Below are 144,179 nucleotides of genomic sequence, written 5' to 3'. Positions count from 1 at the left end.
GAAAGGGGCTTTTCTACCACATTCTTTTGCCACATTCATACAAATGCATTATAGGTACTTTTGTTGGATTGTTTGATTGAAATAAATTTGATGATCATTATTTTCCGCAAATGGACTTTATGTTTGAAACTAATATCCATGATCAAACGAAGTGAAAGTAATATGAATGCCACTGTTCCAATTCATTACTATATTATAGAACGGTTTATTTCCAATTCGTCTCATGCCCATTCCTTCAATTGCCAACTCGTCTACTCTCATTTGGTCCACCATCAGTTCGTCCACTCACCACATGGTCTACTATCATTTAGTCTAATGCCATTCTGTCTAATAACCAGTTGGTCCGATAGCCATTTAGTCCATATACCATTTGGTCTAATTGGAGTAAGTGTTAAATTCTGCAAATGAATGAATATTAGACCAACTGGTTATGAGACGAAATGGTCATAGATGAAATGGTGATTAGACGAAGTGATGATTGGACCAAACGGTTGTTAGACGAAATGTTGATGGATGGAATGGCATTAGACTAAATTAAAGTAGACCATATGGTGAGTGGATGAGTTGGCAGTAGACGAACTGGCAATTTACCTATAGAACTGTATCTGCTCTAAAGAAAAAAGTTATGATTAAAAGGATACAAATACACAGAAAAGGTGAAATCAGTACAAAATAAAGGTTTGACTCCATTCAACTTTGCAAACATCAGAGGAAAAAAAAAGAAAAATGTCAATGTAAGTCACGGAATTGTCATAACACTTTATTAAATCCCATTGTTGACCCTTTACCAAAACTTTTAGCTGGCTTTAATGTCACAAGAGCAATGTGTTAGAGTTCCCTTTCTTGAATAAAAATTCAAGGACAATTTAAATGTCCCTTCATCATCTCAATGAGCATTTACAATGTTACAAAAAACTTTGACCCTTTACCAAAACTTTGGGCTGGCTTTAATGTCACAATATGTTAGAGTTCCCTTTCTTGAATATAAATTCAAGCCAAGGACAGTTTAAATGACCCTTTGATCATCTCAAGGAGCATTTACAATGTTACAAAAAACTTTGACCCTTTACCAAAACTTTGGGCTGGCTTTAATGTCACAATATGTTAGAGTTCCCTTTCTTGAATATAAATTCAAGCCAAAGATCATCTCAAGGACCAGTTACAAAGTTAAAAAAAAACTTTGCCCTTGCACTAATCAGAAACTTTAAACATTGCGGACCACGTGTATTTGCATGTTCTTTTGTGAACAGGGTATGTATGGTATAGGGTCCGAAGGTGTTATTTGCTCATTTTATCTTGTTGTTTTGGAAGGTCTTTATTTGCTTTGGTTGATGAGCCTCAATCTGACAGCCCTCCTTTCAAAATTTGAAGGCTTTAGCCACCGCAGATAAATGCAAGCAAAGGTGAAGAAGAGCAACATCTTGTTGTTTTACAAGGGTGAATTCAATTCTATTTCAATTCAAAATGGTCTATTCAGGAGAAAACTTAAATAAAGCCGAATTATTAAATTTTTGGCAATATGAAATATTGAAATCAATAGGTTATAACACACAACATGGCACAATATAGCACAAAATGATAAACACAACAAAACATATTACGACAAAGCAAGAATTATTACATAGCATAAGATATACAAAATTATCACAGAACAAAACATGAACAATACGACACAACGTCAATAACAATAATCACAGAACATGAGAAAGGAAAATCAAAATGTGAAGGCCTAAAGATGGCAAAAATGCAAATTAGGAGCAATGCCATGTTGCTCACTTGGGTAAAGACCAGAAATTGACAAACGAAATGATTAGAACTAGAGTCCAGAAAGAAACACAATGTACATAATCCTACTGTGAAGAATGATGAAATGATAATAATAATTCAAATTCAAAATCTTCTTTATTCACATAAAAAAATGCATATACAATGATAAAAAACACAATATTTTCCAGTTAACAAAACAAACATAATATATGAAAAAACAGCATATTTAATATATATGAAATACACTTCAAATAATAATGATGCTACTACTACTAGTACTACTACTACTACTACTATTACTACTGCTACTACTACTGCTACTACTACTACTGTTACTACTACTACTAATAATAATAACAATAATAATGATAATGATAATGCTACTACTACTACTAATAATAAAAAATAATAATATATATTGCAACAAAGGCGATCATTCTATGACATCAAGTATTGTGAAATCGGAAATAAATAGAACTATTGCTGTTTTAATGAGGGCTTTTATTAATTGGGAAGTCCCTTTGTTTGTAATCATATTTCCTCTGATGAATTGTCTTATTTTTTATTATCTCTTGGGGATTTGTTGAATGGAAATTTTATTTGAAACTCAAGGGAACTTTAGAACACTTGTGCAAATATTGTTTCTTGGCATCCTCTTAGAGTTAAAAATATTTGATTTTTCGATGTAATTATCTCTCACTCTTACACCTACGGATCAAAAGTCACTTCTGGAATCATAAGACTTCTTGAATTTTGGTAATTACTTGAGTCAAGTGTTATTAATGTTATAAAAACTGGGGCAAGACAATGACAATAACAGTCAAAGGTTTCTTTGTTTCGTTTCTTGAGATTACAATATTAAAAAGCAATTAGTAACTTTATACTCGACTGAAAATTAAAAGTAATGATTCAGCTGGTAATTCATTCATAAATGCAATCCTTTATAGGCTAAATAGGAATGGCTAGAGCATTATATACCAAGGGGACAGTTCTTTGTCAAGATATCAACAGTGTCGCATTAGGGTACCATCATACACTTATGTGTCTTGCATGGGACACTGGGGCCTTTTGCATAAAGTTAATATTCTGGTAACTTTGCCATCCATTGGTAAATACCATGGAAACAAGAATCGAACCCCCGACTTTCATCTGTAGCTATGAGTGAGTTAGCCTTGAAACCACTTGGTCACAGCACCTCCCACTCTCGACTTCTTTCCTTTGACTTCATAGTGAAAGGAGTCTGGTGCCATCTTGTGGTCAAGCATAGAAAAGCACTACTTTGATAATGCAAACTACATGTGATTGTATTAATAAATTTAAGCATTTTAAACAAATAAAATCCAGATCATTGTTTCAATGCACCATCAGTGTTCCCAGTCGGGTTTGCTTTGACCCCCGGGATGGGGGGGGGGGGCAGTCAGAAGTACATGTATTGCTGTACATATGCGTGACCAAATTATTTCCAAACACCACCTAAACTAGTTTTTCTCTGTGTGCAAAATATTAGCAAGTTTTTTGCGGGCTTCATTTACACATTTTGGCCCCTAAACAAGTTGTTGCCAGAATATGACCCCTAAATACGTGTATCCCAGCGATTGACCATTGACCAGTCTTTCAAAACCACCCTTTAAAAAAAAAATCAGTGTTTTTGATACCATTAACGAGTGCATGTGCGGCCCGCGTCCAAAACTGAAAAAAAAAACACCCCTTTAAACTTTTTTTTGGGGATCACGCATGTGTACAGCAATATATTTGACTGGCCCCCCTTGGCTTTGACCAACATATATTAGATAAATGTACGAGCATTATTAGCGTACACCAAGCATTGTATGCCATGTTGAATTAAAGGTCAAGTCCACCTCAGCAAAATGTTGATTTGAATCAATAGAGAAAAATCAGACAAGCACAATGCTGAAAATTTCATCAAAATCGGATGTAAAATAAGAAAGTTATGACATTTCAAAGTTTCGCTTATTTTTAACAAAATAGTTATATGAACGAGCCAGTTACATCCAAATGAGAGAGTCGATGATGTCACTCACTCACTATTTCTTTTGTTTTTTATTGTTTGAATTATACAATATTTCAATTTTTACGAATTTGATGATTAGGACCTCCTTGCCTGAAGCACAACAATGTTAAAATAATGGAATTCCATGTGTTCAGGGAGGAATGAAACTTCATTTCACATGACAATGACGAGAAAATCAGAATATTTCATATTTCATATAATAAAATACAAAAGAAATAGTGAGTGAGTGATGTCATCAGTTCCCTCATTTGCATACCGACCGAGATGTGCATATAACTGTTTTGTGAAATGAAGCGAAACTATAAAATGTCATAACTTTTTTATTTTACATCCGATTTTGATGAAATTTTCAGTGTTATGCTTGTTGAATTTTTCTCTTTTTATTCAAATCAAGTTTTTGTTGGGGTGGACTTGTCCTTTAAATTGCAAGATATATATATCTTGTTTGTATGGGGGGATGGGGGATATTCTATTGACACTATTTCTGTGTTTTCTAGATTACCAACCCGCAACAAGTTAAGTAACTGATAATCGTTCAAATCATGTCATTACATGTAGACGTGCTGGTGATAGTGGTAGTGAAGAAATCATTCATTCTGAATGAACAAAACAGAAATAAAACAAATTCTTTTACATATGGCTGTCCAGAACTTTGTTGAAATATTTCCCCTAGTACATAATTGTTTGAAATTATAGAGTTTTGTTGGGCGAGTAAATGGACTAAGAGCAGAATATGGTGTGATGACAGATTACCAAAATAAGCACGGTATTTTACAAGTATATAATATGCATGCCTGCATCTGTGTTTACAGTTTTCAATATACTAGGTTTTCTGCCCATATTATATGGGCAGAAATCCTAGTGTATATATTGAAAATTGCTTTCATCATTAATTTTATCAATGTATGTTTTTAAAAAAAACTAAGACGTTCATCTAGCTCAATCGGTAATATGGTACAAATTGACCTTGGCTTGTAAGGCTCTTTCAAAATTATTTCTCATTAGGTGGTTTCAGACCGCCTCGAAGTTCGTCAGTTCCAGGTATTCCCCGAGTTACCCCGATCAGAAAATACCAGGTATTTTGGTAATGTGAAAGCAAACTACGCGTAGTTTCCCCGAAAGAAAATACCCGCTAAATAGTAGGTACTTGGCGAAATTACGAGAACTTTCGCGGGGAATTTTCCAAGGTCGCAGGTATTTTGGCAATGTGAAAGCAATTTACGGGAACTTTTAGCCCAGCGTGTCGTTGAGCGCGGGTGCCGTGGGTGGCTGCTTGGCCAGTGATTTTGAATCTCGCGGCTTGCCTGCTTATACAGACCATACTGCGCATGCTCGTAAATTCAGGAACTTACCCCGAAGGGTAAGTTTCGGGGCGGTGTGAATGCAGGAATAATTAATGGGTATTTTTTAGCCTAATAAAGTTCTCGTAATTTAACGGGAATTCTTATGATCGAGGCGGTTTGAAACCACCTAATGTGTCTGCTCGGGTGAAGTTTTACTATTCAAGGCACACAATTCAAAATGCTAAATGTAGTCAATTATTTCTATATCTATATTCATTTCGCTCTTGAAATGAAATTATACCAGGGATCACAAACAGCCTACTATGGCTTGTAAATAAACATCAGTACCAGTAATTTAGATCGAGAGTGCAATAAAATATGACAGCTGTTGATATGTTTGCACTTAACAGTTTTACTGGTATTTCCTTCTTGCCCATGGAAAGGTTTACACAACAGTTTTGATATGCATGTATACAAACATTTTGGATGCTCTGAGGTAATACAGTTTAACAACCTCTTGAACCAGTTTCATAAAAAAAACTAAGGATTATCGTATCTTTGTTACTATGTAAACTGCCATGGTAACAGTGCTCAGCATGCAGTCAAAAACAAGATTTCCACCGTAGTAGTAAAGTTTCTACAAACGAAAGTCTTTCTTGAATTGTATAATGGAAGAACTGATCGATGTTCTGGCTGAGTTCATTTATTGTTTGCAATCAATAATTCATTTTGTTTCATATTAAGTTTGCGTACACCATGATAATGGTAAGAATTCATTATGGTGTACTGTTTGCAACATCTAATTTTGTTATCACTTTCATTGGCCCAATTATGATTGACGTCATGATGACAGTCTTCCTAGGCAGTTGTAGGGTTCACAAAGTGTGGATGTAAACAGTTCGGAGAAACTTTTTCCAGGAACTTCATGTAGATGAATGGTTGTGCAGCTGTATTCCAACAACTCTCATAGAAAGAGGCCTTAAATTCTGTGAGGTTATTTTGGCGATAAGCCAATGTTATGAAAGAAAGAAGCAGGAAAACTTCACTTTTCCTAGAGTGAATTCACTTGAGAATGATTTTGAAAGGAACGAAATTGAATGTTATTTGATTACACCGAAGTCCTCAAGGCATGAGCCAACTGGAGGAAAGGCAATGACGTGACCCCCCAAATCCATGAGAATACAAGAATGCAAAGTCCGTAGTTGTTTGTTTGAATCTGTAGTAAATGTTCTATATATATATATATATATGTGAATAAAAATTGATTTCCATCTAATTTTCTAATCTTGGAATGTGTTACCTGTTGGTAACTATTCCATTTTATTACAAGGAAACTACTACTCCTTCTTAAAAGGTTGTTGTATAGAAATTTAAAAAATAAAGGTTTTAATTGATGTATTTTGCAATTTTTATCCAAACATACATTTTGATTGGGTTCCAACCAAGATTTAAAGAACTTCTTTTTGTTTTCATTTCTTCTCTTTTTAATACTATTCCTCAAGATTACATTTGTTTTTAATGTAATCCTGTTTGCTGCCTTCTGATATACATTCATCATATATCTATTTTAGAAAAAAAAACGGGTTTAAAGGGCCATAAAGAAAATTAAAAACTGGACAAGAATGGGTGCCAAATATCCAAAAATTATCAGTGGATGATGCAAATACATGTACGTAATGGTACTACAGGTTTGCAAATTTGAATATTTTTGGTAAACTTGCAACAAAAAAAGATGCTTGCCTTTGCAACGTTTACGCCTAATCTTCCATTTTCTTAATAGAAACAGGAACATTCCTAAGCATTGCCCTTCATTCTCCTGAAGGTATAGGAGAACAATATAAACTGCCAACAATTCTGCAAGACCTGAAGAGCATTCCTGCATGTATTTTGCATCCCCTAAAATGAAATAATACTTCTGAAAGCGCCTGTGATGATATTGGTAAAGAACATCATATTTTTTCCCGTAATATTCCCTTGAACCTTGACAGGAACGGAGGTGGACCTGGTAATTTGAATTATTGGAAATAGTTATCGACAGTCGTGAGTTGCGCTGCCAGCAGACTGCGATTCACACTCTCCTTGAACTTGGGAACATTCCAGCTCTGTTTCATTCAAGAAACTCACATTATGTGACTGCCAAAGGATCTAGGCTGCTTCTCAAAAAAAGTTGTTTTGATTCTTACCCATTCAATCGCTGAAAATTACTGGAATTTTCTGATATTTAACCAGTGTGAAAGCAAGTCACTCACATTATTCCCAAGATAAAATACCTGCAAGAGTTAGTAGGTATGTTTAACCAAGGAGTGCTGGTAAATCCGTGGTTTACTGAAAATTATGATGACATTGATAACTGAACCAAAAAAAAAAAGTTATATTCCCTTAAGAAATACATGCTAGTTACTGTTAGGTATGTTTTTATTGAAAATTACATTGATAATTGAACCAAAAAATTACTCATATGCCCCCAAAATACTTGCAAGCCTGTACAATAATGCTGAACTTAGAAATTACTCACGATATCCCCAAATAAAATTATCTGCAAATCAAAATAAATAGGCACTTTTCAAAATGACAAGAAGTTTTTGCAGAAATATATTTGAGATAGCACAGATGTTGAAATCAATTGTTGTTAGGGTACTCTTGGCCTTTAATGATCTCAAGGTTTAGCCTCCTTTTGTCATGCTTTCTGAGAAACAACCCCAAGGGACTTGCTTCACAAAGTTTCTTGAACCTTTCTGTTGAAGTTAGTAGAGATTAGAGAATGTCACATGACTCTGGAAAACTTGAGAGGCTTTATTTGATCATGTGACCTTGCTGAGAAGGTGTAATAGCCTCCTGCTGTAGTGTTATTTGAGGAGGAGCTCTACCATGAAGACAATGGTCCCATCATAGACCCCTGTTACACATGCGTCGGCTTTCAAAGCCGGCCCCGGAGGCGGCCTCACGCCTGCAATTTGAAGCCGCCTCAAAATCATCAAACCCCTGTTACACATAGTCTCGGGCCCGCAATTTTGCGTCTACACATAGGCCGGCCTCACGTCGCCTTTTCACGAGCTGACGTTGGGGCGCACTTCATGTAAACAAACGCTTAATATTTTCGCGCGGTTTGCAGGTCTTTTTAATTGCATTGGATCTCATCGACATCGCGACCGATCCGTACACATATCTTACCTCCATATTTTGTTTATATAATTGCATTATGAAGGTTAAGAATATCGTAACTATTATTTCTGATCGAAGGAGGGAATTTCGACGTGCTCAAAAAAGGCGATTCCGGGAGTTTGAAGCACGTCGTCGGCGAGTACGGTACTATTTTTTGTTATGTGCTATAACGTTTGCCTGCACCGTGGAAAGGAGTGTGTGGATGAAGGAGCAAGCGCGCCCGGCCGATGCATTGTTGATGATGACAGGTCGCGTCACTTCCGCTTATAAGCCGGCGCCGAGTCCACTTTGGTGTTACACCTACCGATTGCGGGACTGAGTCCGGACTCGGGCCGGCCTCAAACCACATCCAGAGGTGGACTGAGTCCACCTGGCCTCAGTCCGGCCTCAGTCCGGCTTTTCAAAAAAAGTTGATGTTACACATACGTCGAGCCGCCTCCGGGGCCGGCCTCAGTCCACTTGCAAACGTATGTGTAACAGGGGTCATAGAGCTATTGGTCCCATGACTTCTATTACTTTCATGCAGTTGATCTTGATCCTTTGACATGGCTGCAGTTGGCCAGGATTCTCAGCAGAATGATTAGGCAGGCCTGTGATTAGGATGAGAAGGGGGGGGGGGCACTCACATATATTGGTGGTAAGGGAATGTGCTGCTTTGATGACCCCTTTTCAGACCTAATTATCAGTTCTCTAGATACTCCGAATGACAAAAGTTCAGTTCAGAAGCCGCCCAGCCCCGCTCGCAAGACCCCGTTACGAGACATCTCAATTTCCCCGCCAGCACCGCATGTGAGAGATGCACGTAAGGTTTCGCAACTCCCTACATAATAACTAGTAGCCACTCCATGGATGGCTAGCGCATTCACAGCGCTATGAGGCACCGTACTTACAGACAGTGTCGCGATCCCGTTCCGTAGACCCTTTTTTTTCACACTGCGCGGTATATATTTCATTCCTAAGACCCCGTACCTTGCCCTTTTAGTCAGATCCTTAGACCCCTATTACGGAGTTTCGTGATGCACACCCCCGTCAAAAAATAATTTGAGTGCCCTCCCCCCCCCCCCCTCGATGAGAGAATCAAATTCTAATTCTATAGCAATTTCATATTAATTATGCTGTTAATAATCTAATGTTGAGTACATGTATGTACGTACATCATTTACCTGAAAACTTGACTTGCAGCAGGTGTGGGAAGGGGGCAGGGTTGGGTAGGGGGGGGGGCAAATTTTGAATGTTAGGGCATCTGTATAATCATTTCTTAGCTGTGAACAACACTTTATTCTGACATCTTCCTCAAATGACATGTAAAAGTGCTTGTTACCATTCCTACAACTTGATTCACCAAGTAAAAAACCTGTGGGTACTTGAATGAATTTTTTAAACCCTATTTTGTAGATGCATGGTGAAGGACTAAGATAAAAACAATAGGATAACAATCACAAACATTTTCTGAAGAAGCCCAAGACTTTGAAAAATAAAGCTTTGAAGTGCTTTTTTAACAATTATGTCGGACCAGAGAAAGCCTTGAAGGTCCTTTTTCAATTGGCATTAGATCTTGGAGTACGTCAGACAATTGAAAAGAAGACATTGAACACAGCATGGAGCGGTCTTTGTGTGACGTCAGAGCTGACCTACGGTCACCTGCCTTCCTAGGAGCACATTGGTTGAACCAGATTCTTTTCAAGGATGTGTTTTGTGAATATTTTAGCCATTAGTCTTTAATAGTGGAAGCCATGTGTCTGATTTTTTTAAAGACATGGACTGAGTAAATGAAGATGACATTTAGTTTACAAAACTAGTCTAGAGTCTAGCGAGAGCAATCCCAGTAATACTTAAGAGCTCTGTCTCTCTATTTCTCCATTGTCCCAATTGAAACTGTGATTAACAAGACAAGTAGGCCTATAGTAGAAATACAACACATTTTTCTATAATGCCATACAATACCATGGCTGTACACAGAAGTTTTTCCGGGGGGGGGGGGGGGGGGGGCAAGATGTGTTCGAATTTTCGAAGAAATTCTAAGTGGGGAGCCTGACAGTCTATTAGTAGTGAGTATGCTTTGGATGAACTGATTCAATTAAGGGTCTCTATTCTTTCAGAATAATTTTCTTGTTGATTATTTATGTCAAGGCCTTTATTCTGAACTTTTCCTATTTAAAATCTCTGGGTGGTGGCTCTAGCAATTGCCAAGAAAAACAGATCATTAACCTTTCTTTCTTTTCCCTTCTTTATTTTGTCGAATTGTTGTTTTTTCTGTATTATTCTGAGATTTCTGAGGGCTGTTGACACTTTGAATTTGGCATGCATGTATTGAGTCCAGTTACACAAAGCATGGCCTTTGATCATAAGGCTGGTTTTCATGATCATTTGCATTGGTCATTATGTACAATCAATCATAGATTTCAATTGCACCATCATTTGCTGTGTTTTCTGTTACCAGGCCCAGGACTGAGCTTAAGTTCATGGCACGCTCTGACGCAAATTTTCTGAAAGGTACCGAACACGACAATAGTCAGCTGACCCCGCTATTACCAGGGATGTTTTTCTTTCAAATTTCATCAGTAAACTTTTTTTTGACAAAGAAACATGATGAATTGTATTTTCCTGCTCTGATAGTCAGATTTGATACGTCATTGTTGATGTTTTGATTTGTTGAATGCAAAATAAAACACAATTGTTAGATTTGTATGAATTCTAGTGGAGGTGAATTCTAGTGGAGGAGTCAAGGTGTAGTGGTTCAGTCACTTGACTGTTAATCCAAGAGTTGGGGTTTGAATCTCACCGGGCACTAATGTCCTTTGCCAAGACACTAATCTGCATTTGCTACTCTCCACCCAGGTGTTGGATGGTTGTGTGTACCTGTTAGATATGAAAATTAGTGCAATTAATATTGTAAATCATGCAAGTTTGCAACTATGAACCCCCCCCCCCCCCACCACCACCATTGAAAGGGAAAAGGAAGTTTGAAGAGTAAATTAGAAGAAGTTACAGAAATTGACAAAAGAAATAGATGAAATGCAAAGTTGCAAACAATAAAGCTATGAAAATTTCTTGCCAATGGTAATGATTTCATGTTGCTCCGTGGGACTTAGTGAGGGTTTGCAAGTTTTGATAGATAATGTTGGTCACATGCCGGAACATCGTGAATCAATTGTTGCTTCAAGGAAGGAAATTGACCACACCTTTATACCGGTCATCAGAATCAAATTTTTATCTCTATCATTGTGTACTGCTTTTTTAGGAAACCCTCATTACTGCCTGTTTGCACTCAAAGGGAATAAGTGTTTTGAATCGTTAATATGTTGCCATTTGTAACACTTAGATGCAAGAACGAAATGTCACCTAATAACATTGGGCTGCAATTAACCATGCAAGAGAATGTTCTTGGTATATTTCAAATTTGTTTGTATTACAGTACAACCCATTTGCTTTACGTAGGTGAAGAGCGGAAAATGTAGATTAGGGTGTTGCCAAAATTGTTGGGTATCGACTCTTAATCATGTGACAAAGCAATTGTTATACCTCGGTCACATTTGCCCTACGGCGGCCGTATGGCGAGTCGAAAAACAGCCATTTAAACATTCTTACCAGTTACATATATAGGTGGTGCGAATAAAAATGAATAAGACGGCTGTTTTCGACTCGCCATACGGCCGCCGGAGGGGTAATGTGACTGTAATAATAATAATAATTATAGCTGGATTTGTATAGCGCTTTTTGCCTGAGGATACAAAGCACTTACTATTATTACCCCGGCTTTAGCTCAGTGCATGCAAGGAATTAATCCTGTCGGGAACCCATTCACCTCACCTGGGTCGAGTGCAGCACAATGTGGATGAATTTCTTGCTGAAGGAAAACACGCTATGGCTAGGATTCGAACCTGCGACCCTCTGTTTGAAAGGCAAGAGTCGGAACTACTAGACCACGACGCGCCCACTGTAGCATTAATAGAGCAAAGAGAATTCGTACAGTCATGGAATGGGAAAAAATTAGCACTTAAGTTGAGGAGTTTATATGTTGACCACAAATTGTTTCAAGTGTGAATGGGGTACAGTGGGAACTACACAGTCGTGCTTTGTGCCCACTTTCCCACTGGTCAGCTTGATATCGCAAATTCAAGTTCTGCTATCAGACTTCTCATTTCCTTCAGTGTAGAAAAAGTAGGTGTTCTGATAACAGATTACAGACAATTCCAGAGGAATTGAGTCATTGATCTTTTGTTCTCTTAGAAAATATTGGGAAATTGTTCTAGACAAGGACTCCAAAAAGTGATAACTGATTATGTAGGCCTACTTCCCACCCATTTCCAAATATTTTGTTACAAGGTGTGCGATGGGTGTGTTTTAGGATGGAAACAATACAAACTTTTTCATATATCTGCCCTATCAGAAAGTAGGCCCACCATGAAAGTACATGTGTTTTTATGCTTTTCACACTGCATTTCTTTAATTCTGTACTATCCTTAACACCGGACTATCCTTCTTTTTGGGGTTTCACACTGTCTCTTTTAACCCCATACTATTTGCTTAGCCGGGGTTAAGGCCTTAAACCCGGACTATTGCACAGGTCATGAATACTGATGATTTTGCTACACAGAGCGTGAATGACATGCAATTTCGACTTCAGTGATTGGCTAATGATTAGCACCACTTTTCCTTAGCCCTGTTTCGTTTCACACCGCTTCTCTTAGCACCGCAATTGTGCTAGCACTGCAATAAGCCGGCTGACCCTGTTTTTTTACAGGGCCTGATAGTACCATACTATTTACCGTGCTAGCCCACTTTGCTAAAACATAGTGTGAAACCAAAGTGGGCTAAGCTTAACCCTGGGAAATCGGTGAGGCTAAGCCCCCCCCCCCCCTTAGCCCCACCAATTTTCTGGGGTTAAGGAAAATATGTGCATTGTGAAAAACATAGTAGTTGCATTGTATCCCCATAATACAATAGCTGATTAATATATGTGGGGCCCCGGGCTCGACTATCACTTGTGCAATTTTTTACTGGTCCCATTTACCATTGTACGTTTCTTACATGTATGTGTAACTATTATGCAATTCGTTTCATAGCCTGTAAACATGTGAATATTGTTCAAATCAAACAGTTGGGGTTTTTTCAGAGCTACAATCAGAAAAGGAAGAGAATCATTTTAGGACCATACATGGTGCAAACAATAAACTTAGGCCCTACCTTGTACGAAAGAAGCTTAAAATTACATTGAGGTGGTACTTTTGAAATTATACTATAGAAACTTTTGCAGGGATTTCTTCAAGGTGGCAGGGATATTTGCTGCACAAGAGAAAAAGTTTTGATATTTTGATTATGCGTAAACCCTACCTCTCATTCCATCCAAAGCAAGTTTTTTTTTTTTCTACATTTGAACTTTCACAATCTGGAAATAATTAATTCATTTTTTTAAACAGTTGCAAAATCGAGCTTGTGATTCATTTGTATATGCATGACACAATTGTACAAAAACTGTCACACTCACATAAGTTTCATTCTTGAATTCAGTACCATATACCGGTGTATAATCTTAAATGACCTGAATATTGACACCAAATAGGCCCTTCTTGTAGGTCATTGATATAATGAGTAATCTTCTTGCACCCAGAGTACAGAGTAACTCCAAAACAGGATGTCAGTTGGGCGATTAGCTGAGGTGTTAATTGCTTAATAGAAGATAATCTGATATAATTGTTCATTGGTCATTCTAAAAAATCAGCTGGTCAGCCCGGTTCATTGACCAATGGTTTGGGAAAGATGGGGGTGTTGCCTGGGAGTGGATCCGGAATCAAATTCTGAATTTTGGTGCTTTTACACTTGATGAAAAACACAGTACCATGTTTTCTGTGTCTGGACAAAACCCTACTCAAATGTCAGAGAAGTCAGAGTTCATGATTCAATCTATTAATTAAAACCAATGATGACACACCCACATGAAACAACATCAGCTCAAGACCTTTTCCCCGTGTCCAATTATACAACATTTTGATCCCATGCATTTAATCTTATGATAAAAAGGAACATAGGAATGAAAGAAATATTTTTTTACTTGCATTATTCATCATCAATATCTTTCCCAGAGCTGATGCTTCTTCCTTTACATCTGTATTATCCCTATTGGTGACGATTCCTGCCTTTTTACCCTTTCATTTGTCCTGAAAATGTTGAAAATCATTTCAACTCTAAATAGAATCTCCAAATACCAAGAAAGTAAAAAAATTGAGAGACAAATATCTGTCGAATCAACCACACATCAACAATTTTGGAATGGGTCAATAACCAGAAGTCGGTCATTGTCTCCTTACAGAATCAATTTATGACCAATTTTGGTCTTGTTATGCCTGCCCGATAAGTATCTGAATATCACATACCTCAGATTTCAACCCTTACAATGAGCAGAAATTTATTTTTGGCATTCACACCTTGCTGAACCAGAAGAAGTTCTCTTAGGTATATGCCCTCAACAAGACTGACACACTCCTATCAAAAGGTTGTGTAATTTGCTTCTACTCTGCAAATACCACCCTCGACTTTGGAGAAACCCTCATAATTTTGAAAAAGCTACTAATTAATCAGTTTGTGGTTATTACCATAATTTGCATTGACTATTCACAGTATCAAAAAACCCTGTATTTTCTGGTATCAGTGGAATTCTTGATCAGAAAATTCCACATTTCTTTTAATAGACGGGTGTGAAATCACATACAGAATCGTTTGATTCTTCGCTGTGGTTGAAAATTCATCAGGATGTTGGCCTATGGAGCCATGGTGGGAAATGAAATTTTGTGCAGGTCCCCGACGACAGGTTATCAACCTGGTTTGTGGCTTCACTTTCTTCTTATGGTTTGATATCCTGGAATCGACCACACAATCCTTTCTCCATACTTGGGTCTAAAGAATTGCATTTAAATCAAACTTAAAAAAAAGAAGCAATGCCATTTTTCGTTCTTTATTTGGTTGTGTGTAATTTTTGAATCTGTATAGATTATTTCATTCTACCTCCTTGATTATTTGAACTCTTTTTTTTTGCCCCAGGCCCCAGATAATAAATTGTGCAAAAGTGAGCAAAGAAATTGAATTAAGTATTAAATAAATAAAATAAAAAATTACTATGATGTTGGACACCAAGTCCATTCAACTCCATTGGTATGATTGACACATGGAAATAATTCTTTGCTGAAATAGAGTATGTAAAATTATTTATATTAATGAATGAATGAATGAGATAGTGTCACTATAGTGTGTATTCACATCATTCTGCACTCATACAATTTTGATGATGATGATGATGATGATGATGATGATGATGATGATATGATGATGATGATGATGATGATATGATGATGATGATGATGATGATATGATGATGATGATGATGATGATGATATGATGATGATTGATGATGATGGTGGTGGTAATGATGATGATGATGATGATGTGATGGTGATGATGGTGGTGATGATGGTAATGATGATGGTGATGATATTAATGGTGATGGCGATGATGATGATGACAATGATGGAGGTGGTGGTGATAGTGATGGTGGTGATGATGGTAATGGTGATGATGGTAATGGTGATGATGATGATGATGATGATGATGATGATGGTAATGATGATGATGATGGTGATGATGATGATCATGATGATGATGATATTAATGGTGATGATGATGATGGTGATGGTGATGATCATGATCATGATCATGATGATATTAATGGTGATGATGATGATGTCTATAGGTGGTTTCAAACCGCCTCGATCACAAGAATCCCCGTTAAATTACGAGAATTGTTTTAGGCTGAAAAATACCCATTAATTATTCCTGCATTCACACCGCCCTGAAACATACCCTTCGGGATAAGTTCCTGAAGTTACGAGCATGCGCAGTATGGTCTGATAAGCAGCAAGGCGCGAAATTCAAAATCACTAGCCCAGCAGCAACCCATGCACGGCGCCGCACCCAACGACACGCTGGGCTAAAAGTTCCCGTAATTTGCTTTCAGACCGCCAAAATACCCACGACCTTGGACAAATCCCCGCGAAAGTTCTCGTAATTTCGCCAAGTACCTACTATTTATCGGGTATTTTCTTTCGGGGATATTACGCGTAGTTTGCTTTCAGACCGCCAAAATACCTGGTATTTTCTGATCGGGGTAAATTTCCCGATCAGAGAATACCTGGAACTGGCGAACTTCGAGGCGGTCTGAAACCACCTAATGAGACCAGTGTCCCATAACACAAAGGTTAGCGATTGATCATACGCTTGATTTTCACGATTAATTGTGCATTGTGGTCAGTGCAGTTGCTTGTAAAAAAAAAAAAATTCAATGATGATTGCTAAGCTTTGTGTTACAGGCCCCAGGGATAGTGTTGACCAAACACCCAAGAGACCAAGTAGACCAACTGCGTGTAGATGAAGCATATATTAAATCCTATTTTTTCCCTGTTTATTCATCCCACTCCCAGAAATCTGACGATGGAGGTTCGGATAAGGAGGAAAACGCATCATCACCCGTTGAGGAGGAGCCGTCATCACCAGTTGAAGAGGAGGATGGTGCAGAGGCTGACGATGATGAAGATGATGAATAGAATCCGAGTTCCTGATGTCAATGGCATATCTGGGGGACAAGGGATTCGTCATGTGTGCAAGGAGGCCACTTTCAAGAGGGGAGGGGGTGAAGGGATGAAAACTTGAAAATAAAAAACACTATGGCCCGAATTCACAAAGGTGGTTTTGTGAACCCGCGGTTGAATCCATGGTTAATGCAGATTTCCTGTATAAATTACGCTTATTTACCGCGTAAATTAAAAAATGTCCAATGCTGATGTGCGCTTTTGTCACAGTGCGCCAAATTGACGCCTGTTGCCGTGGTTAAGTACGCTATCTTATGAGTCTACTGCTTGAAGAGTGGACTCATGAATAAAATAGCGTAGATAACCACGGCAACAGGCCTCAATTTGGCGCACTGTGACAAAAGCGCGCATCAGCATTGGACATTTTTTAATATACGCGGTAAATAAGCATAATTTATACTGGATATCTGCATAAACCATGGGTTCAACCGATGGTTTTAAAAACCACCTTTGTGAATTCGGGCCTATGAATTTCAGTCTGATTATCAACAAAGGAGCAGTCCCGCCGCAACCACTTCAGCTCCAAAGTTCTAGAACTTTGGAGCTGGAACTGGGCATGATTGCAGACCCTTTTCCCAGATGCGCCATTGCCTGATATCATGTTTTCTTACACCTATTCACTTTGGTGCATGAGCAAAAAACTTGACTGGTTGAGCCGACCATCAATCTTTGGTTGGCTCTTTAGTACAAAACATTGGATATTCCATTGGTCTGCTATTAATGGATGACAGCATCACATGGAATGACAGTCATTCATTACATTACCGTGCCATGTTGGATAATCCTCAGACAAGCTTTCCATGATGTATGCAAAATTATGCCATTGAGTCAGTGTATAATTGTGATAAGCTTAACTCGGTGTCCAAAATGTATTTGAGATATGTTGTAAGAAAAATACTTGAAGTGAGTGTAATTGTCGATCACTTCATGGTACATAACTTTCCACTACATGTATTTATTTGTCAAGGTTTTCTGTCGGTGCTATGCTGGGCAATGATGTTAGCTCACATAGCTTGTTTGTTTATATTGTTTGAATCACTATGAATTCAGACACAAGAACGTGAGATTTGATTGGTTTCATGGAATGTTAGATATAAAAAATTCAATAATGTCGATTGGATTGCCTATAAATGTACCATTCAGGCTTTCATAAATCATAGAAATGTGATTTCTTGCGAGATATACAATCATTTTTCCCTGTATTTAATTGGTCACATTAGAAGTTAATGCCCCTGATCATGCTGTTTGTTGGTCCATGTATGTTCACCATTTGATCTTTACAAATACTAGAGGAAACAAAAATTGCTCGATCATCCAAACATTGTGAATTTTGGTTTAATGATCATTGCCTAATTGCCTCACAGCCTTCATTTGAGCCCTGAGTGTTCATGTTATCATGAGAGGAGTAGTTCATTCCAGGAAGTTTGAATGTGAGGGTGTAAAAAAACCCTGATTTGTTGAGTTTTGGACAAACAGAAAGATGTAACTCACTCTTAAGGGATTTTGAGATTTTTGCACAAAAGCAACTTGTTATAGTACTACAGCATACCTATAAAATTCATATTACCTGTAAAATAAATAACACTTAATCACTCCAGCTGGAAAGACCACAGTGTGAAACACAATAGGAAGTGATCATCTCCACACTGTTCAAACTTTGTGTATATGAATCTCATTCACTGAGTCCATTATGTGAACACACTGTAAATTTCACAGTATGAAATTCAAAAATCATCTTTACAAAGAGCATTTTCACAGTGTGAAACTGTGAATGACTACTTCATGTAGTTGACTACCGTATGTGACCACACGAGGAACACACTTTGTTACACTTTGTTGTTTTGGCATGTACATTATCAGTAGCTTGGGAGAAAATTATGAAACATTTCGATCGCTGAGTTAACGCCTTAATTCTGTTTGTAAATCCTGGTTATATTATTGAAGCTCAATGTATCAATGTGTGCAGTGGCACGAAGTGACCGACTGTTGCAAATATAGATTTGTTTTGTACAAAGAAAGTAAAACGAGAAGTAGACTTTGTTTCATTATTGTAGTTGGTAATAGTTTTAATATATTTGTTATGTGATTGTGAGTGAATGACGAACGAGTAAGTGTTTGATTTATTGGCAATCAGAGTTTGGTCGGTCGGTCCCTTGATTGATTTATTGATTGACTGATGGATTGATAAGTTGATTGATTACTTGATTGATTGATTGATTGACTGATTGATTAGTCGATTTATTGATGAGTTGATTGGTTACTTGAAAATGATTATTTGATTGACGAGTAAGTGTTTGATTTATTGGCAATCAGAGTTTTGTCGGTCGGTCCCTTGATTGATTTATTGATTGACTAATGGATCGATAAGTTGATTGATTACTTGATTGATTGATTGATTGACTGATTGATTAGTCGATTTATTGATGATTTGATTGGTTACTTGATTGATTACTTGAAAATGATTATTTAAAAATGATTATTTGATTGACGAGTAAGTGTTTGATTTATTGGCAATCAGAGTTTTGTCGGTCGGTCCCTTGATTGATTTATTGATTGACTAATGGATTGATAAGTTGATTGATTACTTGATTGATTGATTGATTGACTGATTGATTAGTCGATTTATTGATAAGTTGATTGGTTACTTGATCGATTACTTGATTGATTGACTGATTGATTAGTCGATTTATTGATAAGTTAATTGGTTACTTGATTGATTGACTGATTGATTAGTCGATTTATTGATAAGTCGATTGGTTACTTGATTGATTACTTGATTGATTGACTGATTGATTAGTCGATTTATTGATAAGTCGATTGGTTAATTGATTGATTGACTGATTGATTGGTTACTTACTTGATTACTTGATTGATGGATTACTTGGGTGATTGATCGATTGGTTGAACTGGTGAATAAAGAATTGTAGAGGGTTTATTGATTAACAGATTATTATTAATTTAATTGATTTGATACTAATGAATGCATTGTTGAATAATACATTAATTAGATGAGTAAAGTAAATGGGATACAAATGGCATAATGATAGTAGTAATTCAAATGCTAATGCAGACATTGTCATCGACCCCCCCCCCCCCGCCCAAAAATAGAAATAAATGAAATAAGTAAATTAATTAATAAATAAATAATAATTATTAGCATAAAACCTTAAAGTATCAGGAAGGAAGGGGTTAATGTTGATGTTTGGGATTCTGGCAAAAAGAGACAAGTGAGTTTGCAATGGTTTTTATTTTAGCAGAGCAACCCCCCCCCCCCCCAAAAAAAAAAAAAATCCTAGTTATTGTCTTTTGTGTTCACCTAAAAGTGCGCTAACTGCAATTTGCAAAAACCTTGACTTACTCGGTGTTCAGTGGCAATAGAAGTTCACGAGACGCCTGTGTTACTTTTGTGTATATTTATTTCAGGTTATCGGAATGTACTATTTTGGGGTTGATTTTTCATCTTTCCAGGCAAAAGTGGAGGAGTCAATTTCAGATAAATACCTGTATTTTTTTACATTGAAATATTGTTGCATTTGAAAGCGACTTCTCACTAAACAAGGAATAACAAAGTGATGAATTTGAAAGTTGTTATTTTGTGACGTCACGTACGAACACGTCGAGCAGCCCCATGGGCGGCAATCCCAGGGAACGTTCCACCCTCTCTGGAATTAAGAATTTTTAAAGCAGCCTATATGATCATCTCGCCCCCCGCTTCCCCCCCCCCCCCTCCTTTCGACCAAGGAAAAAAATCACTGCGCATGCCTGCTCCCATTATTGTAATATGAATTCCATAAATTGCTGTTTTTAGTGGCTCATTGAATTTCTGAGGAAAATGTAATGTAGAATTTACATGTATATTACATCACATATGGGAACCTGCTCATTTGTGACGTCACAAATCAATTCCGACCTTTTTTTACTCTTCTGTAGATTTTTGCCCAACCTTCGTTGAAATTCTATCATTAAAAAAAAACGATGTCACGGTCAAAGTACATATCAATCATCAAATTCTTTTTAGCTGTTGTATCAATCAATTATACTTTCATCGAAACGCAACTTTATCTTTAATTTGTCACTGCGCAAGTTTTCTGCCTTTTAACCATCTTTTTTTTAATCACTGGAAACATAGGCATTTTATTCGTATTACTAATGATGATTTCGACAGGTGTATTCAAGTGGCGGATTTCGGTGTTTAGCTCCATGGTTGACAATACGGTGTGAAGACATCGGAAAAGGAGGTGTTCCCATCGAGCTCTATTTCGTTTTGGGGTGTTACAGGAAATTTGATAACAATCAAATCTCAAGTTGATTTTTTTGTTAGTTCCTAAAATCAAATCTAAGTTTAAAATGATTTTTTTTTAATACACTTTGACTTGATATTACAAAAATTGATTATGCAGCTATACATGTTTAACTTAATTTACTATAACAATAAACAAACTTGATAAGCTATATCAATAACTGATCGGAAATTAGTTTCGTGTAACACCCTCAACATCAATACATGTAGTTATGTTTCTCTCTTTGAGGGTTCATTGGGCTGGGAAGGTATGCAATGGAAATCTTCCCATATCGTTCAATGCCTCGGTAAAGACTAAAAAGGTCAACCCTAAATTATATCAGTCTAGTCCTCAACTTATTCAGAATTGGAAAAATTAATGTACACAGAATTGTCTATACATGTCAGTGTTTGACTTTCTGTAAATATGTTCATTTTCTGTGTTAAAGTTATGTATGTTCAATACCATATAAAAATGCAAATTCCATTTATTTATTTATTTATTCATTTATTTATTTAGACAATAAATACTACCTTTTAAACCTTATGAAATACTTGTTGTGAACTTTTATTCCCTTTACATCAGCGTGCCATAAAAAAAAAACATTAAACGACTTTGCTTCGGGTTCACCTGTACTTTGTTATGATCACGTTCTAAGGTTGACGTTCTACACATGCTGATACTGCCATCAATTTGAGTGTCAAACTTTTTTTTATTATGTTAGCAATGACTAAAGACAATTAAATCATACAAGTTAGGAATAAGATTAGTTACCTGTAAAAAATGCATTCGGAAATGTAAAAAATAAAAAATAAAAGAACGAACACTTCACACAAATTTCACTTTTTTACTTAACGGGATTGAATTCATTGGATTTTTATACAGAGAAGGTACTAATTTAAAATGAAACCTTGATTTTATCGATGCCCGGATCCTAATTATTTGTGTTATTTGTTTGGGGGAAATAGTCATGTTGATCCTTGTTATTTGATAAAACCATACTCATATCATTCTTAAAACACGGCCCGGTCATAATACCTTACTTATTACCACTCATCATCGGGCTCATCTCAGAGCTCAGAGGGTTTTTGGTTTTTTTACATAGATCCAAAGTCGTGATTACTTTCAATTCCCTTCCCTTTAATTTAGAAAATAAATGAATCCCGCAATGTTTGCTACAACTTCCATGGATAAAGGAATCCCTTTCGTTTGCAGGCTACTCCAATGTTGTTGAAGGATGATTCCTGAAACTGCCATTCACGATCGTCTTCTGGATTGCTGCTAATCAGGTCGAAGTCTAATGATATGATTTACAATTACATTGTCGTTTGAATTTGATTTTGTTTTGTTTGTAAATATGAAAACGCGTGACTGTGATAACAACGTAACATTAATAAGAATACCTAGAATAACACTGGTGGATCGCTTTGTTCAGTTCAACCGTTGCAGCACGGTTCTTCTATCTAACGGGCTCCGTTTAGAGATAAGTCAAGATATACAAGATAAAATAACATATTTACTTGAATTTGTAACATATTAATCGATCTACAAAATAAATAATAAAAAGAAACATCGTCAGTAGAGTAGTAACCAAAAATGCCCCCATCCACAATTTTTAAAGCCAAATACATTAATCGCTGTTATTCCAAATATAGACACATTTTATTCATAATTAAATTCGTAGTTCGTCATTCTTAATCAGCGGGGGAATATGAATTATCATTTTGATGATTATTTAAATTTTATCAAAACATATGATAAAAAAAAAACTTTGGACAAACCATTTGTCATTTTGATCAAGTAAACTGTGAAGTTTTCAAAAGCATAAATGAACAAAGTACAGGAAATAAGTTGGAAGTAAAATCATGTTCGGCGGAAAACTAGAATCGTTGTAATTATAACGTGAGACCGGATAGAACAATGCAATGTTTTATTTCGAAACCTATACATCCATGATGATGATGTAATTGGGTTTCCTTGCACTTTTAGGTGTATCTTCACGTTGAGGATTTTGGCATCACAGAGGTGAAGGAGGGGGGGGGGGTGGCCGTCCCGTTGGCCAGTATTCTGAAGTCAGGTTTAACTTAGGCCACGGTCTAACTCTGTGCTTAAATTATGGGAGCCAAAAAATCAAAATTATAATTATATTGTATATTTCTCATGTTCACTATTTTGTTTTCATTTGCTTTCATAATTAAGAAGAATACTTCAGTTATCATTCCTAGACAATTATGAACAATTTGGGTGTCAAATGAGTTAGTAAATTGAATGTGTACTGTAAGGGATTTGTGCTCCAATTGGCTCTCCATAGTTCAACCACAACTTTAAACCAGGGTTTAATTTAAGTGATAAAAATGTTGAATGAATAAAAAGAGGAGAAAGACAGGGAGAAAGAGTATAAAATAAAAGAATTGAAAAGAGAGGTGCATAACTGTAGAATGTTGAAAAAAAAAGAGAAGAAAAACAGAGAGAAAGAGTAAAGAAAAGAAATGAAAAGAGTGATGCATAACTGCAGAATCTATCAAGATGATACCAGTACTTACTTAATGGGAAATTCGTCATCAATTTTGTGTTCTCTTTCTCCACATCAAAGTACCCTATACGCTGACCATAATTATTTTTTTTTATAAAATGAAAATCTTTATCAATATTGCAATGAGTTATTTTCTGGAGAGCAGGGGGGGGGGTGACTTCAAAATCTCAACCCAGAATATCAACTCTTGTATGCGAAAATATAATAACACAATAATTAATGTGTCCATATGAACTTTGAAAAAGAGGGAAATGCACCAAGAATACCCTTCGAAGTGCCGCAAAACTTCCTTTGGGCATAAGCTATTCCGCAATATGTGTTTCTCACAAGGGATGCCCCTTTAGTCGTCCGCCCCTTTTATTTCTCATTAATTCACAATCAGGCGTTCGTAAATGAACATTTCTACAGGAAATAAATAAAACGTTATAAGAATATTATACTCGGTTCTTTGAATTATAATATACACTGTTGTCAGGATTAATGCATTCACAATTTACCTGTCAGTGTTTTACAAGGTAGGTTAAAAACATTGCTTTCCATATTCATGCATTGCGTTTGCTTATGGCCCTGTTTGTGTGTGGGTGTGTGTGTGATATTGTGTGTGTGTGTGAGGGTGTGTATTATTTTGAATTTATTTGAATCAAATCCTTAATAAAAAAATGTTGAAAAAAGTGTGTGTTTGTGTGTTGCTTTTTTCTTTTTTTTAACCCATCGTATCTGTTAACGTAGCACACTTCTTGTGTCCATGGATAAATGTTGTCAGGAAAGGATATAGTTGATAATGTGTATTCCTTTTTAATTGTAATAGGTACTTTAAAGACCTTGAATAATCATCATTATGAATAAATTTAGCAATCCAAGCAAAGTTATATATATGTTCGGCTTAGATTTGAACTCACGACACATCTTAGAAATGGTTGTGTTGTATAGAAAAATTGGCAACGGTTTTGGGTGAAATTTGATGAACAACAGGTCACAGGTGTTGTATGGGAAAGCAAAACAAAAGTACAGGTGACCTGGTTCAATGCAAATATAATGTATATGGGCTGCTTTACTATCAGGGTGCACCACCAAAACAAAAACCTGTAAAAAAAACTATGACTCTTGTATTCTCAAATCTACGTTGGCAAGCTATTTGACAATGTTCATGACATTGTTAGAGCAACCCCAAAAATGAAAAACTGTTTACTTCTCAAAATTGACCATATCTGGCAATATGGGGCCACCAAAGCTACTGTCTCATTTATTTTATCCATGTTTGAGCCCGAGTAGTCCTGTGTTTATTACCAACAATCATCATACATTAGTTTTACTAATCAGAATGAATCATTGAAATGAGATTGTTTAAAAACCGAAAATTCCAGATGCTACATTGTCTATCCAAACGAAGAAGAAGAAGGGGAATTTAGGAAAAGATGGAGGAGGAAATTTTCTGCAATCTTACACAAAATTCATCGGGAAACTTTTAAGAACGAAATAGGCAAGCTAAATTTCACTTTTAAATGACGTATTTCTTGAAAGGGGGTCAAAATTTTCACTACATAAGAGAATAGCTCGTCAGCTAGAATTATATAGAACGCATGGACATGTTTAACTTATCTTATCATTCATATGGGACACTATTGTTTAGTTTGTGGATAAGCATCTCAGTGGCGTGATATTCATTCATCCAATCAGCGAGCTCTGAAGAGAACACACCCCCAGCGAGCCCTTCTTGGATGGATAATGTCGAAGATAAGAAAAGTTTGCTGATGGTGACCCATGACCCGTCATAAACTGACCAATCAGATCAGAGTCTAATGGTCACACCCACACGTTGCCCCTGCACACGAGCTGGGAACAATACAATTGTCATGTGGAGCATGTTGGTTTTTTAAAGTTTGTTTAACTTATTTTTTGAAATTATATATTGTTCCTTCACGGATAGTTTGAATTGCTTTGAGGAAGTTCATCTTCGATAAATTATGATCAACTGGTTTGTGATCGATGTCGACGGACATTAGTCAGACGGTCAATGTTATCGTACCACCGCCTTTATGTCAGTTTCGGCGGGAAATTTTTGTCGGCTATAAATTATGAGTAGATAAAAAAATATCCGTGGGAAACTAAGTTATTCAACAAAAATGGGTTAAGTACTACCTTCAAAACAATGCACACACCCTTAATTTCTTGTACCTGTGAAGTCCGGCGGGAAGTGGTTTGTTGATGGGTTTCAAAAAGTTTCGTAGGATCGGAGTAATGTTATCAAACAATTTATTCAACTCTCGATGTCAACACAATAAATATGCTTGATAAAAGTTTGTCTACCGACTGAACTGTCGCTTGTCAATTATACTGTTATGAATTTGTACGCTCCGCCCAATAAGATTTAATAAAAAAAACGTCATGAACTTTTATTGACCACACACAAAACATCCACTTTATTCACTTCTAATCTCACATACCCCCCCCCCCCCTCATACACTTGACTATTTGACAAGTGCGGCCAGAAAACAGTCGATGATCGCGGTAGAGCGCGAAACGCGAGTGTCGAATTAACGATGTAAAAACACCCCAAAACTGCACTTCTCTCTCAATTTTCGTGCGACCAATGGTTTTCTCGATGAGGAGCATGTTCTTTTTGTTGTTTTTGTAGGGAGGAGGAGGCTTTTCGATTTGTATTTATTAATATTTATGACTGCATGAGGTGAAGTCTCTGATGATTAGATAAGCCATATATACCATGCACCATGATAAGCCTCCAACCCCCCACCCCCCCCCCCCCCCCCCGCGTGAACCGAACGCTTGCGATTCTGAACTTCTCTAGTTGTCTAGACTCAAAATAATTGTAACAATTACTGTTATTTTATTCATATCTGATGTTTGTCTACCTTTCCATCTGTCGGTCAACTTGTCTGTCTTATTTTCTTTATTCATTTCGGTCGTGAAAACACTGAGGCACAAATATTGATATTCGGGCATTAAAACTAAGCCCTTATAATGGTGTTATGATTGTATCTCTCGTCCTCGTCCTCCCTTAAAGGGGAATCCAGCCTTGGCCATAAAATGTTGTATTGGGAAGGAGAAAAATAAATTAAACAGAATGGTGAAAATTTGAAAGAAATCGGACAAGAAAAAAGAAAGTTATAGCTGCTTTAAAATTGGGATCACTAATAGTATGTAGATTTCAAATTGGCAACTGGGTAAGTAAATTATGACAAGGTGCAAGGACAACTTTCCCATAGGCCATGTACTTTATTATCAGGGATTTGTGGTATTCTCCTAAGTACCAATTCCCCTGGGGCAGTAATCTAAATATAACCCAGGTAGTATATTGTTTAATGTCCTCATGAAAGAAAAATATAATTTGAAATAAAACTTATAGGAAAAATGACATTTTAGCCGTAATATGTAGTGGAGTACATGGAAGAGTAGTCCTTGCCTTACATCACTATGACATCCCATATGCGGCCAATTTGAAGTCTCCATGAGTATAGTGATTACCAATATTTACAACTTTAAAAAATTCATAACTTTCTTGTTGTTTGTCCAATATTGTTCAAACTTTCACCTATCAACTTGTCTGATTTTTCTTTTTCTTATAAAAACAAGTTTTTAATTGGGTTGGATTCCCCTTTAACATATCCAAAACAATATCGTTCTCAGTTAGGTATGTATGCATTTGTGTATTATACTAATATACAGGCCTTTCTAAACTCAAATTAGTTCGCAGGTGTTGTCGCCTGCAATGATCAGTGGCGTAATAGGCCAAAAGTTTTAAGGGGCCGGATATGGTGTATCGGTCAAAATTTACAAAAAGTCTCGAGAGAGCGAAGCGGTCGAGCAAATATATTTATTACAAAAATTCAAATTTTGTCATCGATTTTTACACATTATTCAGAAATTCAAGAAATACATTTGATAGTGACTATCTGGGTGTCGATCACGGGGGGATGGGGGGATATACCCCCCCCCCAATATTTCAAGTGGGGGGTGGCCTGTATTATCACCCCCCCCCCCCCCCAATAATTAAGGGTAGAAAAATTATGATAATGATTATGAAAAAATGAAAAGTTTGATCATGATGATTATAGTGATGATTATAGTATGAGCACACTCATGCGGTACGTAAATTTCATTTTAACACATATATTAGCAGATATTACACACTGATGGTTCAAGAAAATGTTGGAGAAAAATCATAACATGACAGTTGAGTTTTGATTTTTTTATGTTTGTTTTTGTTTCATGCACTTATAAAGCATTTAAAACATGTTAAAATCCAGGGTTAAAATCGTCTAAGGAATGACGGTAAGCCCGATGGCGCACGAGAAGCCACATAGTTTGTAATTTGTGCTAGTCTTAATTTGTCCGAATCTGCATTTTATCATCATGCATTAAGAAAAAAAAAGATATTGCCAGTCGGGTTAGATTTAAGAGAGAAGTTGTATACATCATGCTCAATAAACAGATCACTTTGTACATGGTCCAGACAATTTTTGTCATTTTTTCTTTCGTATGAGTTTAGAATAGGCTTACTTGTAACACAAATTGAATTTTCAAAAAAATTATATAAGTACAGTACACTGCAACAATGAAGGAATTTCCAAGAACACCATGCATATCAACCACTCCCAAATGTCCTAACTTGTGATTTTAGTGGGGGTAATGTTGAAAGATCCCCATCCACAAGAACATTTGTGTCTATCAAGACCCCCCCCCCCCCCAACCAAGAATACCGATCGACACCCATTGATACATACAGAATACAGAAGATAATGACAATGGCAGTAAATAAAAGTGAAATAAAAGTGAACTATGGACCAGGGGCCGCGGGCCGCGGTACCGGGGGTCGAGGGGGGGGGGCTTCAGCCCTCCCCCCTCTTTTTCCAAAACGGTGTACAAAAACGTAAAAAGGACCATATTATTGTGATTGTTTGCATGGTCAGCCCCCCACACTTTCAACACCGTTCCGCGGACCCTGTGGACGGCCAGCAACGTCAACATCTAAAATGCAAATTTGTTCAAAATATTTTATACATAATTATGATGTATATATACGTTCATTTTTCTCTTGAAGAATCGGTAGGATTCTCTTTGTTTTCTCTTTGATTGAGCAAATTTCCTGTAGAAAAAAACTATGGTATAATGCATTTCCACACAGTTGAGATTTATTGGATCAATCGTAATACTTTATAAGACGGGGCCATGATTTTTTTCTTTATGGTCAGCCGGCTCAACCCCCACCCCCCCCCCCTCCTTCAAAACTGTTCCGTAGCCCCTGTATAAAGACCACCCCACACCTTACGATTGTTCGCGATCCGATTTTGCAACAAATCGCATTTTGCTAATTTTCTGAAAACGCGAATGGAAAATATCATTTTATTTGAGGTTAAAATAAATTGAAAGAATACGAATATAACCATTTTGAAAGATTGCAAGCCTTCATTTTGGAGTAAAGGCCAAATTAGCTTCGAATCGTATAGCCAATCGTACGACTGCTATGACGTCATTGCGACTAGATATTAAATTCGCTTTCATTCTAAGAAGGATGATAGCATATAGTCACATATTTGATCATAGGCATTCGTACGATGATTTAGAACATTACACAGTAAAATATTCCATGTTTCAATATTAGCATCGAATTCTACTACGTTTTATTTCAAAATCGGGTCGCAGACCCATCGTAAGGTGTGAGGTCGGCTTAAGCTATATTTAAAAGTTCAAATCTTTATTGCAAACCATTAATAGCGACTTTATGTCATCGGGCTATAATCGTATGGTAGGAGAATAAGATGCATCATCATTGCCTGAATCGTTATCTTATTAAGTCAATGGCTTTTCGCAGATAAGAACGTGTATTGTTATGTCATAATTCTCGCCCGTGTTTAATTAGTTTTATATAAAATAAAATGCTATGGTTGTGTCCATCATGTCCATGATATTATCAAATGAAATGTATAATTTTTTCGAGCAATTTGTATTCATACATCACTTTATCTGAATTAAATTATGTCTAAGACATGTTAAAGGAGACATGGAAACAGAGACGGTATAGTGCTACACTGGTGGGGACAGGGGCAAATGTCCCCTATAAATTTTCAAGTCAATAAAAAATGTTCAAGAAGAGATAAAAGAACAAAGAACAAACGAAATTCCATGTTGCCATCTCTGTATAGTTGTAAAAAACGTTATAATTTCACTGACGACCACTAAATATACATACCGGTATGCAGTTTATAGATATGAAAATCAGTACTCAAAGAAGAATAATTCTTCGATGGTTACAACGTCATTTCATTGTCTTGTCTGTTTGTTTCATTTTTTTCACACGGCATCATTATTTTCATCAATTATACTTTCAGATATGATTTGTGATATAATACTGCTTGTCATTGGCGCACTGCCGTGGTGGTTTTTTTTTTCAGGGGAGGCTGCCCAGTTTTGCGGAATGACGAGGATGGCGATGGCCACATGGAAAATACTACTGTAAGACCTCGGACCCTCATGACCATGGCCGTGATGGTCGAAGGACGACGTTTCGAGTTTTTGATTGAAATATGAGATATATAGATCAAAGCGTAATTAATCTACTTCAGCAGACAAAAATTGTAGAACTTGACCTACACTTTGAACATCTGTATTCTGTAATCATTTGGTTTCTTTTTTTTCTGAATGGGCTTGGCAGGCCTAATGGTTTATTTCCAATTCGTCTATTCGTCAAATTGCCAACTCATCTACTATCATTTGGTCTACCATCAGTTCGTCCACTCACCACATGGTCTACTTTCATTTAGTCTAATTCCATTCCGTCTAATAACCAGTTGGTCCAATAGCCATTCAGTCCATATACCATTTGGTCTAATGGACTATATAAGTGTTACATTGTGCAAAATGAATGAAAATGAAATGGATAACCAACTGGTCATGAGACGAAATGGCCATGGTGACTAGACGAAGTGATGATTGGACCAAATGGTTGTAAGACGAAATTTTGATGGACGTAATGGCATAAGACTAAACGAAAGTAGACCATGTGGTGAGTGGACGAGTTGGCAGTAGACGAATTGGCAATTTACCGGCCTAATGGGATACATTGACCCCTTTTTCATCATGATAATGGGAATATTTGAAATGTACCTATTGATCTCTTGCCCCCCCCCTCGAATGTCATTAATTACTCGGTACACTTCTTACAGTATGCCACCCCCCCCCCTTCACTTTGGGTGTGAATATGGACACGATCCAAATTATATTTCATTGATCTCGAAAGTGAAATTTTTATGCCTAATCAACTTTTGTATTTTGTTACCCATTTATCCCCTTAATGTGGTCAGCATGATTTCTTTAGTCAGGTGTAGTATGCCCCTAATTCAAACTTTTGAATGGTACCACTATTACGGTATGGTATTCTGTCGACCTTGACCTTTTTTTGCGAAATTAACTTTTGTATGTTCTTTGTTACGACTACTTTCCTGAATACACTTATGAGATCTTGACCTAACAATCTGATTTAGTTTTAAATAAAATGGAATTCAATTTCTGAATGGGTTTGATACTTTTACAACCGGTACGTCATGTCCTTAGCTCAACGTCCAGAGTCCATTTCATACAATATATAATGATTTGATTGACTATACAGTAGTTGACCATTCGATTGGAAAATGGTGTGAGATAGAGGTCAGAAGGACAATCTTAGACCAGAGTCCACCTTGACGGAATGTCCATACCCCCAAACATTGTATCGGAAACACACTTTACTGGTCTTCAGAAGTTTAAGAAAGACAGAAAAGACCGACTCTTTATGCAATTTTGAGTTGTTCAGTTTAACAATTCTAGCGCCCTCTGTCAGATATGTTTTTTTTCTGAAGTACAGACTGCAATCTGACAAATAGTGACTGCGCATCGAAAAACTCTTTGCCAAGATTTCACCTGAAACTTTCATCATATTTCTTATGAGTTGGTTCTACACCAACTTAAAAAGAAAAGAAAACTGGTCTCATTTATCTTCTCGGGGACATGGCTATTTAAAAAACAGGTTTAAATTGAACGCCGAAAATTGACACGTAAAAGATGGATCATCTGACATTTCTAACACTAAAAGCGTATAATATCAGAAAGCTATATACAGACAGGTATTATTTCCTGAAAATTACAGTCCATTCTATGCTTGAATTATTTTGTTTATATTTTAAAAAAAAAGACTCTCGGGTCTATCTTGGTCGGGATCTAGTAATAAGATATATTATCAAGCAAATTAGCAAGAGTTTTCAGTTCATACAACCCACATAATAATAAGTTCATGGCTTGCATAATTATAACATGTATATGTATAAAGTGGTAATGATCTGGGGGAATTGTGACAAGCATTATGGGGGGGGGACACTGGCTTACAGATGGGGTGCCACTATGAAGCCACCCCCCCCCCACAAAAAAAAGAGTTCACGAGACAGAAAAGAGAGATATAGAGAAACTAGGGAAAAGGTGAAATATTATATAATTTTCCGAAGAGTATGCCAAACTCTATCACTAAATTATTTTTTTTTGCATATTATTAAAAACGTCAAAACTTTTGCTCGCTCTTTTCGCTCGCTCGCACTCCGTACGCCATGTCATGGCCACTGAACAGTTATGGCTCATGTCACTGGGGTGGGAGGCTTTAATAAAACACCGAGATACAAAAATAACATTATCGAATAATTTATATTTGACTCTACATTAGTTCCAGTGACAAGTATTCTCCAAATACAGAAATGAAACCCGTACCAAATGTCAATAAAAATTAAACTAATCAGGTATAATTATCGATAAGGGTATCGGGCCAGTTGACATAACCACGTACAAAGGGCATGTATGAATGATAAGAAGATCTGACCATTGTTTTATCGGACCAAAGGTTTCTAATTTCGTAACACCTTCAATGCCGCAAGAATGCAAGATAAACGCCTAGCAATCAATTTGCAAACATTTAACTTTCTTGTGAAAAAGAGATTTGTCAAGGATGTACTTTTTGCATTTTGCCTACATTCTTAAAAATGTTGGGCAACATACTGTCCACTCAACAATTGGTTGAAACTTTATCCCATTCTGGGTAGTTTTAAACCAATAATGTGTGTTTGGGTAAAAACTAACCAGAGTTGGATAATTTTTTAACCAATTGTTGTGTAGACAGTATGTTGCCCAACATTTTAAGAGTATAATTTTTATTAGAATCTCACTACGAATTCATTATTCTCATTTCCATCGCACAAACAAAATAAATTTCACCCCCAGGCCAATGAAGCTCAAACAATTGCCCTCGTATTGGTGAAATGGCGTTCTCCAAGAAATCAGATTTAAATGGAAATTAATTCATCGCTGCCTTAACGCATATTAACCTCCACATGGAAATTGTATTCAAAAGAGCTAGGCTGCTTGATTGATAGTGGCGGATTCCTAAGTGTTTTTCTTGGAACATCTTGAACAAATGAATCTAATTGCAGAGGTTTGATGAAATAGATGATATCCGTTCCCCGTGGCTTAGCTCTCCATGCGCTATGTAGAGTCTGAGGGGAGAATTAATGACGATTGTTCTTCATTTTGACATTTGAAGTAAATTTTAATATGCTTATTGTAGCTTTGGTTCAAGTTATTATTTCATAAATATCTCATAAGCCCATGTATAGTAGCTATTTTTTAAAGTTTCCCTTTGGTAAAAACTTAAAGGATAATACAAAGTTGTTAAGAAAGTGCAATTTTGCGCTCTGCAACGAGCATTGTTAATTCCCCGCTGCTCCCTATATTTTAAATATCCAGCTCTCTATACCATAAAGACAATATAAGAAGAAGGGGAAAATAAGAAGAATAGTGAACAACAATAACAATAATGTAATAGTGTAATAAGTTAAATCATCAAAAGCTTTAATAAAAAACAAATTCTATATAAAGGCATGATGTTGCAAAATACAATAAATTCACCGATTCAATAAAAGAAATACCCCTTTGGTGATTTTTTTTTTGGGGTGGGGGGGGGGGGGGCAGCCGGTTTATTTCCAATTCGTCTGATGCCAATTCGTCCAATTGCCAACTCGTCTACTTTCATTTGATCTACCATCAGTTCGTCCACTATCTGCATGGTCTAATTGCCATTTCGTCCAATCACCATTTCGTCTAATAACCAGTTGGTCCAATTGCCATTTATTCCATATACCATTTGGTCTAATTGTGCAAAATGAATGATAATGAAATGGATATTAGACCAACTGGTTATGAGACGAAATGGTCATAATTATTATACGAAATGGTGATGATTGGATCAAATGGTTATTGGACCAAATGGTTGTCAGACGAAATGTTGATGGACGGAATGGCATTAGACTAATTGATGAGTGGACTAGTTGGCAGTAGACGAATTGGCAATTTACCGGGCAGCCTCCCCTGGAAAAAAAAAAAAAAAAACCACGGCAGTGCGCCAATGACAAGCAGTATAAAGTGAAACCATTGTTCATGTTGTTTGGCAGATGAAACTAGTTTTCTACCAACAAACAGGAAAGATGGAATATAATATCACAATTCTGCTATGGACGGTTAAAAATAACCTTTAGTTGACAGGAAGCGAGAGAAATCATGCAGATCGGTTCGAAACGAAAAAAAAATCCAGGATTGATATTTGAATTCAGACCGCATCTTGTTCGCTCTAAATTATCGCTCGGGAAAGATCTATAAATGGGGAAAACTAGGCCACACTAATATGCCTGAGAATTATGAAACTTTGAATTTGTCCACATCTGTAGTTCTTTCTGATTGATTTTTAACAAAATAAACCAAAGCTTAACTTTGGTTTGTTTTGTTTTCAATCCCTATCTTGTCGATAAAATGTTGTTTGCGTCGGAATCACAGTATAAGACAAATTACACGTATACTTTGATGCCTAAATCGATTATAAATCGAGAATAAGTTCCCATAAAAGCATCCCTAATCTTAGAAGTAACGTAAAATATAACTCTGCAAGAGATTCATGCCAAGAATGATGTCTGTGGAAAGCAAAGACTAAATCATTTTTCCAAGGTTGAGTCGTTTCCGTCGGTATCGAAGTCACATGACTAAAAAAGGAATATGAAAATGGATATGAAAGATCGTTGTCATATTTTTTATTTCACGTGCACCATAAGTTAAATTGTGTGCAGTTGAGTTTGTCACTCCATAGACCTATTGGTATCACAATGAAATAAAGGAGCAACGGGAGGGTGGGGCGGGTGCCAAGTAAAACGGCAGAGGTAAAAATGGCAGAGGTAAAAATGGCAGAGGCAAAAATGGCAGAGGCAAAAATGGCGGGGGTAAAAAATGGCGGAGGAAAAAAGGCAGAGGCCGTAAAAATGGCAGAGGTAAAGGTGACAAGCTACGACGAGTCTCAATCTCAAACATTTTCTTGCCAAAATGACTTAACAGGACCTACAGAAATAAACAAGTTCGGAGATACATCAAACCACTTGCACGAGTTCCATTCATGACATTTTTACCTCTGCCATATACCCTTGCCATGTTTAAATTAAAATGACAAAAACGATTAAGTGAAAAGGGAAATTGGTGAACATCTTTTAAAAATAACAGGATGAAATAGTTTCTAAAATCTGAGACTGACTGGGCATTTCATTCTCTACCGAGACAGATGGCAACTGAAGCCCAATGTGTCGCTTTAAATTTTTCGTTGGTATACAATATACGGAAAATATTGGTTCATGTCGCATTGTATGCTAATAAGGTAAGCAGTGTTCAACAAACAGGTCGTGTTAAACTGGTAACAACAGAGCGGACAATGGACACGCCAGTACATTGTAAAAAACTATTTTAAATAAAACCTTGCATTTCTTTTGTCTGAGAACTCAGCATCAATTACTATCGCCCTTTCACACGGTAACAAATTCGTAATTTGAATGATGATTCCCAATGAAAAGTAAAGCTAATATCGAATATTTAGCACCTGTGAAACCAAACTAGAACATGATGTGAATCACGAACGCTAATCAAAGTCACGAATACAACCGCAAGCGTTATTACAATGATGATTCAAGATTCACATGTGAAAAGACTCTTATTTCTTTTGAATCGTCTTTCGCCTGTCATTTCCTTTTCTATTGATTTATCTTCCAAAGGACACAAAATAGGCTTACCGCCTTTTCACACGGTAAAAAAAAAAATCGTAATTTGAATGAAGATTCCAGTGAAAAATATGGCTATAATGACGAATATTTAGCACGTGTGAAACCAAACTAGAACATGATAAGAATCACGAACGCTAATCACAGTCACGATACAATGATGATTCAAGATTCACGTGTGAAAAGGCTCTATAATACGTTTATTACAATGACCTTATTCAAAGTGGAATTAAAGGCATTCACAGTATCTAGAAGGGGGGGGGGGGACATCAGAGTCCAGAATTGGCAAACGTGAAATGCATATCATCTCGGAAGCGAAGTTGTATAGACCCCCCCAAACAAAAAACAAAAAACAAATGGGTATTGATATCTTTCAACATACATTTTCTTTCAATATACACTGTTAAAATAATTTAAACAACGCTGTTTACTATATGTGAATCGCACAGTAATTGTTTAAACAAGTGTTTAAAATCTTAAACAACCACGCTTAAATTATGGATGATTAAAAATTTGAAATTTGTTGTTTGACATTTTAAACACTTGTTTAAAATGTTTAAACAACTACAATGTGATTCGCACAGTAAACAACATTGTTTAAATTATTTTCATAAAGATAGATCTTTGGGGGCTCGCCCGCTTTGGTCGGTTGCAAAATTAATATTCAGGATTAGTGTACTGTATCCAAAACTCGGCCGCCTTAAAAGTATGTGAAATACACGCCGCTACAAACACCTCCGCAAACACCGTCTTCTCAATCAATGTTCCTCTCCTAAGGGGCGAAGGGTGCAAGTTTTTCACCCCACCCCCTCGATTGACAATGATTGATGGTACTGTATTATCCCCTTTGTATTGAAAGGCATTCGACGATCGACTCGCTCTTCATCATTGTACGGTAAGATGTAGGTCAGTGAACTTGACCTTTACAATCCATCTGGCAGCCTATTGTATTCACACGACGATAATAATGTGAATAGCTTGGTAACTGCCTCCTCCTCTGACAACAGCGGGGAGCTAGCTCAGATGGTAGAGCGCTCGCTTAGCATGCGAGAGGTACAGGGATCGATGCCCGGGTTCTCCAAAGTCACCATTTTTGTTAGGTTTCGTGTGTAATAAAAGACTATAATCTCTGCCAATGTTGTCGTTTAGAGCAATAATTGCCAATGATTTTGTAAGTATAGGGTCGAGTAAATCACATATGCCTAAACAATGAAGTATCTAGGACTGAAAACGTTTGTGTTCAGAATCTTCGCTCGGTATCCTTTTGGTAAAAAAAAAATCATCGACTGACTGTAACCATCTTATTTCTGAAATATTTCCTGGTCTCGTCTGAGGACCTATTTATCCCGAGGCCAAGGGCACGCTACCAATATCATCAGACCTCCAATACCAAGGTCAAGTTCACAAGGACAAGACATCCGAAGACAAGACCGAAACAAAAATGACACAACATAATGCTTGTCCTCGAAGTCAAAATCTGCCCCGAGGAGCACGACTCCACGCAGTATGAACCCTCTTGCTGCCCAGAGCTCCGCCCCCACTCCCTCCCTCCTCCTCCCCCTCCTTCTCTCTTTCTTTCTTTCTTTCTTTCTTTCTTTCTTTCTTTCTTTCTTTCTTTCTTTCTTTCTTTCTTTCATTTCCTGTTCTTTCTTCCTTTCTTTCTTTCATTCATTCTTTCTTTCTTTCCTTTTCTTTCTTTCTTTCTTTCTTTCTTTCTTTCTTTCTTTCCTTTCCTTTCCTTTCCTTTCCTTTCCTTTCCTTTCCTTTCCTTTCCTTTCCTTTCCTTTCCTTTCCTTTCCTTTCCTTTCCTTTTCTTTCTTTCTTTCTTTCTTTCTTTCTTTCTTTCTTTCTTTCTTTCTTTCTTTCTTTCTTTCTTTCTTTCTTTCTTTCTTTCTTTCTTTCTTTCTTTCTTTCCTTTCCTTTCCTTTCCTTTCCTTTCCTTTCCTTTCCTTTCCTTTCCCTTCCCTTCCCTTTCTTTCTTTCTTTCTTTCTTTCTTTCTTTCTTTCTTTCTTTCTTTCTTTCTTTCTTTCTTTCTTTCTTTCTTTCTTTCTTTCTTTCTTTCTTTCTTTCTTTCTTTCTTTCCTTTCCTTTCCTTTCCTTTTCTTTTCTTTTCTTTTCTTTTCTTTTCTTTTCTTTTCTTTTCTTTTCTTTTCTTTTCTTTTCTTTTCTTTTCTTTCTTTTCTTTTCTTTTCTTTCTTTCTTTCTTTCTTTCTTTCTTTCTTTCTTTCTTTCTTTCTTTCTTTCTTTCTTTCTTTCTTTCTTTCTTTCTTTCTTTCTTTCTTTCTTTCTTTCTTTCTTTCTTTCTTTCTTTCTTTCTTTCTTTCTTTCTCTCTCCGTCCCTCCCCTTCTGTATCCATTGCCTGATATAACACTCTCTTCAGCCTACAGTGCTCGTTCTCCTGATTTATTGTTACTCTGTGTTATTGTTATTTCATATTTTTGTAACAAGACAACGCGTGATCTCTCTGTCAAAACAGTATCCTAAATATAGATCATTAATGTCAAGAAGGTCGTTGGTCATGTTAATACTTTCCTCTTGTTCTTCCTCATTGAAGATAATAAATCATCTTAAATGGTCTATTGCTTCCAGATTTCACTAAGCTATATGTAAAAATATAATTACATATTAGGCCCTACAGGACCTGACATGGGTATCGAGTATAGAGATTTCTCTCACGATCTCGTACGCGATTTAACCGGGGGGGGGGGGGGGGGTCCGTGACGTCATCACGAAAAAATTGGTTTTTAATTATGTGTAGGCGAGGGAGTTGACACTTACACCATGGTCCATGCGTACACTAACTTTTTATTTTTCCGTTTACTATTTTTTTACACTGGAATATAGATGGGGAACTAGATTGTGACCCCCCCCCCCCCCCCCATTCCCCGGGAAAAATTGGAGGTGTGAAATGGGATATCATTTTGTTGAATATTATGTCAAAATCTATTACAAAATTAGATTTGCATTTTTTAAATATCAAAACTTTGTCATGTTGTGCCCCCTCAATAATGTTTGGCTCATTACGTCATTTGTTTGTTTGTATGTATGTTTATTGTTTTCTGGGTTTTTTTTTAGTATGGGCGGGTATCACCGCCTCTGGATGGTAAATGAACGGACTCTCACAAGTCAGGCTGTCCGATATTAACCCAGAAAGAGGTAACGTGCAGAAAACAAATAATACTTTGATAAGTATATACCATGATTACTGAAAACTTATTGCGTCAAAAGTCCTCCTGACCTAAATTTATGTAATTCCCCTTTCCCTCTACCCTTCACGTTGAACACGTTGAAATGTCAATGTGACATACTTGAAAATCTCCCAAAACTTGTTTATGCGAAATTGTCAAACGAGGCTTTATCATCTAAAGCAAATTTACCCTACATGCATGCTATCACCATATTGACATAATATTATTTGTAATATATTTTATTTGTAAACGGGGGCAGATGTCGTTATTCACATTCTGACTAACGGTTTTTTAGTGATTCAGAAGAAGGGTATGCGACTGGCCATTGCTCATCATAGGTTAATCATCATCTGACTGGTGTTCAACATGTTCAAGGCAGGGTCACAGCCGCATTCATGATAATAGCATCAACTATATATTACCTGTTCAAATAGAAGTCAAAATAAATCGATAAACAAAATTATTGCTTTTCAAACAGGCGATTGCAGGCATATATTTTTTTTTCTTGCAAACAAAGTGGTAACGTTTTGGAAAGAAACTGAACAGAAATAAAAAACCTTTTCACCAAACTTTAGTTTTTGATCATATTGTTTTCATTTCAAAAGAAGAATAGGGTGTAAACATCATCTTGAATTATACTTTATTTACGGTTTACGCAATAGTTTTGCTGAGAAGGAATCTGTAAAGAAGATACGACACTAAGACTTTTTTTTTTAATGAAGAAGACCAGAAAAGATGCGGTTATTTAAAAAATAAAAAAAAATCAGCTAGTGTCCTGCTCGATGTATGTTTATTAAAAGTAACATACGTATAAAGAAGCTTAGTGAATTCGGAACGTATTTTATTTTGTGATTCACCTATTATGAGTAGTACAAACAGGCACGGTTCTACAAGGGGGCGCTCTGGGACCTAAGCCCCTCCGCCCCCCCCCCCCAAAAAAAAAATCGCTCAAGTCATGTCTTTAATTAAGTGATGTGAAATGAAAACATCTATTACTCTTAAAATTCGAAAATTATCTTGCTCTGTCGCAAAAGCAAGAAGGTAGAATACCAGTAAGATCATTATTTCCCTGCTCGTACAATACTGCAGTAGATCAGAAGCTGCGGGTCGGAAATATGGAGCGACTTACAACTTTTTCGAAAGTAACCTTCGCTCGGTCGCTGCGCCCCTCGCAATCGCAAAGATGTCAATTTGCGTTTGATTTTAGGGGCGGATCCAGGATTTTCCAAGGGGGGGGGGGCACATTTTCCAAAGGAAAATTTGACGAGCAAAGAAAGGTCTTCACTTGTGTACCCTGGACGGTATATATTCTCATTAAAAATATTGGCTGTGACTCTCAAAGGGGGGATCCGCCACTGGTTTGATTAATATAAACTTCACAAATTAACGAATGGCCAGTGCTTGTGATATTTTCTCTGACACTTTCCTTTTGTTTATGTTCTTCTTATTTGGGCCTGAAGCAACACAAAATTACCATGATGTTTTTCATGATCTTCGACATGCATCTCATTTCGTATCCAATTCAACTTTTTTTCAAATTTCTAATTTCTTTTCTTTTGCTACTTATCAATCTTTCAGAATTGTCGGATGATATTGAAAAAGTACACATGTGAAAAATTATAGAAGTGGATCCCATTGTATTGTCAAATTCAATTAAAGTTTTGTCAAAATCTTAAAAGCCCTCAAATCCAGTTTGTTAGAATCTAGTAACCCCTGTTGAGTATATTATATAAATTTCGTAGCATGTGGATACAAAACTTGATTTATTCAATATTGTCAGAATGTTTGGTTTTCGTTTATTCAACTTGATTTGATTTTCTCTCCCCCGTCTGAGAGTACGTTACCAAAGAATATCAAGGATGTTATGTTTTTGTATCACTTTATTTTTACGTCATGATCATGCAAAACATTATCGTCTTATTTTATATTTTGCTTTGTATTCTGTTTTTGTCAATTATTGTTGTTCAATCTAACGATGAAAATGTTGACTTTTAACCATGCAGTTTAACCGGCCCAACCGGGCACGCTTTACTCGAAACTCGACTTCAAAATTTGTATTGAATAAATAAATTGGTGAAGAGAATATACCCCCTTGGTCGTATCATTTTTGTACGGGGGTCGCCATGTTGAAATCAGAATGTTCATGATAGTGACGGTTCTACCATGGGGCCCTTATGGATTTAATGAGGAAACAATAAACATTAATTGAATTATGAATCACCATGATTTCATCATTGAGAATTACACAATCAAAGATACAAGTAATAACAAAAAATGGAACTAGAAAAGAATTAATATCTGACTGAATTATTCTTAGAGTTGGACATTACGTTTGAACATATTTTATTAATTTTTTCCAATGCATTTTATTGGATGATTTTACCAAGTGCAAAATAGATTCACCATAAGCAGAGGGGGGGGGGGGCGTGGGGGAGAACGAGAGAGAGAGAGAGAGAGAAAGAAGGCGGAGGATGGGAGAGAGAACAAGTTGTATTTTCTATAAGAGGACGCCATCCTCATCATCATGATTATAACAAGCAATAAAAGCTTTCACTTTTGAAAGGGTATGTCTAAAAAAATTTGGTGATTTTTGGCAGGGGTTGGTCGGGATGGGGGTATCAAAGTGCCCTATGGGCCTTTGCAATGCATGATCATAATAATCTCGTGCTAAAGTTAAATGTCAAGTAAAAAAAAAAACTTTAAAAATGTTGTTTTTAATCAATAGAGAAAAATCAGACAAGCATAATGCTGAAAATTCAATCAAAATCGGATGTAAGATAAAAAAGTTATGAAAGTTATCAGGGCGAAATAAAACTTGGTTTTAGAATATTTTATATTTCATAATTCATTTAATACAATACAAAAGAAATAGTGAGTGAGTGATGTCATCAGTTCCCTCATTTGCATAATGACCGGGATGTGCATATAACTATTTTGTGAAATTAAGCAAAACTTACAAATGTCATTATTACTTTCTTATTTTACATCCAATTTTGATGACATTTCAGTGTTGTGCTTGTTTGATTTTTTTTTCTTTTTATTTAAATCAACTTTTTGTTGGGGTGGGGGCACGGGCCACATGCGACCCATGAATCCATGCCTGACCACAATGGTTACACTCGTTATAAAGTTTACCAGAAAAGGAAGTAATAAGGATGTTTATTCAAGCCCATCCCATATAGCCATCCTGTTCTGTTCTGTTGTAACTCTGGGAAAATTCTATCCATGAATTGCGTGAAAAGCAGATAAAAATTGACTTTGTTACTTTGTACAAATAGACATAACAGTATTTTCTACTAATATCGTTGAACTGGAAAAATAATGAAGGCATAAAAAAAGAATCGTTCCCCTTTATCGTTTGGCCACAATTCAGGGACAACGGAGGGGTGGGGAGGGGTATAGCAGTTGGGACTATTGCCCCCCCCCCCCCTCCTTGCCCGCTCTTCCAAAATTATTCAAAAAAAACAATCTGCTTGTTGCAAATATTCACAAGCTAACACCCGAAGTGCATGTACACAAAATTCCCTAGTAAATCAGCTGGGTCGTTTCACTTTCTCAATTTAATTCTTACTTGTAAATGTTTGAATATTGTTTTTGCCACGGCCTCTACGGAAAGGACTCGCTCCCTTTCATCATTTTTTTTAATTAAAGGATAATGAAATGAGAGGAAAACAAGGTTTGTCAGGTCTGTGACTCGTATATAGAACTATTTTTATGTTTCATTATGAAATGAAGAAGAAATGTTTTCTTTATGTCCTAACATGCCTAATGCTGGAGAAGCGGTAGCTCGAGCTAAAGCCGGGTGTATCCTCCGGAAAGTACTATTATAAATCTAGTTATTATTATCATTATCATCATTATCAATATATTAATTTCAAAGATAATGTCAAGGAAATGGAAGAGTATAGTCTATTACGTCAGTCTACCAAATGATATTACATTAGACGCCCGTAATCAACGTACTCTGAAAAAAATTAAACTTTATCAGCGGGTTAAAGAGAACATGCATGTTTATTCATATAATTCTATTCACTTGTTATATATTCTAATTTTCATTTTACATTTTTAGTTCAACTTATTATTTTTTTCTTCATATATTGGCCTTTTTCATTTGAATATGGCCATTATCAATTTATGTATTAATTAATCAATTTATTTATTTATTTATTTGTTTATTACTAATTTATTCGCATATCTTATGCCATTATGTATTTGTTTATTTGTCGATATAATGTTTATTATCTCTTCGTCCATTCATCAATTTTACTAAACAATTTATCACTTCGTTTATTTATTCACTGCTCTATTTCTACTCGAATGTTGATGTTTTGCCCAGGTGCCAATCACCGCATGCCCTGACTATATACAAATGGGCCCCTAATGGGTAAGACAAAACATATCTCTCCAGGGTCTCTCAGATCAATACGGACTCTTCAGGTTGTTTAGAGCTTCAGGAAATCGAACACTGCTTACTGTACTTTTTTCTGTCTGAAACTGACGTAGCGATATAAAGAACAATTGCCTATTCCTTGGCTGATCAACGCACCTTCCAAACATCCTTGAGACGACTATCTGTTTCTGACCTTCACGTATCATTCAGCCGATGGGTTGCTGCTTATTGCCAAACGATGCCCTGATTGGTCCAAACAGAGCTACAGACTTTCTCCCCACCCGAGGGCCGATCAGCTGTTTCCCTATTGTTTCCTTGTCGATAGAAGTTCACTTTGATAGTTCTTGGGAGATTTGTTTCGATTGTTTTGTTGTCAAGTTACTTATATCGATCTTCTTTTCTTCTCCTGTGTTGAGTCTGTTTAGCATCGCTTGAAATCAGAATCCGGTGATACAGTTGAAAGAACTAATATGACCTAAGATATGCGGTGAAACGTGAAAAAATGAACAAAAAATGTATAGACCTACAACTTTATGAGAATAAGGTTTCTTACATTTTGGCCTCTAATCGAGCGCACTCTCACTTTAGACATCACGCTTTTTCATAATTCGTTAAAAGTACGTTCATTTCCATTAAAGGAGAATGAAACCCTTGAAACCAGCTGAATCCATATCAAAGATAAAAATCAAAGAAACATATTGTTGAAAGTTTGAGGAAGATTGAATGAATAATAAGAAAGTTATGAGCATTTGAATACTGAGATCACTAATGCCATGTAGTTCCTCCCATTGGCAATGCGACCAAGATCTGTGATGTCACACACGTACAACTCCCTCATTACTTTAGTACTTATTTCACTTATATTCTCACTTTTATAGAATCTATCACAAGGTGAGGTGTTCTCTTTATGAGAGGACAAGTACAGAGGTTTCACAACATTATATCATTGATGAATCGTTTGTCATATGATTAGAATGAGCAAAAATATATGTTTTGGGGTATATTTTCAGTGTCCAAAAGGGGAGAGTTGTTCATCTGTGATATCATAGATCTTGGTTGCGTTGCCAATGGGAGGATCTCCATAGCATTAGTGATCTCGACATTCAAATGCTCATAACTCTTCTATTTCTAGTCCTATTTTACTCAAACTTTTGTTGATCTTATTCTTTGATTTTTCTGCTTTCACAAAAGCTAACTTGCTCCAAGAGTTTCATTCTCCTTTAAAATGTTTGAGACAAAATGATACTACTCTAGCCATTTTATGCAAAAACCGATGAAGATTTGAAAAAAAAAACCGAAAGCGAATTTCTACACCAAAATTTGATCTCGTTTTCGTCGGATAGCTACTATTAGCCTTTATATATTTATATGATTTATCCTACTCTTATCTCTTCACTTGTATTCATGGTATTACCATGGAACTAAAGATATTAACGTGTTTTATTTTTTCAACCCTTTTTTAAGATCTATATATCTATACCAAAACATACCATATTCCTATTTAAAACCAAAATTCTCTCGGATGAGATGTCAACATTAGAGAAATATCTAAATATGAAATTATAACATTTCAAAGATCATACAGGAAATACAACTTATTTTGGTACGTAAAGTTTTCTAAACATTACCAGGAGTGTTGATCGTAAATGTATACACAATCGTGCATTTCCCAAACAAATTATTATGTCTCTGAATTACAAGTTGGCCTATTCATGTTTATCATTGTTACTATGTAATCTGAATTTGAAATGTTTAACTTGTGACTAGTGATAACATAATCACCCCTCAAACAAAGGTATTTCGACTTTTGGAACTTGTATACAGTCAATAAGCAGATATGGCTGTATGATGTCGTGTAACGTAATGTTTTAATCAGCTTATCAATAAAAATTTCTCGTGTCTAGTTTTCGACAATTCATTTTGAAAGGGGAAACAAGGTCCAAACACGTTTTTCTTCACGTGTTTAACATGTTTAGCATTATGCCTTGAGAGATAAAGTCAGGCTTAAAACACATAAGGAGGCTGCACTTTGCGCAAGTCTTTCTTCTATAAACCTTTTCCAACCATACACTTTAAAAATGAAGAGCTAATTTAGCACTTGCAGAGCTTGTACAGTGACCGCACTTCGGAGTGCTGATTTTCGAGTTCAAATTCAGCATCCCGAGGTGCAGTCATTCTACAAGCTCCTTAGGTGCCAAATTAGCACTTCCTTTTTAAGAGTGTATCATAATTCTGTTTTGGTTGTAACATATTTGACTACCGATGTTGTTTAAAGATTATTGATATCGAGATATACACCACGAAAGTTCTGTATATCATTCTTAAAAGAAATGGAAAAAAAATAATGAGTTGACATTAAACATTAAGGTTATGTGGGTTGGAATTTTTTTATGACGGTTTTTTTTTTTTTTTTTTTTTTGGGGGGGGGGTATATTATTCTCTAACGGATTGATTATTCTTTTAAGAGTGCCAATTTAATCGCTCTAGCCCTGTGTAACATAATGTATATAAATCAGACCGTAGAGATGTCAAGACACAGCGGAACATTGCTCGCCGGCTGTGGTCGTTGTATTGCTGGGATATGGTGATAATTATGTCGATGAACCTCGATCATGCAATTTAAAGGGTTTGACGATCGAAAAAAAAAAACACTGTTCGTTATCCAGATTATCCATTTCCAGATTTGAACAAATGAGTTGCTTTTCTATGGCTAATATGTCATCATGACAATAATAAGCGACTCATGACATTATGCCTAATTATTTTCAAATTTACCGTCATCTGCCATAAATATATTGACAGATTTCAAAGGATGGCGCAGAAGAAGCTGATTAACTGGTTGATTTTTTGAAATTCCTTTAATCGGAGTTCACCGACATCGATTCACTGTATACATTACTAGAGAAGAACCAAATGGATCATATTATACATAGCCGATACATAATGTCTAAGAATTTGTAAGCCCTTTGTTACGTAATAGCATATGGTTAAAGATCCTAAATTGTTTAACTAACTGATGACCGTTAGTTGCAAATGAGGCGTCTTTAAAGTCATTGAGCAAACTTGTCGATTACAGACCACTCTGAACTAAGATAACTATTCAACTGTATAAATAAAGTAGACCTGTCGTACCTGTCAAAAGTGACAACGTCATTAGTCCAAATTTCCTAAAGTCAGATTTTTTTTCGTTAAACTGTTAAAAAGATGATACTTCTTTTTTCAAAAGAGGGAATCGTGCTGAATCAGTTTATGCTTTCCATTTTTTGTTGTAGTTGAATACTTTATACTACGTGATACATATATATTTTTGATTTCGAAAATCAAGTCCAACGAGCTTGCCCCCATTTCCTCTGCGTACGACCATGGATATCTGTATCTGCTTCACTCGAACAAGATGCCCTATGTTAGTTTTAATGATTGGTAAAGAAAATTTCTGAAATTCGTTTCAAAATATATAACAATACCAAATCTGATTTTTACATCAGACGCTTGTTTTTAAAAGGACATACGCACACACTTCCAGTATCCTGTATCGATATTCTATGAGGAAGAGAGAATGTAATGTAATAAGTAAAGACAAAGCAAAGCTGAATTGCACCTTTTGCACACACAAAATAATAAAGTGTGACAATTAAAATAAGAATTCATATTCATTTAACTTTTTTTATCAACAAACTAAAATTCATTTGAATCCATTCAGAATTACATTATATTTAAAGGGGCATGAAACCTTAGGAACAAATGGGCTTGTGTCGAAACAGAAAAATCAAAGAATAAGAACAAAGAAAGTTTGAGAAAAATGGGACAAATAATGAAAAAGATATGAACATTTGAATATTACAATCACTAATGCTATGGAGATCCTCCCATTGGCAATGCAACAAGGATGTGTGATAGTGAACAACTTTCCCTTTGATGGACTATAAAATACCCTCAAAATGTCTCTTTCTGCTTTTTCTTGTGGTGATACAAACTTTTTATCCATGATTTATTCTTTAAAAATCTGTATTACATGCCCTCCTATAGAAAGAACACATGATCTACTGTGATAGATGTGATAAAAGAGGCAATTTAAGTGAAATATATACTAAAGTAATAGGGAGAGTTGTTCACAAGTGACATCACACATCTCTGTCGCATTGCCAATTTGAGGATCTCCATATATCATTAGTGATCGCAATATTAAAATGCTCATAACTTTTTCATTATTTGTCCGATTTTTCTCAAACTTTCGTTGATCTGCTTCTTTGATTTTTCTGTTTTCACACAAGCTATCTTGTTCCAAAGGTTTCATTCTCCTTTAAAAACAGGGAACATTGAACAATTTTGAAAGTGCGTAGTGATATAGGGGGAAGTGGCAACCATGCCCCGTCCCCCATAATTTGATAATTTTTACGATTTCTACACGTTTGTTTAAAAAAAATTGGTGGCTGAAGCCCCCTCGGCCCCCGTGTTTCCACGGCCACTGAAAATGGTCTGCGATCATGAACTTTGAACTAAACAAATATTGAATGTATCTGAATTGATATTTCAGTCATTAGTGACAAAATACGTACGACATTCTTAAAAATTTCACAGATACTAAAAAGAAAAATTTGTCCGATTAGGATTCCCCCAGTAACGTCGTGTGAAAGTAGGAAGAAAAAAAAATCCAGTTACGATTTTGTATATATAGTTCCCGGTTCAAGTCAATTTATCCACATTCCCTACAAAATGTTTATTAGATGTTGTTTGAAGGTTTGCATGGTGGTATGTACAATCGCTGATGTGGTTTACGGTACACCATGTGAAGTGTTGTAGAAACAGTGGATAGGAGAAGAGAAGAAATGGATAGGCGAGAAAGTGGAGATTTGAGAGTAGAGTATTCTTTCTTGAAAGTAGTCCTGAAAAGGACTGTAAACCAGGAAAGATTGATGAGTTGAGAACAGCTTGAGTAGTAGAGCTAGTGAGGAGATGCTGGCTTGAGTCGGCGACCCGGGGGGGCCACTTACATTGACGAGTGGATACCATGCGCGACCAAAAAAACACGTAAAAAGGATGTCCTTTTCACGATAGGGCACGTTACGTACGTAACGTGAAAAGGGTGTCAAAAACACAAAAATTATGAAAAAAGGGTGTCTATTTCGCTAGGAAAATTACGTGTTTAGGGTCGAATTTGCGGAAATGATAAAACAAAATTAAAATGTTTTATAAAGGATGTCCATTTTGCACCAACACTTCGTGTTTAGAGTCCGATTTGCGCGAGATGTAGAAAGTGGGGTCGTACTAAACCAAATAAGGTAAAGCCGACGACCGAAGGACCCGTAACAATAAAACATTCCTGTACTTGTTTAGGGGTTCATTTCAGGGAATATTTGCCAAGAGTATCGTTTTGATTCCAATACTTGATAAGGGTAGGGTTTCACGCGCCAATACTTGTTAAGGGGTGCATTTTCAGAATATGGAAATTACGTGTTTAGGGTGCTTTTCGAGACCCCATGGTCGCGCATGGTATCCACTCGTGAATGGAAGTGGCCCCCCCGGGGTCGGCGAGTAGAGATGATGAGCAGTAGAGAGACTCGACGTTTCGGGCAGGTTGACTGTCCGTTGACTGTCCGTCTTCAGGAGTGTTTATTGTATTGTTGATTGTTTTCTAAACTATAATAAGTCGTTAACTTGAGAGTGCATAAATGGTGCATTGTCTAATCTTTGCGTCGAATGAGAGGAAATATATTCTCTGGTTAGATGAATGGGAATATGAAACAATTAAACGGCGGACATTCAGGAAGGAAAGGCTTAACTTTACGATCATGGTGGTTATTTTGAACTGTCCTCATTATTTATGTCTGCAAATGGCCGTATGAACAAACACACCCTTTGATTGCAAATTTTCACGAAATTCTGCTAAGTAGTGAGCACCAGATATAAATGAATTTGAAGGAAATATCAAATATGCGCACTCGTCATGCTCTTAATTAATTTGTTTTCCTCTCTCGCCTTTCCCACTCGCTTTGCTCTCTTGACCCTCTCCCTCTCTCTTTGCCCCGCCCGCTTGTTCTTTATTATATTCCCCTAGACAAAAAAAGTCCAGCTTACTATTGTTTGCCATGAAGAAAACCAAGACAAATTTTTATATGCATGATGATGTGAGTTCAGTTCATGGATGATCATGATCTTGGGGGTAAGGCGCGCGCGCCTCTGTGTGTGTGGGGAGGGGTGGCTTTGGGTTACCCTTCATGATAGAAATAAATCATAAGCAGGATTAATTCACCATTATATGCCTATTTATGCTATTCTTCATTGTGTATAATGATTCTAAGATCTCACTTGCCTAATGTATATACGCACAAACGCACAACATATTCCCCTGACAATATTTGTTATGGCTCTCAAGGGGGGGGGGGGCGATGTGACCCTACCTGGATACACCACTAGGTATATTAGTGTATATACCTTTTGAATGATTTGACCTAAGGGAAATTGTGAAAGTATTTGACATTGAATTTTGATACTAATGGCTCTCACGGATCGATAAATCGAAATTTCGGAGAAATGCGGAAAACCCGGCTCAGACATCCTTCATTTTGACGTCCTTGTGGAAACAGTTTGAATTGTTTAGGGCTGCCAAATCATCTTCATCGGAAACTCGGGATAACTTGTATACTTTCGTCCCCTTTCGTCATGCTGCCAAAGAAAACACCGTCGTAAATGAGTGCTTTGCATTGTTATTATCAGTATTCCGCTATTACCATGGCGACGGAAAGGTTGGTGTGTTTTGAAATTGGATGGATTTCAAAGTGTTCCTGTGGTCTTGAGAGTATCTGGTTTTTCAAGGGCTCAGGGATTGGTGTGTCATTCAAATCGAACATGTTAAACCATGTAAACGTTGTGATGTCAGAGACGCCGGAGGGAGAGGGGTGTACAGACACGCGAATATTGGTATTCAAAACAAAATAAAACAAAGGAAATAACATTTTAAAGAAGAAGCAATCGTATTGATCGATCATTAATTTACGAGTCATAAATATTCATTTACTTATGTGACAATCCCTTCGGTTCTCATAATGTGACCCCACCCCTTACTTGTTGGGTTAGGAAAATTTCATTTTCATTTCGTTTATTTCCATTTTCAACAATTACAGTTTATTTTGTACATTTTAACATATAAATAACAAAACATATTTCAAGTATTCCTGTACAAAAATTATATTTAAGATTATTACATATCAGGTTGGAAATGGAGGAGGCTGCTAAAAAGCGGAGCTTGTAGAGTGCAGCCTCCTAATAAATATTCTTGTAGTTGCATAACATATCAAAATCAAAATAACAACAATAACAACAAAATATGGATGAATCAAAATTATAATGACATTTTGATGAAACTAAAGGATTGCCACATAAAGTATGCATGCCAATTATTGCAGTTTGTTGACCAGAGCACAATTATGCTGGTTTTCTACAAATAGAGCTACATATATCTTTATAAGGGGCGTTTTCAGCAAATTTTCAACCTATTCTTAAAACATCTAATTTTGCGAAATGGAAATTTGAAATCTAATGTCCCTATGAATTATAACTATATGCACGTGTGTGTGTGTGTATGTATATACATATTTGTGTAAACATTTGTATATATATATTTATATGTATGTATACGTTCAGACTTCAGAGTATTTCCTTGCCCCTTGAATATTAATTTTACTTAGCTCACTGTTGATATGTAGTTTGTTTATTATGATAGTTTATACTCTAAATGTTATCCTTATAGTGCTTATTAAAGCATGTATCTGGTCACTCAGTATGAAGTTTGATCTTTTATACACCCTGTAAAGTTTAGAGCGTAATATCGACTAACCTACGACCTATTGAGTTTGCTGTATACCTAAAACCTAAGATAATTTATGTATTATGAACCCTGGCTTATACGTTTACATAGGTACTGCATGCTTATAACAGATTATCTGTTGTAATCTTATTTTCTGCCCTTTTTTCTTCTTTTTTTTACCTTGTAAATGTGATTATTTGTGATTTCTTCATTCTCATTGAATAACTGTAAATATTGTAATTTTGTTTGATTCTTAATAAAAACATAAATACAAAAAAAAATCTATTTTTCATAGAAATTTTTTATACTTAATCATTATCCTTGTTATTATTGTATAAAAATCTTGTGAAGAACTCTTCAAGATCAAACGTGACGATCTGCAATTCATATGACTATCATCAAAACTTTATAGCTGCCATCATTGTGTAATGTGAATGGTCCTGCTGAGGGGTAGGGAATTCACATATTGTTGGCATTTAGTTTGTTGAGACGGGACTGGAAACCGGGTGAAAGTACGATTACCACATGAAGTATGATAAAGTATATGTTATTGCAATTTGGTATATCGGAAACCTGGTCAAACTTGACCACGTTTTTCTTGACTTTGTCAGGGACACATGAAGGGGCGTAGCTACTAGGGGGGGGGGGGCACGCCCCCCCCCCCAGAGATTTGGTGTGCCCCCCTAAAAAAATATTCTGCTTGAAAAAAAAACCCAAAAAATTCCTGACGCGTGTACAGGTCATGCCAGATATGGTTAGTATTCAAAATTGCCCCGCTTATTTTAAATCCATTGAAGTTTAAAACCAAATTAATTGATTCAGGATTCAGAAATAGAGTTCAACTGGTCACTCACCGCAACCGATTTAGATTGAATCTGAAATGATGTCATTTAGGGTGAATTAATTACCAATTAAAGGGGAACTTCACCCTGAAGAAAAGTTTCGTTGTAAAAATAGCTGAAAAAATATTAAAAAACATTGGGTGAAGGTTTGAGGAAAATCCGTTCAAGATCAAGAAAGTTATTAGAATTTTAAGTTTTGGATTTCTGACGTCATAAACGAGCAGCTGTCCCATTATGTTATATAATATAAAATGTATGAATTTCACTTTTTAATGGTTCCTGCTTATTTTTGTTTTCATTTCATGATCGGGTGTGAAATGATTTGTCTATCGATATACAAAAGGTACAGTAAAAACTATTTTCAATTTTCTGAGAAAATTACATTTCATTGATTTTTCACCATTCGCTATATATGTAGGAATGCTGCTCGCATATGACGTCACAAATCAAATAATTAAAATTCTAATAACTTTTTGATTTTTTGATGAATTTTTCTCAAAACTTCGGCAATATATTTATTATTTGTTCTGCTTTTTTAAAAATAAACTCTTTGCCAGAGTGAACTTCCCCTTTAATGGGGCGGTGAACGACATTGGTCTATTTTTGGATGACCTTGGTCATGGTATGGTAGTAGGGGGATAACTTGTGTGTGTATTTGAGTTTTGTCAGACGTGTATCAATCAGATATGATTATTTACGCCTGGGACCGACCTTTAACGCCACCATCCGAAAGACGTGACAAGGGCTCGAACCTCGAACCTCTGCATCAATTTGTAACTTCCCCACATAGCTTGGATTACAGGTGCACGCCACAACGCCCAGTTGTATAACTTTATTCTGATTTTACTGGGGAAAATGCACAATTTGGTACCAGTTGATTTCTTTTGGAGCCTCAAAGTTTCTATTCTAGGTCTTTTTTTTGGGGGGGGGGGGGTCACTGTATGAATAATATTTACTATTACATCATATAGACGTATTACAGGATTTGATTTCTATTGACAGTCTCTTTTTTATAATTATATAATTATGTAAGTAACGTATAGTATGTTATTGGTTTCATTTGCGATGGATGGTACGTATATAACTAAATCTTTTGAAAATTATTCAAAACATTTATTGAAAAAATGGGACATTATATACGTCAACCTAATTATTTACGGTAATTGCCCAAAGTTTATAACGCTGTCATCGATTTATACGTGTCTCATTTAAAAGAACACAAGCAACGTTTTGCCAGGAACTTCAGTTGCACACATCTAATAATTTTCACATAAATTGTTTACTTAAAGAATTGTGTTTCCATATGGGCACTGTCGGGGAGCTAGCTCAGATGGTAGAGCGCTCGCTTAGCATGCGAGAGGTACCGGGATCGATGCCCGGGTTCTCCAAATGTTTTTTTCTTTTCTTTTCTATGTTAAAAAAATCAATCTCTTTCTTCTCTGTTCTCTAAAAATTATGAAACAGTCTAATTTCTACATAGTCTAACGATTTTTGTTTATAAGAATTGATCCACTCATTTTTGGAGAGGACCTTAAATCCCAAATGTACAGGAATTTATCATTTCAAATCAATACAACCGAATGAGAAGCGATATACATTGTACAAAAATATATATTTTAGAGTTGAGACTACCAAGATCACTCTGCACGCAGGTTTCGGTATCATTTTTAGAAGGCGAGATTTCTAAGGAGAGCGGAATCACAAATGTTTCCATTGTGAGGATAACCAGTAAGAGGAAATTCGTTAATTAATGATAATTGCTTGGATAAGACCAGTTCGTCTGCTAGGGTATTCCCCTTGATTAGTCATTCGGGGGTTCTTTACAAGTTGGCTTGAATTCCTGGAATTGTGGTAACTGCTATAAAACCGCGAAGTGTCTATTCAGGCTATATAGTCTGTCTATAAATTGCACCATCATCTTGACTTTCATTTCCCTTTCATGTAGTAAAATATAAGGAGGGAAACCAAAGTAAGCCCATGGAGCTATTTAATAGTTCCATGGTAAGCCCTTTCAGCCCAAATTTCTGCAATCAAAGTTTCATCCAAGCATGATCCAAGGTAATGAAATATGTTAACCTCAACCCCTATCGCACGCTTTAGTATTTGTCAATGGACAGTGGCGTATAGATTGGGGGTGGGCCCCAAAGAAGTTATACGGTCAAGAACAAAATCAAATAAGAGAAAAGTAAGGAGATAGAGAAAGAGGAGGAAATGGAAAGGGTGAAATTTGATCGGTTTGATGAAAAACAAGAATATTTTTCAGTTAGATTGTAGCCTTTTCGCGATGTGATTTGCGTATAGGCAAAGCCAATCTCATATTCTCATGTAATGTTCAGGGGTTGTGAGATCACTGAGATGCATTACCGTCGCATAATAATTGTCTCCAAAATGTACTTTCCAAGTCCCTGGGATGACAACGTATTTCAAATTATATCCCGTCGGTTTAAATTTCATTCAGTGAAGAAATACAGCCTTGACCACTATAGTACTCGTACAAGCTTGTAGATGCATGGGGGAACGAGTGTGCGCCAGACTTTCTACCGCTCTCAGCAAGAGCCCCGCCCACGGTCAGATGTTAAAGCTGCATTCGGGTTGCCAGATTAGAAGATCGAGATCGCCGACTTCCCCATTCATAATCATTCACACATTCACTTTTATAGTGATGATAAGGCGTCTTCTTCAAAATTTATTAATTTCTTTCTTTTACTGCAATATTTTATTTATATTAGTAAATTCCAAAATAATTCTCCCACCTACCAAGCTTTGAAAATTCATTTGAATGTTAATAGAGAAACAGAGTATAAGATAGCCAAAAAGAACGGTAAACTAACTCTTCATTTCCGCAAATGGAGATTCGAGCTGTAATTTGCTGTGAATGTTCATGGTTATCTTTATTAATCTCTATATGTATTGAAATTCATGTCGCTCCTTTATTCCCTTTTCTATTATTTTTTATTTAATTTTTGTTTATATTGTAATGCTATGTGTGATATTCCATGTAATTGTTTTCTTGATTGTTTTTGTATAATTATTTTATCAATAAAAACTGAATTAAACAAAAAAAAAATAATTTATTCATTTCTAATGATCTTATGATTCTGCAGTTTTAATTAGGCCCATCGGTACGGAATCCACGAAAAAGGAAGGGGTCTAGAGCAAAACAGACTTCTACCATAAAAAATACTTTTATCAAATTAAAGACTGAACATGGTGGTGCCGGTGGTAGGATACGATCTCCATGTGTCTACATCATGTTCCTCATGACATATTACAAAGGGATTACATCACCCTGTCACGCCCTACCATTGTATGCAGCGTGCTTGGCATTCCATATCCATCATTGTATTAATGATCTCATCATTATATTTCAGTCATCATCATTGGATGGAGACAATAAGGTCAATGTGATATCATGGACCTATGATTGCGATCGGCTAATAGCAAGCGGAGGTGCCGTGGCCGAGTGGTCTAAGGCGCCTGGCTATACATAAAAAGACCGGGGTTCGATCCCCGGACGCGGCACCTATGCCTGTGAGCAAGACATTTAATGTGCAATGCTCTTTTATCCTGCTTTCAAATAAATGGAAATGCTATAGGCATTATTGGTAACTTGGTGTGCACTTGTTAAAAAAAAAAAAAAAAAAAAGCCCGTTGTATGAGCATGTCTTTCATTCCAGGCAGACCTGGGCTTGTGCCGACATGGTGTCGGGGCAAGTTACCGCGGTAAACATCATCGAGATGCCCCTCCAAAGAGAAAATGTAAATGAAATGCGTCGGGGCATATAAGCTCAGGGGCCAGGTTTTGAACCATGGACCTAGTCGATTGAAACCATTCGCCACAGCACATTTACCATAATTCGGGCATAATTCACAATTCACAGGATAATGATGAGAGTTCTTTCACAAAGTGAAACCCTTTCAGTTACACCCAGTCGTGAAAAGGAAGAAACAGTGGGAACTATCTCTTTAAGATGGTGATTTCGCAATCACCAGCACCACGTGGGTACAAGCAAGAACTGGTTGGATGCAGATCCCCGACTTGTTTGTGACAAACAGCTGTTCCTTTCAAAGCTTTCATTTTCATTCATGCTTCTTCGACTCGCCCGTTTGTGGTTTCGCTCTCCTGGCTGCAAAAGAAGCTTATAGTCTTAAATACAAACCGTAAATCAAAGATATTGAATTTCATCATAATGTATTTTATCTTTTTAATACTTTCATCATCAACACTAAGACTCTTATATTTTTATGCATTGATTTTGTTTTAGCTTATTTGCTTGCAGTAATGAGATTTTAGAATAAGAAGATTGGAAAAATATCACATTTGTAAAGGAATATAAAGTTTGAAAATTTAGACTACTCAAATCAATTCTCGGAGCTATGATGCAATAACTGATGAAACAATAGGGTTTTCCATCTGAGCAGATTGATAGGTCCATGACATGAGTCACCGGGGCGCGTGGAGAGAGAGATGTACATTAATTACAAGAGGGGTGTGGCAGAAGCTTAGTAACCGAGGGACGAAGGATGATGATAAAGGCAGATATCACTCGCAATCCACGGACGAACGGAGTTCTGAAGGAATCGGGGTGGGGGCACTGGCGGATCCAGAAGCAAAATTAAAATTTGTAGCGTAAAAATGCCATTAAAACAGTAGTGCGCCCCTCCCCCTTTTTAAGTGAAATCGGGCCTTTTTTTTTTTGGTCAAATTATTTAAGGCGAAAAAATATCATTAATTTTTGGTTAAAACCCATTTTTTTTTTTTTTTTGCTTGTCAAATTTTTCCTCGGAAAAATGAGCCCCCCGCCCCCCCCTTCGGAAAATCCTGGATCCGCCCCTGGTTGGGGGCTTGGGGTACTTTTTCAGCAACCACAGAAACATCGTGTAGAAAAAAAAATGAAAATACGCGATGATTTTATGCCATTTCAAACCCAATTCAAATTCGTTTTGCGGCTTCTGTAAGAGGGTGAGAAGAGAGGGAGTGAGAGGAAGAGAGCCAGAGACTGAGGAGAGGGAAAAAAAGAATGAAATAGACATCGTTGTTGTGCTGACAAACTTATATAAAATTACTTGTTATAACCAACAATTTGAATCTCATAGATAAATTGCTAATATGAGTAAAATACATTTATTCCAGTTCTACCAACAAAAGAAAAGACGAAACAAAAAGGGAAAATTTAGAATATGACCCCATGCACGACTCACTACATGTGAATTCATGACAAAATGGACTTTCCCCCCTCAGTGCGAGATTCTGTCCACCCCTCACAACACAGTACAGCGCTTCGAAAGAACGAACGAAAAAACCGAATGCGCAGGCGCTAATGAGAATGATCTGATTGGGCAAGACATATATGAATATTCAGCAGTCAAAAGTGGGCGGGCGAGCAAGGGATTGGAATAAAGTTGACAGGTCTCTCCCAATTTATGTCACTTTCGGATCAAACACTTCTCTTAGTACCTGTTTCTGTAGACGTGCCTTATCCATGGCCTATTGGAAATAATAATCATTAAACTGTGTGTACAGTGAAGGAATCTAGCATATCAGGTAAGTTTGTGAGCTAATTCTGAATTGTTTGAGGGCTCCAATAACCTGCATTTCACTGCGGGGTACGTTGATTTGCTTCATCGCTCAGCTGTCGCTCTGCGATCAGCTGTTTCTCTGGAATCAGCTGATTGCCTCATCTGTATGTGCCGTGCGGTAAAAGGGTATTGCGAAACAAAGAGCAGTTCGATCACTGGTGAAATCTTCCGCCAAGATCCGAATTTCATCTCACATGCGTGGACTTTTGATTAGAGAGCAGACGTTAATATTTTTTGCTCATTGGGACAGGCCTGATTTTCGACTAAATTATTGGTGAGTTTCACTAGTTTTGCCGTCATGATATGTAGTTTCGGACATCGCATCTGTAATCTGCATCTGGGAGTGGATCGTGAGTTGATGGATGGTAGTGGTACTACTAGTACTATGTTTCAAGCAGAAAATTCGGGATGATATTCCCTCGGCCTCGCCCATTTCATGATATTGACTATGTTTCTCATCCAGATCAGAGATGAGGGGAAAATGATTTAAAGATGGGGTCTGTCCTCTTATTTTGTGGCATTTTTATTGACGATCTCTCAAATCATGCTCAAATTAAGCCAGCAAAATCTCCGATTTCACCATGCCGACAATCGCGACATATTCATGAGGAGCTGCACGGTATTGCAGCATTGGACAGCACTGCTTTCTATTTTCAGCAGACGACATTCACCCTACGTGCCCTTTGCACTGCATACACGTTAGCCGCACATGGCATTGCGGTTAGAGCCCGACTCTATTCCGCCTTTTCAGTTTCAAGGAAATATATATTATGAATATATGGCGTGATATATTTAAAAAGGATTTTACTGAATGATCTGTAGACTCAAGACTGTAGTGGACATGAATTTTTTTTAAGAAAGGGGTATCATTTTGAATACAATGTGGATTTTTTTTTTAAATTATGTTTTTACATTTTTGTTTAATTTCATGATCATCTCATCACTGAAACGGATGCATATGACAGATAATGACCCTGTATAATATTTGAAAATCTACTGTAACTAAGACTATTACTTATAAGTGTATAAATACCCACTGGGCAATTTGTTACCGATTACCAATTTTACCGGTTATTACCGGTAATATCACCCGGAAATTTGAGTAACACCAAATATTACCGTTATTACCATGTTATTACCGAAATTATAATTCCTGTTGATACCTGTTACTGTTATCACCCTGATGAAACCTACATTTACCTAGTTACAACAGGGTGATGAGGGGTAATAAGGGTAATGTTGAATGACTTTGATTGGTTATAACATTGCAAACTTTAGTAATATAAGAGCAATCTTACAGCAATCCCAGCGAAATTTTCAAAGTCCAAAAAATTACTGTTATCACCCTGATGAAACCAACATTTTACCCAGTTACAAACAGGTTGATAAGGGGTAATGGGTAATGTTGAAACGCTTCCATTCCCAGACAGCAAAGTATCTGGATCACATACGGTTCTTATCTGGGATATCTGGGTCCCATATGGGCCCACATGGAACCCAGATGAAAACATATACTTGAACCCACATGGTGCCCAGATAGGACTCGGATGGAAACGAGACCTCCAACCCATGCGGAACCCATTAATATTGGGTAAATGGAGTAATATCAGATGGTAATATCAGGAAAATGCTGGGAATATTAGTTACTCATGAATATTCATTACTACAATAAATGGCCAAAATTTTAGCTAATATAGCTGTAATAATTAATGTGTTTATGTTTATGCAATTATTCCACCCAGAAAATTTTCAGAAAAATGTTTAGTTTATATATCATATTAGTCATAATCATGACATTAATTTTAGAAAAATGTTTTAGGGTTGAATAATTGTTAACCATAATTTGTCAAGTGTTGTAAACTCGCTCAATATATAGAAGTAAATGACAGGGTTTGGTGGATAGGTGTAGGATAGGATTAGGATTAGGATGTAGGATTTTAGGATAGGATAAGATGATATGGCTTAGAGTATGGAGTTGTAAAAATGTGCTTCAATGACCCTAATGACACTAATTGTTTTTTTAATGAGCCGACATTAATTGGGTAATATTGGGTAAATGGAGTAATATCGGGCAGTAATATCATGAAAATAACTGGAAATATCGGTTACATCATACTGGGTAATATTGGGTAAATGGAGTAATATCGGGTCCGGGTAATAACGGGGAAAGATTGGTCTACTATTTCCCCGTTACTACCCACTGGTGTTACCGTGGTAATAACTACGTTATTACCTGTTACAACCCGGGTAATATCGGGTAAAATGCCCAGTGGGTAGGTATATATACATGGACATAAAAAGGAAGTTCTGAAAATTTGATAAAGAGTGATCGATTATTACATTGATACTTTCCTTTTTAAAGTGAAATAGAATATTCATGATACTGTATTGTGTCATTTTTACTTAAATTAATACTAACTTGGAAGAACCTCCCACTGGGCATTTTACCCGATATTACCCGGGTTGTAACAGGTAATAACGTAGTTATTACCACGGTAACACCAGTGGGTAGTAACGGGGAAATAGTAGACCAATCTTTCCCCGTTATTACCCGGACCCGATATTACTCCATTTACCCAATATTACCCAGTATGATGTAACCGATATTTCCAGCATTTTAATGATATCACCACCTCATATTACTCTGTTTACCCAATATTACCCAATTAATGTCGGCTCATTAAAAAAACAATTAGTGTCATTAGGGTCATTGAAGCACATTTTTACAACTCCATACTCTAAGCCATATCATCTTATCCTATCCTAAAATCCTACATCCTAATCCTAATCCTATCCTACACTTATCCACCAAACCCTGTCATTTACTTCTATATATTGAGCGAGTTTACAACACTTGACAAATTATGGTTAACAATTATTCAACCCTAAAACATTTTTCTAAAATTAATGTCATGATTATGACTAATATGATATATAAACTACACATTTTTCTGAAAATTTTCTGGGTGGAATAATTGCATAAACATAAACACATTAATTATTACAGCTATATTAGCTAAAATTTTGGCCATTTATTGTAGTAATGAATATTCATGAGTAACTAATATTCCCAGCATTTTCCTGATATTACCATCTGATATTACTCCATTTACCCAATATTAATGGGTTCCGCATGGGTTGGAGGTCTCGTTTCCATCTGAGTCCTATCTGGGCACCATGTGGGTTCAAGTATATGTTTTCATCTGGGTTCCATGTGGGCCCATATGGGACCCAGATATCCCAGATAAGAACCGTATGTGATCCAGATACTTTGCTGTCTGGGAATGGAAGCGTTTCAACATTACCCATTACCCCTTATCAACCTGTTTGTAACTGGGTAAAATGTTGGTTTCATCAGGGTGATAACAGTAATTTTTTGGACTTTGAAAATTTCGCTGGGATTGCTGTAAGATTGCTCTTATTACTAAAGTTTGCAATGTTATAACCAATCAAAGTCATTCAACATTACCCTTATTACCCCTCATCACCCTGTTGTAACTAGGTAAATGTAGGTTTCATCAGGGTGATAACAGTAACAGGTATCAACAGGAATTATAATTTCGGTAATAACATGGTAATAACGGTAATATTTGGTGTTACTCAAATTTCCGGGTGATATTACCGGTAATAACCGGTAAAATTGGTAATCGGTAACAAATTGCCCAGTGGGCTGGTCCAATGTGAATGAAAATCAGTGAAGTACATATTATAATCAATCTTGCCTTCATTATTATATTATAAACGGTGGTCTTTAGTAGAAAAATAAAGTTAATTTGAGTCTGGCATCATTATGAATATGAGTAGACCTAAACTGATAAGAAACATGCATCAAAATTTAATTAAACTGCTTCTTTGGCAATGGTAATTCAAACGGGGAGGAGAGGGGTCAAAATCATTATCATATAGGCCTATCAGGGGTTGCCGAAGCCTTCTAAGTACTGTGCAATGTATAGACTATTACTATCCCCACAAATGTACGTAGCTCATGTACTTATTGCACATAGTCATTTTCAGATAATTTGGTTGACTGCCTGATTATTAGGCCCCTACCTCAATAAATTGGACTCTAACAAAAGGCATAAACTGAAAGTGGGTGAATTCAGTTGAAAGAGACCTGGTTCCACTTCTTGCACAGACAAGTTTCAACACCCATTGTTCCGTGCCCACTACATGCATCACTGCACATTGCATCACCAATGGGAAGTAAAAATCTGCACGCTTAGTCACCCTCAACCAAATAAATGGGCTTATTTCTGACAAACCTGGTTTATACACATGTGTCATTATGATCTTGATTTTGCTTTTTTTTCCCTTAGTATTGCAATTTATAGACTTGTGTCTGACAAGAATTTAAATGGACCACATGGTTTAGGGAAGAGGCTCCTCCTCCTACTTTATTGCTCTTTCCCCTTATAAAGAAGAGAACTTTTTGGTTAAATTGAGTCTCAAGATTGAAATAGTCAGTTTAGTCCTTTTGGGAAAATCTTGGATATAAAAAATAAGGCAAGGAAATGGACTATGCTGGAAAAAAGTTTCAAAATATTATCATTTTCAGTCAATTTCATTGTTTCTTCAAGTTTCCTCAATTTCATGCAACTAAGCTCTGCATTTAATCATAAGGATTTGTTTCTTATGCAATCTTGTAGGGCAGGATCTTTGCATACTGATATTCTGAATTATAAAAACGTCTTATTTCTTTTTTTAATTTTCAGATTGAGCTTGGATTGTGAGAGAGGTAGCCTTGGTCAGCAACCGATCCAGCTACTAACCATATTTCTGTCGCAGATCATCTAAAAAAGAACTCAAAATGTTTATCAAGAAGCCAACGTTAGAAACGACGACGAACCGTCGCTATTGGATGGTAGGGACTATGATCTTTGAGAACCTGTTTTTCTCGGCCGTTCTCTTAGGATGGAGTTCCCTGCTTCCGGTATTATTAACAGAAGGATTCTACAGTACAAGATGCAAGGAAGGTAAGTCATGTAGTATTGAATTTTAAAGGGATAGCGGGGGTGGCGAGCCTGGGAAACATGCCCTCTACAACATTTCATTGCTAGTTACAGATCAATTAGAAATGAAAATTGTATGGGAACTTGTAATTATTCAATTGGGTTGAAATGATCATCAGAATTCCATCTCTATGATTCTTTGATTCATCCCATCAAGTCTTGTCCATCTGTCTCTTCAGTAATTTAGTCGTACAGTTGTACCATGGACTTGTAGGTCCAGAGTCGTACCTATGTCCCCTTTACAACTGTTTAAAATCTAGAGCTCTGTTAATACATGTACATAATTACATGGCCCACATGTTTCCTGTGTCTTTCAGCTTCCAATTTACCCTTGTCTAGTTGATACCCCACCCCAAACATTGCAGCAACATGAGACAGAGTGTGTGTGTTTAGGGATCAGTGACCTCTCTCATAACAGCAAGCTTGTGCAAGATTCATCCATAAACCCTGGTGGGGTGTTGAGTTTCAGGAGCTTTACAATCCCATCTCTCTCAGCACTGCTAGTCCTTGTGATTTATTTCTCCTGGGTGCCTTCGGAGCTGTTCCAGGGGTCTGCGTTTACTTCTTGGTTGAGTTGCTGGAGTGTGTTCTTGATCTTGAGGCTTGCAAAATGGATGCTCTGTTGCACAGAGTGGAATTATATTCTTTTCATGGGGTATTACTAGTTAGTATCATTCTCCCAATTGTAGGCCTACATGAAATTGCCTTTTTGCATGAGAATATTTCTGTATTCTACCATGTATACTTGCTCTCTGAAGCCTATTGAGTTGGGCCAAAAAGATTGGTGTCCCCTACAAAATCTTTGTAATACAAGGGAGCTATAGACATCCTTGAGTATTCTACAGATGAGAATATTTTTCAAGGTTTACGATCATCATCATCATCACCAATATCATCATTGACATAGTCACCATCGTTGTCATTACATTTGCAATCTTCTCCATCATCATCATTTTCATCCCTAAGGAATTGAGAGCTTTTAAAGATGTGGAGAAAAAAAATCTACAAGCTGAAAGAAGCCAAGGTATTCAATTGTCAAAACATCAAATTTGACTTATTGTAAAGCACTGGGGTCAGTTGCTCTCCCGATGCAACATTTGCAGAGTGACTGAGTGATGCTATGAGAATGGAGGACACATCCTTGAGAGGATTTACCCATCACCAAAAGAACATTCAAACATGAGATCATCATTTGCCTTGATCTACTTCTTTGGCATCACTGGATGAGAAAACACAGATTACTGGGTATATCATGACTAGCACTGTGCTCTATACCAAGTCCTTCAGAATGATTATCATTCAAGGATGTTTGGTTAACATGTTTCCTGACATTGGTTGAATCTTTGACTTCAGTTATGACCCCCCACCTGCATGCAACCTTTACTGCCATAAAATTACTGTCATCAGTGACATTTTTGTAAGCAAACCCATTTTTATGATTTTATGATAATATGAGGCCAAAGTGTATGTGGAATAATTAGAAAGTGAAGTACATATGAGCACAAACGTAGGACTGTGTCCCTTTCATCTTGTGTCTAGGCCCTACATATACATGTTTTCCTAAATCATGCCTCCTATATGACGTGTTTATTATCATGTCTATGATGTCCTCCAGATCGACACAAGTGAGAATCACTTGTACATCTGTGAAGTAATCCTCAACCTGTGAACTTGCATGCATGTATGATATTGTTGGTAAACAAAACTACTTTGCTTGGGGCAATGTACCGGTATATCTTGGTGGCAAACAAGATATAAAAATTAATGGGGTTATAAATTCACTGACTGGCTTTGAAAAGAGCTCTTATAAGCTCAGGTCAGCTATCCAGGTCTGTTGAATAGATACACACTGCTCCAATTTTCCTCCAGCTTGCGACTGAAGTAAATTTAGATGCGTATTATTGTCTTCTGATGTTTTGAATTCAAAAGCACCGCAATAATTCATCTTTTGTCCCTGGTGTTCTTGCTGGGACTTGTCAACATTTCTACATACAATGTAGAACTCTTATCGAAATGAGATGTTGTTGACATGCTCAGCCTCTCTTTAAAACCCTAATTAGCATACAATCTACCTCCCATAGGACAGGTCCATTTTCGTCAGCAGGGGTGGTGTATCTGGACAAAGGACAGTGGTGTTTATAAGTTGCATACATGTGTCCACAGATTGAAGATCAACAAATGGTTCTAGTTACTCTCTGGTGACCTGGATTTTAGTACTGCAGCCAGAGTATTAATTCTGTGACATAATTGTAGCTCATGCCTTTTCATGTTTTCTTGTGCAAGATTAGCTGTAAGCCATATAATAAGTGACCAGAATAACTATGTAACACTTGGCTGGTCATAGTTGCTATGGTCAAATTTATCCCAGTACAGTGCATCTGTTCCATTGGCCAACCTGCCAGGCATCAATGTTGTTGTCAAAGAAGGGAGGGGGGAGGGGATTGGGGGTGGAGCTTAGTGCATCCAGGTCAGGGCATTGATCTTGTGTTTACCATCAATCCAGGCAAGCCAAGGGAGATTGGCCTCTAGCTTTGCATCTGGTCAGAGAAATTCTGAACAATGAAATCAACTGTTCAAGGAAATTATGAAAGAAAATATGATTGTGTTATTTGATTTGTGTTAATACCGAGGATAGAAAATACTGAATTTGTGTCCATAGTTATGAAGCTCTGCTTTTCAGCAGCCTCCTACATTTCCAACCTGTTTGAATAGTAATCTTGATTATTGAAGTATACATTTTCCTTGTTCTATTGATTATGTATCAAGATGTATGGAACATAACATTGTAAAATGTTGGAGATGTAAGTAAAATGAAATGGAATGAATTTCCAAGCCTTGACAATTGTTGAAAGAGGGGTTTTCTAAACTCCCATTGTATTCAGAGTCATGGTGGTATGTTTTTATTAATAGTCCAATATATATAGAAAACACCCTTGGAAATGCAATAATGACCCACATAAAGAGGATTATACCTGCAACACCATGTGGAAACAATGCTATAAATTATGTTCACGTGTTTGCTGCATTGCATGGTAGCATACATGCACAGTCAGGAATAGCTCACATTTCCAAGTACTGGCAGGCTCTCAAACAATTATCATAATGCATTTAAAATGAATGCGAGAACAGTGTGCTGATTATGTGGAGTGGGTTGTGCTTATTGGGCTCATGAATATGATTAGAATATAGAGGCCTGTACATGTGAAAATGGAAACAAAGATGCATTGGGAATATTCTATTCTAATAGCAAATTGTTGACATGGATTTATAGCTCTCCCCAATGTTGTTGTTTTGATGTGGAAAGAGGGAGGGCGAGTCTACCTTCCCCAGCCAATAGCTTTCTCTTAAGACCTCCAGCTGGAGTGATTATGTAAATAAGATGAAAAGAATGGACTTCCTAGCAAGCCAATCAGAGAGCTTGAAAATGGGGTCTTTGTGCGAGGGTGTGTTTTGTGTGCATGCAAGTAGCCAGTGTGCATGAATTAACTCATAAAGTACCCCAGGTGAAGGTGATCTACAAGGGTGTACATAAACCCTGGATGGGGGAGAGAGAGGGAGAGAGAGAGATGGGATGTAAGGGCAGGAGACTCTTTTTTTCATGGTGTTTGTTTACATTTTGCAATGGTTTACTGCTTGTTGGGGGGGGGGGGGTATTTAAGGAGAGTGAGGCAAAATAGAACCCTTTGGTCAGAATGCATTTGACCTGCCCTACTTCATTCCATAACAACATACTCCCTGTTGCAATAAAATCGGGAGAAGTGAGTTTGTATGTGGAGAATATGGTTTTGCTTGCTCTTTCATGCTAAATTTAGCTTGAAATATACAGAATACGTTTTAGAAATAAAATGAAGGTGATCAATATAGTTATGGAATTCTTGATATGACTTATCAGATGGCCAATTCTCATAGAAATAAAAAGAGTAGTTCTATGAAGGTTATGTGAAGAGAAGGGCCCCATGCAGGGAACAAGTTTTGTATTGAATTAATATCCTTTCATTGCTTGATGATCATGCATTCGTTTTTAACTTGATATTTTATTTTGTCTGCCATCAAAGGTGATATGAATTACATGATAAGCGAAGACTATGGTATTGACATATCATGCCAATATTTTCCCCTCTGTCAACAATGATAGTGTATGAATTTATATTGTGAATTATGTTGGGGTGTTAAAAGTAAATCATGTTTTCCTATTTTGTAAACAGAGGACATGGAAAACTCTACCTTATATGATGGTATGGGAAACGAGACTGAAGTGCAATATGACGACGAAGAGGGTACCACGATAATGTACGATGCCACTGGCACGATGACGCCGAGTCCGGAAAATTTTGGACGACCAACCTACCCACGATGTTCTGCCCAAGACGAAGCATTGAATTTGGCCTTCACGATCGGGTCTTTCTTGCTAAGTGGTCTGACATTCCCTATAGGAATGGCTATGGACAAGTTTGGTTGCAGATTGCTAAGAATGGTTGGAGCGTAAGTAATCTTTGTTTTCTTCACAAATTGAATCCTATTCCTGTCCTAATGGAAAATGGCATTGTATACTCCAAAGAAATATTGTTCAATTGGTTGAGTAAACCTTCTCATTCATAAAAGAATTGGCAATGTGAATATCATTTCCTTCACTCTTAAGAAAGAAAATATCATATTTTGAATATAGTCTGTCTTCACAAGAATTTAACACCCCCATCTGTGGGCTTCCTGAAGCAATTGTCCAAACTCCTAAAAGAATTTGAAGTAAGTTCACCAATAACGGGTGTTGTGTATTCTCTGTGTATAAGATTGAATCATTATTTGTAAATTATTTATTACACAGAGTCATGTTCATTGCGTCCTGCCTGATCTTTGGCTGGACACCTGTTGAAATGTCGGAGATGATTATCCCTGCCGTATCTCTCAATGGAGTCGGAGGCATCATGGTCACCTTTACATCATTTCAGGTACGTAGGCATCACATTTTACAGGTCAGGTTACCCCCAGAATCTCGACCAATTTGAATGCCAATGCTTCCAGTGGTTATCTCATAGTACTTATAGATGAATGCTACTTACAACTTCCATTTCTTCAGTATTTTAAGAAGTAAGCAATTACTGTCTATTCAATTGATCAATCCTAGAATATCTAAAAGATTCTTCATATTTGAGTGGGACATTTTTAGATGAACGAGTTTGATTTACATTTTAGCATAAATTGAATTTTGAATACCATGTCAGAAAAATAAACCTGATCACAAATACGATCAACAATTACCAATTTAAAAATTGTTGACAAGTGGAGGAGGTGATATTTTACAAAAAAATAAGTCATTGCACAGATACAATCATATAAAAGAAGGAGAGAAAATGAGCAATTTGCTAGATATGTGATTTGGCTATTATTCCTGTTACATTTTAGTGCTTGAATAGAAACCAATATATATTATTTGACTTCTTTATTTCTCCTAGGTTGCCAATTTGTTTGGTACAAAGAGATCTACAGTGATCAGTCTCAACATTGGTTCATACGCATCGGCAGCCATCTTGTTCCTCATCCTCAAGGTGAATATATTTTGCGCTATATCCTGTTTATTTCTACGACTCTTATTTATCCATAATTGTGCGAGGGCACAAAATTCAAGGGGATTGATGAGCTGAATGCTTAACATCTAAAACTGTCTTTCCGAGAATAGGATTTGTTACATAAGCATTGGATGACGCAGATCATGTGTCCTGAGAAATTCAAACGTAGCCCCCCCCCCCCCCCCCCCTCCTCGTTACATAATCATCGGCAGCCCAAATCAGCTGATAAGGAAGTAGTAGTTCATGCTTCTAATCTATGGGCGTTGAACAACCCATTCAAATCGGACTCTGCACTTTGATTACCTTGTGGCCACAGCTGATCAGCGAGAATGGCATGACCTGTCAGGCAATAAATGAAGGAAAATAAAGTACAATGGGTAAGGTGAGATGGTGGGCACTGTACAGCATATGCACTGTTGATAGTTCAGGAGGTGGTTGTGTGATTGGAAGTGGAATTCATTAAAGTCTGATGTCATTGTTCAGATTATTTATTTTTCCAGTACTACTATGAGCATTATTGAATGCAGACGATTATCAATGATTTTAAAGACTAATGGCAAAATACTTTCTTCGGCCAAATTATGAATATAAAGAAGGTATTTAGAAATAAATTCAAATATGTTTAGATTGTTTATGTAGATAAGGTAGGCTTACCTACTTAACATCAATGTCGATGATAAAACTTTGAATAAAAAAGAAAGTGCAAGTGCAATGAATGAAGTAAAAAACAAAATTTGGAAAATCAAAGTTTAAAAGTTGAAGATTTCTGAATACAACACGCGACAGATTCTGTGCAGGCAGGAAAAGGGAAGTGCTCTTGTTTTCTAAGAGAAGTGTGTACAGTTCAGTTTTACTGAATGTTTTTTGAGGAAATTAAAATCCCCAAATCAGCTGTTTCACTTGCAATTCTTTGCCAAGCTTTTGAGACGAGACAGGAAATAAGCAGCACTGTTTCATTCAAAAGGTCACAATCCCTTGGCTTACAGTACATGTGCCAACTTGGATGACTCTGTCCTGCCTTATTAAATCCAGGGATGCAAATAATGGTGGATTAAGTATGGGATGAGAATTTGGTTCGAATGTAGGTCAAACAAGTAGATCAACAGTCGGTGTATATTTTTTATTGACAGAGATAAAGAGAAAAAAAAAGTAATTCTATGAACATTTGAATTGTTCTGGTATCCATCTTGAATAGATGATTATGGCACAAGACTAGTGAAAAGGAGGAGGCATTATGATTCAACTATAGGGCAATTCCATAAAATGATTAACTTTTTGTATGTCTGAAACCCCATTTTTCCCAAGCCTTAATTCACTTCATATACTGACCAAGTATTGATCCTTTGAGAACATTGCAGACTTTCAAAAGAACCAAATCAGAGACAGAAAATGTTATGAAGGTCCCACGTATAGGGGGTTGGACGTACATAGTTTATGGAATTGCCCTATAGTGGGTAGGGGACTTCGATTTCACTATGCCTAGCTGGTTCTGATGAGACATCTTTGGGCATCTTTTAAAGAATCTGAAATCTAAAGCTAGCTATTAAAGAAAGTGACTTTGAAATGTGGACTTCAAAATGGTTACTGCATGTTCAACACAAGGAATACTGAACATTTTTACCCCCTTGGCTTCATGTTAGGAGCATCTTGTTCTTTACACCCAGAAAAATCATGTTTGTTTTTCTTCCTCTATTCATTCATGTTAAAGGGTCTCTATGATGTAGGTGTAAGCAGACAAGCCATGTTCACTGGTCTAGCAATAGCTACGTCATTTGTCATCATCAACTGCTACATTAACATCCCCAAAGAACCCATCCCAGATCCTGAAGGATCAGCTTTCGGGTAAGACATTATCACCATCAAAATTCTTAATTTCTTGTGTGATGTTTTTTTATGATGGAGGATGTTTGGTTTGCAGCTTTAAACCAATATGAAATTCTGTGCTTTGTGAACTTGATAACTTATTGTATTTAATACCCAACTCAGCAATTGTTGGTGCCATAAAGAAATTGTATTGATTAATCAAGATACAGTGCTAATGCATTATTGTATGACCTGTGCATCTTGATTGAAAAAAGAAGGCAGGAAGTTATCAATAAGCACTGATATGTAACATTTTATTTCCCATTAAACATATATATATATTTCAATGTTATGCTCTTTGTCTACAGAATGCACTGGCAGATTTTGAAGGTTAACCACAAAGTAACCGGCAAGCAGTTCTATTCTATGGTAACCAATGTTGGACGCAAGCTAAGTGTAACTGATGAAGCTGCTGAAGAAGCCAAACAGACAATGATTCGCAAAGGAAGCAAGATCTACTCCTCACAGTAAGTATCAATTGTCTTGATAGGTTCTGGGGCCCGTAAAAAAGCTTAGCAATGATCGTAGAACCTTTTTCTACGATTGATTCCATTGGCTACAATGTACAATCAATCATAAAAATCAAGTGTACGATAAATTGCTAACCTTTGTGTTATGGGACCCTGCTTACATTTTCGTAGGCCTGTAGCACTTCTTTTTGGTGGTAGTAGTTCTTTTATAATCCTCGCCTAAAGCATTGTTGCCTCGGTAAAAAATGTTTGAACTATCTGAATATGAATTGCTTTTATAATATTTTAAGTTATGCTTTGTCGAGCATAAAGCTACAATGAAGAGAAAATTGAATTAAAGTGAAATCCAAGTGGTATATTTTTTATGGACTCAATGTATTTTTACATCAAGTTCGGGTACCATTTTCAAATCTAAGACCATTTTGGGGTAACTGTATATTTTGGTGGCAGCAGTGGGATGAACGTTTTGCACTTTTCAAAAAGTTTCAGACATCACTGTGAGACATGTGTAACTGTACTACCATTCTACGAGATTTCCAATAACTTAGAGCTCAGGCAGGTTTTTTTTCTAAACCCTAGACTGAGTAATTCCACCGTTGCCACCAAAATTATTATTAAAAAAAGTATTTGTATGTTTCGAAGCAATGCGCAAGAAGTTCATACTTGTAGACTTCAAGAAATGCACCCTTGGGCATCACTTGATAAGATTCCATTCTCAGTCTTGTGTTGTTTCTCTTCTATTTTTTCACAGATTGAACCTTGCCATTGAGCTGAAAGAGCGCAAGAAGAAGAAGAAGGAAAACACCCTGCTTTATTCTGTCTGCAGTCCTATCTACATGCTCTCTCTTATTGTCATGTGCGTCACCCAACTTCGTCTTCTGTTCTTCATCGGTTCCCTAACTCAGATGCTTCAGCTTGTCAGTGGCAATGACGTAGACAAAGGTAAGCTCTTATCCTATATACCAATGAAGGAACTGGCTTTTGGTATTTTCCATGAAACATAATCAAAAGATATTTGATGGACTAGTTTATTAGCAAAGGCAAATTCTTGCAAGTAGTTGCTTTCATCTTTGTGTTGGGATATGATATGAAATTGTCCTGGAAGAAATGCAACTGGGATCTGCTAAATATGTTTAGAAACTTTTATTAATTGACACTAATGTTTTGTTATAAGGCACTGGATTTGGTTTTTCTCTTTTGCCCTTTTATTGATAGTCTTCTCTTTTTCTCAACAGTGGATCAGTACATCTATATCTTTGGTATGATGCAGTTGATGTGCCTTTTTACCAGCCCTCTGATTGGTTTAGTCATGGACTTCAAGATCAAGGAGGTTCTCCAAGCAGCCAAAGACCGGGAACGAGGCACCAGTCGCCGCGAGAGCACATCCAAGAGACCCGGTTCCATCAGCGGCGAATCCAAGCGCCCAAGCATCATTAGTCTTTCTTTCTTGAATGGAGATGCCAGGAGACAGAGCAATGGGTCGGTCGGAAACGGACACGCTAAGAGACTTGGCAGCTCAAGCGGCGATGTGGAACTGGGACTGAATGGAAACGGAGCAGTATCAACAAAGCAGAGGCATCCAAGCACATCCAGTACTTCTAGCAGCGACAGCACGAATCCAAAGCCACCGATGAGTCTAAAGATCAGGAAACTCTATAATTCAAGCTATGCCTTCTTCATTACAAGTGTTCTCATCATGTTCTTTGGCATCACTATCTTAATACCAAACCTTCAACTTCAAGTGAGTACTCTGTCTTGTTTTCATTCTCATGAAATTCTGCCTTCTAATTCTATCTATCTTGTATACTACATACAATATGTGAGAAAAGGCAAACTCAACTGTCAGATTGATTAGAAGTCTAAGTAAAGATCATTAAGCTATAATTCTAAAATTCATCATTTCCAGTTATTCTTGTTATGATTTTTAAACCAAGATTTTACAACACAACTAGCTGTGTAAATGGATATGCTCCAAATGCGCCTTCATGCACATGCTCCTTTTTTTGGCTACCGTCATGTCATACATGTCCTTTAAAAAACAATATGACAATTTGGTTTTCAATTTTAACCAATTTTGTTACATTTATCCTCCTGCAGATTCTTAGCTTCATCCTCCATACTGTGATCCGAGGGTTTATTCATTCAGCTGTGTGTGGGCTCTACGCAATCACCTACCCAGCCCCTCAGGTCGGCCGTCTCATCGGCCTCCAATCCCTCATTTCGGCTTGTGCAACACTTCTACAGTACCCTATCTTCATTACGATAGAGGGCCCACTCAATGGCGACCCTTTCTATGTAAGTGTTCTTGATTTGATTGATTTTCGCTATGTTGTATTTCGTAGTGCCAGTTGATCTCTGATCTTTTACATTACAATGGTCATACCTTCAGGGTCAATAATTACATAATATGCCTTTTTTTGTAATTATACACTCACATGTATGTTATTATGGGGTCACTCTGCTCATTATTTGCCAAATGCTGACCTGAACCATTTTTTTTGGGTAAGCTCCTTAAAATATAACTGGAGTATTTGGGGCATTATTTGAATTTCATAGTGTGGCGGTGATCGACTCCACACTCCTGCATCAATTGACCTGCTATTAAGATCTTGCCCCACTCGTAACCAGATCACTTTGACTTTATCCACTTGACATTGTGACATCTGTATTTTGATCATGGGAAAAATCAGTTTACTCAGTAGGTGTGGCTCTTGCGGATATTTGTAATATCAATACTCGCAGCAATACATTGTAAAGGGCCAGTAAGAATAATATCCCCACAACTGGTTTGAGTTTATGCGGAAAACCCAAACACAGGAGAACAATAAAAAAGGAAGCTTGGTGTTGTTACGGAACAAGTGCAAGTGACGGGAGGGAAAAAAACTTGGAATGTAACTAGTTTGACAGGACTGGGCAGAAAAATGGCACTGATAGTGGAAATCACATCATTGGAAGAGTATTCAGGAACCGGCCTTCTTTTCTTGTTAATGGACTGTATTGCTTTGAATCCTAGTATGCCGGGTTATAGTACTTTTCAATTAGCTGGCAAAATTTTAGAGTAGCATACAATCAGTCCCCTGTCAAGGTCAATATAGTATTCATTAGTTAGTGATTGTGATCAGTATTATAATGAATGTGCATAAGTTTTATAACTTTTCATAGATGGAAATTCTGGGTATGATAGCTAAAGTCTTCTATGCTTACAAAAAGAAATGATCTTAATCACTTTTTTTTTTGTGAGAGTAAAAAATCTTGTCCACAGACTTCCTGCGTTTATCATTGCTTTGGATGGCAACAATAGCAGAGAATAACAAGACCAAAGTCAATAGTTTAATGATGGGTTGTTTGACTTTCTGATAGAGAGAAACACCTTTTCCTGACCTTTATCAAAGGACAACAGCTGATTATTCCCTGCATTATCTAGGTTCTTTCAGACTAACATTGATAGGTTTTTGTGGAAGTACATGTAACTTCAAGCTGAACTGACAAACGACTCAACAATGACAGTGCTTTTGGGGTCACCGTCTTATGGGTGAAAGGATGAAAAGTTTTAGGCGGAATTAGGAAGCGTCAGAAAAAAAAACAAGATATTGAACAATTCCCTTTGGAGTTAATTCATGCTTCTGTTAAATCATCAATAAGATTTTTTTTGTTTGTAATGCCCAAGTCTTGGGCAAACCTCGTCTTCCAATGGATCATTCAAAAATCATATAATGTTTTCATATTTCTCTTTTGTTCTTTCTCCAGGTAAATGTTGTGATGTTGGCACTGTCTGTGCTCAACTTTGGTCTTCCAGCCTACATGTTCTACCTCGCCAAGAAGCTTCGAAGGGAACAGAAGAATGAGCAGGAGCCCGATGAACAGAAACTCATCAGGTCGCCTACCAGCAAGAGTGCCCTGGAAACTGTTCCCGAACATGTCTGAACGAAGAGAGATTTCTGTCTGACGGTTTGAAGGACTTTACACCAAGACACCATTCTGGTTATTCTCATGGCAGAGAGCATCCGTTGATTAAGTAATGCTTGGTGGAGAATAGAGAGACATCGGCGGACCTTGTAGACTGCAGAGCGTCTCAAAGTATTTGGCGATCGGGTGGCTGTGTTGCAGCCATAGTGTGTCCTTGTTGATGAACTGTTACAGCCTGCAAAAGTATTCCAAGATCCAAGCGGTTTCAAGGAGCTCTCGTGCACGCTGGACCCGACTGGAAAAGATGCAAATGAATTGCATGTTTTTCCAGAATTCAAGTATGGCCTGCGTTGTTGTAGATTTGTGAGAGGCAAAGTATTGATGTGCAGGACAGATCCTCTATTTATTGAACAATTAAGAAATATTTCTTCGTGTTTATGATAACTTGCCACATATTCTACTTACCTTATGGCTTATAAGCCATTTCCCTCTTAAAATTCAGATGATACAAAAAGGATTTATTATATCATGACATTGACAATAATCAACTTTCTATTTGAATGATATCTTCTCGAACTTTTATTTGTTCATTTCAAGCTATATAAGGTGGAGGGTCACACTCTGTTGCTTCCAGGTGGCTAAATTTTTATTGCAAGTTTCCAAGAATACATTGTTGAGCTTGTATATTCTAACTGTAGCAAATGTTCATTTATGTGCATGAGTATATGCACATCTAACAAGTGTGTGAATTAAGAAATATGTTGCTTGAATAAGGAACATGTATACCTGCTAAAGTAGACATGCCTATTCAATTGTGATCAACATTTCATATATTTTTTTGTGTGTTACATAGTAGCTCAGGTCAGAATTTTGAATGGCTCAAATGTCAAGCTGGTTTAAAAGTGATGCATATTGGATGAAAAAAAACTACATGTTGTGCCTTGAAGGCCAAGACTTCATCACAGGCTTAGCGTTTAAAATATTCAAGTCATTAGAGTGTGTGAATAATTCAAAGTATACATAACTTGGGCAACACATGGAGAAAAGCAATTGTTTTGCTTGACTTAGCTGCCGCTGGATTGAATTATGGGATAAAACATGCAAAAGCAGCATTGCAGATTAAAAAAGTCTTAAAAGCATGCCTAAATATAAACGGTTTTGTACCTTAATATGCTGCAGATGTTTGAATGTTGATTTTCTTTTTGTCCTGTATATATTCATTGCTATATACATGACATAATTCTTTTGTATTGTGGTGGAATTGATTTGACTGGGGATAGTTATCTTAACGTAGAAAAATTTGGTATAACAAGGCATGCATATTTAATGGTAAATATGTTTTTGTCATTTCATTAACTTATTCTATGATGTTGACTTATCTTTATCCTCATTTGGAAATTATGACAACCATGACTTATACATTGCCCATGGATACATACAGATAACCTCAAATTCTAATGGGAACATTATATTTATGCATTCAAAATATTGGTTTATTTTAGTGCAACGTTATGCTGTATATATTTTAACAGCTAGAAGGTAAAACATGTATTCTTAGTCTTTCTGGCATATTAAGTGTGAATAACTTCTTGTGCATTCCATCAAGTCACAGCTACCAGGTTAAGACCCATGAACTTAATAACAAACTTCCCGTAAAAGATTATTGCGATTGACTTCTTTGAATTAATACTAGCCCTTGATAATGGGTAAAGGAAAGGACCTGATAAAGTACAATAAATATGACATCTCTATATTGATTTGAGGGGGGAATTAACAAGAAGAGGGAGACAAGAAAATTACATCATTACATGATTTGTACATTATAGATGGAATGGAGCTCACCTTTTTTTAAGAGGCTGATTAGGGGAAAGGGTCCAATAACAATGATCGATCGCAAGAACTTGTTCCCTTTAGCTTTGTGTACCCCACAAAGTTTTGCAATCTTAAAAGTGATTTCAATAATTGATAACGCATAATGATACTGCAAGGAATTGAGAAATTCGACCTTATCAATAGCTTTAGTTTTGCTACAGCTGGGCCCGGAATAAAGCAGCATTTCATGACTACACGAGTTTAACATTGGTCTTAAACCGGAGATTTGTATTCGTAACTTAAGGTTATTGTATCCTGTATAATTCAGGGGTATGAATTATACTTTGGTTTGCATTATGTATTTAGTGGTAGTAAGAAAGTGCAATTCGTAGGCTTTTTTTTTATAGATACATGTGTGTTGTGTGATTCTAATGTTCCTCTTTTGTTAGATTTGAACAGAATTAAATCTGTGTGCTGATTATCAATGTTTGCATCATGTAATGATCCGATTTTAAAGATGTCCCGACTTCTTTGACTTTGACGATGTTCATGTATGCTCTCTAAGATTATTTTTATATAAACAGTATTTGAAAGGCATTTGTTGAGCTCTTTGTTTACAAATTCATGAATGCTAGATGTAACCAAATGACTGTTTTTTTAATATATAAATGTGGAGTAATGAGCAGATGCAGGCGTGTGATTTATTACTCTTCCGCACCCAGCCCAGCAGTGGTTGGGAAGGCAAGGGAAAAAAATAAGAGATGGATTTCACAAAGTAACTATTTATAAATCCTCGACACTTATTTTTACAAGCAACACCTGAAATAGATCATTAACTTTAAGAGCTTTTCTATTTATGGCAGTTCTGGACAGATTCCAAGCTGTTTCCAGAGCAAACAAGTATATTGTTCTGCGTTGCCGTTGATACTCGGTATGTGTCAATTAGGAGCAAGTGGTTTTTCTTGGATTGATATGTCTGAAAATATATTTACGTGTATCATACATTTTTGAAGATGTAATAAAAAGAAGTAGTTCTATATTGGCAAGGTATAATCAACATTTGAGTGGCGTCATACTTTGGTTGTGTATGGGGGAATCTTTGGAGTTGATTAATGTGTAAGTGCTGTCAGAAAAGAACTTGTTTAAAGGGTGTTGGTAATAAATTATTGTAGTGACGATTTGTTGATGGTGGTGGCGGCAGTCATGTCCATGACAATTGTTATGGTGGTGACAATGATGTGGGGTGGTGGTGATGATGGTGGTAGGTACAGTTATTGTGTTGGTGATGGTGAGGATGATGATGGTGAGGATAATTGTGATGATGATGGTGGTGATGATGATGATGGTAATGATGGTGATGATGATGATGATGGTGATGATGATAATAGTGATGATGATGATGGTGATGGTGATGATTATAATGGTGATGATGTTGATGAAGGTCTGTGGTGGTGGTGGTGGTAAAGTGGTATAAAGGTTACGATTGTGATGACGGTGATGGAGGTTTATATGTGACGATGATGATGATGATAACGGTTTTGATAGTGGTCATGAGTTTGATGTTGTTAACGGTGATGCCGATGCTGATACTGCAGCTCCCATTGCGATGATGCTCAAAGATGATGACACTGATGCCGTAATAATAATAATAATAATAATAATAATTGGTATTTATATAGCGCTTTATCAATTTACGACTGTTCAAAGCGCTTCACAATTATTATTACCCGGTCACTGGATTCATAGCATTCCAAGCAGCATGTTAGGCGCAAACTTGCTAAACCAACCACAATGACGGTTGTTTCCTACCGGTACCCAATTAGCACCTGGGTGAGAGTGGCAAAGTGTGGATTGAAAATGACATTGGTTATTACCGGTTGTAACAAAGAATAAAATGATTGAACGACCTTTTTTATGATTCGTACCAGTGGTCATACATATATATAAGATTGAAATGTGAAATATGATTACGACGATGATACCGCTGTTGATCATGATCACAGACACAGTGGCCAGAGATGTTGGTTTAAGGAGAAACTTACCCTAACATTACGTTGGTTGATAGCAGATAAAGGTTTTTACGAAAATTCCTCAAAGACTTACAGACCGAGTTTCACCGAGAGGTATGACTTCACATGCGAGCAACTGCTTCCATTTCATATAAGATAAATAAATTCACTTTTGTTTCATATTGAAGGAAATCATGATGAAACCATATAATAAATTTGCCGTCGGAGCGTGCTTGAAATAATGGCTATGAGGTTAGGGGGGCTATAGTTTTTAACGAGCACACTGGTTCTTTCAGGGGGGCCTGGGGGTGGGAGGCAATAAAAATATAGGATTTATATAGCGCACGCATTCACCTTGCTAGGTGCTCAAGGCGCTCCTATATTACCTCGGCTACGCTAGTCTACCGATTCTGATGCTCACAGCTTTTTGAGGAATTACTTCCTGCCGGTACCCATTTACCTCACCTGGGTTGAGTGCAGCATAATGTGGGTAAATTTTCTTGCTGAAGGAAAACATGCCATGGCTAGGAATCGAACCCACGTCCCTCAGATTGAAAGACGGAAGTCTTACTAGACCATGACGCCCCCACATGGGGGGGGGGGGGGGCTTAATTATTTTAATGAGGGTAAGGTAAGAATATGCCCCCTCTTTTAGGAAATATTAGATCCGCCTTCGCTGACACTGATCCAGATGATAAAGAGATTGCTCAGTTGAGATGGACATCCGAAATTGATAACGTAGGCCAACCCACTGCTGGAATGTCCCTTTTTATGTTAAAGGAATCACCATCTTTTGGCGATTTCATAAGTTGCTTACAAACATTTCAATTCAGTGACTGGTGGTTGTGTTCTGTATTGAACTTGCTAATTTCTGAAAATAGAATGCCAAGATATAGTCAGGTGCTGGCGCTGTTTGATGTTTACATCGAAGATAGATCGTCCTCAGAATATCTCATATTAACATAGAACTTTTTTGATTGACATCCTAGACTTTTTTTCCTCACAGTCCATGAAAAGAACACATGAATGACATTGTTTTTACTTCAAATCAGTGAAAATAACTCTACTTAACTCATTGATATCAATCAATATCACGCACATTTTGAATTTTTAATGCTGCGCATTTATCATGAAAGCAAAATAGCCACAGCCCGGAGCCAAAGCCACATAAAATATCCCCAACTGGAATCATGAGGAGCGTTTCATCATCATATTTTGTCTGAAATGTTTCTATGCTTTTGATTGGCTTAGAAGCTCAGGTGTCTGTTTCTATGACAACTTTCGGAAAAGACTTTGTTGGATGAAACAATCAAAAGGTCCGTTCATGAAACGCCCTAACTCCATGGCCCTTGGAAGCGGGGATGCTGAAGCACCCCAAGATTTTCCCAAAGGGGTGCTGCGTGTATTATTTTTCATAGGCAGCGCCCCCTGGAATAGAGGTAGGTGTGTAAAATTTGAGAAATCTATGGAAAACGAGCAGCATTTTGTGTTGAAACTCTATTTATTATTATTTTTGCTTGTTAAATTTCTGGAGACCAAAATGACCTTCTATTAGAAAGGCAAACACTTCATTTTAACTTTATTAATGCTTGTTTTTCCCTTGTATTCTTTTGTCTTTGTATGTTCTATTTTGTATCCCTTCTTTTTCTTTCTTTATTGGGCCTTGGGCTGGAACTTCTAAGATCCAACAGATCTTTAATGCCAGTCCACACTCGAAGCCTGTTTTGTACACTATTTACTGTATTATCATTTTTGTTACTTTGTTCTGTTCTTGTCATTATGTATTTCTTATTTACCTGTATATATGTCATTTTTATCGAGTGAAATAAATGAATTGAATTGAAAAAAAAAGTGAAGACCCTTTTTTTTTGCTTGTCAAATTTACTTCAGCACCCCACCCAGAAAATCGATCCAAGGGCCCCTCCTAACTCTAAGCTGCACGATTCCCAGTTTCTTACCCAGAATGAAAAAAAAAAATTATCTAGTTTCTTCATATACCCAAGAATCCATCCCAACAAAACAAAGAGTGAAAATGATTAACGATTAATTGCCTCTGAAACCATCTTATTTTACCAATAAAGTTAAATCATAATTTACACCCAACTTCATTATGTTTTTATTTTTTTTCATTATAAGGAATAGGTAGATTATCATATCTAATTAAATGTCTTTACCTACCAATGTCTTTTCTCATTTTTCTCTTCCAATATCTCTCCCTCCCTCACACTTCCCCTAACCTCTCTCTTCCTCTCCCCACCTCTCTCTCTTTCCCCTCTCACTCTTATTTACCCCCTCACTCTTTTTCATGTTAACACTATGCACTTGACCTGATTTAATACCGAGTAAATGAACAAAAAGTGCTACAGAAATGAGCAAATGTAATTTATCATATAGTTTATTTACAAATTAAGAACAAACTTGACTTATTTACTCAAAAAAATGAAATGAAGTCGATCATCAATGGTCACACACTACAACTGTGAACTAGAGTTTTCAACTCTACGGTAGTTCAAGACGCTAATTACTCATTTATCACCCCACAAAACTAGATTGCAGTTGGAATGTAAATCAAATAAGGGAATGTTTGGGATCAATTACGTAAATATAAATTGAACTATATCACTATAACAATTTTGTAATGCAGCATGTTATATTGTTTAAAGGAATGCTTGTTTTTGAGAATTAAATAAAAGGACACAAGTACCGAGAAGCTGGTAAATCATGGAGAGGAAATTTCGTACCCCAGTACTTACAATTGATCAAATCAATCTTAACTCAGAAAAGCCAGTAAAGCCATAATTCATTTTCTAGAATATAACGTTCCATTGTAGTACTTTAAAAATAAATAACCTGATTGTTCTAAATCGATGCATATACAACTAGGAGGGGGCTAATCCATCAAACATAAATTCTAGCTGAGATAACAATCTCAAACTGAGTTCAAACAAAATACAATGTATTAATACTAGTAAACAAGTGGAACGCCTCTGGCAGTCTCGCCTGCATTACGCAATTTAATATAGCAGCAGTGCTAACTTTGAAAACTACTATAAAATAATCATTAACAAAAACATCATTCATATAATGACATAATACCACGTTCATTGACCATAAATGACATTTGAACAGAGACTTAAGACTGTCAACTACACCCATGTCCACATTTCATTCACTCTATCCATAAACTTTCAAAGTTATGATGGCACTTCAACAATTACCCCAACATGGCCTAAGTTTATTGACCTTAACTGACCTTTGACTTGGTTTTGTGACCTGAAACTCACAGGGAAAGTTCAGTGATGCTTGATTACTCTTATGTCCAAGTTTTATGAACTAGATCCATAAACTTTCAGAGTTAGGATGGTAATTTAACATATACCCCCAACACGGCCAAAGTTCATTGACCTTAAATGACCATTGACCATGGTCATCAGGTCATGTGACCTGAAACTCGCACAGGATATTCAGTGGTACTTGATTAACCTAATGTCTAAGTTTCATGAACTAAATCCATAAATTTTCAAAGTTATGATGGTAATTCAACAAATACCCCCAACTTGGCCAAAGTTCATTGACCCTAAATGACCTTTGACCTTGGTCACGTGACCTGAAACTCGAGCAGGATGTTCACTAATACTTGATTAACCTTATGCCCAAGTTTCATGAACTAGGTCCATATACTTTCTAAGTTATGTCATTTCAAAAACTTAACCTTCGGTTAAGATTTTGAAAATAATTTTCCCAACATGGTCTAAGTTCATTGACCCTAAATGACCTTTGACCTTGGTCATGTGACCTGAAACTCAGGCAGGATGTTCAGTAATACTTGATTAACCTTATGTCCAAGTTTCATGAACTAGGTCCATATACTTTCTAAGTTATGATGTCATTTCAAAAACTTAACCTTAGGTTAAGATTTGATGTTGACGCCGCCGCCGCCGTCGGAAAAGCGGCGCCTATAGTCTCGCTCTGCTATGCAGGCGAGACAACAAAAATTATGTGCCAAATGATTGTAGTAGATAATGCCTAATTGTTGAGAAAATAGCAAAATAATCAGAGCACTCATGACGGGTGTTGGGTATTTACCATGGGTATTTACCAATAATAATACACATTCCCACTGCGCCTATCTTTGTTGGCGATCTTGAAGGCCCCGTCACATCTTTCAATGCTTTGCATTTGACTGAGGGCGACAATATTTTCTTGTCCAGTTGACGCACATAAAACTTGTCAAAAGCCTCGTCTGCTTGCAGAATTCTTGTTGCGTGCTGGTAAATTCCTGCACACAACTCTTGCGCGGAAAGATGTGACAGGGTATTGATTTAGTGCGAGAGCTTCAAGTGAAGTTTTCATTATGTCACAATAGTTTGCAGTATCTGGGGGGTGTTTCACAAGATATAAGTATGACTTAGAGTCGCACTTAAGTGTCAATTTGCGTGAGGTATAAGAGGCATGACCACATTGGTCAGATCATGCAGAGGACGCACACTACTGCGTATTGATCAATAAGATTGCGTGTTGCATATCTTGTACGCGTCGGCATTTAAAGGACAAGTCCACCCCAACAAAAAGTTGATTCGAATAAAAAGAGAAAAATCCAGCAAGCATAACACTAAAAATTTCATCAAAATCGGATGCAAAATAAGAAAGTTATGACATTTTAAAGTTTCGCTTAATTTCACCAAAACAGTTATATGCACATCCTAGCTGGTATGCAAATGAGGAGACTATGACGTCATCAACTCACTATTTCTTTTGTATTTTATTATATGAAATATGAAATATTCTAATTTTCTCCTCATTGTCAAGTGATACGACGACTAATTCCTCCCTGAACATGTGGAATTAGCATTGTTTAATACTATATGGTTCAGTCAAGTTGGTCCTTATTGTCAAATCTATAAAAAATGAAATATTGTGTATTTCAAACAATAAAATACAAAAGAAATAGTGAGTGATGGACATCATCGACTGACTCACCTAGTTGTGCATATCACTGTTTTGTGAAAAATATGCGAAACTTTAAGATGTCATAACTTTCTTATTTTACATCCGATTTTGATGAAATTTTCAGCACTATGCTAGTTTGATTTTTCTCTATTTATTCAAGTCAGCATTTTCCTGGGGTGGACTTGACCTTTAAGTGCGACTTAAGTCATACTTCAATCTTTGTGAAACACCCCCTTGAACATACAATTGATAGCGTGTATATTGTGATCAATGCAATCAACTTGTTCTACAATCAGATGCAAAGCCTGATAAGACAAAACCTTATTTTCATTTCAAAACTAATCAATGTCACATCATTTAAAAAAATAAGGGAATACACACCACTTTCAGGATCGATATGTAAATGTATGAATTCACATGGTAGACAAACTTTCTAATTTTACTTCATATTCTGATATGAATTAATATGTCTTTCTACTAAATTTCATCTCACAAGATTGAAATCTATGAATGGAAAAGTTAAAAAATATATCTAAAAACATTAATATATACCTCTTACAATAATTACCAAAATAAATCATGCCAAATCAGTTGCATTTACAAATTATGCAAGGTTATACACAAATTGAATAACTTTTTTTTAACGAACAATTTACTGCAATATTACACATTACCAACATTGCTCGGAATACACACACTATTCAAGCTATTTACCACAATAGCAAGGCACTTCCCCAATTGATACATAATTAGAGTTACAGGGCACGTAACCCAACATCAGACAATCAACTGATTGTCACATTTTAATTTTCAATAGATTAAAAGTAATAATCTGTCCAATATTCAATGTTACCGGGCTCATACGAGACAGGTGTGCTCAAAACAATTGGATCAGCAATACATTGCTATTTTCAGAATGATTTTTAGTTCTATTTTTACAATCCACTGCTGCATTTTTTGTTTTAAACAAGTGAAACAGAACTTTCAGATGTAGGTGTGTCAAATATTAATACATAGGTTTTATGTAAAACACAATGCAAACACAGTTTAAAGTCATTCCATTTTGTTTCAGTTCAATAACCATTGGAAGGGCAAGGATATCATTGAATAATTGTTAACACACTTTCACCTTCTTCTTACATTTTTAAAATTTTATTTTATTTATATTGCAATGAATCAATTGAAATAATTGCTGATGGATCCATGTTACATTTGTTTCACCAAATTAACTGTTGCCAGTTTCAGTTGTATACTTTTAATTCATATGTTTCTTTTTATATTCTTATACTGACCTGGATGGAGGTAAAGTGGTGTGGGAAGGGAGACCTGTGGGTCATGGTAATTTAGTTAACCTTTTCCAAACCCAGGCAGCCCCTTCATCTTTATTCTAGGTCCTTTGTATGTCACGTATATCCTAATGTTTATGTAATTTGTATTGTACTATAATTCATGTATTATTAAATGCTGAATAAATAATAATAATAATAATCACATACAAAAAACAAGTCATACTGCATTGTCACAAGAGGTAGTACTATCGATTTCTGGAAGCATTAAGAAAACATTGTCAGCATTAACAATACATATACCACCAGCTAGTCTTGTTCAATATACGTACTCACTCACAAATTAAGCACAGAACATCAACTCAGTGATCTAAATCTACTGTTCTAGATTTTTAGAGAGTTATATTGAGTCTCAGAATGATTGCTGTCACTGAACATGTATGCCTAACAGTTGAAAAGTGCTTTCATTAAAAAAAAACTCCTCTGCAGTTCCATATTTCATGTGAAAATATATGCAATACTACGAGACTGCACATTTGCCATACATATACTACACTTTAAGATCCTTTCTGAATCTTGTAGTCAGCAAATATAACATTTTCTACACAGTGTGTCCCACAAAAAAGGAAACCCATTTTCAGAGATAGATTTCACAATCATTAAATATGTTTTTACTATAAATTTGATACTCATGGAAAGAGAGGAACATCATCTCTAATTTGAAACCAACAGCTTAGCAAATCATTCATGCATGGCAGATTACAAACAATAAATATGGAGGCATATCAGAATCGATTGCGCAGAAACTCACGTGTGAACCTGAATTCACTGTCATTTCAGGGATCAGTCATGGTGAGAGAAACCTGACAAATACAAAAGAAATGCTAATGAGCCAATCGTCGAATTAGCACGGTCATCGTATCACTAACCAATCATGTCCAATTTTACTGCGCAACCAAGTTTTGACATTAGAATTTCAAATTCGTCTGGCTCATTAATGCGTGAAGTGTTTGTCTTATATTGGGTATCAAAATAAAGAGGAATAATTCAATCATATGATTATTGAATGAAATATCACAATTCATTTGCCTTTGAAGAAAAAAGACATGGGAATCCCGGTTTTCTTTTTTTCTGGTACGCACTGTATAGTGCTAGTCAAAGTGGAACTCTCTAAGCACTTAACAGATACATGTATATCATTATTGAAAATATTTATGTTGTAGCAACCATATTCATTCACAGTGATTTTTGGGGCACCATATCTGATTGCACTTTTATGGTGCCTCTAAAAAGGAAAGGCACATTAACATGTACCCTAACCTCCGTAACATAAAATCCACTTAAAAAAAATCTAAATCTATGATACCCACAATATATTCAACTCCAGATCATGCACTAAGTATAACATTTACATGACGATATATTTATACTTCATTTGGCATACATGTGAATGATTGCCATTGTGATTTTGTTCTTTCTGGAAAAAAAGAGAGATTCATATACATCACTCTTACTGTATGAGTGAGAGAATACAAACATTATCTTATCAAAACTATCTCACAGAGACATCATCGCTTCAAAATGTGAATTTACATACGACTGGCCCAAACGAACCATACACTTTTGAACTTACAAAATTTGAAAAAAAATATTGAAAAATTCAATACCGAACCTCAAAGATTCAGAGAGCTTAGTTTTCTTTTTAAATGAAGGATTTACCTATGAAAAAGGAGTCTTACATAATTGTAGATTGAAAAGAATAGAAAATAATACCGCAATAGTGGAAAATTCAAGGGATAAATTATAATTTATTTATTATATTAATTAACTTTGTCTGGAGCTTTCATGGGAAGCAGATCAAAGATGATCATACCAGACTCTGCGAAAAGTAATAGGCAAGGCTGCCAACCAGAACAAGAATCTTTCAGTTTTTTTTTAAAGCTAAAATTCATATTTGTTGAGGAAATCTGTATTTTTAAAGAAATACCAAAGGGCAACACATGAAACTGATACTTCAGAAATCAGTATTTTGCATGAAACCATAATAATAATAATAATAATAGTCACATTTATATAGCGCTTAATGCATTGGTTTCTAAGCGCATTACATTGTAATTATTATTTCCCCGGTCATAGGATCCATCACTGTTCCACACATAAAGTGCACCATCTCCACTCCCTGGGGAGTATCCTGGCCAGGCAACCGTTAATCGTGCACACGTGCCAATCTAATCACATTGACGTCCACATCCTACAGGGTACCCATTTAACACCCGGGTCAAGAGTGGCAAAGTGTGGATTGACGCCTTGCCAAAGGACGCTAGGCCGCGGTGGGATTCGAACACACGACCCTTTGATTACAAGGCGAGATTCAGAACCGCTACACCAGGACGCTTCCACAAACCATCAGTATTTTTCTCATTTTCAGTATTAATTACTGAAAATCATTACTCCTCGGCAGCTCTAATGAAGCGGAAACCATCTTGTATTTTAAAATTAGACTTAACTCTATGATTGCCAGTTTTGGGAGCATCTAAAACTACAAGTAAATCATTAAATTGAAAACTGTAATGATGACGTGTGGTTCAGAAACATTGTGTGAACATAACTGTAAGGGAGTTATGCCTCAGGCATCAGAGGGTGACGTGGCAGGAAGGATGGTGTATTTCTCCTCCTGTAACTCTTCTTCTTGCTCCAGTTTATACTGTTTTTCTTTCCGTCTCACAAAGAACCAGATGTACATCGGAAGGCTTGCTGTTAGCAGGTTGAATACAATGAAGCAGATATTGAGCTGTAGATTGAAAGAATAAAAAAAAACCCAGTATATAATAGATGATTGTCATACAGCCCTCTCAATACAGTTTATCATCTTCTCAATTCATCGGCAGAAAGAGATCACACCTGTTCCGGATGCAGACACTTTTATTTTCAAATGATACTTTCATCCATGCCTAATACAGGGGGCTAGCGATCACAATAACTTAATGAAGAAATAAAAGTTTACATATTGTAAAATAATTCAGGGAGAGATTAAAAAGCCATGGAGAAACACTGAAATTCCGATGTTAGCCCAAGCATGAAGAGTGCATACTGTGCATGATAATAAACAGTCATTGTACAGCATACATGAAATTATGATAACGCGTCGCCCCTATGTGCGTCCAAAGGATTGGATATTATGATCCCTGCTTTAGCCCTGCTACCTTTTTACAAAGGGCAGTGATCTGTTAAAACTCAGCAGTCTACCCCCCCAAAAAAAAAAAAAACCCACTAAAACAAGAACAAAAAAATCTTGATAAGTGCTTGTATCTCATTTCTGGTGGAATTTTCATAACTTCACATGTGGACAATAGCTTGAGGAAAAATTTATCTTTCAAATAAATTCAATTTTCTAAATCATGCTTTTCCAAGCCCAAATGACTATTTTGACATAATACAGAAAACCACTCCTTGCAATTGACTGTGGGCATTCAGAATGGTGGTCACAAATAATCAAGTTTATACTTACTATAAAAGGATCGTTGTTTAGTACATTTTGAAGGATACTGAAGATTGGATACTGAAGCAGACCAAAAATACCAGCAAACGACCCCATCACTCCAAAGAGGGTACCAAAGTATTCTTGAGGAAACCTGGTAGAAGACAGAATTGACATCAAAGTTATGCAACAGCAATGAGGACAATGTCAACCGCCAAGCATGAAGGGTCAGCCTGAGCATGGTCTCACTACTGAAATTCATACCCAAACAACTTGGATGATAAATGGCAGTTGCGTGACGATCACACAAAAGAATTCTACCAAAATGGGCCTGACTGAATGAAATTTAGCAAATGACTCTGGAAGAAAGAAAAGGAGTAATTGCAGGCAAAGTAGCAAACTCACAAAGACATTTTGAATAAGGTCTCCTAATCAAGGAAGATATCATATGATATATCAATAAAAGAACATTTTTGTGGGGGGGGGGGGGGTGACCATCTTCAACATTTTCTAGGAATATTTCAGTTAATTTTCATTCAGCTTAAATATGCAATAAAATCAATTTAAATCGGACTATTACAACATTAAATCTTTGAAAATGAAAGTTTTCCATATTTCAATGACTATTCCCGTGGATGAATTAGAATGAAGATCACAGTGCATACATGATTGGAATAGCAGCACAGGACAAGCCGTAGAGGAACGACCTGATGACGACCTGGATGATGAACGTCAGATACTGTAACTCAAGCTTAGGAATGACAATGCAGATGGAGAAGATTGTAAACAGGATGGTCGTCAAGGCCAGTGGGAAACAGGTATCCTTCAGGTCAGCATATGGACTTCTCTTGTCAACTGCACAGGGAAGAAGAAAAAATGGGGGGGGGGGGGGAAAGAAAAAGAATTTTATATGTCACTGCCAGCTCAAAACTCAACATGATTTGGCCAAAATCAGAGCTGCCAATCTTAATTGTGAGAAAAATCCTAGATTCTTTACATAGTATTGAGCCTAAAATCCTATTTTTCTTTATTTGAAATTATAAAAGAACATACCAAAATTATCATTCTTTACAAGTTTCAAATATCCTATTTTTTTATGTCACTGCCAGCTCAAGACCCAAAATGATTCGGCCAAAATCAGAGCTGCCTACCTTGATTGTGAGAAAAATCTTATTATTTACATATTTTTAAGCCTAAAATCCCATTTTTCTTTAAAACTGTACAAACAAAAAAACATACCAAAAATCATCATTCTTTTAATACAAGTTTCAAAAATCCCATTTCTAAGGGAAAATCTTATTAAGTTTCATTTACTAAACTAAAGCGGGTAAATCCTACTAGTCAGCAGCTCTGCAAAGTGTATATTCAATCTTCAAGCAGATTCTAACCTTTGAAATCGTTACTAACTTCTAAGATATTGATCAATTAAAACTAACATACAACTAAATTGAATGTAAAATAATGACAGGCAGAGACTTGAAGAAACAAGAAAAAAGCAACAAAATTTGTGGTTTGGTCCATTGAGAATCATACAAAATAATACACTATAAAGAGTGAAAATTTCTGTACATTCTTTGTCCAGTTTTGTTCCATCAGTATCATTGATTTAATGCTAACAAAACATTTATATGAATGTAATCAGCAGAACAGATAACTTGGCAACACAATGGACATTTTTTTTAAATTTCCTATTTTCCCAAGCAAACTGACAAATTCAAATTTTCTAAGCATCATTCCTAATCAATCTCTATTCAATTCTTACACACAAACTATTATCAGTAAAGCAATTTTTAGAACTGAAACGGACTACCCTCCACTTTTATTTTATCATTTGTAATAAATAAATTATGAAAAAATAAATGAATGAATAAATGAATGAATGAGTGAATAAATACAGTGGTGAAAGAAGAATATCAGTGTTGCCAATTTGCAGAGTACTCACGATGCTTATTGGCGAACCAGCCAGTTGTCATCTTATTACGATCAAGAAGAAGCCCTCCAAGAGGAGCAACCAAAAATCCACAAAACTGGATGAAGGAGAAGACATTGGTGTACTTGCTCACTGCAATACAAGAAGAATTATATATAACATTCAGTTAAGTTTACTCAGTATTTATTCAACAAAAGAAGCAAAATTTAGATCATTCAATTAACGTGGTAATAAAACAAGATGTAAAATAGGCTTGAGTTCATTCTATTCATTCATGGGGAAAAAAAGGTTGTTTTAATATGATCCCTTAAAGTTGAATTAAGAAGGGGGTGAGTTTCCATAAATATAGGTTCTACATACAATATATAGTATATATAAGTTGTTCAAACAGATAGCATGTCACAAAAATCCTCTGCCTTCTCGATATTTTGCTTTGAAAGTCTATGAAATTAGCCACCTGTCAGAGCCCGAGAGACGAGTGTACAGAAAAGTCACTCGGAGTGTGACGTCACCGGGGGGAATTTAGTATAAGAGGTGCCTGAATGTCATACAGAAATGCTATGCAGAGAGAGAAAGATATTTTACAATTTTTTTTCAAAGCAACTCAAATCAAACAAATATGACTGATATGTACAAATCTTTACTTTCCCTGTATAAAAAACAGTATGAATAACCACCATGAACTCTTCAATCATGATGTAAGATAGCAAACAGTGAGTTATTGAATGATATTTTCATTATTTCTCATTTATTTTATCACGATGTTCAATCAAGTGAGTAGCTGGAAAGTAATTCCGGCGGCTAGCTCAGCGCGCGCTGAACGCATAATACTAGTACACACAACACCCAGGCATTGAGTGTACTGTTATGGTCTGGTATGTCGACTTTGTTCATGGCCGTGCAGCGATCCCCTGTCGTTTTTTCTTCTTTTCTTTTGTCTTTGACTCCACTTTTATATCCTCTGGATCATTTCCACTCATAGCTCATTCCACAGAACAATCTTGAACCAAACGTATAGTATTCTTTCTCGGCCTTCTGAGTTGTTTTCTATATTTAATTACGCTAGGGGTCACCGTCACACATACAAACGCAATTCGCAAGTGAGTTGAAGACAGAAAGATATATATAGTAATTAGTATACATCTCTATGGTTGAAGACAACAAGAACGGTACGGTCGCTCGACAGCTAGAGCTCTGCGCCGGAGCGGGCGGCCGGTCGGCACAAAGCAATTCCGCAACCAACTGTGTTTTTTTGCAAGAGCCGCGTCACACGCGGATAAATATGTCATAATAACACGTCTGCTACGTTATCGACTGGTGAGAAGATCTCGATCAAATTTCATATTATTCACCTTGAAATTATTCCTTTAGGGTCTATGGTATCATTCTGAGGGAATTCACATATTTGGAATAATAGTACGGCCACAAATATTTTAATCATTTCCTCTTTGCAAGTTCTATGGCTCGCAGATACAACTTCAACTGCAGTTATTCCATATGAAGGAGTACGTGCATAGTACACAAAACGGCACTGCTTTGTTTAACTCACCGGGACCGAATACCCCCCGGTGACGTCACACTCAAAGAACACCCGTCTCGGTAGGCATTGCAGGAGCGAACTCAGGGAAAATGGGTAGGGATAAATCGTTCAAATTCACTATTTTGAAAAAAGAAAATGGGGGGTCGAATCACCTATTAGTGTTTGGGGGGTTGTAAGGTTGCTATTAATGTAAATATCTCAATATTTGGAATCGTCTTCTTAATTCAACTTTAAATGTTGCAAATATGATTGAATTAGCACTTTGAATCAGTAATTTTGATTTTGAGTACAACACAAGGTTACTATCAAAAGTGCCTTTAACTCTTTAACGTGCGATGAACACATATCTGTATCAACTGGAGTGCCACGAACACATTTTCGTGCAATGGTCATACAGCTATTGTTATGCCTATTGCATTTTGAGGAGTGCATGGCATGCATGGGTGATTCCATTGTTCAGTTCAACTTATGGTCAAGAGGTTTAACATTATTGTCTCAGGAGTGATTCCCTTTTTTATAAATAAAACAATTAAATATAGACTCTTTGAAAAAAAAAATGGCACTCGCTGATTACAGTGAATGGCAAATCAAGAGTTAAGGACACTGGTTTAATGCCCTAGTCACATTCAAACATGTTAACTATTATCACTTAAGTTTGCTTAGCTAGCAGATGGGATACTTATCATTTAAACTGGTTCAATGACTAAGTAACTTTATACCTAGTTATTTATTGCTGTTTATTACTCAATCTTCAGCCGAGCTAGTAAAAGAAACTGCTTCCATGCCTGTGTCACTCCCAAACTTGTTCATTGTTGTCATCTCAATCTTCCACTGAACTAGTGGTTGGGGGTACTTATATGTATCAAGGACACTAATTCAATACCCTAGTCACTTACCAACTTGTTCATCATTGTTACTCAATCTTCCACTGAGCTAGTGGTTGTGGTTCTTAACAAGGAAAATAGCTCATTGCTGCTACTCAATCTACAGCTGAGCTGGTGGTTGGGGTACTTATAAAGGACACTGGTTCAATACCCTGGACACTTACAGCTTGTTCATTGTTGCTACTCCATCTAAAGCTGATTTAGTAGCTGGGTGCTTATCAAGGACACCAGTTCCATACCCAAGTCACTTACCAACTTGTTCATTGATATTACTCAATCTTCCACTGAGCAAATGGTTGGGTACTTCTCAAGGACACTGGATCGATACCCCTGTCACTCACGTACTTGTTCATTGTTGCTATGCCATCTACAGCGGAGTCAGTGAATGGAGTTATAAAGGACACAGGTTGAACACCCTATTCACTTACCAACTTGCTCATCGTTGTTACTCAATCTGCTGAGCCAGGGATTCAGGGTTCCGATCATGAAGATCAGACGGAGCTGGAGAATGGAGATCCATGCGACCAGGAGCCAGAAGAGAGGTGAAAGGATACACGAGCGTATCGTTGGGAAGTACTGTTTTTTACATGCCTCAGCTTCGGCCTGGATCACCCGAGACTTTCTTCTCGTTGAACCTGAAATGAATCAGGGATGGATAAATATTCAAAAGCTATAGGAAAATGGACACAAAAGAAAATGGACACAATACCATTTATCAAAGGAAGATTGTCATATTGTGAATGTGAGGGTACTTGAAAAGCAATCATTTGTAGGGAAGCATTTTTCCTAAATATTGTGATAAAAATGTGAAAGCCCATTAAGCCCGGCTCACACTATGCGATCCAATGCGACGCGATTTTTCAAGAAATCGCATTTTGCATTAAATATAAAAGTTCCAAGAAGCAAAATTGTTTTAAATAAAGTTTGGCATGTTAGGAATACTGAGATCATATTTTTACTTTGCGGCAAGCCCTGTGGTCGAAGTATAGTCCAAATCGGCTCCAAGTCGCAGCCGATGATGACGTCATTACAATTTGGAATTGAATTTGTTTTTATTCATTCAGGGAGGCTCGAACTGGACTGAATTTCGATTTTGGTAGTCCTACCACTATTCTGAACTCTGATCCATAAGATTTTTTATTAGTTGGAATGTCCATATCAAATGTTATCACAATTTCTTTGAAAGTTGGATCGCGTCGAATCGCAGGTGCTTGCTGGTGACATAACAAAATGAAAAACCTATAAGTCTGTTATTCTTTGATGCAAATTTGCCAAACCTCCACTAACAAATTTTCCCCATATTTCTGCTTTTCAATGAACCCTACTCAACATCCCCTTTAATCTTAATTCATCAATAACCAGGGTTATTCAACACAAAGCTTTGCAATTAATCACATAGCTAATCTTTAAAACTGACTGCACTGATCATTATGTGTAATAAATCAATTTAACTGCACCATCAATTGATGTTGTAACCATCAATTGATGTTGTACCTTTGTGAAATGGGGCCCTTTGTTTATGTATTGCTTAAAGAGAATTACATGAAAATTTACAAGGTGAAAAGTGCCGTACATCTAGCTCAAAAAGGGGATAAAATCTTTAATACATAACTGAAATCAATCCTAAGAGTAGCATGGTAAAATATCAATAATTAGCATTCACAAACATAAAGAGTATTTTGAATTCAAATTTGACACAAGGTTCTGTAATAACCCTTTGAATGACACAATAACTTTCAGGCAGTTTTGAAGGAATTGTCAATAAATGATAAGTTTTTATGGCAAATTGCAAAAGGGAAAAGAGGAGGTTTCTAGTCCTGGTAGGTGAATACTGTACCAGTTCTTTGCATTTAGTTTTTTTTTTTTACTGTATTCAGAATACAGTAAAAAAAAAAATGCCAAGAACTGGTTCCAGGAAATGAAGATAAAATGACACCTCAACCCCTTACAGCATGGCATCTGAAGAGTAATCAATATGTCTGTAATCGGTGTATAAAGAGGACATGGTTTCATAGCAGGCAGAATCTACCTTCAACTTTCATAACAGGAAATAATCAAACACGCCACAGCAGTAAAGAAAGCCATTCAGGAAGCCATCCCTACACCCTTTAAGGATATGACGGGGCTTTGACAAACAGAAGGTAATAACTCAATTAGGACATCTTTTTGAGATTTTGGCACCCAAGTTATCCCTAACACCTACAGATTCTGTAAACCATAAAGCCTAATTCGAGCAAATCTGAAGCACTATAGCACTGCACGAAATCTCACTAGATTTACTACATGTAGGTAAATTAGAGAATCACTATGATAGCATTTTGTTGGTAAGGCCAAAGATACTACAAGGGGAAGATCGGACAGTACATGGACCGCGTAATGAAACGCTCGGGAAGAGCACCCTACGGCGTTGAGTAAGTAACAACCTTTTTCGACCTTTGCGTATCGCGAGATGGTTGTGTACAAAACATATGAGAGAAATGATGAAGGGTTGAAGAAATAGATGATTTTTACATTTCAAAATTTTTTTATTCAATTTTTCCCCCTTACATTTGAGATGAATATATTTTCAGAGGTGTCTTGGTAAAAAAACTTTGAATTATTCCCATGCGTCACCCTTGAGCCCTCTCCAAACTCCCCTCTCTCATTTTCCCCATATTTTTTATACACAGTCGCGTGCCGATATGCGAAGGTTTACTTACTCAACGCTGTTGGGCGCCCTTCCCAATAAGCATTTATCGAGCGTTTCAAAAAATCGTCAAAGTGTCCGATCTTCCCCTTGTAGTATCTTTGGTAAGGCCTTCTGTTTGGCACTTGATGATGTGAATTCATAAAAAGGATGTGACGGTCTTCGCAAATGTTACATAAACGGAAAACATGACACAATCCATCTGCCAAGAATCACTGCCATTGCGCATACGTGTAACAGGATGCAACAGCAATGTGATCTCTGGTTTGATTCTGGTATTGTTCAACAGGAAATCATTCAGCTTCCTAGATGAGAGTGAACCAGCTTGAACTACTGTAATACGGAGAATCAAATTATGCAATAGTTTCCGAATAATAGGACTATGCATAAAATTACATACTTTGGCCCGTATTCTGAAGTCGGGTTTAACTTAAACTCAGGTTTAAGTATGGATAGCCAATTGTTACATAAATCACTAACAGTAGATATATAATATTTCATCTCATTTGGCTCTCAAATCATTCATAATTGTGTAGGAAGTATAAATAGATGATTGTCTTCACCATTGCAGAATCAGGAAAGAGCACAGTAAACATAAGAAACATACAACTTAATAAAAATTTTGACACATTTGGCTTGCCATAATTTTAGCACAGAGTTAGACCATGGTCTAAGTTAAACCTGACTTCAGAATACGGGCCTTTGGGTAGTAATTGATTATTACCAGTTTGTAAGTCAGTCAAACCTGTTTATAAAGAATGCCCCAAGGGAGCCTAGAAAAGTAGTCTGATGAACAGGTGGTCTTTCTGAACAGGTTCTGTAGATACATGCCTCAATAGGAATACTTTTCAAGGAAAACCAAACCTTATGATCTTTACAGAAAAGAGATCCTTCTATTCAGGGGAGCGTATCATGAAAGGACTTTTTATCTGAAAAGTCCCGTTTTATCCGACAGTTACAATCGTAACAGTGCTCCGCAGCCAATCAAAAGCAAGGAAAGTTGTTAGATCTGATGACTTGTCGGACAAAAATGTTGATGAAACGATCCCCAGATGGTTAATAAAGCAATTTTGATGGTACCAGGAAATGGCCACATATCGTCCTCCATTGGTAATGTCAAACAATATTCACACATTTAAGTTTTTTCTCTATTGCAGTTTTAATGTCAGCATGACTCCAATTTATCTTCATTGTGTGCATCTCTACCAGATAACCCCTCTCTTAAAGGAACATTTCTTCATAAACTTGAAGTAGAAAAATTCAATAGGTATAAATGAATTACACTTAGAACTGAAATGAAGTCAACAAGATCTCTCTCTTTTATTGATCCTACCTCTTCAGCACACAAACTACAATAGTACCCCTCATAAAACTAATTAAAAGTATCCCTTAAAATGCATCATTTCTTATTGCTACCCAAAGAAGAAACCTCGCCTACATATCAATTTATCACCTTAAAGGTCTCATTTATAATCAATTGAGAGCTGCAATGTAATGAATGCTGTTTTTTATACATAGCCATACTTCATCAACTTGGTTCTGTACTAACATACCTACATGAATTAGTTGGAAGATAATAAAATATTTTCTTTGATACCTTTATTAGAGTTTAGAAGATGTCAAAGTTGGTGCTAAATTCAGTACTGAAACATAAGTATCAATTCAAATTTCGCCTGGTATTGGTTGGTGTTTTATATTGCCACAATCACCTTATTTTTGTAATCACTTTTCTTTTACAGCTTAATTCAGTATTAATCAGTTCAATTTAAAAAAAAAGTTACCTCCTCCATTCGCTTTAGTACCAGATGACTTTCTTCTATCAGATCCATTCACAGTCGACCCGTTACGATTGAGCTTCTCCTTCTCAGTGCCGTTCTCATTGGCCACCTTCAAGTCTATTTCTTCTTGTGTCATAACAGCCTGAATTAAAAAAAAAATGATTAATGACTTATCAAAAAAGATTTTGATATTTGTATCATATGAAATGAATACTATAAATGGAGATGCTGACTGATTGGGAATACCAACATGTAATGTTGGGCCTTGGGAGGCATGTTTTACCAGACTTTGGTCTAGGCACTAGCAATCTCCAAATTATGACATGAGACAAAAGGGTCAATCCATGGCAAATCAACCAATGCTGGTCACCCGACCCCCTCCGATTTTCTTGAAACTCGCACCAAATGTTCCCCCAATGTCTGACGGAAAATTCTGAAATATTTTGCCCCAATGGTCAAACGGTTGCTAAGATTCGGCCTCCCTTAGCAACCAATGCATGGTCAAACAACTGAGTTAAAAATTTGCTATTTTTGATTGACTGCTGGAGCCAAATTTGATGAAGTAGTGTACTCATTTTATGTAAATTGGAAGAACTTTATAGTCTGAACATGGACAGTATATCATGGCGCGGATCTGACCAGCCGTTATTGCGCACGAGGTCACTTAAAATGGTGTTATGAGTGTTCAATTCAATATTTTGGGTGCATGTCTGGAGGCTCATAACTTCCCAATTCAATTAGCTTCGAACCAAATATATGCATATTGGAAGACTATGACTTGCTCAACAGACCTACATAAAATTGGCCCAAACAAGCATGTTGATTTCTTGAAGGGGCCCTCATAGTTGGATGACACCCCCACTCTCCCCCCCCCCCAAAAAAAAATGTACCTCTTTTTCTTCAGTTCCTCCACAGCATCTCTTGACCTGTACGTAGCCCGATGGGAGTGGCCAAGGAATGCGTTTTACAGGAAGCAGGATGAATGTATTCATACTGAAGAAGATGGTTGCACCCGCAAGGATGAAGAAGGCTGTTGACATCGGTAGACCGGCCTCGTAACTCAACTGAAAACAAAAACACAATACAGCCAGCCTCGCATTTTAAGTCCATGGCACATTTCTAAGTATTAACATTGACATTTAATAACCCTTTAGAGGTCAAAGTTAGTAATTAAACACCCTTTTCATTTTTTTCATATCATTACTATTTGGTACTAACAACAAGCAATACCTTTAATTCACCAACAAGATTTAACAGTCAATTCCAATCGAACAACAAGATTAAATGAATGAAGCAAGACAAATCAAACAATTTTTTATAAAATTGCATAAATTTAGCATGATACTTCAATATTCTTGTTTACAAAAAAAGAAGAAAAAACACAAAAATACATGTATGAGTACGTACACAATCCATGAGCAATAACTAAAATTCATAATTCAGGATTTCTCTAAATGTGCCTGACTGTGAGTGACATTCTATGAACAGTATGTTATAAAAAATACCACAATCAGGGGGAAATTAAAAAAAAAAAAAACATTCCTACGGAATGATTCAGGAAAAAAAATTCAAAGAAATTCAGTAATCTGATACATGCAGATATAGAGTAAATTGTTTTAATGTAAGGGGAATATGCTCCCTTTCCCCTTTTTAAAAAATTGCACTGTAAAAGATCTGATTCTCTTATTTAAAGAAAAAAAAATGTCCTACTTGCGATACCTGGGGAGCATTTGATGAAAGATTCAGTCAGTGATTTCACTGTAGACTACTGTTATAAGCTACTGAAATCCTTGCATCTGATTGGTTCAGAGTAAAAATCACTGACTTTTTGTTTCATGGAATGCTCCCCTGTTCCTCATCAATGATGGTAAACATTTACACGCGATCTACTTGATTAAAAAGCATTCTTCTTTGCGGACTTTGAACCTGTTTGCCGGAAGTCTGAAATTTGATATACATTGTACGATGAGATCTATGTAAAGAAATTGATTGTTTAAGTAGGAGCAAGTCATTCTTCTGTTCAATTATCTTTATCTTAAATCAATTTGTAGATAAATAATTTCCCTGAATCATCAAACCTTCACCTTACTGTACATTTAACTAAAATTTAAACCTAAAAATATTCTTTAACACTGGACAGATAGCACGAAATTGGGAATACCGGTACCATTCTTCCTTCGCTATACTTTGTTTTAAAGACAACAGTCGATTTGAAAAAAACTTACACATTCAATCAATAATAAAAAAGGAAAACATCTATTGTAAATGTAATTCAATGTCAACCTACAATTTTGCAATCAAAACATACACACAGACAGAAAAATCACAGTTTAAAGTTGAAGAGTTTGTTAAAACAAGACCAGTGGCCCATTGCATAAAAGTTTCTATTATGGTAACTTTGACATCCAATGGTAACTTGCATTGAATCCTTGATTCTGATTGGATGTTGAGCTTTGTTACCATGGTAGTTACCATTGAATGGCAAAGTTACCATAATATTATCTTTTATGCAACAGGCCCCAGATGCTCTTTTCCCTTTGAGTGTTTAGACTGCATTTATGATGCAAGAACTTAGTGGTGCACATCTTAAAGAGAAAGTTGATTTGCTGAAGTTAAAAATAATCAAGATCTTACAAGTCAGGGACCGCAGAACGGCTTTCAAAGTGGAGGGGTTGACCATGCAAAAAATCACAATCATATGGTAATTTTTACGTTTTTTTGTACATGGTTTTGGAAAAAAGTGGGGGGCTGAAGCCCCCCCCCCCCCCCCCCCCGCTTCCGTGGCCCCTGCAAGTGATACAATCAATTCAATTTCTTGCAACATTAACTTGTTGATAGAACTTGTTGACAGTTTTAATGTATCATATGTGGACAGGGGGGGGGGGGACTTTCAAATCCTTCACTTGGCAAAATAAGGATACAGTGCAATTTACCACTAACAAATTAATACAAAGAAAATAATTAAATGTATAATATTTCCAATCATAGGTCAACATGGTGCTTAAAGTCATGTTTTCAGTACTGGCATCAAAAGAATATTTCACTGAGAATGTGATTGAATATAGACTAGTGTAAAATTATCTACCTTGATTATTCACAAAGATAAGTCTGGCCAGATCATCTGACAATTCAGAATAAGATATCTAATGAATTTCTTTCAACACTGCACCAATTACCAACCGTTGTTTTTGACCTCTGCCAGGGAAATTGATGCCTGGCTATGTGTACGTAAGCTTGGGCTTCGAGACAGAGACCTCTTGTAATATGTACATGTATATAGCAGAACAGAGATTTTTGACATATCCAAATAGTCTGTATAAGTCCAGTCTATTTCCACCTCCATTTCGTTTATTATTCATCTTAAATGAAGAAATTTCCCAGCTGCTTACATGTACATGTAGCTTTGCATATATTTTTTGGCTACTCAATGGCTAAAAAGATCTTACCAAAAATGGAAATTGGCCTTCAAGTTAAATCAATTTCTAAAAGGTCAATCTTCTCATTTTGGGCTCGTTTCTTACCTTTACGATAAGCATTACAACAGCAGAAGAATCAAAGCAACCACTCATCAACGTCATCACTGTGGCCTTGTTGGGACCAAATAAATTGGAAACCTAAAAGGGGAAAAAAAGGAAGAAAATTACACCTTTGTAAATTGGAGATGCTGAGTCCAATGGGACAAGTGACTATTGTTGTAAAAAGTGAGACTTTTTATCAACTGTGTAATTGAATGAATCAGGGCCCTTTTAAACTATCACAAATTGAAAGGTTGTACCTTGCGGGCATTCCTTCTGAAAGCATGGTCAAGAAATAAGCTCTATTATCGAGAGGGAGACTGATCTCTACAGTTAATTATCATAACATATGATTCTCTTGAAATTCATAGACTTTCTGAACAAACTCAAAGCTAAAAGGGACGGGGTTCCAATCATTACTGATAATTAATCATCACATATTAATCAATAAACAGGTCAATGGTTTTCAAATTTTCTTTTGTTTCAGTCTTTCAGAGTAAGGTTCCCTCTTTTATTTGTGAAAAGTACTAGAACCTACAAGAAACATACTTAAGAATAAATTTTATCATTCATATTTATGAAATTATTTGTGCATGCTTCTTATGCCCCAACAGTAGGCCTACTGTTGCAAAATAATTTGGTCTTGCCCTTTAGTACTTTTATGAAAAGTTCAGATACTTGAAACCTCGATGCAATCCATCTATACAAATGAGATGTTTACATGACTTTTGCAAGAGTTCATTGACCTTTTGACCAGTGAACTTGGTCTGAGGCACTCTGAGCAAACTCAAATCTTAACTTGATCCGCACCAGTCTTTCATGAGTGCATACACTGACTGTAGATCTCATTATTAAAGAAGGCAGAACAATGCCGGTAATTAGTTTACACATTAAAATTATTTCACAAGGTGTAAAGTCTTGTTGTAATAATGACCTTAGCATATTCAGGTGCAAGTTTTTAACTACTCAAAGATTTATCTAGATTTGAGCCTCCTTGATTGAATTGTTTAAAAGACCATGAAGTTTGTACTGAATCACCAGCAAAGTTTACCATCTAGTTTTGTGCAAATAATGATGGGCAATGAACAAATAGAAGCTCTCTCAAATAACTGACAAATCACAATAGACATTTGTTGAGTTAATTTTTATAAACCTTGAAACTAGCCATTGTCGACACCTACATTGTAAATGTACAAGAAAATCAATACTAAAGGCAAAGTCCACCACACACAATTGCAAGCTGACTTGAAATAAACACCAAACTAGAAGATAAACAAAATTAAAACAAATATTGAATATCCAATTTTAATTTCACAGAACTGGTATAATGTTAGGTAGGAAAATTGTTTGATTCTTCTCTTTTTTTTGATGAAATAAACTTTCTTTTTAGCTACAGAGGGGACTCTGACATCCAAACATTCAAAGATGAAAAGAAAACATAGAATTACATGAATAGTGATATGTACTTATGTACATATGAATTATTTATGAAGAAAAAAAATTGTTGGTCTTAGAGATGGACCATTCAACGCTATCATGTCTTTGATCGAACGAGATCTGCTGCCTCGTGAGTATGTGCGTCTTAATGAGAACATATACAGCTGTTTTGACAATATCGTCTACCAAGGCAGAGCTTTCCTGGTTTTGGTTAATATGTTGGCTGATGCCCTGTGTTAGAAATTGCTTTTCAATCAACATGCTTTAGATATGAAGCGTCAAAATTTTGTGACATAAAATATGCTATCATTTAATCTGCACGCACATAATGACCTCAATAACATTTAAGAGATACAGTAAATGCTCTCTACACAATATGAGCCATGTACATGCATCTCTAGAATATCAGGAGGAAAATTTGAAAAATGGGATTATGAATAATAGAAATCAATCACAATATTGCCTCTATGCATAAAATATGCATAATTTCCCCAAACAAAACACATGGATCTAATTTTGCCAAAGGTAAACCAGAACTATTTGGTTCCAAGTAAAAAGAAATCAGGCCATCTCAAGAACCAGAAAACCAGTTCCAAAAAAAAAAATCTTGAGAAAGATCTATGATATTTATTTAGTTTTCAGGTATCACTACTACTACTATAACGTATGATTTAAAATGAACTCTGATCTTCTAATCCTTCAAGCGAATACCTTGAGTGCAATAAATTGGTTGATAAAGGCCAGCTTTAATGGCAATAATACCAAAGAGTGATTGACCTGTCCCCTTTACACTTAAAAAAACAGTGTTCTACAATTGGAGACATCATTAAAAAGGAGAGGGCATGGAAAGAGCCCAGACTTTTTTTGGTGTTGCAAATTTCTGACATACATGTAGGTCTGAACAAAACGATTCTCTGTTTTCACTCCTAAAAAAGGTGCCATCGCAATTATAATTGCATAAAATTGATATGCAATTATTTTCCGATTCATAGTATAACTGCACAGACCTCCTGCATACACTGTATGCCCCCCCCCCCCCCTGATCTACATGTACTATTAAAGGGTTTGTCCGGTGGGCTGAAAAAAAATTATATCTAAATAAAAAGAGTAAAATTCACAGAGAAAAATGCTGAAAATTTCATCAAAATCGGATAACAAAGTTATTGAATTTTAAAGTTTATCAATATTTTGTGAAAACAGTTATATGCACATCATCATGAATATTCATTAGGTGGGCTGATGATGTCACATCCCCACTTTCCTTTTTCTTATGTTATTACATGAAATCATAAATGTTTCATTTTTTCATACATATGTGTAAATGATGTGTCTCCATTATGATGAAATAAGTTGTGGCAGTAAATAACTAATGCAGTTGTCAATCCAATTCTTTTAGTTCTTGGTAGAAAATTTTTGAATAAACCTATTAAGTTCATATAATAAAATTATACAAAAGAACAAGTGGGGATATGACATCATCAGCCAGCCTAATGAATATTCATAAAGACATGCCAAGAACTGTTTCACCGGAATAACGCAAATCTTTAAAATTCAATGAATTTGTTATTTGTTATCCGATTTTGATCAAATTTTCAGCATTTTGCTTTGTGAATTTTACTCTATTAATTGAGATATAAATATCTCCAGCCTGGACCATCCCTTAAACTGTGGCTACTAATTGTACTTTATACTACTACAGTACTACTACCATCACCATCACCACCACTATCATTACTTCTACTACCACCAGTCAATCACTACTGCGACATGTACCAACACCACTACTACTCATGCCACAAGCACTCAATGTACTCACACAGATTTCTCTATTTTATTCAAATGAACTTTTCCCTTTGATAGTTTTAAACATATCTTACAATTATTACAAACAAAACTTTTTTATCTTCTCAGTTCAGAGTACAAAGATTTTTCATTATCTGAAAGGCCCTACAAGGTCTAAGGAGACCTGACATTAGGGAAGGCATGCAATTATCTGGTAATGGAAGGAGTTAATGGATGCAAAATAGGAGCTCCAGGATTGAAGATTAGGTTTTATTGATTGATGGAATGGATCCTTCAGAAGTTCAGACATCCCTGTATAGCAGAGCTGCACAAAAAATATAATGTACCTTCTCTCAGGATCAAAGCATTTTGTGAATGCACATTTTAAGACTTTCCTATGAACTACATACGTATGAATGTAAAGTTACTTGTGAAAGACAGTCCAATATTGATGAACACTGTCTTGCATTACAAAAGAGATTCTCTGAATAATTTGCACCAACATAGAAAAAGATAGTTTTTCATTGTTGTTCAAAACATGCTACAAAAAGTATAACATACTGTAACTTTTAATTGATGGGTCTTACTGCCAGCCATCATCACCGTCATCGTTGCCGTCGTCATCATCATCATTCATCAACAACGAAATCATCATCATCATCATCATAATCATCATCATCATCACTATCATCATCAACAAAAATCATCACCATCATCATTATCATCATCAACAAAATCATCATCATTATCATCACCATCATCATCAACAAAATCATCATCATCACCATCACCATCATCATCAACAACGAAATCATCATCATCATCATAATCATCATCATCATCACTATCATCATCAACAAAAAATCATCACCATCATCATTATCATCATCAACAAAATCATCATCATTATCATCATCAACAAAATCATCATCATCACCATCACCATCATCATCATCACCATCATCACCATCCCCATCATCATCATCATCATCACCATCACCCTCATCATCATCATCATCTTCACCATCATCATCATCACCATCATCATCACCATCATCATCATCATCATCACCATCATCATCATCACTAATACCATCTTACGACCCTTACCTGCATACTGCACACCATCATGAGGATGCCTCCGATGCCGATCAAGATGCCTGCAGGAAACAGGAAGTTGGCTCTCGCTGGGGTGCTGAACCCAAGAAACAGATGACCAGCTAAGATTAAGACACTGCAGAGGTAATAGGGGAAGCAAAAACAGAGTGTAAGGGGGAGTACACTGTAGCAGACATCCACTTTTATCAGCATAATTGGAGGCTGGTTCCGACATGGTGCAACAAGTTTTGAGTACAAGGTCAATGAGATGGGAGGTGTCAAAAATTGTTGCGAAGGCAAGAAATATCACAACACAAATCTGTGGACCATTCAAGTTCTTGAAAAAAAAATCAGTGCAAAGTAGAAAATCAAGTGCAAAATAATTGGTCAAGAGTTGCCTGAACAAGCTCATAGTGTACAGAAAGTCATCATGACCACTGGTGTAGATTCAAGCAGCAAACCTATTGGTCAAAGGGGTGGGGGGGGTTACCCGGGAATTAACTATTGTGTCATCCCCCAACTTGAATAGCATGATACACCATGATGATGATGATGCATCAAATTGTGTGAACAATATGAAAAATTAAGATTTTACTGAGCTTAATTGCATGAGCGCATCATGATCTTTGTTCTGAATAAGACTTTTTAACAATTACATGTAATAACTTAGTGCTGTAGCCGAACTGCCGAACCGAACGGAAGTTTGCCGAACTTGGCACTTCCGAACCGGACCGAACCGAACGCAAAGGCCTGGTTCGGTGGTTCGGTAAAAAAAAAAAAAAAATTCACAGAGTTAAATTCATAACAGCGGGGACTACATAGATCTATTTAAGTGTAAAATAAATAAAAAAATTATTGGTTAGTGATTGTGCACAATAAGAATTCCACCCAAAATATTTTAAAAATCCACTATGAAAGCTCCCATCTCGTCTTTGATTGAACTGTTATCAACTTAAGAATATTTTATTAACATGAATATATTTTTTCTTGATAAAATGAGGGGACATTTGAAGCTAAACACGGTATAAAAGTGTGATTAATTACATATTGTCGTAATCGATTGTGATCGTAATCGGATCTAATTATTTTGTATTTAATAAAGAAAAGGACCAGACATAAATTCATTCCTCATAAATGACAAAGTATGACAGCTTCGGTCTCGTCTTTGATTGAATTTTTATCAGTTTCAATATTTTCATAAACATGAATTTATTTTTTTCTTCATAAAATGTGGGAACATTTTAAGCTAAACACAGTTCAAAAATGTAGTTGAATTACGTATTGCTGTAATCGATCGTGATTGTACTCGGACGTACATGTAATTGTTTTGTATTTAAAAAAAGAAAAAGACAATACATAAATTAATTCCTTGTGACAGTTAAAGTAATGGTAAAGTATATTTCACCTTCTGAAATTTTCATATTAAGATAAAAGATAAATAAATAAGAGATGAAGGAATGAGGGTAGAAAAAACAGAAAAGATACAAATTCAAACCAAATCAACGCATGTTCCCTGATCGCGTTCCGGAAATGGTTGGTAAGGAAAGTTGAAACAGGAAGTCCAAACAACCTGCTCTCAGTTGCTATTATACAGGTAAAATTTGTATTCCGAATTCGAAACGTTTTTCCATTGTCAATATTTTCTAAAAAGTGGTTTAATCTGGTCAATTACTGAAAATGAAATGATAAATTATCGGTTCCATCTTGGTTCTGAAGATCAACGCCGAGTGATTTCACAACACTAAAATACACAGTACAGTCCCATGTACTCATTTTCGTGTTGGAAATATGTTTGAAGTTTGAACATGTCGCCTGACTTGCAGCACTATAATAACTTAAATCTATCAAAGTTCTGCAGAGTATTTTCTATTACTAGTACATGTACATGTATAAGTCCATATTAAGTGGAAGGGGAGGGGGTATCTGGTGGATGTGATATTCTCATTTTAGGAGAAAAGTTTATTAATTCAGAATGCACACAATCACTTGATGAAAATCTGAGGATTGGAATAATGATAATGATGGGATAACTGGATAAGAATGTATGATTAGGCATTGGATTGTTGGTATCGAAGATACATCATACAACACAATGAAAAGTGCCTGAACTGCAAAGTTGGTAACTATTGTCATCTTGCATGAACAGTATACATATATTGTACAAGCAGACTCCTCATTACAATCAAGGTAATGTACAAAGGAATTGTCAATATTTGTTTTGTCAAGGAGAAATTCAGACCTGTTGTTTTGGGGTGTCAATAACTTGATGTAGAAAGGAACCTACGGTGTATGAGTGAAGCCAGAATTCTTTTTGGACAATGCACATAAAAACCACATCATATTAAAGAAAGAATGTTTGTGTGATTGAAATATCAAAATAAAAACTCTTAAAGAGATGGTCCAGGATGGGGACATTTATATCTCAATAAACAGAGTAAAATTCAAAAGGCAAAGTGCTGAAAATTTGATCAAAAATCGGATAACTAATAAAGTTAATGAATTTTCAAGATTTGCATTATTCCAGTGAAACAGTTTGAGGCATGTCTTAATGAATATTCATTAGGTGGGCTGATGATGTCATATCCCCACTTGTTCTTCTAAATTTTATTATATGAAATAAGGTTTCAAAATTTTTCTATCAAGAACTAAAACAATTGGATTGACAACTGATTAAGTGCATTATTTATTGCCGCAACTTATTTTATCAGAATGGAGACACATCATTTACACATGTATGAAAAATGAAACATTCATGATTTCATGTAATAACATAAGAAAAAGGAAAGTGGGAATGTGCCATCAGCCCACCTAATGAATATTCATGATGATGTGCATGAACTTTTTTCACAAAATATTGATAAACTTTAAAATTCAATAACTTTGTTATTCCTTATCCGATTTTGATGAAATTTTCAGCATTTGCTCTGTGAATTTTACTCTATTTACTCTGGACCATCCCTTTAATCATATTTGTAAAAACAAAAGGTACAGATACATGTATAGTGTTTGGCTTTACAACTACTGTACATGTATTGTAGGAATGCCAAAATTTGCATATTTCACATCTCGTGTGTTAAGCACTAAACTCTTGTGGCCTGGGTCTATGTCTGGGTTGCTAGATGCTTTCTGATACAATCTGAGCCTTCTTTTGTAGTAGTTGACGTTTAAAAGAAATAAAACAGTGCCCACCGTTTTTTACAATAAAAATACAGAAAAATGTTAAATCTGTACAGTAGGTTGAAGGGTTTTAACTTTGTGTCAAGCATTCAGTTTCATAAAGATCAGAAAAAGTTTTAGGGGAAGCTATCAGAATGGTTTTTGGAGATGTACATGTACAACACTGCTAAACAATACTATACAATAGCCAACAATTTTTACTTACCTAAACAAGATCCGAACAAATCTTGTGCCACATCTATCGAAGAGAAGACCACTCGGAAACACGGATCCCTGCATACAGAATGCCGCTACTGTGAACACAAGCTGGAACTTGCTATCCTGTGAATCGCACGGGAGCATATGATCACCCATGTCATTTTCATGTCCAGAATCATTGCCCGTGAGAACATACTGAACGTCAGTCACATATTCACTGCCCAGAGGGGATGACGTCGCATACCCGAAGGAATCATTGAGGAGTACAGCGTTCGGGGAAACATCATCATCACACCCTTCTCGGAAGAACTGTTGCTGTTTGAGGATGAATACGAGAGAGGGCCAACCGTAGAAGATGCCAGAGTTGAAAGCATTTTCAAGTATACTGAGGATCAGCGTGATCGTTTTCTCTATCTTGGACCGTAATCTCGCCATCTGCGTGGTAAAAGAGGGCCAGAAAGGAATGAGAAGATATAAAGGCCAATCTGCCGATTGGGATCACAGAAATCTGTTTGACTAAAAAGATGTAAATAACAAACATATTCATGTTGGCATATTCTGGTCTGAAAGAAAATGTTTAAAATTAGGTGATTATTTGACTTTTATGAAAGCAAATAAGACCAATATGAAAATTGAAAAGTTGTTTTGATAGGGAGAAAAAGAAGTATACATGAAGATAGGTGAAAATTTGGACAATATTGGACAAACAATTAATTTTCAAATGTTTTCGGTCTAATCTAGACAGATGTCGTTGAATCATCTAGGCCCCATTTCTTTTAAAAGTTGCAATGATAGCAGCTCTTGCTAGAAGCCTGGAATATCACCTTTCGGTGGAAAAGCCAATCAAAAAGTAGAATTTTCGCTGTTGTCATGGTAGTTGACATTCCAGTAAAACTTTTTATGAAATGAGGCCCTGACCTTGATAGACATAACGCTAGGAAATTCTTTTCATTGGGTGCATTTTTATTTTGGCATGGTTTTGAAACTCATGCTTGACTTTTGTACAGAAGATGCATTCGTCAGCAAAAGCAGGGATTCTCTATTGTCGTTCACATAAACAACCAATGATAAAACTTAGTATGGCAGTATGTCCAAACTTTGCGCTTGTCCAACAAAAAATCACAAATTTTCATGAAGATATAATTAAAAAAAATGTGAGTAAAATGAGATATAGCCTACATGTATAACTCACCATTCGTGCCTGAATTTGTGTTTAACCCTTGGCGCATATAACGCGCATCCCGACAGTTATCCTTGTGGCAAAGCAGTTTTGGGTACATTGCCGGTATTGAGAACTTTGGCAGTGCTTTCCACATTAATTGCTGACTGCGCCAAATTCATATATTTAAAAAAAAATAATCAAAAGAAATGGAAATGAGACCATTTGTAAAGTGTACAAATATGACATTACAGGCTTTCAACCTCCCATCCCTTCAGTACCCCAGACGTCGTGGAGATATGATCCAAGTTTACAAAATTGTTCATGGATTTGAACGCATCCCAAGTGATGCCTTCTTCGAACTTGCAGCAGGCAATACAAGAGGTCAGTCTGAAGCTTTCGAAACCTATATCCTTGACCAAACTGAGGCAAGATTCATTCAGCCAGCAGGTCATAAATGACTGGAACTCACTCCCTGAAGAAGTAGTTACTACTCAGACTGTGAATAGCTTCAAGATCAGACTGGACAAGGTGTGGGCAGACCAGCACTTCTGCTCACCATATGAGCTGAGTAGCAAACCCCTTATAGAAGATAGAGATCTGAGCCAAAACGACACTGAGCAGACACCACACCAATCATTGAGACAGATGAAAATGGCACAGAACTGGAAGCCTGACTGCTGGGATCCACAGCACTCTCCCAGAATCTCGGGTAAAGGTAAAGTATATCAAATTATTATTTTCAAGAAGGAATAAAAAATATATGGTAAATTTTTCCTTGCCAATACAATGACGAAAATAGTAATATAAAATTCTCTCTCCTTCCCAAGAGGAATGCCTCAATCCAACTACACCTGTAACCACCTGACCTGTTCACTTATTCTAAAACTACGGACCTTCTCAATCTAATCGACACCTTGTCAAAGCCAAGGCCTTCATAAAATCTAATTATGTAAATTGTAGTTTGTACCCCTCTCCTCAACGGGCTCAAGTCAAGAGCTTTAACGTTAGACCACTCAACAACATTTAGGCTACCTAAGAAACTGAATGAAGCATAGGCCTAATTAATATTAATTGACGACCAGGCAAAAAGCCAGATCTAAATAAATTACTAGAGTAGATCCATTTCAACATTTGTCCTTGAATTGATTGCACAAAAAATATCTTGATCTAGGAGTAGGACTGATAGTGATAGTGATACTGATAGATCTATCATTCTAAGTTAGTTGTAACTTTTTTCATTATATTACCTAAGACTCTGCTGCACTAAAATTGACGAAACTTTGCTTGTTAACTTTTTTCAAATGGCTGTTTGAAATCGAGTGTCCGGACACTTTGAGTTGACTTTGACTTTATATTTTTGAAGCCTTCTTTTTTGTCTTTGGATTAGGCCTAGGCCTACACTAAGTCTAAAGTAACTTAAAAGTAGAATATTAATTCAATACTCCAAGTCATAGTTGTATTTTTGTAATCGACTACTATTTTTTTCTCTATAATTTTTCCTAACATTTTGTACTAAAACTTGATGAACCTTCGCTTGCAAATTTTTCCAAATTACTTTCTAAAATTGATCGTCCCGACACACAACCTGTCCGGACACACGGCGCCAGCGTATAGCTTGGCTCCCGGGCGCGACGGGCCCTGCGACGCGACTGCGTGGGGCGGGAGCGTTCCGGTAGGCACGTAGGTGATCTTGCTAGCTGTTGACTTTATTTAATTTTAAGCGTGACCGACCGTCCGGCCATCCAGTCTCCCTCTCACGTCCCTGTTCTATCTGTGACAGTGTCGTTCGTGTGTCTTAACTCTAAATCAAACTTGTACAGAAAATGAGAAGATGTAAAATATTACCTTATTCAGTACGGCTGTGTTTCATATCACATTAATGAACAAGACGAATGCGGTGCCGGTGAACCTGAACAGTGATCAGCTGCGAATTCGAATCAACGTTGCGTAATGCAGCATGCATATAGCTTTTGCATATAGCATACCGCGGGTGTTACAGCATGCAACATCAGTGTACAGCATGGTGTACAGCTGCAACCGCATTTCCCGGGCTTTTCGAATCTGCTGCCATCTAGCGTTGCATGCCGTACCTGTAGTTATAAAACTTAACGAATTTTTTCAACAGTTTTAAGATACTGAAATCGTCTTCCCGTCGTTGCCCACGATCATAAGAGTAGATTATTATGGCAAGTAAGGAAGATCAGTGAAGAAGACACTTGTCCTGCAATGTCTCAAGCCAGAGATCTTGTATCACTATCAGTATCACCCCCCCCCCCCCATCACCCCTAGCTTACTTTTTTTTTTTTTTTTTTTTTTTTCCTCTATTCAAGACCGACATTAATCAATATATTATGAAGCATTTCCCCTTTTTCTTTGATGCTAAGTCTCTCAAATACTTTAAATTGCTGCTAATTGCGTGAAGGAGTATTGGAAAAGGGTTATAAATGATCATGTCATGACTTTTCAGGAAAAAAATCATGTTGCATCCAGGTAATTGCTATTAAAGGGATGGTCCAGGCAGAAAATATTTATATCTAACTAAATGGAGTAAAATTCACAGAGCAAAATGCTGAAAATTTCATCAAAATCGGATAACAAATAATGAAGTTATTGAATTTTAAAGTTTATCAACGTATTTTGTGATAACCGTTATATGCGCACTGTCATGAATATTCATTAGGTCGGCTGATGATGTCACATCCTCACTTTCCTTTTTCTTATGTTATTACATGAAATCATTTATACTTCATTTTTGTATAAATGATGTGTCTCCATTATGATAAAATAATTTGCGGCAATAAATATCTAATGCATTTAATAAAATACAAAAGAACAAATGAGGACATGACATCATCAGCCCACCTAATGAATATTCATAAAGGCATGCCAAGAACTGTTTCACCAGAATAATGCAAATCTTTAAAATTCAATAACGTTATTTGTTATCCGATTTTGATGAAATCTTTCTCATTTCGCTTTGTAAATTTTACTCTATTTATTGAGATATAAATATATCCAGCCTGGAACAAGAAATGTTAAAATTGGCTGAAGCAAGAGGATTTGAAAGATGGGGGGGGGGGGGGGGAGAGAGGTAGGGAGAGAGGGAGAGGAAAATAGAGGGGTAGACATACTATACAGGGATTAACAGACCCACAAACACAGAGCACAAAAAAACAGATAATCAAATTACTGCAAATTTATATAATCATTCTGCAGTGTAATAATTCATTATATATCTTGTTCATGATACTCAAGCTTTGGACTTGTTATGATTTGGCACACTATTGTAAATCGATTCTCTGTTTCTTGCACATCAAAATTCTACTTTATGCATAATATGTTGGTGTGTAACAGCATACATGATTTGGAATTGGCACAATCTACAAAGAATTTGAACAAAAAATGTAAAATTTCTTCAAATTAACCACCCCCCCCCCCCCCCATTTCATAATGACAATGTTCGCTGCATGGCCAAACTCCCCCTCCCTATTTTTTATTTTATTTTTTAACATTGAACATATTTTCCTGCCTCAGAGAAAATGCAGCATGCAGCCATTGGATTTCAATAATAATCTTCACAATTCTGGTGATGTCACAGACTCACAGGTGAGCAACTGAGCAGCTCCTAAAAATACAATTTTCTATAAAAAACAACAACAGAAAATGATTTTGCCCGTGCATAAAATGGGATTCATGAAATTCACATTACATGGGCTATGGGGCAGTTATTCGCATATGACATCACAAAATCAAAACTTTGACAATTCATAACTTAAATATTTATTGATAGAAATTTCTATTTTTTTTAATAGACTTTTTGCCAAGCCCTCTTTTAACTATTTATCTCATTTCTATCTGCTTCAATTAAAAACAAGGTCGTGTTACCTTCTCTGATAATGGGATAAAGAAAGGCACTATAAAAATATTTCAAACCACAGTTGATACTATAAGAGAAAACATATATAAAGGATAAACATGGAGATTGCAATTTTTTTTTTTTGGCGATTCCAATTAAGTAAAGGTTCCGTATCGTACTAATTTTCAATTTCTTTTTTACATACTAAGTACTTCTTTTAAAAAAATATCAGCCCAACTCTCCGAATGTATAAAACGGGTTACTTTATGCTCTACACTAAACTTATCTATATTGATGTAAACCAAACGTTTCCAAAAGCACCAATTAACTGCTATCAATCAAACAATACCCGAAAGTATTAACACATGTATTCGGTGTACATTTTACCACAAAACAACGTGAATTAATTTCTTATTTACATCTGATTTTTTTTTAATGAACTTTGCCTTTAAGCAGCTGCTAATTTTTCAGTGATTGATATCTTTTTGAAGACATGAAAAGACACGATAGCACATATATATATATGTTAATACAAATAAAACAAATACACATGATCTAACCCTTTGATCTGTCATTACAAATTTTACATTAAAACATTTCTCTATCATTAGACTTATCAATAATTTAGCAAATAAAAATGTCAGAAAGCAATGATCTATTTGTTATGAAATATCGTAGATGTCTAAAACCAAAATTTCATGGAATGGTCTGGCTTCTGTCCAATACATGTATTTGATTAAAAATATATGTTTAGAATATTCTTCAATAGTGATATCATGGTTAAGAAGTTCATTACATCCTAATAAATCCCTATCAAAATCTAAATAAGAAATAAGAATGTTGCAAAACTACACAATATAGAAAAAACCTATGCCTTTCTAAGGCCTTGCTCATGAAACTCTTTAATATTCTGTGCAACTTATTCCTCTTTCCCAATTCTAATTGCAATATCAAAACATTATGATTGTCTCAATATCATTTGATGAACAAGAAGCATATAAAAATCTTTACATACACTTAGTAAATATGATACATGATTTGTTATATCCGGGAATACCAACCCCTGTAAAAAGAATTGCAGTATTTTGAGGGATGAAAAAAGGCATTTGGGGTGAAAATGAAATAAGGAATAGTATTTACAACTTTCTCCAATGAAATTAAAATTTAGAGGAAAAGGGTATTTTTTCATAAAATCTTCAGTATTTCTATAAAAGATAACTATACAATACTGCAAAAAAGGAACATCTGAAATCTCTGTATAAAAATAGAACTTTCAATCTGTCACAGCATTTGCATAGTCTTTGTATATACATTATGCAAATTAGAAATGTCAGACCTTTTTAATTCCACAAGAAAAGACTCCTATGTTTATATGTATATGAAGTTGAAATCGATTAAAAGCTGCTTGCTCAACAATATATACATATAATTCAACCCAGAGATATATACATGTAATGCCTTCATACTCTTGAAACTATTTATTCCAGATCCAGGAATAACAAAAAATATAGCAAACTTTCCTTTTCCTTTAGAGGGAATGTAATTGAAAAATGAAGAATTGCTATTACATGTAAAAAAATCCTCAAATGCAAATTATCATTAAAAATTCCCCTGGAACAGTTCAGTTGGGCCAATATGTGCATAGTCTCATATATACATTCATTTAAGCGTGGATAACAGGGGATTATCAAAGGCAAATAATCAAGTTATAATTTTGAATCAAATTATGATACTGACTATGTCAGTATTAAAAAAGAAACACAAATTTTAGCTACATTATAAACAGACTGACTATGGACTGGTTTTTTTTTCATAATCAAAATTAATGACAAAAAAACTTATATTTATTTCTAACTTTTTTTCTAAAGTTATTCAATAATATCATTAACTAGAAAAACCAGACAAGGTGATGAAACTCCATGCCCTGTCAAAGCAGCCTCCAGTGAGGACCTTTTAGTAAGACCCCCCCCCCCCCACTTTTTCCAGATCGTTTGCCATATAAATGTAATTACCATGCCAATGCAGAACCTGGCATAGAAAAGAAATGTGTCTTGCACATCTTCACTCCCAGACCAGTTTGTGTACAAAGCCTCGTGAGGTTTGGACAATAACTTTGCTCTGCAAATTTTTTTTCCAGGGAATTTATTGTCATAATATGTCATCAACATGGTAAAACAGTACCAGCAACCTTCTGAAAACTGTGTCTTGTAAGTCTTCACTTGAGCAGAAGGTGAAAATTAGGAAGTTGTTTGGTCTGCAAGAAGATGCGAACCCCTCCATCTAACAGTACCCCTTCAAACTTTGGGGGATTTAAAAAGTACAAATCAATTTCTGACAACATGTATATGATGGTTAAAGAACTTGCCATAACAAAAAATATGTACCCAAAAATGAACAATTATAAAAAACAATATGCATATAAAATTCTTTATGAATATGACAATTAACCCATTACATATTCTATATGTATATTTGACACTTTCAAAACATTGCTTTTGTTTTCACCACAATTTTACATAAAGAATGGCACAGATTATGTCAAAATTGCACAAGGTGGATTGGGGCAAATTTGCAGCCAACTTTAAAACAATAATTGATGATGATGATCCATACATTTACATTGCGTCATATTTCTGTTAAGCACATTCATAGGCGCAGGCTCATCCAATTTAAAGCTAATTACTACACATCTGCTGAAATAAGTGAGTTTTGAGAGACAATTTGAAGAGTTCAATGTTGTCAATTTCCCGGAGCAAAGAAGGGAGTTCAAATTGTAAGCTTTCAAGTGCATATCATAAGGGGTACATGTATATTACAAAACACTGTATACAGCTTATAACAGATGAAATGTTCAAGCTGAATATTTGCGTGTAATCCACGCATGCATTTCTGTCTCCAGTGCCAGTGACTCTACCTGCAAAGAGATGATTTCCAATTGGTGCGCTAGTGCCCATTGATAAGGCATTTATCCTAACTATGGGGTCCCTCAGAGAGAACTTTAAGCCGTTGGTCCTATGGTTGCTTGCTTACAAGCATTCATGCTTTCTCAGGTAAAAAGTCATCACCACCAGTCCACCACCACCATAAAAAATTACCAGTATATCCTAAAATATCACTAACTTGAAAAGCGACTTAGATTGTACCTGAATTTCTTTTGGATGAGATTGGTGTTTGTGCAAGCATTGTCAAAATACAAGCAAATTTGTCACTTTTAGCACCTATCCGAGAAAAATCATAATTTCTCAAAAAGCAACAGGAAATCACCATTTTGCAACAAGCACATATTATAAACAAGTGGAATGCCTCTGGCAGTCTCGCCTGCATTACACAATTCGATATAACAGCAGTGCTGACTTTGAAAACAGCTATTGAATAATTATTCACAAAAGGAACACTCATATGATAATAAAATACTATGTCCATTGACCCAAAATGACCTTTAACCATGATCATGTGACCTAAGACGTGTGTAAAACAATAATTCATACCTGATTACCCTTATGTCTATGTTTTATGAACTAGATCCAAAAACTTTTAAAGTTATTATGCCAATTCAACAAATACCCTAACTTGGCCAAAGTTCATTGACCTTAAATGACCTTTGATCTTGGTCATGTGACCTGAAATGCACACAGGATATTTAGGGATACATGGTTACTTTGATGTCCAAGTTTCATGAACTAGATCCATAAACTTTTAAAGTTATGACAAAATTCCACAAATACCCCTAACATTATCAAAGTTCTTTGACCCTAAATGACCTTTGACCTTGGTCATGTGACCTGAAAAACATAATTGCTCTTATGTTTAGGTTTCATGAACAAGATCCATAAAATTTCAGAGTTATGATGACAATTCTAAACATACCCCCAACATGGACAGAGTTTGTTGACCCAAAGTGACCTTGGTCATGTGACCTGAAACTCAGGCAGGATCTTTAGTGATACACTATTACCCTTATGTCTAAGTTTCATGAACTAGGTCCATATACTTTCAAAGTTATGACGACATTTCAAAAACTTAACCTGGATTAAAATTTTGATGTTGATTCTCCCAACATGGCCTAAGTTTATTGACCCTAAATGACCTTTGACCTTGGTAATGGGACCTGAAACTCTGGCAGGATGTTCAGTAATACTTGATGACCATTATGTCAAAGTTTCATGGACTTGGCCCATATACTTTCTAATTTATGATGACATTTAAAAAAAAAACATTTTTTGCTTAAAATATCCACAAAACTATTTGAGATTGGAATAGGCCTAAGGTCAGAATTTTTCAGAACCTTCTCAAGCATAGCACAAACTCATCGATTGATTAGAATTTTGAGATCTCAATTCAGGCGAAACTGCCTGACCTATTTCAAATTTTCGAAAATAAATTATAGTCTAAGATCTCGCCATCAATTTGGTAGCTATCATTTGAATTGGTTTTGTACAAAATATAAAAATGTTGTGATTGAATTTACCCCAATATTTTTTGTAATGTTTTTTTGGGACAAATATGTCAAGTAACATACTGTGAAAAGCCTGGTACAGTCAACATCTTGCAAAAAGGGACCCATATCATTACCAAAAATGAAAACTACTCCATTTCTGTGGTAAATTATAATATTTTGGAAAGCATTACCTTGTTTTCTGGTACATCAAAATATGGACAAAATGGTACTTGAAAATACCTCTATTTATAAGATTTTAAGGACACTTTTGCATCTTACTAGTTTTCTACTGTAGGCCTACATTGTATTTAAATGACACATCATTTAGGGCAGGGGTTCTCAAACTATGGCTTCTCTATCCGGCCCGCAAGACTCTGCTGTTTTTTTTAAATCACTTTTAAGTCACAATATGAAACATAGCTCAATATGATTACATTACTACAAAATATTATCTGTCTCTTCAATTCTAGGTATGTGTTAAAATCGACTTAGGCTATTGTAGGTACAATCTACATTCCTTTTAACAAAGTATACTACAATTTTGTTGTCATTACTATTGAATATCGCTGTATTTTGAAATCTTTTCTAATTTTGCCTGTGTTCCATATGAAACTGTTATAAATTTGTTCGATTAAATTCTCCCAAAATAAGGGCCAGATTGCACCAGAGAGCATCTAGGACCCCGGCTGGAAGGGTCTTCGCACTTTGCGCACACACTTTTTTCTAAGTATCCACTTCACCCTGGCCCTTTCAGGTTTATTTTGAGTCTCATCTGGCCCTTCAAAGAGAAGGTTTGAGAACCCCTGATTTAAGGTATTTTACTTTTTACATAAAGGTGTCCAATACCAGAGTCCTTGAAATTCAAGAATCTACTTCAGTTCAATTTATATATATTTATTTCATTAAAAATACTAAGTTTAATCCTATCCGTATAAAAAATAATCAGCTCTCTGTGATTTTGGTAATGATTAACTGGTCCGGAAGCCAGAATAGAAAGCTTAAGATATGATGCATCGTCTGTGATGCAACTTCTTTTATGTTGGCAAAAATATTGTAATACACTTACGCAAAATAGTTACTTTCTCTCACATGCATACGTGCATAACATTATTTTTTCCAAATAAAATGAGTCACAGAAAGTTTGTGACAAATCTTAAGCTCCCTATAGAGTGACTCTACTGGTTAAAACCTGAAATAATCCTAAAGCACCGCAAATGATCTCTGCTCTTGGGGATTCAGCGGTGCGCGTTCATCTTCCGAAGAGGTCTCATGGCGTCTGTCGACGTACCTCACCCGCAAGTAATACAGCAGCTTCACCAGCCCATGCACAAGCAACACTGCTATAACAATGCCAAAAATAGTTGCCACAGCGATGCCCGGTGCATTCTCAAAGTCGATGATGGGGTATATGTATGGGTCCCCATAGGGGTCCGTCCCACCCGCGGCCCAGTAGATGATAGCGAAGATGCCATAGGTGAAAAGGTAGAGGGCGGGATAGAGGACATGGAGGTACTGGATGGTGACCTTTGTGATGAAGAGGTCAAGGAGACAAAAGATGCTTGTAAAGAGGTGGATGCTCATGTCTAGGTAGAGAGGTGGTTTCTCAGGATCTGGTATCATCGGGCGGAGGATAGGCCAGTAGACAAGAGTTACAATCAGACAGGACGTTATTGCAATGTTGAAGAGGAGCCACTGCAGCTGATGACGGATTCTGTGAACTAAAAAAAGACAACAACAAAAGAGTGTACAAGTGTGTATCCTATATATTTGGATAATCTGATTCATACAAGTGTTCTGTAGTTGTCGTTAGCACTTCCTGGTTCCATACAGAAATATAGATGAACAAGGCAAACGCCAAGCGTTGTCTCGCCTGCATATTGCAGTCCTGAAGAGACTGCATGTCAAAACTATGCTATATGACTTCTGAGGCTGTCAGCAGTTTAGGGGGTGAATTGTCGTTCTGACAGTTTACATATGCATTAATGGTATAGGCCTACTTTATCCCTAGAAAATCAGATAACACTAAGAATGCTGTTAATACTATGAAGCTATAATTATTTCCATGCAAGTAAGGAAATGAATGTTAGTGAAAAAGAATGTAATTAATAATAATGTGAGTAAAATTGTAGAATTAAATTAATTATTAAGGTGTTATGGCAAACTTATTGTTTGAAAAAAATGGAGGAAAGATTGTGCATGAAAGATAAATATAAAAACTTATTGAGTGTGATTTTTAGCCATCTTGCCTTCATTTAAGCAGTAGGGTTTATTAAATTGATCTGTGCGCATATGATAAGTAAATGATGCAAGAGTGAAGTACTACAAGATAAAATAATTAATAGGGTATGAGTATGAAGTTTAAAATAGTGCAGTTTTTTTATAAGCACATTTTGATTAAAGGCTATGATAGATGTGAGGGCAAAATGTCCTGCACCTTCAAGAGATGGACCTCTGTTACGAGTGGCGATCCCACCTCGAAGCTATAGAAAGTTATTGTGTGTACAACACAGCACAGTGCCAGTCATGGAAAGTTCATTGACCTTTGACCTTTATCAAATTCAACTCATATTCGAACTTTCAAAAGATGGACCCCTTGTATGAATTTGGCAATCCTACCTCAAAGATATAGAAATTTATTGTGTGTACAGCACAGCACAGTGCCAGTCATGGAAAGTTCATTGACCTCTGACCTTTGACCTTATTAAACTTCGGCTCACATTTGAACTTGACCTGCACCCTCAAGAGATGGACCTCTGTTATGAATTTGGCGATCTCACCTCGAAGCAATAGAAAGTTATTGTGTGTACAACACAGCACAGTGCCAGTCATGGAAGTTCATTGACCTTTGACCTTATTCAAATTCGACTCATATTCGAACTTGACCTGTGCCTTCAGGAGTTGGACCTCTGGTATGAGATTGGTGATCCCACCTCGAAGATATAGAAAGTTATTATGTGTACAACATAGCACAGTGCCAGTCATGGAAAGTTCATTGACCTTTGACCCTTGACCTTATTTAAATTCAACTCATATTCGAACTTGACCTATGCCTTCAGGAGATGGACCTCTGGTATAAATTTGGTGATCCCACCTCGAAGACATAGAAAGTTATTATGTGTACAACATAGCACAGTGCCAGTCATGGAAAGTTCATTGACCTTTGACCTTAATCGAATTCGACTCATATTCGAACTTGACCTGTGCCTTCAGGAGATGGACCTCTGGTATGAATTTGGTGATCCTACCTTGAAGCTATAGAAAGTTATTGGGTGTACAACATAGCACAGTGCCAGTCATGGAAAGTTCATTGACCTTTGACCTTAATCGAATTCGACTCATATTCGAACTTGACCTGTGCCTTCAGGAGATGGACCTCTGGTATGAATTTGGTGATCCTACCTTGAAGCTATAGAAAGTTATTGGGTGTACAACATAGCACAGTGCCAGTCATGGAAAGTTCATTGACCTTTGACCTTTGACCTTAATCAAATTCGACTCATATTCGAACTTGACCTGTGCCTTCAGGAGATGGACCTCTGGTATGAATTTGGTGATCCTACCTCGAAGCTATAGAAAGTTATTGGGTGTACAACACAATTGTTGACGACGACGACGCCGGAAATAGTGATACCTATGTCTCGCTCCGCTACGCAGGCGAGACAAAAATCAAAATTATCAAAAGTAAGGGTTAACTCTCATGTCATCCCTATTAGTATGCATAAGCCCGAGTCGTAATGATTATATTATTATTATGTAAACCGGTGTTCGAAGGCTTTGTATTGATCAGACATCGAGGTGGGAAAATCAAGGCATTTTGTCCCCCCTCCGTCAGGCACTGCTCTGCGGAGCTATGCCAACACGCTGTGGCGTTATTGCCTGAGCTGGCGCTGCGCAAGTAAGCTGACAGAGCAGCGATCGTTTGTATTTTCCAAGATTACAAAACAACATAAAGCAAAGAAAGTGCAGTCAGTATTTCTCCCAAAATAATCTATAAAAAAACCCGAAGAAAATGAAATACAAAATCAAGAAACTTACACTTGTCATGAGCACCACCTACTACTCTGTTATCCAATACAAAGTTGAGGAGAACGTTAACGGTAGCTGTGCAGAGATAGAATGTGGTAAGCATGTACGTCCAGTTGGTCAGATAGATGAGGAATTTGACGCCAAAGACACCTTGGCTGGAATCATATATGAAGAAGATGAGAAACCCAAAGAAATAGCCACCGACGACAAAGCGGTAGAAGCAATAGATGAAAAACGGCATGCCATCCTAGAATTGAAAGGAGAAGTTACAATTACATGTAGGCCTAAATGAGAAATAAAAAAATATTTTTTTTTTCTTTTGTTACAAAAGCTGGTCTAGACAAGAAAGTTCTATTGAATTCAATTGAATTTTGTACTGTGTATCCAGTGGCATATCTAGCTGGGTTAGATATCATACAATTTACCACTTCACTTGCCACAATGATAAGCCCCCCCCAAAAAAAAAAAATTTGACTACAAAGCCCGAGCTAGATATTCCACTGTCTGTAGATCTATTCAACATGTGAATTAAAATTTCCATATCCTGGCACCCATTTACATCAACATTCCTTTGAATGATTTCATTGTGCTTGTTGGCAGCTGGATTCCCATTAAAATACTGGACAGTTTGCTTCTACAAAATTCAAACAAAATGACCTCAAGAAATCTTATAAAACACAGAAACACACAAAAACAAAATGAAAGAAGGCTACTTCCCCTCATCAAGCCAGCCACTGGCTTAGCACTTAGCTTGCTTTATCAGTATCACAAAAACAAAAAAAAATATGTTTAAATATGTGTTAGCATGCAACCCTACCTGACAGCAACTGACATCACTTAGTTTGTTGCAAGTCAACTTGAAGTCTGTCATCTTGCACGTGCAACATTGTCTACCACGTCGTTCACTGACAACATTGTTTCCAGTTTCTTCACTCATGTCTCTGCTCAGTCTGTTCCTCTTTTTACCGGGACTTATTTACTGGTGGCTGTAAAATCCACAAGTCAAAATAAAATGTTAGCAAACTACATGTTTAAAAAAAGAAAGGTTTGAAGAGAGGAGTGATAAAACTAACAAATTTGAAATTTGATAATTCCTACTTTAAATGGATTTGAATAGACCTATTTTATGGCATATTTCTTCAGAAGATCTATCATAATCGCAGGCTTTAAATTTTGCCATCGATTTCAAGTTTAAAAAGAAAAGTTTATATTTCACATTATTGTTTTGTATTACTATATATTGTGACTATATTTGTTATATTTATGAATCAGTTTTTGTATATGTGTAAACATATTATCAGAAGTAAAAGTAAGCAAACATGCTAACTTATAGGACACATCTATATAAAAGGGGAAAGAAACCCTTGGAACAAAGTGGGCTTGTGTGGAAAGAGAAAAATCAAAGAAAGTTTGAGAAAACTTGGACAAATAACCGGAAAGTTATAAGCATTTGAATACTGCGATCACTAATACTATGGAGATCCTCCCATTGACAGATATGTATGATGTCACATGTGAACAACTTTCCCTTTGATGGACTAAAAAATACCCCCAAAATATCTCTTTTTGCTCTTTCTTATGGTGATACAAACTCTATATCCATAATATATTCTTTGAAAATCTGTATTACAAGTCCTCCTATAGAAATAATTCATGATCTACCGATAGATGTGATAAAAGAGGCATTTTAAGTGAAATATATACAAAAGCAATGGGAAAGTTGTTCACATATGATATCACACATCTTTGTCGCATTGCCAAAGGGAGGATCTACATCACAATAATGATCTAAACTTCAAATGTAATTTTTTCTTTTCTTTCAGAAATGTTTTATTATCTCAGAGAAGTTTATAGATCAAGTTGGACAGTTCAGGGGTATAGACACTTGTACCAAGCTACAAAATAAGGTTATTAATATGCCATGGTAAAGTCCCTTTTTGTGCTGTAAGCTTGTAAATGTCACATTGTCCTCTGGGGTTAGTTGGAACAAAATTGAAAGAGCTATTTGGAACAGCAAATGTGTCGGTTTAAAATCCTAACTGCAATATATTTAGTAATTAGTTGCCAAAGTAATTACCCAATGTATTTTTGTTTTACATGCTAGGTGCATTTTATAGGGTATCGTACCATACTTTGTTTGTATCTGATGTTTGACAATGTTCATTAGTTCTTAGCATAAGTTACCTTTTCATTCATTCGGTTTTATAGAATGGATGGGAAAATCCCTGCAATCTGATTGGTTGAGAGCTATGCAAGAATTTTTACTGGCTGCATGAACGATATCCCGATAATCAAAACGATATCCACTGTAAACAAGCTATCGTCCGAAAAGATCATTGTGATGTCATCGCGCATGTACTGTTACACTTGTTTACGTCAAAATTTTGAATTTTCGATCAAGGCAGAATGAATCAAATAAAGGATGCAAAATGATCTGTAAGTACAAATACGGTACCGTAATTGTCATAGGGATTAAAACTGCCTGCATACTCGTTAGTTGAGAAGTCTAGACATACGATCTAACGTGCCCTGGGCTGGCTGTGCACAGCCAAACCTCCACTGCAGGCCCAGGCAGCGGCGTAGGCACTGGCCACCGGCGCGGCCCGGGCATACATACACAGCTATTGGAGGTCTGAGGCTGCCTCATAGATCTAGTCAATGCAAAGCTGTATCTGGCATTTTGGGTATAATAATGCCTTTGTGCCAACATATTATCAAGTTAGGCATACATATTTATGTTGTCCAGGGTTATCAAAGGGTCTGCATTACATTTTGGAATTTTCATGCATCCAGTAATAAATCATGCGTCCGGTAAAAAAATCATGCGTCCGGTAAAAAAAATCATGCGTCCGGTAAACATTTTCATGCGTCCGGTAAATTCAATTTACCGGACGCATGAAATTACCATGCATCCGGTAAATCATTAATTTTTGTGGTTTATTCAATAATTTTTTTTCCATTCTATAAAACAGATGATGCATGGGTTTATTTCGTGGGTCAGTGGAACTGTGTGCACGCGGTAACTTTGACATTATGGTCTAAACCATGCCAAAGTTACCTTGTGCACACAGTTCCTACTGACCCACTCTAACCCATGCATCATTTGTATACTGACCTTTAATTGTTATTGTATGGTATAGTTAAATAGTTCAAAGTACATTTAAAGGTGTGTGTTTCTATAATCATCCCCTACTTTGCCCCTACCTAATGAGTAATGAGATTTTGGCATTGAACATACATTTTTCATGAAAGCCAATATTTATAGTTTATATATATACAGTGCCAGCCTCCATAACCATTTTATTACTGAGTTACAGTAAAAAAACAACATTGTATAAATTATTATCCGATCAATGTCATGTAAATTTGTCGTTAAAAATGTGTGAGTGGCTGTACATGTACATGTGTATATCATGTGTAATAGAAAACATAAAATTCAACAAAACAGAATACACTCCTTTGATATTTTGAAATTGAAAGAATAAGCAAATAAGCTAAAACCATGTAATCGACAATGCAGTGTTCCAACTTACCACATACCATGTTCCAACTTACCCTGTATATGGGGTAAGTTAGAACACTTGAGATGGTCTTGTTCAAGGTGGATTTTTTCAGTAACCATCATAGAGTTAAAGAACTTTATGGTACATTTGTAGCCCTGAGATATATGCTTTAAGCTGATATATTGATTGTTTCTTGAATAAAATCTATTTGGACTTAACAGCCATTTTTGTCAAAAATGTTCCAACTCTCTCTCTCTTTCGTTTCCTTCTTCCGTTAAGGTCGGAGATCGCTGATGACTGAAGACGCTTCCTATGGTTTGCTAGGGTAAGACAGGTTGCTAAGAAGGTTTTGGCGGGTTGTGTGAAGATTGCGAATGTAGTATAAAATAGAGTGTGGAGCTGGGCTTTACTGGCACTGCTGATGCGTACAGGGGGAAGAAAGAGGATACATTCTAGAAATGACTGGGGGTCTGCCTCAAAGAAACTTGCGAATTGTCCAGTATTGTTGTTGTCCCTTTATGTGATTGATGAGGTCACGGTGCACAGATGCAGTGGCCGAACAGGATGAGACAAAGTGTTCATCATCTTTTCTATTTACGGAACATTGTCGACAGATGTCATCAGAAGCCTTTCCAATTATGACAAGTCTGGCCTGAGTCAAGTAAACTTTGCATGAGATCTGGACTCTGATGGTGATAGCTGGTCTCAGGGTGGGATTAGCTATATATGTCCAGGATACAAGTCAGTCAAGGCCTAAGGCTTTGGTCTTCTGGTCCATAATGAGAGTGAACTTTTCTTAGAGAGAGCCTCACTTTGCCTGGACTCTGTTGCTCTAGTCACTGCTAACACCAGCATGCGTTTCCAAGGCTATAGGTTGGAGGTCTTACCAAAAGCTCATCCAGCAGAGGAAGATTATTGCATCCTGAGAACAGAGCGCCATTGTTGAACTGAAGGGGTGTTGGCACAGATGCTTTGAAGAAATAGCCTGCATTCTGTTCTATCAGAGGTAACATCAGGAACTGTCCTAATGACCTAAAACCAAGAGCTTCTCTTTCATAACCAGAAGACTTATGGGCAGTATGTCTATCAAGAGGTACACAGAGTCATCAGCTGCAGATACTGGAAGCTCCAGTATGCGTTTGAAGATATGGACCTGAGTTTTGTCGAGACGATTCAACATGGCCTTGGAAAATGACACACAAGAGCAGCCATATAGCATAGGCCTACATGGGACACAGAAGGTTGACCAAAGCTTGGCAGCGATGTGGGGTACAACTCTGGCACTGAAAGGAGATCTGACAAGGGCATAGAATGCTCTGTTCCCTTTTGAGATAGCCTCAGCTGCAAAGTCAAACTGTACTAAACCCTTTGGCCCGTATTCTGAAGTCATGTTTAAGTTAAACTCAGGTTTAAAGTTGTGGTTTAAGTATGGACAGCCAAAAGTATCATTTTTTTTATTAAGTTGTACGTTTCTTATGTTTGCTGTGCTCTTTCTTGATTCATCGATGGTGAAGACAATAATCTATATATACTTCCTAGACAATTATGAATGATTTGAGAGCCAAATGATCTGAAATATTATATCCCTACTGTTAGTGATTTATGTAACAATTGGCTGTCCATACTTAAACCACAACTTTAAACCTGAGTTTAAGTTAAACCCGACTTCAGAAAACGGGCCTCTGTAAGTAAAGGTAAAGCTGACGTCTGTGATCACATCCATGACATAAGTTTAAAATATTGCTGTACTTTTTTAGGGGGTCAATTTAAGGAGTACAGTTTTGTTTCCAATTAATGTTAAGGGTAGGGTTTCACTTTCACACGCCAATACTTTCATGGGGTGCATTTTCATAATATGAAAAATACTTGTTTAGGGTGCTTTTCAAAACCCCATGGTCGCGCCTGGTATCCACTCGTCAATCAGTAGAGATGCTGGTCCAAAAATCGGGATTGTCCCAGAAAACAAGAATATCCTCATAAACCAGGACAAAATCAGGTCTTGAGAATCTGAGATTGTCCTTGTTTATGGGGACAGTTATTTTTCACTTACCACTCCGGGACATAGACGGTGGGGATTGAGAGCCCGGGGGGGGGGGGGGGGGCGCTCGACCAAAAAAGTGGTAGGGGTGTGCCGCGGGCGAGACAAAAACGGGGGCCTTGGAGCGGGCTTATTGTAAAAAAGAGGGTCCTCGGAACGGGCTTCGGAACTACAAATGTTTGTGAAAACGGGGGTCCTTGGAACGGATCGCCAGCGCGTGAGTGCGTATGCATCCCTTTGGAACGGGCATGCGTGCATGATGCAGCTAGCGCGGCCTCTGCCGGGTGCGCTCGCGCAGAGGCGATGGTCGGACAGCGCTCTGCGGCCGCTTTTCAAAATTGCAGCTCATTGTAGCAGATCAATGCGACCGGAACGGCGTAACGGAAAATATGCGAAGCTTTGGAGCGGATTTCTTTCTTCTTTTTTTCTCGATAAGACGAAAATGCTATGCTTTGGAACGGAAATTTGAGTGTAAAAATGGGGGTCCCCTCCGCGGCACATACCCTCTATGCATTATATACTGAGTGCCCCCCCCCCCCGGGATTGAGAGTGCTAAAAATAGATTCAGTGACCTCAATTCCCTGCAGTTGGCAGTTCACCATCTATATTTCACAACTTGCCGTCTAGTCTTCCAATATTCTTATTATGGAACCTGAAAATATGTTTACATGTCATCGACTAGCGCACTCAATTAAATCAGCACTAGACTGGTGAAAATGAACTTTCATAGATTTCTTGTGCGTGTGGAGAAATCTTTGAAAACTGAGACAGTCCCTGTAAACTGGAACGATCCTAATTTTCGGACCAGCGCCTATACTGTCAATGGAAGTGACACCCCCCTCCCCTGGGTCTCCCAACTATTTTAAGTTAAAGTAATAAAAGAAACACTAAAAAAATAGAAAAAGAAATCTGAAGACAACGAACACCAGAAGTCTCAACAATTTTGCGTGGGGGGGTGCATATATGGAACTCTTTCCAAATTTAAAAATGATAAAATTAGCTGTAACTTTAGCGAGTTAATTAGGGCATAGCCATAGGATAGGGGGTGTAAGGTGTTTTGTCATATAGACAGACTTAACGTCCATGCGCAGTGAGTCGCCATCGGCAGTCTTCAACCTTCAATTTTGCAACAACAACAAAAATTCTTACCCAAATCTTTGTATGAGATGAAAGTATCCACAAATCCTCTCAAATATATGATAAACTTTTCTCCTGAAATTGCTACAATTTTTAGTAAGAACATCATGAATTACACACTTCCGGAACGGCGACACAATGATGGCACCTAAGGGTTCATTACATGCCGCCGCGCACAGAAAATTCAAGCCATAGAAGTCGTGTGTTGTGGACCAAAGAAGTGAGATCCCAGCACGCGCGACCCACTAGTTAGAAATCCACTGCCAAACGCGGTTCGTGGTGCGAGGTTAGTATACTGATACTAACCTCGCAATACGTGTGAGTGCAATGATGGGTATAGTTTGAGTCGCCGATTCGAAAAATCCAATACATTTACTACACAGACATATCGCGCATGCGCACACACACGCACCAATCGTACACAAAAGTGCATTGACTCAGCTGCGTTGTTGAAACCTCTCCGTGGGTTGAGATATACGTTGAGTCGCCACCCCCTCTTATTTTGATAACAATTGTCACCCCCACCTTCAAAATGAAATGATCGTGAGCATTTTTTTATAATCTATAATATATTTTGATACCAAATATTGGTAACTTGAGCGGGCAGTTTTGGAAACATCGATTGCTTAGTGTGGGCGTCTCAAATCGGCGCCCGAGAAAAATGGCAGCTTAAATTCACACCGTACGGATCCAAATTTGCAAGTCTGACTTTGACTGCGCTAAACTCCTTTGTCTTTTGCTGGATCTTTTAACCAAACGTTGCAGCATTTCAGGGAATTACAGAGGATTAATATCAGATGCCACAAGACACTTTTCAACATTTCACATTGCAAAAGATTTCTAGAAGAACCATTGTAGTCAGGCAGTGACAGGTGAGTAGCGCAACAGTAAAAAAATTGCACATGGCGACTCACTGCGCATGGACGTTAGCAGTTAGATCTCCTAGTCCTATTCCTAATATTTTTTTAACTTTAAGCATGTTAATTCATTATAATTGTTATTAAAGGGGAATCCAACTCAAATAAAAACTTGTTTTTATACGAAAAAGAAAAATCAGACAAGTTGATAGGTGAAAGTTTGAACAATATTGGACAAACAACAAGAAAGTTATGAATTTTTAAAAGTTGTAAATATTGGTAATCACTATACTCATGGAGACTTCAAATTGGCCGCATATGGGATGTCATAGTGATGTAAGGCAAGGACTACTCTTCCATGTACTCCAATACATATTATGGCTAAAATGTCATTTTTCCCAAAATTTTTATTTCAAATTATATTTTTCATTCATGAGGACATTAAACAATATACTACCTGGGTTATATTTAGATTACTGCCCCAGGGGAATGGGTACTTAGGAGAAAACCACAAATCCCTGATAATAAAGTACATGGCCTATGGGAAAGTTGTCCTTGCCCCTTGTCATAATTTACTTACCCAGTTGCCAATTTGAAATCTACATACTATTAGTGATCTTAATTTTAAAGCAGCTATAACTTTCTTATTGCTTGTCCGATTTCTTTCAAGCTTTCACCATTCTGTTTAATTTATTTTTCTCCTTACCAATACAACATTTTATGGACAAGGCTGGATTCCCCTTTAAGTGGAGGGGGCATGGTAGTCTTTCCCTTTTTCTCCCTTGGAATTCACCCTTTCAATTTGTTTGAAATACACAACTTACTTGTGAGTTGTGTGTTCCCTGATATGAATTATCTGTCAGAGCAGCATCCGGTGTCGCCGGGCGGAGAGAAGTCGTCAGCTCGGCCTGGCCCTGAGCTCAAAAGGATGCCAGAATAGACGGAGCTGCGCTGAGACTGAAGCCAGGGCCTGGGGGGAGAGTATAGTGAGTACCGGTACACGGTACCGTACACGGTGTACCGTACGCGGTACCGCCTGCCTTCTGCCTGGTCTGCTGCCGGGTACCGGTCTGCTCTCGAGCTGTCTCAAGTAAAGTTATTTTGTTTTTTCTCATAAGCCGGAAATTACCATGTCCAACATGCAGTGTATAATGTAATCATTTAATACTTCGCAGGTTCATGATTTGATAACTTGAGATTCCCCGCCCGATTCTGATTTTGATCCGATTCCGGTCGAAATATGTCACGAGATCGAGACCTTACGAGGCGCGTCTTGGTAGGCACTTATGAACCAAGTTTGAAAGGAGACTCGTAAAATTACGTCACTCTCGCCGATGAATATTCATTAGATCGTGGTCGTGCGTGTTCAATACACACTGAGTACAGCTGGCATGCAGAAAGTTATCTATGCGAGGAACTTTGGCTCCAGAGACAAGTTGTCAAATAACGTGTGTGTGTGTGTGTGTACCATCGGCTGGTGGTATTCCATGCTGTACTTCAAACCGCGTCGGAGAGAGTGCATGGAAAATAAACTCAATTCGGTAAAACGAAGTTTCCGATATAAAGAGAATAACACTATACAGTAGGCCTACCTTGAGAGGCAAATGTCAGATCAGGGGAGGCAGGAGTACAATATTTTTTTTTAAGGGAAGAATAGTGTAGAATAAAAGGTATTATATATAGCCTATTGATCTAGGTGAGGGATTAAGCTTATGATGACTTAATTCGATGTTTAAAAAAAAGAATGAATATATACCTGAATATTATGGTGAAGCCAATTTAAAAGGAGGTGAGGCAAGTTTCAATGGAGGTTTTTAAAAAGAATAAACTGTATTATATGGTGAAGCCAATTTAAAAGGAGGTGAGGCAAGTTTCAATGGAGATTTTTTAAAAGAATAAACTGTACTACAAATTATGGTGAAGCCAATTTAAAAGGAGGTGCTCAAGGCAAGTTTCAATGGAGGTTTTTAAAAAGAATAAACTGTTCTACAAATTTAAAAGGAGGCGAGGCAAGTTTCAATAAAGGTTTTTAAAAAGAATAAACTGTATTATATGGTGAAGCCAATTTAAAAGGAGGTGAGGCAAGTTTCAATGGAGGTTTTTAACAAGAATAAACTGTACTACAAATTTTATGATGAAGCCAATTTAAAAGGAGGTGAGGCAAGTTTCAATGGAGGTTTTTAAAAAGAATAAACTGTACTACAGATTATGGTGAAGCGAATTTAAAAGGAGGGGAGGCAAGTTTCAATGGAGGTTTTTAACAAGAATAAACTGTACTACAAATTATGGTGAAGCCGGTTTAAAAGGAGGTGAGGCAAGTTTCAATGGAGGTTTTTAAAAAGAATAAACTGCATTATGGTGAAGCCAATTTAAAAGGAGGTGAGGCAAATTTCAATGGAGGTTTTTTTAAAGAATAACCTGTACTACAAATTTTATGATGAAGCCAATTTAAAAGGAGGTGAGGCAAGTTTCGATAAATGGAGGTTTTTAAAAAGAATAAACTGTTCTACAAATTTAAAAGGAGGCGAGGCAAGTTTCAATTAATGGAGGTTTAAAGAATAAACTGTATTATATGGTGAAGCCAATTTAAAAGGAGGTGAGGCAAGTTTCAATGGAGGTTTTTAAAAAGAATAAACTGTACTACAGATTATGGTGAAGCGAATTTAAAAGGAGGTGAGGCAAGTTTCAATGGAGGTTTTTAACAAGAATAAACTGTACTACAAATTTAAAAGGAGGCGAGGCAAGTTTCAATGGAGGTTTTTAAAAAGAATAAACTGAATTATATGGTGAAGCCAATTTAAAAGGAGGTGAGGCAAGTTTCAATGGAGGTTTTTAAAAAGAATAAACTGTACTACAAATTATGGTGAAGCATGCAGTTTAAAAGGAGGTGAGGCAAGTTTCAATTGAGGTTTTTAAAAAGAATAAACTGTATTATATGGTGAAGCCAATTTAAAATAGGAGGTGAGGCAAGTTTCATTGGAGGTTTTTAAAAAGAATAAACTGTACTACAAATTTAAAAGGAGGCGAGGCAAGTTTCAATGGAGGTTTTTAAAAAGAATAAACTGTATACTACAAATTAGGGTGAAGCCAGTTTAAAAGGAGGTGAGGCAAGTTTCAATGGAGGTTTTTAAAAAGAATAAACTGTATTATATGGTGAAGCCAATTTAAAAGGAGGTGAGGCAAGTTTCAATGGAGGCTTTTAAAAAGAATAAACTGTTCTACAAATTTAAAAGGAGGGGAGGCAAGTTTCATGCAATGGAGGTTTTTAAAAAGAATAAACTGTATTATATGGTGAAGCCAATTTAAAAGGAGGTGAGGCAAGTTTCAATGGAGGCTTTTAAAAAGAATAAACTGTACTACAAATTTAAAAGGAGGCGAGGCAAGTTTCAATGGAGGTTTTTATAAACTGTACTACAAATTATGGTGAAGCCAATTTAAAAGGAGGTGAGGCTAGTTTCAATGGAGGTTTTTATATGGTGAAGCCAATTTAAAAGGAGGTGATCGAGGCAAGTTTCAACGGTTGTTTTTAAAAAGAATAAACTGTACTACAAATTATGGTGAAGCCAGTTTAAAAGGAGGTGAGGCAAGTTTCAATGGAGGTTTTTAAAAAGAATAAACTGTACTACAAATCATGGTGAAGCCAATTTAAAAGGAGGTGAGGCAAGTTTCAATGGAGGTTTTTAAAAGAATAAGATCTGTACTACAAATTATGGTGAAGCCAATTTAAAAGGAGGTGAGGCAAGTTTCAATGGAGGTTTTTTAAAAGAATAAACTGTACTACAAATTTAAAAGGAGGCAAGGCAAGTTTCAATGGAGGTTTTCAAAAAGAATAAACTGTACTACAAATTATGGTGAAGCCAACTTGAGAGGTGAGGCAAGTGTAAAATGATGTTTTAACAAAGAATGGATATTATGTTGAAGCAAACTTGAAAGGAGGTGAGGCAAGTCTACAATGATTTTTTTTTAAAGAATGATACGTGTAGAATATAATTCGAATGATGAAGCCAACTTGAGAGGAGGTGCATGAGGCAAGTGTAAAATGATGTTTTAACAAAGAATGAATATTATGGTGAAACCAACTTGAGAGGAGGTGAGGCAAGTCTACAATGAGGTTTCTAAAAACAATGAATAGTGAAGAAATAGATTGCAATTGCTTTTAATAATCCACAAAATTGTGTAGTTATTGGCATGCAAATTGCTATTAATTGATTATGCTCATTTGTGCATAATTAGTATACTATACCTATTCCTCTAACTCCCTATATAAAGCTCAAAATGTTCTAATTTTTGGTTTAGAAACTCTTTGTGGTGTTCTTTGATAATGTATTTTTTTTACCTTTGTATTGCATTGTATTTTTTTCAACGATGCTGGGACTCTCGTAACAGCATAAAATAAATCAGTTTAGTTCAACAAAACTAAAAACAATTAGGCATTTATGAATTTTGGTTGAAAACGCATATTCCATTGACGTGGTACACAAATATCACAATTTTGAGCCATTTTTGTCTGATATTTACAAATTGTTTGGCAATTTTCAGAACCCAGTACCCGGGCTTCGCAAAACTGGTCTCAAAACATGCAAAAGACTTTTGTTTTTAAAATCGCAGAGCTCAGAGCCCCCCCCCCCCTGCGTAAAAAGGTTAAGTATGCATTAATTTTGAACTTTTCCATTTCCCAAATATGTAATATCCCCTCCCCAAAAATGCAATTATCACTGAAATGGAATGTACATAATATATTTTTTAATAAGCCAGGTTATGCAAAATAATCATCATGTCATCCTTTGTCAACAAGAAATCTGTACATGTCCTCTGGGAAATAAAAATACCCCGGCCGCCTATTGAATTCTAAGTTTTGATTTTGTAATTAATTTACTTAGCAATTTGGCTGGCTTAACAAAATGCTTAAACTTATATGCAGATCAGATCTCAGAATGTACCTTATCCAAATTGAAGTAAATACTAATACCCATTGTGATGTTATAAATTTTGAGCCAAATAGTGCCAAATGTGTGAATGTATTTCTGTGCGTATCATTTTTGTATATGTAGACTTAAGTCTTGTAGATGGCTGACTTACATTTAAGCAAAATATTTAGCCCCCCAAAAAGGCAATTGAATACCAAAGATGGATAAGTATTTTACTTTTGCAAAATACTGAGTAAAATATACTTAAAATTGTGGCTTTAAGAGTAGCATTGAATACCGGCCGGCACTGCACTGTAAAAACTGCGGTGTTAAAACTGACACCAGTTGGTGTTAATAGAGGACCACATGCACCCCGAGGTGTTAAAATTACACCCTAGAGCTTAAAAATAACACCAAAGCGTGTAAATGTAACAACCAAAGGTGTTGTAATGACACCTATAGGTGTAAAACTAACACCACCAATTCAACACCGGTGTAAAATAACTGGTGTGGTCCTCTATGTACACCGGTTAACACCACAGTTTTTGCTGTATGTTCCTCATCATTATTATCATCCCACTACCACACCAGTTTCTGCAGCACAAACTTCAACTTTCATAGGTTGAGTCCATTTCAAAGCCAATTAACACTCACTTTAAATTTCTTTTTTCTCTTATAACATGACGTCCACACACTGCCAATCACATCATTACAACACCAACTGTCAGAGGACAACAGAACTGCAGTTACCATAGCATTACCCCCAAAACACCACTCAATTTTGAATTGATCCAAATGAAATATGACTGTGTTGCACAAAGAAAAGCTATGTAGTCATAGTAGATTTTATTGACTTGTACATTTATAAGGCTATATTTTGAGTAATTGTTGTGTTGTCTACAGTGATAGTTGGTACCCACTGTGCTTATGGCCAACTTTGGTAAAGGCATACATTGAATAAACTTTTATGTACTGAAAATGATGACAGAATATATTTAAAAAAAAATAACATTACAAAATAATGCATGACAGGTAATGCAACATATTTCAACATGAACTATTTCACAATTTGCCAACATGACAATAAATACTAACCTTAAAAAAATAGTAGAAGCTGATGTTGGATGGAAAAGAATATCTATGTCATACAGCTTGAAAGACATTACATATGTATGCACTTAATGGTATCTACATGATCATTAAGTTCTGCTACACAGCTTGATATAATGTTGATTTATCCAGTTTGGCAAGTACTGTTGTGGTTGAGGCAAGGTTAATGGTTTTTCTGAATACTGAACCCTATTTTGTGTAACGAAATGAAATCTATCAGAGTTACATGACAAAATACAATAGAAGAAAATACCAACAGCTAGGCAAGCTTTTTTACATAAATATTTTTTTCATATACTCTTTGATATTTTTTCTCAACAAAACAAAATGTGGCCAGCCACCCAAATATCAACAATAAGTTGCCAGGGAAGGTTCGTAGAAAATAACCAAAATAGTAATTCAGTTTTCCAAACGCATATTTAGAATATTGGTTTATCCGAAAAAGTTTTTTTTTCTTCTTCATACTGTCAAAATGTGAGGTTGTAAAAGTTGAAGACAAAATACAAGACTTTGATATCCGTGTTTTGCTCACTGCTAAGTAGTTGAACTACATATTACACATCGCATGCTTAAGTGAACCCCAAATCTTGTTCTCTTATTATTTTGTTGAAGCTCTCACCAAATTTCTTCTGCATTCAATCAAGTACTAGCGAGGGATATTATTGATCAATATTAACAAGATAAATCATTTTACAGCTTAGGATGTGATTGTTCAAGATCAATGAGAATTTTTAAATCAATGTATTTATTGTTGGTATTGGGGTGGCTGGACACATATAGCAATATACTCTCGCTGTTAGAAAAAACAAGTGACAATTACATTAGTTAACAGCAAGTATTATAAAACCAGGACATGATCATGGAAAGCAACTGCAGTTTGATTTTAACTTTAAACAGCTGAAATCAATTGATTTTAGCATAATTATGCTTTAAAAAGGTTGTGCAATAAATCTGGTGAAAAAAAAAACCAAAGAAAAACAAAAGAAATTTATAAAACAATGAAATACATAAGAAATTGATTTTCAAAACCAATTTTTTTTTCAATTGAGATTGTTAAGAATGCTACAAAGAATAATTTCACAAAAAATTAGCATTCTGGGAGCTTTATTTAGTGAATTAGAACAAAAAGTATGATTTATGCATAAATTAGCATAATTAATTCATATAGTATGAAATCTCATTATTTTGGAAAATTTTATCATACAGCCTTGTAGATTACATCGCACACTACCAGCGTGCAAATTTTTGCGGCACTCGCGCCATCGGCGACCGAGGTCTCGGGGGGGGGGGGGGGTGTGGAATCAACCCCCCCCCCCCGGCCACTGAACAGCCCAAAAAGCCCAGCCTAGTTAGGGTTAAGTTGTCGGGAGATAAAATTGGCCACACAAGCCGGAATAAGCCTCCTGCAACCATTTCAAGGAGGCAGAACATAATCTTGTTTATAGTTGTTAAACAATCCATATTCACATTTTGTATGGTGAAGATTAAATTTTTCTTGAAAGAGCTGAACTTTTAAGTAAAGGTTGCAAACCTATGCTTCTACCCCTTTTGTCATTGGTGTGATGTAGTTTAATGTTCAACTTGTAATGAACTTATGAAAACAAGGTATAACTACACAATCACAGAGTAGACCTAATAAATATCAAATATTTTTACAAGAGATACTGTTATGGAGTAATTTAGTACTGTTTTACAACAATTACATTAAAGGACAAGTCCACCCCAACAAAACGTTGATTTGAATAAAAAGAGAAAAAATCAACAAGCATAACACTGAAAATTTCATCAAAATCGGATGTTAAATAAAAAAGTTATGACATTTTAAAGTTTCGCTTAATGTAAAAAAACAGTTATATGCACATCCAAGTTTGGTTCAAAAGTGACTTGCGGTTGCGGAGTTAGGTGTCATAATTAGAGAGCCTTGCATGTATAAACTTCAGCGTTGACCTGAAAATGACATATGTGACCTCCGACTGCAGCCTAACATGCAAGTCTCTTAAGTACATCTAGCTACCATCCAAGTTTGGTTGAAAAGTGACTTATGGTTGTGGAGTTTTGTGTCATGAGGTTCGTGACAGATGGACGGACGATATATGGATCTTTAAGTCTCGCCTTCACGTCTGGTGGGTGAGACAAAATAAGTCTGAAAATCACTTGCCTCACCTCCTTTTAAATTTGTAGTACAGCTTATTATTTTTAAAAACCTCCATTGAAACTTGCCTCACCTCCTTTTGAATTGGCTTCACCATAATTTGTAGTATAGTTTATTCGTTTTTAAAAACCTCCATTGAAACTAGCCTCACCTCCTTTTAAATTGGCTTCACCCTAATTTGTAGTATACAGTTTATTCTTTTTAAAAACCTCCATTGAAACTTGCCTCACCTCCTTTTAAATTGGCTTCACCATAATTTGTAGTACAGTTTATTCATTTTAAAAACCTCCATTGAAACTTGCCTAGCTCGCCTCCTTTTAAATTTGTAGTACAGTTTATTCTTTTTAAAAACCTCCATTGAAACTTGCCTCACCTCCTTTTAAATTGGCTTCACCATAATTTTTAGTACAGTTTATTCTTTTTAAAAACCTTCATTGAAACTTGCCTCACCTCCTTTTAAATTTGTAGTACAGTTTATTCTTTTTAAAAACCTCCATTGAAACTTGCCTCACCTCCTTTAAAATTGGCTTCACCATAATTTGTAGTACAGTTTATTCTTTAAAAAAAAACCTCCATTGAAACTTGCCTCACCTCCTTTTAAATCTGTAGTACAGTTTATTCTTTTCAAAAAACCTCCATTGAAACTTGCCTCACCTCCTTTTAAATTTGTAGTACAGTTTATTCTTTTCAAAAAACCTCAATTGAAACTTGCCTCACCTCCTTTTAAATTGGCTTCACCATAATTTGTAGTACAGTTTATTCTTTTTAAAAACCTTCATTGAAACTTGCCTCACCTCCTTTTAAATTGTAGTACAGTTTATTCTTTTTAAAAACCTCCATTGAAACTTGCCTCACCTCCTTTAAAATTGGCTTCACCATAATTTGTAGTACAGTTTATTCTTTCAAAAAAACCTCCATTGAAACTTGCCTCACCTCCTTTTAAATCTGTAGTACAGTTTATTCTTTTCAAAAAACCTCCATTGAAACTTGCCTCACCTCCTTTTAAATTTGTAGTACAGTTTATTCTTTTCAAAAAACCTCAATTGAAACTTGCCTCACCTCCTTTTAAATTGGCTTCACCATAATTTGTAGTACAGTTTATTCTTTTTAAAAACCTCCATTGAAACTTGCCTCACCTCCTTTTAAATTGGCTTCACCATATAATACAGTTTATTCTTTTTAAAAACCTCCGGCCATTGAACCTTGCCTCACCTCCTTTTAAACTGGCTTCACCCTAATTTGTAGTATACAGTTTATTCTTTTAAAAAACCTCCATTGAAACTTGCCTCGCCTCCTTTTAAATTTGTAGTACAGTTTATTCTTTTTAAAAACCTCCATCGAATCTTGCCTCACCTCCTTTTAAATTGGCTTCACCATATAATACAGTTTATTCTTTTTAAAAACCTCCATTGAAACTTGCCTCGCCTCCTTTTAAATTTGTAGTAGGCCTACAGTTTATTCTTTTTAAAAACCTCCATTGAAACTTGCCTCGCCTCCTTTTAAATTTGTAGTACAGTTTATTCTTGTTAAAAACCTCCATTGAAACTTGCCTCACCTCCTTTTAAATTGGCTTCACCATAATTTGTAGTACAGTTTATTCTTTTTAAAAGCCTCCATTGAAACTTGCCTCACCTCCTTTTAAATTGGCTTCACCATATAATACAGTTTATTCTTTTTAAAAACCTCCATGAAACTTGCCTCGCCTCCTTTTAAATTTGTAGTACAGTTTATTCTTTTTAAAAACCTCCATTGAAACTTGCCTCATCTCCTTTTAAATTGGCTTCACCATAATTTGTATTAGTTTATTCTTTTTAAAAACGGACTTGCCTCACCTCCTTTTAAATTGGCTTCACCATAATTTGTAGTACAGTTTATTCTTTTTAAAAACCTCCATTGAAACTTGACTCACCTCCTTTTAAATTGGCTTCATCTTAATTTGTAGTACAGTTTATTCTTTTTAAAAACCTCCATTGAAACTTGCCTCACCTCCTTTTAAATTGGCTTCACCATATAATGCAGTTTATTCTTTTTAAAAACCTTCATTGAAACTTGCCTCACCTCCTTTTAAATTGGCTTCACCATATAATTAATATAGTTTATTCTTTTTTTAAAACCTCCATTGAAACTTGCCTCGCCTCCTTTTAAATTTGTAGAACAGTTTATTCTTTTTAAAAACCTCCATTGAAACTTGCCTCACCTCCTTTTAAATTCGCTTCACCATAATCTGTAGTACAGTTTATTCTTTTTAAAAACCTCCATTGAAACTTGCCTCACCTCCTTTTAAATTGGCTTCACCATATAATACAGTTTATTCTTTTTAAAAACCTCCATTAATTGAAACTTGCCTCGCCTCCTTTTAAATTTGTAGAACAGTTTATTCTTTTAAAAAACCTCCATTGAAACTTGCCTCACCTCCTTTTAAATTGGCTTCATCATAAAATTTGTAGTACAGTTTATTCTTTTTAAAAACCTCCATTGAAACTTGCCTCATCTCCTTTTAAATTGGCTTCACCATAATTTGTAGTAGTTTATTCTTTTTAAAAACGGACTTGCCTCACCTCCTTTTAAATTGGCTTCACCATAATTTGTAGTACAGTTTATTCTTTTTAAAAACCTCCATTGAAACTTGACTCACCTCCTTTTAAATTGCCCAGGACCAAAATCCAATTGAAACCAGTTGGATTTCCAACTGGTTTCAATTGGTTTCAATTGGTTTCAACTGGTTTCAATTGGTTTTAACTGGAATATAACAATTTCCAGTTGAAACCAATTGAAACCAGTTGGGCAACTGGAAATCCTAACTGGAACCCGTTGGGCAACTGGAAATCCTAACTGGAACCAGTTGGGTAACTGAAAATGACTTCCAACTGGAAATGATTTCTAACTGGAACCAGTTGGGTAACTGGAAATCCTAACTGGAACCAGTTGGGTAACTGGAAATCCTAACTGGAACCAGTTGGGTAACTGGAAATGACTTCCAACTGGAAATGATTTCTAACTGGAACCAGTTGGGTAACTGGAAATCCTAACTGGAACCAGTTGGGTAACTGGAAATCCTAACTGGAACCAGTTGGGTAACTGGAAATGACTTCCAACTGGAAATGATTTCTAACTGGAACCAGTTGGGTAACTGGAAATCCTAACTGGAACCAGTTGGGTAACTGGAAATCCTAACTGGAACCAGTTGGGTAACTGGAAATGACTTCCAACTGGAAATGATTTCTAACTGGAACCAGTTGGGTAACTGGAAATCCTAACTGGAACCAGTTGGGTAACTGGAAATCCTAACTGGAACCAGTTGGGTAACTGGAAATCCTAACTGGATCCAGTTAGGTAACTGGAAATGACTTCCAATTGGTTTCCAATTGGAAATTTTCCAGTTACCCAACTGGTTCCAATTGAAACCAGTTAATTTGCATATTATCTGGCAGTGTGCACAGATTAATGTTTTATGTGATTCATCATCATTTAAAATGTATCTATTTAATTATTTTCTATTTCAAGTACCATACTTGTTTCAGATAAGTGTTTAGAATGCTTAGCAGTGAAAACCATGTTCATAAATGTCATAGATTATAATTAAAACAGATTATAAGATAATTAATACACCACTAACTGTTACCAAATTACATCAAATACAAATACATATATTTGAAGATCTTTCATGAAATATATATACATTATGAAAGTCTATTTATCAATGCCCTTTACATTGGTATTATAGACATATAGCACTGCTTCTTTGTTGGCATGAGCAATAGTTAGTGCAAAATCTAATTAATTTGTAACTAATTAAGTCATTCCAACTGGGAGTTCCAATTGGATCCAGTTGGAAACCAATTAGTTTCAACTGGTTCCAGTTGAAACCAGTTGCCTCCAATTGGATTCAACTGGTTTTAATAGGGAAATTGGAACAACTGGAACCAATTGAAACCAGTTGCCAACTGGTTGCTTAATTGTTTTCAACTGGAACCAATTGAAACCAATTGCCAACTGGTTCCAGTTGCCCAATTGGTTCCAGTTGTTCCAATTTCCCTATTGAAACCAGTTGGCCAACTGGTTTCAATTGGTTTTGCTCTAATTGGTTTCAACTGGATTTTGGTCCTGGGTGGCTTCATCTTAATTTGTAGTAGTTTATTCTTTTTAAAAACCTCCATTGAAACTTGCCTCACCTCCTTTTAAATTGGCTTCACCATATAATGCAGTTTATTCTTTTTAAAAACCTCCATTGAAACTTGCCTCACCTCCTTTTAAATTGGCTTCACCATATAATTAATATAGTTTATTCTTTTTTTAAAACCTCCATTGAAACTTGCCTCGCCTCCTTTTAAATTTGTAGAACAGTTTATTAAATTCTTTTTAAAAACCTCCATTGAAACTTGCCTCACCTCCTTTTAAATTCGCTTCACCATAATCTGTAGTACAGTTTATTCTTTTAAAAAACCTCCATTGAAACTTGCCTCACCTCCTTTTAAATTGGCATACCATATAATACAGTTTATTCTTTTTAAAAACCTCCATTGAAACTTGCCTCACCTCCTTTCAAATTGGCTTCACCATAATTTGTAGTACAGTTTATTCTTTTAAAAAACCTCCATTGAAACTTGCCTCACCTCGTTTTAAATTGGCTTCACCATATAATACAGTTTATTCTTTTAAAAAACCTCCATTGAAACTTGCCTCACCTCCTTTTAAATTGGCTTCATCATAAAATTTGTAGTACAGTTTATTCTTTTTAAAAACCTCCATTGAAACTTGCCTCACCTCCTTTTAAATTGGCTTCACCATATAATACAGTTTATTCTTTTTAAAAACCTCCATTGAAACTTGCCTCACCTCCTTTTAAATTGGCTTCACCATAATATTCAGGTAAGGTATATTCATTCTTTTTTTTAAACATCAATTAAAGTCATCATTACTATAAGCTTAATCCCTCACCTAGATCAATAGGCTATATATAATACCTTTTATTCTACACTATTCTTCCCTTCAAAAAAAAAATATTGTACTCCTGCCTCCCCTGATCTGACATTTGCCTCTCAAGGTAGGCCTACTGTATAGTGTTATTATCTCTTTATATCGGAAACTTCGTTTTACCGAATTGCCATGCACTCTCTCCGACGCGGTTTGAAGTACAGCATGGAATACTACCAGCCGATGGTACACACACACACACGTTATTTGACAACTTGTCTCTGGAGCCAAAGTTCCTCGCATAGATAACTTTCTGCATGCCAGCTGTACTCAGTGTGTATTGAACACGCACGACCACGATCTAATGAATATTCATCGGCGAGAGTGACGTAATTTTACAAGTCTCCTTTCAAACTTGGTTCTTAAGTGCCTACCGCGCGTCTTTGGACTTTTTGGTAGAAAGACTATTATGGCAAGCCGAAGGGGCCGTACCATCCCCCAATAATTTATGATGGAACATCATAATATTTATGATGAACGGCATAATCGTGATATAGTCATGAACTATAATAGTATGATGATGATGGGGAGGGAGTTGGCCGAAAAGAATGATTGCCAGTCGCTTGCACAGGCATCGATAACCATCATTCTTTTCTCAGAATTTTGTTTTTTATTGAATGAAACGATTCATTTCTTTAGAAAAAGATGCATATTGAAGGTCCCGGAAGAAATAGAATAGCATGTTATGTTATCTTTTTATACATCTTTTGAAGTGCATGCCATATGGGGCATATGCCCATATGCCACGTACTTCATTTCTTCATATATTCTTTAACCTGGTGTAAACTGGAGAACATGCAAAAGAAATGAGAAATTGAATTCATATATGTATAAAAAGGAAATAACCTATTGACCACGGAAACCAGTATTAAGAGTCCACAAAATGGCTTATTTTCAATTCAGCGCTTCGTAGTACGACACTTGAAATTTAAGTCGATCCGCACATCCCGTGCTGGAGATGTCGGGCTTAAAGGGATGGTCCGGGCTGAAAATATGTATATCTTAATACATAGAGCGGAAATCACTGAGCAAAATGCCGAAAATTTCATCAAAATCGGATAACAAATAATAAAGTTATTGAAGTTTAAAGTTTAGCAATATTTTGTGAAAATAGTCGTCATGAATATTCATTAGATGGGTTGATGATGTCACATCCCCACTTTCCGTTTTCTTATGTTATTACCTTTGGTTATTACATAAAATCATAATTTTTCATTATTTCATACTTGTATGAATAATATGTCTCCCTTATAATGAAATACGTTGCAGCAATAAATATCTAATGCACTAAATCAGTTGTCAATCCAATTTTTCTAGTTCATGGAGGAAAAAAATTGAATAAACCTAATTTCATATAATAAAATACAAAAGAACAAGTGGGGATGTGACATCATCAGCCCACCTAATGAATATTCATGACGACTGTTTTCACAAAATATTGCTTAACTTTAAAATTCAATAACTTTGTTAATTATTATCCGATTTTGATGAAATTTTTGGCATTTTGCTCAGGGAATTCTACTCTCTTTATTAAGCTATAAATATACTTTCAGCCCGGACCATCCCTTTAATTTGGGGGCCATGGACTATAGCTCCAAAAACGTGACTATAAAGGAAGAAGGAGGAAACAAAGAAGGGGCTAAGAAAACAAAGGTGAAATATGCCATATTTTTTCAAACTATCATTATTTCAAAATCAGTCAAAAAATTAGATAATTGCATTAAAAAAGGACATTGTTTTTTGCTTGCTTCGCTCACTTGCAGCTTTTTATAAATTGTCCCTTTAACGAAAGAGAAGGTATAGAATTGCCGAGATGGGGAAGAATTAGGGAGGGTGAGAGAATATATGCATTCATGCAGGACCTACTGATCTGTCGGTCTATATATCAGTCTGCAGGACACACTATACATATGAGTTATACTCATCCTCGCGCAATGCATTTTGGACAGACGTGAGTAAAAGATCATGCACATGAATGATTAGCTTTATTGATTTAAGAAGATTCATCAGACAAAATGATGTACGG

At 36.4% G+C, this 144,179-nt stretch overlaps 3 protein-coding genes and 1 long non-coding RNA gene across 8 annotated transcripts; 2 read left to right on the top strand and 2 right to left on the bottom strand.

The window, feature by feature from the left end:
* The first annotated feature begins 7,982 nt into the window (after window positions 1-7,982).
* Window positions 7,983-18,913, top strand: LOC135159482 (uncharacterized). The gene is made up of 2 exons (XR_010298221.1): window positions 7,983-8,388; window positions 16,716-18,913. It is a non-coding gene; the product is annotated as an uncharacterized LOC135159482 (long non-coding RNA).
* Window positions 18,914-57,405: 38,492 nt separating this feature from the next.
* On the top strand, window positions 57,406-77,298 carry LOC129254348 (large neutral amino acids transporter small subunit 4-like). Of its 2 annotated transcripts, none has more exons than XM_054892806.2 (11): window positions 57,406-57,586; window positions 62,334-62,594; window positions 66,836-67,112; window positions 67,453-67,576; window positions 68,081-68,173; window positions 69,903-70,036; window positions 70,366-70,524; window positions 71,279-71,469; window positions 71,763-72,268; window positions 72,625-72,822; window positions 74,275-77,298. In XM_054892806.2, the coding sequence occupies exons 2-11, from the start codon at window positions 62,429-62,431 to the stop codon at window positions 74,449-74,451; spliced, it is 2,025 nt and encodes a 674-aa protein (XP_054748781.2). In that variant the 5' UTR covers window positions 57,406-57,586; window positions 62,334-62,428; the 3' UTR covers window positions 74,452-77,298. The 2 variants fall into 2 exon arrangements, with proteins under 2 accessions (XP_054748781.2, XP_054748782.2); XM_054892807.2 differs by having other exon boundaries at window positions 57,471-57,895.
* Window positions 77,299-84,367: 7,069 nt separating this feature from the next.
* On the bottom strand, window positions 84,368-111,172 carry LOC129254349 (equilibrative nucleobase transporter 1-like). Of its 4 annotated transcripts, none has more exons than XM_054892808.2 (11): window positions 111,001-111,172; window positions 108,001-108,428; window positions 104,631-104,754; window positions 100,308-100,400; window positions 97,677-97,850; window positions 96,790-96,928; window positions 92,751-92,957; window positions 89,911-90,030; window positions 88,634-88,823; window positions 87,999-88,122; window positions 84,368-87,281 (listed from the first exon to the last, which is right to left on the bottom strand). In XM_054892808.2, the coding sequence occupies exons 2-11, from the start codon at window positions 108,426-108,428 to the stop codon at window positions 87,117-87,119; spliced, it is 1,764 nt and encodes a 587-aa protein (XP_054748783.2). In that variant the 5' UTR covers window positions 111,001-111,172; the 3' UTR covers window positions 84,368-87,116. The 4 variants fall into 4 exon arrangements, with proteins under 4 accessions (XP_054748783.2, XP_063971638.1, XP_063971637.1 ...); XM_064115568.1 differs by lacking the exon at window positions 111,001-111,172 and adding an exon at window positions 110,887-110,943; XM_064115567.1 differs by lacking the exon at window positions 111,001-111,172 and adding an exon at window positions 110,711-110,800.
* Window positions 111,173-114,536: 3,364 nt separating this feature from the next.
* On the bottom strand, window positions 114,537-130,303 carry LOC129272500 (protein rolling stone-like). The gene is made up of 4 exons (XM_054909644.2): window positions 129,835-130,303; window positions 122,293-122,461; window positions 121,485-121,722; window positions 114,537-119,167 (listed from the first exon to the last, which is right to left on the bottom strand). The coding sequence occupies exons 2-4, from the start codon at window positions 122,410-122,412 to the stop codon at window positions 118,650-118,652; spliced, it is 876 nt and encodes a 291-aa protein (XP_054765619.2). The 5' UTR covers window positions 122,413-122,461; window positions 129,835-130,303; the 3' UTR covers window positions 114,537-118,649.
* Between the last annotated feature and the right edge of the window lie 13,876 nt (window positions 130,304-144,179).

The sequence above is a fragment of the Lytechinus pictus genome, chromosome 2 (genome assembly GCF_037042905.1).
Source record: "Lytechinus pictus isolate F3 Inbred chromosome 2, Lp3.0, whole genome shotgun sequence".
NCBI classification, from domain to species: domain Eukaryota; kingdom Metazoa; phylum Echinodermata; class Echinoidea; order Temnopleuroida; family Toxopneustidae; genus Lytechinus; species Lytechinus pictus.
The sequence above is the reverse complement of the archived record's forward strand: the minus strand, read 5'-3'. Positions and strand labels throughout refer to the sequence as shown.

Excerpts from the sequence above, each read along its gene's own strand:
- LOC129254348 (XM_054892806.2), top strand. The coding sequence starts at position 62,429 with ATGTTTATCAAGAAGCCAACGTTAGAAACGACGACGAACCGTCGCTAT. Across the intron at positions 67,113-67,452 it reads TTGCTAAGAATGGTTGGAGC|AGTCATGTTCATTGCGTCCT; the intron begins GTAAGTAATCTT and ends TTTATTACACAG. Across the intron at positions 67,577-68,080 it reads TCACCTTTACATCATTTCAG|GTTGCCAATTTGTTTGGTAC; the intron begins GTACGTAGGCAT and ends TATTTCTCCTAG.
- LOC129254349 (XM_064115569.1), bottom strand. Across the intron at positions 104,755-108,000 it reads TTTGTTCGGATCTTGTTTAG|TGTCTTAATCTTAGCTGGTC; the intron begins GTAAGTAAAAAT and ends TTACCTCTGCAG. Across the intron at positions 88,123-88,633 it reads TGTGCTGCTATTCCAATCAT|GTTTCCTCAAGAATACTTTG; the intron begins GTATGCACTGTG and ends GTCTTCTACCAG.
- LOC129272500 (XM_054909644.2), bottom strand. The coding sequence starts at position 122,412 with ATGAGTGAAGAAACTGGAAACAATGTTGTCAGTGAACGACGTGGTAGA. Across the intron at positions 121,723-122,292 it reads GTGATGTCAGTTGCTGTCAG|GATGGCATGCCGTTTTTCAT; the intron begins GTAGGGTTGCAT and ends TTTCAATTCTAG. Across the intron at positions 119,168-121,484 it reads AGGTGGTGCTCATGACAAGT|TTCACAGAATCCGTCATCAG; the intron begins GTAAGTTTCTTG and ends GTCTTTTTTTAG.